Raw genomic sequence first — 112,278 nt, forward strand, 5'->3', positions numbered from 1 at the left:
ATGATTGCTTTTTGAGATATTGGTGGAACAGACACACAGACATCCATAAATACAGATACCTGCACAAATTTCATTGACTCCCACTTTGTAAACCATACCAAGTATTTGAGCTGATATTTTTTTTAAGAAAATGTCAAAAATAGCAATTTTTACTGAAAATGACAAACGATATTCGCCAAAAATGAGAATAGAAACTACCATAATAAAATCTGACAAAGGTCCAACCAAGGCACCTACATACCATGTATCAAAGGAATTCAGCTGGTATTGTTCAAAAAGTATCATTTTTTCAAAAAAAACTGACAAAGACTTTAGATGCCAGACACAGCAACATCGGTATAGCTCAGTGAACCTGTAGTCTGTTGAGCTAAAAACTTGACATTGAAAGTTTTAATGCTGTAATGGCATTATATTCACCTTTAGGATCCTCAAATTGTACAACTGCTGTGTTGGTATCTGAATCATAACTCGTATCTTGAATATCACCACCACCACTTCGTCGTTTATTCTCAAAATATAACTCCAAAGTGTCCGTACTCGTGGACTGACTGATACCAGCTACTAGAATTGAATTTGTCACTGATACTGGATGTAAATGTAGGAAACTACCATCGAGTGCTCGCTTTGATATCTTATCAAACATTTCGTCATAATCTGAAATAAATAAATAACAAACAAACAATACTGTCTTCATGAACACTTACAACACAAGTGTCTGTATGTCTACTATATGCATATTTCAATTAAAGAACTGAAGATATCATTAGAAAATAAACAATATGTATAGTATCAAAGCAATCAGACTTGCTGTTTTCAACAAGAATTCAAAAATATCACTATTCACCAAAAATGACAAAAATATTCATCAAAATTAGATAACTGAAGATATCACCACGAAATGAACAAATCTGAGAGAGTTCCACATGTAGTACCCATATATGTAATATCAAAGCAATTGCATTTGCGGTTTTCAACAAGAATTCAAAAATATCACTCTTCACAAAAAATTACAGAAATATTCACCAAAACTAGATAATTAAAGATATCATCATGAAATAAACAAATCTGAGAGAGGTCTACCAAGTACCAAAGCATTCAGGCTTGTAGTTTTCAAGAAGAGAAGAAGTCGAAAAACTAAAAAATTGACACGGATGCCGACGGATGCCGGACACTGACGGTCAAATATTTGCAGATAAAATCACATTAAATAAGTTTGCATAAACTTGAGAAATACAATGACTCATTTTGTTTGGGGTGAGGGTGGGGCCTCACTGGCCCCTAGCAGCAGTGCAGGGAGAGATGGGACCTCGCTGTGTCTAATCAATAACTCCATATCACATTACATCATACCATCCTCCTTCTTGATTTTTGAAAAGAATTATTTGAATTATGGAATATCTAGAATATTCTGTTCATTACCTGGTGGGCTTCCAAATGTTACCATAGCAACATCAGCTTCCAAGGCATTTTCTATTTTTTCTACGTTGCAACCACTATTATTCTCCATGTATAGCTCAAGCCCATCTCTTGTAGTTTTCTCAGATATATTCTTAAATTTAAAAACAAGACTTAACTAGTAACAACAGTGATTTTGACATCAAAGAAGCAGATGGATAGAATTTTGAAATGTCAATTCAAAATTATTCGATCAGAGCTCAGTTCAACATAATTGAAATCTAAACATTAAGGTAGAGATGCAGTTTACCTGACAGGTATTTTAATTAGTTAATTAGGAAACCAAGATGACCTCACTTGTCCACAAAACTATATATTTTCGGAAAGTTTATTGTATGAATTTTAAAATTTTTTTTATGGACACTGTAGTTTGAAATGTGCACAAAAATGTGCTTTTTTGGTCAAAAGTGATTTAAAAAAAAATTAGCTTTTAAACCATGCTTCTGTTTCCTGTAAAAATTGGTTTATGGGTACATCTGTTTACTATGAAAAAAGTGCCGTCTTTTGAAGATAAACACATTGTCAATCATTTGTGAAAATTTCAAAACAAAAGGTCAAAGCGTCTAGGAGCTATTTTTTTTTTAAAGTTCTGGGATGTGCACTAAAAAGAAGCTGAGATAATTGCTAATTTGCATAACAATTCACTCAGTAAGAAGTTTGCTAATGCTCATAATTAAAATGGATGTAACAGTTCCAAATTTAAATGTATTATCGTTTTGTTAAAAATTAAATATAGTGCATAATATGGGGATCCCGTCATTTCTTTTTTTTTCACCATGTTTCTTTTTTAGTATTTATGTACAGCCTTGCTAAATCTTGCTAAGCATTCAAAAGAGAGAATGTTTGAACCTGTTATCTATATTTTAAAATCGTCTTTTGAGTATGTTCCACTATTCACAATTCTACAAAATTTTAAGTCTATAGCCAAGACTGTTTGGATAATAAAAAGCAAAAAAAGAAATTTCACTCCCAAGTGCTCATGAACCTGCATCTCTACCTTAAAACAGCTTACCGGGTAAGTCCAGCATCTCTGAAATTTGAACATTTATCACGCCATGTTGTGTTCAGCATGTGTCTCGTCATGCATCGCATCGGTGTAACATACATCATGTGACATGATGACATGCTTTACGTAAGACTATGAATTATTAATGGTGTAATACATAGTACATCTAATATTCAAATATCAAAACAAATCTGCTATTGTTACCTTGACAACAACTTTCCTCTTGTCTCTGGGTGGTAACGGTGGTGCTATTCTCACTTTGAGATTACACTGACTCAGTAGATGAGTTTTCTGTAGTACAGTGTCAATTACTGAAAACAATCAACATCAAGTTTAACTCTAACTGTAAATTTATTACATGCTGAAATATCAAATTCATAGCATGCTGGTCAATATACCTACCTTTGGGATCTTCAAATGTAACATACGGTTTCTCTGATGCAATCTCCACTTTTAATACTTTTCCACCACCACTTTTTCTGCGGTTTTCAAAATACATTTCGAGAAGTTCAACTGTTGTGTTGGCAGAGAAATCTGTGACCTCAATTGTATTTTCAACATCATCCTCATCTAAATCTGAATCTTCTTTTGACTCTTTCATATTTTCTTGATCTGGTATAACAACAATGGAGCTCCCATCACTGCTCTTTTCTTCCCAATCATATTGTCTCTTCTTTCTGTCCATGTCCTCTCTGGTGTAATTATCATCAGATGAAGACGAAGACGATGATTGGATTGTAAATGATTCCGGTCTTTTTTCCATTTTTGCTTCTACAGGAGGTAATACTTCATATTCTATTTGAAATTAAAGATAATATAAACAGCATCATTAAAAATTGTTTTCTCATTTGTATTTATTTCATCATAAAGTATTATAAATAATAGTACATATAGTAGAATGAAATTTGATATAATAGTAATTTAAAGCGCGGTAGTCGTCGTATGTAAATAAACAATGTATTTTACACGCGTTGTATATGAGTCCCACTTTTATACCGTTTTTCACAAAGTACACATTCATTGGACTATCTTATCAATAAAAACTGGTTTGACACATGTTTTTTAAAACTGAACAATTACAAAAATGTTTTTCTTTTTTCTCAGTGCCTTTGATTGCTATTATTTTGTATTTTTATTTTCAAAATGTATCACGTACTGGCTGCGTTTGTTATGTCATGTCTCGCAACTGAAAGTCTGGTCTGATTTTGTTTTGGCTGTAAACATTTTGCTAACAAAGCATGATCACAAACAATATGACAAATTATAGTTTAATTGAAAACACTTACCTCTCTGCATCCTTACTGTCCTATCTACATCCTCTTTCTCTTCTTCTTCCACATCATCATCCGTTGAGGGCAAAAATGCTGCTATATCCAATATTTCATCACCTTCATCTTTATTTTCAACAGCAATAAATTCTCTCAATTTACTGGGGTCCTTTTCTGTTGATAGACTCTCGTTTGACAGTTGAGAGCGACGTAGCATCTCAGCTTGTTCTTGTTCATTTTCTTTAATTGCTAGGTCAAGTAAGCGCTGTTGCTCTTGTTGCACAAAATCGAGACCCACCATGTCGTTATCATCTGCACTTCGTGTCTGCACAGTGTTGAGAAAATGACTGCATAAACTGTCAGCTGGCTGCTCAACATCGCTGTCATCATCCGAATCATAATATGTTGACAATGGCTTAGGTTTGTCATATCCCATACCCACAGTATTAAGGGGTTGGCTGGATAAACCAACATTAGCAAGAGACACGATTTCATCATCACTGGAGCTGTCATTCACATCAGAGTCTTCAAAATCAGGTTCCATTTCAATCGAACAGTGCCTTACCACCAAAGATTCACCACTGAATTCATGACCCTGTCGCAAATCCTTGTGCATAGCTGCAAGAAACAATCGTGTTTACTCAATTTCTATACATAAAATAGTGAGCCATATCTTCACTAAACTTCAAATCCAAAACACACTTCATTGAATGCTAGTCAACTTTCACAAAATCTTGAACCACTTGTTTTTTTTTCAAACAATGAAAAATCAGGTGTATTTGATTCAAAATTAACGGAAAAAAAAAGTAATGAATGTGCAAAAATGTTGCACGAACAATTGTGGATGGGCGGCATTCCAAAGGTTAATAAGACTCTAGAGTGATTCTCACCATCTGCAATCGTCCTATGAACATCCTCCACATCCTCATTGATTATATTCGTACCAATCATGGGATGAAATTGATCATCAACTCTGACTATGTCACTGCTATATGCTTGTAATATGTCCTGTTCTTTTACTGGTGTGGCATCTTTCTCACCTCTCTGCATCCTTATTGTCCCATCTACGTCCTCTTTCTCTTCTTCTTCCACCACATCATCCGTTGAGGGCAAAAACGCTGCTATATCCAATATTTCATCACCTTCATCTTTATTTTCAACAGCAATAAATTCTCTCAATTTACTGGGGTCCTTTTCTGTTGATAGACTCTCGTTTGACAGTTGAGAGCGACGTAGCATCTCAGCTTGTTCTTGTTCATTTTCTTTAATTGCTAGGTCAAGTAAGCGCTGTTGCTCTTGTTGCACAAAATCGAGACCCACCACGTCGTTATCATCTGCACTTCGTGTCTGCACAGTGTTGAGAAAATGACTGCATAAACTGTCAGCTGGCTGCTCAACATCGCTGTCATCATCCGAATCATAATATGTTGACAATGGCTTAGGTTTGTCATATCTCATACCCACAGTATTAAGGGGTTGGCTGGATGAATCAACATTAGCAGGAGACACGATTTCATCATCACTGGAGCTGTCATTCACATCAGAGTCTTCAAATTCAGGTTCGATTTCAATCGGACAGTGCCTTACCACCAAAGATTCACCACCAAATTCATGATCCCGTTTTAAAACATTGCTCGCAGCTGTAAAAAAAGTAGCAATATGTTAGCCAATTTGATCTTCAACTCATTTATTATCCTGACTCAGCAACAGTCATTTGATCTAAAAAAAACACCTCAAGTCAGATGTATTTAATTTTAACTACCATGAATTATTGCAATTTCATGATTTATAATGGTGTTCACGGGGACAACATTTTTTGAAAGTTACTGTGTCGCCTTGTCACTCTGACAAAATTCATGATTTTTACCGACTTGCAAAAAGGTGTCTCTTACAAAAAAGTACAAGAGTCAAGAATTTAATAAATCTTTGGCTGAAAGCCGCCACAGACAGCCAAAATGAATGGGAAAATAACATGTCGGCAAGCAATGTTTAAGGTAGAAGCCTACTCATAATTTTTGACATCAAAAAAAGCTTAGAAAGAACTCCCGTGTGCTGAGAGTATTGGAGACACATTAAAAATTAATTCAAAATTATTTGTACTTGAAATATTGATGGAATAGCTGAAAACTAATTATGTAAATCAGGTAACTGATATGAACAGATTCATGAGTGTAAAACTAATAAGGCCTGTGTAATGTAATATCTATGTACCAAGTTTCATTGAAATGTGATTACAACAAAAAAAACTATGAATTATTATTAAAGAATTAATATGAACAAATTTCAACCAAAATTAATCGGGCCTGTCTATTGTTCTAGAGCATTTATGTACCAAATTTTATTCAAATGTGATGATCAGTAATTGAGATATTAGTGTTAATTAATTATTTTAATTAGGTGATTAATAAGTATAAATATTTACCAAAATCTAATTGGGTGTCTGCATAGTCCCAATCTGATTAAAATAAGATCCTAGTTTCGGCTTTTTTTTTTTTTTTTTTAATCAGATTGTGCGAGTCCTAGGTTCATTGAAATGTGATGATTAATACTCTATAAAAGTTTCAATAAAATCCAATTAGTGGTTTTTTATATATATCAGTGGAACATTCATGGAAAAAATTAACTAATTATGCGAATTAGGTAATTAATATCCACAATTATTTACCCTAAAACTAATCAGGTCTCTGCATAGTCCTAGAGGATCTATGTAGCAAGTCTCATTGAAATATGATGATCAGTACTTGACTTATCAGACGAAAAGCTAAAAATTTACTAATTATGCTAATAAAGTGATTAATATGCACAAATATTTACCCCAAAACTAATCAGGTCTCTGCACAGTCTTTAAGTAACTATGTACCAAGTTTCATTGAAATGTGATGATTACTACTTGATATATCAAAAGCTGAAATTTAATAATTAATAGTAATTAATATGTACTGATATTACCTTAAAAACTATCAAGTCTGTGCAGTGTCATATGACATCTATGTACCAAGTTTCATTGAAATGTGATGATTACTACTTGAAATATCATTGGAAAGACAAAGATTGATTAATCATTATGCAAATTAGGTAATTAATATATATCAAAAGCTGAAATTTAATAATTAATAGTAATTAATATGTACTGATATTACCCTAAAAACTATCAAGTCTGTGCAGTGTCATATGACATCTATGTACCAAGTTTCATTGAAAAGTGATGATTACTACTTGAAATATCATTGGAAAGACAAATATTGATTAATCATTATGCAAATTAGGTAATTAATATTGCACAGATTTTTACCCAAAACAAATCAAATCTGTGCATTAGTTCAGAGCATACATGTATATGTGTCAAGTTTCATCAAAATCCAATGAGTGGTTCTTTAAATATCAGTGGAACAGTCATGGAACAGCTAAAAAAACAGCTAATTATATCATGCAAATTAGGTAATTATTATGCATTGATTTTTACCAAAACCTAATCAAATCTGCGCATTGGCCCAGAGCATCTATGCACCAAGTTTCATCAAAAATCAATGTATGGTTCTTGAGATATCAGTGGAACAGACACACACACAGACACACACACACACACACATACTTGTATTGCTATATGTTCCGAGGACTTCATTGGATTAACTTTTAATATAGTTGAATTAACTTTTAATATAGTTGCGATATGAACTCGATTAAAACGCGTTCCTATATAGGGTTGCGTTTTAATTGGAGTTTAATTAAACTCAATTACAATGCAATACAATGGAGAATTGCATTTTAATTAAGTTTAATTAAACAAGAGTTGAATATCCCGTGACTGAACATAGTAATGTTTGCAAAGCTTAGGTTTAGTATGGGGTAAGGTATGGTACAATTATATTACATGTGTAATATTAATATAACGTGAACCATACCTTCCCCCGATACTAAACCTAAGCTACGCAAAACGTATTAATAATTGAATTAACTATTAATATAAATTATGTTTTCCGAGGACTATGAAAAAGGTCATCGGAAGGTGTGTATGTCCTCGGAAGTAGCTATATATCTGTATTTTTGTCCTCGCAACATATAGCAATTCAAGTACACCCAGACACACAGACAGACACACTAACTGCAAAGACTCCCTTTTTGTGCTTTGCACACGTTAGTCAAAAATTGGTCATCAATCGCATGACAATGTTCATTAGTTTATTCTCAGACTAGTAATAGACTGGCAACGCAGCATTTTCTTTTGAAGTAATGCGTGCCATGTTTGTTTAGTTTATCAGTTCTTATCGTACTGAGTAAACATTGCAGAGGAACAAGATTATCACAAAATAACGCGAGATCTATTCATATTCCAATCAACTATCGTGAGACATAGGTAATTCTTATTACCTTCATGATCACACCAAAATTTGAAAATGACATTTACGGAAGAATTAGCGAATCTGAAAACGATAGTTACAAAAAATGTGTATAATATCAAACTCAACAAAAATAACACCAGCTATCCCATATTTCGGCACCCCGGAACACACAAAAAAATACCTAAAGTGGTATGATCGCTTGAAACGCAGCAATATGCCCTTCCTGAAAAAATGACGCAAACTTTCCTCAAAATTTGCAACAGCGAGAAATATCATTTCAAAGTTGGTCATTATATATTCAAAAACTATTTGAGGTATATACTAAGACATTCAGTTACTTGTAACTTGCCTAAATGTTGGGCGATTCTTAAAACTCATACACGGCTACAAAATGTCTAGAACACAATTTCTGAGGAAGCGCGAAGTGTGCAGAATATCCGGTGTTCAGTAAACATGGATGGTGTCTATGTCAATACAACACAGCGTGGTACACATAGCATATACAATTAAGCAGATTAACACCTTAAACAATAGGCGTTGCGAGTCTGTTGTATTACTAGTCTGAGATTTATTATGTACAATCATGTCCCATGGTACAATGAAATAGCATTATTTTGTGTGTTACAGTTAAGCTTTTTGAGAAAAGTGTCTTAATATTTCTTGAAAATTGCTATTTTTAGAACAATTCCATAGAACACAATATTAAAGAAAAATTGAATTTTTTGACGCTTTTTAAAACCCAGATTTTTTAAATAATTCAGAACAACAAAAAGTACTTCATATATGATTTTTTCAGCATATGTCACCAGACTAGATATTGAGATATTGCATAATATCTCTGCCTTAGGAACCAGTGGTAAAAGTGTTAATAGTGTAAAAATGACGACTTTCCACTATTAAAATACAACCATCAATTTCTCGAAAAAAAGGCTGGTGACCTCCAACTTTTTTAGGTCAATATCCTTATATTGCCTTGGAGTACAGTTTATTGCAAAATGAACAAATTCTGAGTATTTAAATTAATGAGTAGGCTTCTACCTTAAAGGCTACAAAGTACAATATGGAACATCATGTATTAGCATGCTGTACCCAATAAAAAAGTTATATAGTACATACAAGCACGGTTACTACCGGTAAATTCTTTGTTAGTAACCGTGCTCAAAAGCTCAGGAACATTCTGACATCACTGGTGTGGATGAACATGATCTCAGCATTATAAATATGTAACCATTTTGATGCATAGAGGATGGTACAGAAGAACAACTCAACAGCCAATCACAACCTCTCGTTTGAATTTTAACCTACATTTATAAATATTTATAAAAATTGTCAGTTACCAACATCTATTGGTAAATAATTCAAAAGAAGTTAAATCATGTCAGTTTGTTACATATACCCTTATTTATCTAATTTACCTTTGACATATGACAGTAGTCATGACAACAATCTATTAATAAACTTGTACAGCATTGAGAATGGATGCAAAGTTTCGTTTTGAATATTATGCTGGTAAATAATTATTATTTTAAAAATGTTTGAAAACTTCCAAAACATGCTGAAACTGAATTAAACCCTTGAAATCGCTAGTCTACCACTGATCACCACAATTGGCCAGAATGCACGGCACAGTTGGAGGCGAAGAATCAATCACAAGACTGGTTATGAACCAGTTGAGCAAGGCTAACCGAGCCGTAACCTTGATGTGGTTCATAACATAAGATTGGTTGTTGACAAATGCTGAACAGACGACGCTTCCAACTGTGCTGTGCGTTTGGGCAAACCTTTAATTATTCATAAATGGAGCCAATTTGTTTTCTTGATTTATTCTGCAGATATCAGTAAAATGTAGGTAAGGCTTTGGCGAAATTTGAAAGAGCAACTAATATTCTTCAACCTGGTATTTTTTTAGATTTTATTTTTCATCTATTTTGACTGTTTTTTCCAGTTTAAAAAATATGAGCTCGCTGGAGCCTTCATCCCTTGTCTATTTCTTACACTAGATACCTGCCGATACCCCCCCCCCCCTGCTCATAGGGACTGCGTACAGTTTATCATGGTTCCAGGGCTCCCTGTGGTCTAATGGGGATTTGTACCAGACATTTTCAGATGAACTCACGTGAATTGTTGGAAAAATAACATATTTTTATTTATGTTTTGCAGAACATTAATCAATTACAGTATATTCTTGAAATATGAATATATCCTCGGCTTGAAGATCAACAGATTAACACCACTATATATAATAAGACAAGGGAGGAAACAAAATGTGCACACATTTTTCTAGCAGATGAAAATCACACCTCAAAATACAAAATACCTTGTCCAAACCAGTTACTAGTGCTTACAAGACACTGAACTATCGCAAAATGTTGTCCGATTACATATAAATCATATATTTTTCCAGATTTTACGCATTTATGACGAAATTCTCAACTATGCACAATCATTTATATACACAATTCTATATTGTCTTACCTGATTTTCTCAATTTAGTTAAAATATCAAACAGGATGCTTCAGATTTATCTCGAATGATTATGAATAGTTGAGAACTCTGACTAAAAAAAAAGGAAATGCAGTCCTGGCGTTTGAGGGCGTGCACGCATGTGCAGATTGACACAACCTGAAGGCTGGTATCACAGAGAATAGAAATTGCAGGGGGGGATTGGCACGAGAGGGCGCCATCCGATCTGAATGTAAGGTTTCAACGTCAGTCGTCCGTAGCCCACAGTCAAAGCAACAACGTCCCGTTTATAAACAGATGAAATAATTTCAGCAATTTCTTTACAGAATAATCCTCAACAAAACTTAGAAACATTTCATAGACAAATACAGGCTCCAAAATTATGTCTATTGCAAAACAATTCAACCGACAACCAGTTTGACGCCACAATTTCTTGCTGGAGCCCGAGTTCTACGCGTGATTTTATTGTTCAAAACTGTTCCATTTCAAACTGCGCATGCACACACACTGTGGTTTCTCGAAATGCATACTAATTAGGTAACTTGTCACTGATAAAAGTCACCGAAAACATTTTGAGCAATTTTGAGCAATAGTACTAGAGTGAAATATAAATGTGCCTCTGCATTCTCCATTAATTTCGTAACTTGCTATGATCATGGTAAAGAGAAAACATGTGCTTACTTTCAACAGTTAGCTGGAGTCCGATCGAAAATGTGTCTCAAAAAATACCTTTACATTATAGAATCAGTCAATTTAGAACTAACATGTATGCTATCGGAAAGCATTTTGGCACAATTTTACTGAAAAGACGAGTTTTTCATTGCTCATGAATATTAATTCATGCAAATAAGACGATTATTTCAACCAATCGTGTCATGCAACTCACGCCCTGAGAAATTGTCAAATTTCGTCATAAATGCGTAAAATCTGGAAAAATATATGATTTATATGTAATCGAACAACATTTTGCGATAGTTCAGTGTCTTGTAAGCACTCGTAATTGGTTTGGACAAGGTATTTTGTATTTTGAGGTGTGATTTTCGGCTGCTAGAAAAATGTGTGCACATTTTGTTTCCTCCCTTGTCTTATATATAGTGCAAGCTGATCGGTCGGAAACAAGTAATAGTGATTTTCGTGGTTTCGGAGCGTGATGATTAAATTTAATAACATATGCTTGCTTTACATTACTAAATTGTTTTAAGGTAGCGGGACTATTATTTGCATACTTGTTTTCATCTTCTAATTGTGACTAAATGACTACAAATAGACCCGGGAAAGTATATATTTTTAGAATCGCCAGACTTCAAGCTTTTCACAAGTGTATTTTGCATGCCCGTATCTGCATTTTACGACACGTTACTCATCCAAAAGTGAAAAATTACTTTTTCTGTAAAAAAAATAATTACGCATTTATGCTGGCGATAAGAAGTATTTTTTTCACTTTTCCTAGTTGTTCAATAGTCTGGTAAATTGAATGTGTCTGGTCAGTTTTATTCAAGCAACGCGTTTTAAAAAATAGTGTGCTGAATTTCAATTACTGTTTTAGTCGCATTGCCCCCAACTCAAACCACAACTCGTTGGTAAATAATTGATGAAATAGTTTGTCTGGACACATTCAAGTTCCTCTCATTGTCACCTTAAAGCTGTGAAAATTTGGTGTTAATCCGACTACAATAAGTATACGTTATTTTTTGTTAAAGACCTTGTATTTTGAAAAACATAAACTCCTAGAAACGTCCATGAAGTAACAGCAAAGATTTTCAAGCTTGTTTATCGGCACAATCAATTTGTTTTCCCATCAAGGTCTGTTTTAACATGTGTAGGGACATCCAAATGTGTAAGGCTATTGGAATCCAAAAAAATAAAGGAATGGGATAGCTATAATTGGATAAATTCGGCATATGAAAACACCAAAATCAATGATTTTTTTCAGTGGCTGTGTGACCTTGTGTCTGACACATTCATATGCAAATGACTAATCTGTGAAACAAACAGGGGCGGAGACAAACCACTCAATTGTTTGGGAACACTCAATAGTTGTGTTCATGCACAGCTCCTTAGCACGGGCTAAGAGGTCAAATTCCTTAGCCTGTGCTAAGAAAACGTGCGTGAACGCTTAGCACGGGCTAAGAAATGCTAAGTACGGGTTAAATCTGATCCGAATTTAAGACGTGGTCTAGACCCTTAGCACGGGCTAACGAAGTATGCGCGAACGCTTAGCCCAAGGCTAAGCGCCTTCTGCGGCGACCTTTGCGTGTGAAAATTGTCCCATGTTCGTATAACGACTCTATTCCACTAGTCATTACCCCGCGCTCGCTTCCACATTGATCGGGTCGCTGTATTAGAGCGTACAGCAGCTCCAATTGTAGACAACATAAATTTGGTTCGCTGTATACGACGTGCATTAATAAAACTCTGTATTCTGTTACGCCCGTTGTATACTGTTTCTGTGCATCCAAATAAGTTGGGTCCGTCTTCTCCTCGCGTTCCTGTGCACGTCGCTTCAAAATTATAGAACGAAACATGCCAGCAGCAGAAATAGAACCTTGTGCGTGTCATCCGTTTTTCGTTCGTAAATAGCGGCTTTAAAGGTCACCGACTAATGGCACCCCTTGACCCGTGCTAACGACTGACCCTCCCTGTGTGTGGACGCAATTGGGTCTAGCCGAAATGCAAATATGCTAGATAAGCCTAAATCAGCTTAAATCTTAGCCTGTACTTCGTGTAACATGAACACAACTATTGTGTGTCAGATAGCTACTGATAACATATCCTAACATTGCTTTGTCTTGAGTTTATCTTTGAAACTTATAGGCACACGGATTAAACCAGTGTTGTTGATTTTGGAAAACACTACTGAGGCTGCCTTGCTTCCCTTCAGAAAATCTACATTTTAACCAACTTACATGACATTCTATGTTATGTTGACTTTATCATATGAAAGTTTATAGTGCATTTCATCAATTAATAAATAAATGTGAAAATCGTAATTTTCAACACAAATAATAGTCTCGCTACCTTAATTCTATAATTTCTATTATTTTGAGCAAGGACAAGGGTCTGTACCGAGACATAGTCGCTCGGTCCCATAGACGTCCATGCATTGAGACGAATAGATCGTCAGGCCCCTGTGATTAACACACTGCAAAATGTGATACAATAAGCAACCTACTGGACGAGTTAGTAGTGAGCTAATCTTACATGTAAATATGACGATTCGACTTTGGGACGAATCGACTTTGGGAGGAATCGACTCGTGGGATAAATCGACTTGTGAGACGAATGTGATTTGGGACGAATCGACCGCCCCCCTACTGACTTACCGCTGGTTTCTGAAAATTTCACGACAGCAGTGCCGTTCGGTCTGATGAGAACACCGTTGACATCTCCGCCGCCACTTCTTCGATGACTCTGGAAATAGATCGTCAAATTATCTTCATTCGTAAATTCGGGAAACCCGGATACAAGAACAGCATTTGGTGAATATTTTGAGAACGCCATTTTGCCATACTCATACAAGTGTTCAGTAATTCGCGTCCACAAACTCAGTTAAATAAGTTATTTCAGGGACCACCTAATACTGTACGCGGAACTATAGTTTTTCTAGGAAATTTGACCACGTGAGCAAGGCGGCGTTATATCATTGGCTAAAACTACCACAACATATCGATATACCGGGGAATCCCCAATGTCGTCATGATCGTTGGGTTGGTTATTATTAATAAGATATAGCCACAGTCCCCCTATAGACTATATATGTATAGCCCTATCTTCCCGAGGCACACGTAAGTTTGACAAGTCACTGTTGATGATGTACTGGCATGTAAATGGTAAATGGCCTCGGTACGTTCGGTAGTGTGTGACTTCCTGCCCCGGCTCCCTGTATACTTACATTGGTAAATGGACGTGGTTTCGTCATACACAACAATCGGTCATAGATTGTGTGGTAACCAAGTGTTTGCCTATCCACCACCGCAAAGATCCACACAGGAAAAACGGCAATTAACACGTTAACTCAGTTTTATTCTGTGGAACTGCAGACTACAACTTGGCAAGCTTTGCCGCCATTACAAACTCAAACGTGGTCATGTGACCACTAACAAAAGAACATCTAGCCTACTAAATATAGATACGAAGTTATCACATCCCTTCCCCCTAAAATGGTTTACAATGAGGAAAGTCAAAACACTAATAAACTCAGAATTACAAGTTCAACTTATCTGGTTTGTGGATAATGCGTCCAGACCTAGTAGTAATAACACCTGGGCTAGAAATCTTTAGGAGTGGTATCTGGAGGAGTCTGAATAATTGAGTGATCTGGGCAAGGATTACAATCAGTAATGTTACTAGGACTTGTATCAAAAACAACACTGGGATTTAAGTCTACGTTAGAAACTGAACACTTAATGAAGGAGTACCGGTAACTTGTTTACTAACAATTGGAATCTCTGGTAACTCTTCATTCACCCTAGTCTCACTAACAGTACTATCAAATTTCCTAATTCTAATTTGGTCTACATGTCTTCTAACAATTCTATCATCACCCAATTGGATTTTGTATGATACAGGACCAGTAATTTCGACAATAACACCTGGCAACCATCTATTCCCTCTACCACTATAGTTTAGTACTAGCACATTATCATGAATATCAAAAACTCGTGATTTTACATGTTTGTCATGATGCAATTTCTGTGTTGCCTGTTTTGATATTACCTTTGATCTAAAATCAGGGTGAACAAGTGACAAATGGGTGCGCAGTTCCCTATTCATAGACACCTTAGCTGGTGTAGCACCAGTTACACAATGTGGAGAACTACGATATCTAAATAAAAATCTTAATACTCTAGTTTTAATGTCTCCCTGTTTCATTTTTTTCACTCCATTTTTGAAAGTCTGAACTGCTCGTTCGGCTAAACCGTTAGAACTTGGATGAAATGGTGCACAGGTCACATGCTTAATACCATTATACAGCATGAATTTTTGGAATTCATCACTTGTGAATTGGCTACCATTATCGCTAACTAATATATCTGGTAGGCCGTGAGTGCAAAATATCTCTTTCAATTCAGCAATAGTTGCTGTAGACGTAGAAATATTCATGACTTTCACTTCCAACCATTTTGAGTATGCATCAATTACAATCAAAAACATTTTGCCTAAAAATGGTCCTGCATAGTCGATGTGCACCCTTTCCCAAGGTTTTTCTGGATAAGGCCAGGAATGCAATGGAGCCTTACTAGGTTTACTTCTATGAATTTGACAAATTTCACAATTCTCAACTGCTTTCTCAATATCACGATCCATGTGAGGCCACCAAACGTATGATCTAGCTATAGCTTTCATTACAGAGATGCCTGGATGTGCCTCATGCAATTCAGTTAAAATTCCCTGCTGTCCAACAGGTGGAATAATCACTCTATTACCCCACAATATGCAACCTTCCTGTACACTGAGCTCATGTCTACGTACATAAAATGGTTTCAACTCTTGTGATTTAAATTCATTTGACCAACCCCTTTTAACAAATGACAGCACTCTGGAATGAAGTGGATCACTAGCTGTCCATTTTCTAATATGATCAGCGCTAATGGGTTGGCCTGACAAGTGCTCTAGCAATAAAATTGTATCTGTAGGTACTGGTACAGATTTTGGTTTATTAATGCATCAGCATTACCATTATCTAGGCCTCTACGGAATTCCAAATCATAATCGTACGCTGCAAGAGCAATTGCCCAACGCTGCACTCTAGCACTGGCCATACTAGGCAAGGCTTTGTGTTCATGAAACAATGAAACTAAAGGCTTATGGTCAGTGACCAATGTAAAATGTAATCCAAAAACATAATTATGAAAATGTTTAACTCCAAACATGATAGCTAAACTCTCTCTATCAATCTGAGCATAGTTTTTCTCAGCATCATTCAAGGTTCTAGAGGCAAAAGCAATAGGATGCTCAGAACCATCATCATTTCTATGTGCTAAAACTGCACCAATGCCATAAGGCGAAGCATCACATGACAATACAATAGAATAGAATAGAATAATGCTTTATTAATACCGTAAAGAAAGAGTTAACATTTCCTTTTATGGGTCATAGTGTACAAGAACACCACTTGAAATCAGTAATTTCTTAGCGTTTTTAAATGATTGCTCTTGTGGCTGCGACCAATGCCATGACACACCCTTACGTAGTAATTTATATAAGGGCGCCAACACTGAGGACAAATTCTTGAGGAATTTCCCATAAAAATTGATTCCACCAGAAAGACTTCAATGTGTGGACGTCAGTTGGTCTTGGTGCATCCATAAAAGCCCTAACCTTATCCTTAGAAGGATGGATACCCGTTGAGTCTATCTCATGACCCAAATATGTTACACTTGGTTTAAAAAGATAACATTTATCAAATTTAATCACAGGGAGCCACATCGAGGTCACGACTCGGTTAGCCTTGCTCAACTGGTTCGTAACCAGTCTTGTGATTGGTTGTTAACAAATGCTGAACAGGCCACGCCTCCAACTGTGCCATGCGTTCGGGCAAACCGTTAGGAATTCCTAAATGGAGTAAATTTGTGTAGTTTTCTTAATTTATTCTGCAGATATCGGTAAAATGTAGGGAAGGCTTTGGCGAAATTTGAAGGAGCTACTAGTATTTTTCAATCTGGTATTTTTTTAGATTTTATTTTTCATTCTTTTCGTCTGTTTTTTTCGAGTTTAAAAAATGTGAGCTGGCTGGAGCCTTCATCCCTTGTCTATTTCTTACACTAGATACCAGCCGATACCCCCCCCCCCCCTCATAGGGAGTGCGTACAGTTGATCATAGTTCCTGGGCTCCCTGTGATTTAATCTTAAGACCCATATCATGCAGTCTTTTCAAAACTTTCTCAAGGTTTTCTTTGTGCTCTTGATCAGAGACACCTGTATATATCATCTATATATACAGTAACGTGTGGTATATCTCAAATTATACATATGTCGTTGAAAAATTCCGGGAGCCATTTTCACTCCATAAGGAACTCTATTATACATGAACAAACCACGATGAGTGTTGATGACACAATATTTCTTGGAGTCATCTTCCAGCAGCATTTGCTGATAGGCATTACCCAAATCCAATTTTGTAAAGGTTTTACCACCAGACAAATTTGCAAGTAAGCTATCAATCTTGGGTAATGGGAATGTGTCAGATTCAGCTACAGGATTAATAGTAACTTTATAATCCCCACAAATGCGAACACCCCCAGATGGTTTTGACACTACCACAATAGGTGTTGCCCACTCAGAATTCTGTACTGGTGTGAGAGTACGATTCTCTACAAACCTGTCTAACTCTGAATCAGTGGCTTCTCTCAGCGCAAAAGCTAAGGGACGTGCCTTAAAAAATTTAGGTTTCACATCACTCTTTACATAAATCTTGGCACTATCTCCATTATAACTACCCAAACCTGGTGTAAAAACATCATTATACTTCTGTTTTACTCTATGCAAGTAACTATCATGATCACTAGACTCTACCTTGACTTGGTGTATCAATTTTTTCCAGTCTAACTGAATAATTTCAAGCCAATTTCTACCTAGCAAATTCTGCCCTGTACCTGATACAACAATCACCGGTAATGTGAAGTGTTGACCATTATAATCAACCTCCACCTTAACGACACCATCGACATCCAGTGTTTCAGCAGTGTAAGTCTTCAAAATTACATCAACTTTCTACAACCCCTGCCTGAATTCTGGGTTAAATCTACATAATTTTTTAAATTCCTGTGCATTTAACAAAGTAAAGCTTGCACCTGTATCAATTTCTAAATCAACTGATTGACCTTCAATATTCATTTTACACATAAAAAGATCAACTCCACCAAGATTAGCTCTATGGAGATTTCATTCACAATAATTGATCTCATTAAAACTATAATAGTCATCTTCATCAAAATCATTTCCCTCCAAAACCTCATTGTCAATGTTTTCAACTTGGTGAGTACTACCACCTTTAGTTGTTGACTATACTTGTTTTCTGCTGCCAGTATAGCTTCGTCCACGACCTCTCCCACGAAATGTTTTTGTAGTGTCTGCTTCTTGATTTGGACGCTTTTCATTCCTGCACTTACGCGAAATATGTCCTTTCTGTTGACAATTGTAGCAAGTCTTGTCCTTATAGGTACAGTTGTATGGTTGGTGATTACCATCACACCTCCAACATGGTTTTGCTATTGTTGTATAGGTTTTATGTACGGTAGGGGAGCCTTCATATCGGATACATCTTTCTTTGCGCATTCTGCAGCTATTGCCACTTCATAAACTCTTTTGAATGACAAAATTTCTCCTGTTTTTGGCTCAATGGACAGCAGTTTAGATTGTATGCGCTCATCATTAATACCAACTATTAATTGATCACGTAGCATCTGATCCTGGGGTTCTTCAGACAGAGAGTTAAAATTACAGTGTTCTGTTAACGATTTCAAGGAAGCCACATAATCAGCTATACTTTCACCATTTCGTCGGTTGCGTTTGTGAAATTTCAGTCGTGCAACAGTTTCTGACGGTTTCGGGTCGTGATGCTTGGTTAACAGCTCGCACAACTCAGTGAACGATAATTTGCCTGGTTCTTTTGGTTTGCACAAATTTCGCAAAAGTTTGTACGCCTTAGGACCTATTATGGCAATTAACACAGATCTCTTCATGTCTGGCTCTACTATTTTGTTAGCTACGAAATAATGTTCCAATCTTTCACTGTATTCCGTCCATGACTCAAGTTCTGGGTCGAATTCGCTAACGTTTCCGATTAGCGCCATTCTGAATACGTAATTAGGTATATCGTTTTAGCAACGGAAGTTCACGTGAATAATTCTTAGATACTCACTTACTATTTTAACTCACACAGAGTTGTAGTTATACAGTCACGAAGTCCGATACCTCCTGTTGTAGTATTTCACACAGAAAATGCAGTAACCATCAAATTTACGAAACACACAGCTTTTTTCACCTTAAGGTCATTCCTGTTATCCTCGTCGCCATTTATGTGGTAACCGAGTGTTTGCCTATCCACCACCGCAAAGATCCACACAGGAAAAACGGCAATTAACACGTTAACTCAGTTTTATTCTGTGGAACTGCAGACTACAACTTGGCAAGCTTTGCCGCCATTACAAACTCAAAGGTGGTCATGTGACCACTAACAAAAGAACATCTAGCCTACTAAATATAGATACGAAGTTATCACAGATTTTATGTTAACAAATAACAGCTTCAAGTATAATGTAACAGAGCTGTTTGTAGATGAGAATAGAATATTTGATATCGGTAGTGACCACAATATTATGTATGCCACTCTAAACATTCCAACTTTAAAACGAGACCACAAAATAAATAAAAAACAAAAATGGGATATAAACAAAAACACTGATTGGAGTGAATTTCAAAATGTTTTAACCACCAAGTTATCATCCTTTGATGATACCGTGCGTTTGGCAACTAATACAACAAATAAACAATCAGCATGTGATGAAGTTTGGAACCAGTGGTTAAATAATACAAGTGAAACATGTCGTGAGGTTATAGGCAAAAAAAAATACATCAAGTACCGGTAGTGCCAATCTGATTAAAATCTGATGTAGTGTACGGGCTTTAATTATTTTAGCTATGAAGTTATTTTAATTTTATTTTTCATTACTTTTGTTATTAATGCCCTTTTATTTTATTATTTTACTTTGATTTTTTTTTAAATTCCGCCCTACCTACATCTGATCCGACGCCTATGTAAGTCTCGTTCAAATCTCGCGTAAGTAACAGCCAATCACAGACCCCCTTTTATACAGGCTGTCGGTTGCTTATTTTTCAGTGTATACGGGCAATCTTTCTGTACATTATATTTTGCCCACTTGAATAAACCATTAATAAAAAATTGCTCGTATATTTTTATTTGCAAAAGAAATTCCACAGCATTTTACAATTTTTGTCATTACATTGAATATTTTTTTCACTTCCAACAAATGTGTACACTTCCAGATACATCTTCGCCAGCCAAGGTTCGTTCATTCAGTCATCGCTTCAATTTTACATCACTGAGCATAATTATCTAGAATGGAAGCAAAAAAATAAGTAAATCGTAATGATTAGAACACTGTAAACAGCTATAGAAAACAATGCAAACTGATTTTAAATTGTATAACGGCCCACGGCATCGACGCAGACAAGTGGAGCAAAATAATATTTCCTGATCAATTGCGATGTGTTCCAAATAAAAAAATATTTTATTCCAGTCCAAATCAGCTCAATTACTTTAATAAAGAGTTATTGTATAATGTACAAAACATTGATACAATTTGATGAATATTTACAGCTACGGCTTCAATACCGTAGACGATTTTGGCCCGATCGTCAACAAAACATCACCCGTCTCCAGGGCAGGCGACTGGAAAAAGACACCGGTGTTCGGTCGAACCGGTGGAAACAAAATCGTCACTCCCAGAATAACTATGCAAAATAACGATCTAAAGTCGAACCATTCGAGCCACAATATTAACATAAAAATGACTTTCGTTGCATTTTACAATGATAAACTTACCGAAAAGCCGTGTCATTCTCGGTCGCTAACGTCGGTATAATCCGCCATTTTATTTGAGTCTGTTTGCTACCTGACTCTGCTCGGTGACGTCATCATGTGCGCTATAGAAGGAGGTCTGTGATTCGTTGACTAAAATCGTCGATAGTGGGTCTCGTTGAAATCTCGTTACATAGGCATCGGCTCAGATGTAGGTAGGGCGGAATTAAAAAAAAATCACAAAATCAAAATCAAAGTAAAATAATAAAATAAAAGGGCATTAATAACAAATATAATAACAAAGAAAATTAAAATAAGTTTATAGCCAAAATAATTAAAGCCCGTACACTACATCAGATTTTAATCAGATTGCGGTAGTGCTAAACCATGGTTTGATCAAGAAATTAAAAGTGCAATAAATGAAAGGAAAAAAATCAAATAAAAAACACAGAGAGTGGGTTAAAGAAAACAGCAGTTACCATGACAATGAAAGTAAAATATTATGGAATAAATATCTAGAAGATAAAAATAATGTCCAAAATCTTATAAAACAGAAAAAATTTGAAAACAAAGTTAAACAGTGTATTGAGGTTGGTAAATGTGTAGGTAAATCAACTCGAAAGTACTGGTCAATTCTAAAGGGTCCTAAACATAGAACATATTCTTCAGTTGTTCTTGACCAGGAACATAAATTAATCATCGAAAAATATAAAGATAAAAATGTTTTGATAAATTATTGGGAACACTTGGGTGAAAGAAGTCATCAAAATTTGGATGAGAAGGATAGTTTTTTCCAAGAATCAAAAATGTTTGAAAAAAAAGTTTTAGATTCAATAGCCAAGTATGAAGAAGATTCATCACAAAATGTAAATAATATCTCTGTAAAGGATGAACAAATAAATAAAATAATATCAGATCTCAAGAATAATAAAGCTGCGGGCCAGATGAAATCACCCATGAAATCATCAAAGGTGGTGGCAAAGTAGTGACAGATTCATTAAAATTAATGTTTAATATGTGTCTCCATGCTTTGAGGTTGTCACTGTAGATTGGGGGAAAAGCATAATAATACCATTACACAAGAAAGGCAATATAAAAAATCTGAATAACTATCGAGGCATTTCACTCAGCTCAGTTATTGGAAAAATTTATAGTAAATTAATTGAAAAAGAATTAACCAATTTGGTGGAATCTAAAAATATTTTAGGGGAAATTCAAGGGGGTTTCAGGAAAAACAGACTGACAATTGACCAAGTGTTCATTCTAAAAGGGATAGCTTCAATTCGTAAACACCAGAAAAAGCATACATATTTTGCCTTAAAAAGGCTTATGACAGCATTTGGAGAGAAGGTTTATGGTATGCTTTATGGCAGAATGGTGTAAAGGGCAAATTATGGCGTATAATGAAAAATACATATAATTGTATTGAAAGTAAAGTATCATTTGGCGATATTGAAACAGATTATTTTACACAGAATGAGGGTTTAAAACAAGGATGTGTTTTAGCCCCAACGATATTCTCAATTTACATAAATGAATTCAAAAAACTGTTAGATGATTCACTACTTGGTGTTAAATTAGATGAAATTTGTATAAATGGATTGTTTTTTGCTGATGTTGTGGTGCTTATTGCATCAAATGAAGACCAACTCAAATCCATGTTAAATGTCACAAACCATTTCTGCAAACTATGGGAGATGACAATTAATGAGGAAAAGTCAAACGTGTTGATCATTAACAAGAAAGTTAACAAAATCAAAGATTGGCAGATTGGGAACTCAAAGATAAAAGAAGCTTCTAAGTATAAATATTTGGGTTATTGGATTACACGTAACTTGTCAGATCATACACAATATACAAAAATGTCTGAAAAGTTTAACAAGTTATTCCCCATTATGAAATCAATTCTTGGTAACCATGGCAATGTAAATAGAGTAGATTATGGTATATCCTTATGGAACCACATTATTAGACCTGCCTTAGAGTATGCCTGTGGGTTACAAATATTTAGTTTAACAGATATGGAAAAATTTAGAAAGAATGCAACGTACAGTGGGAAGGTTTATTCTAGGAGCATGTCGATACACTGCAAATGAAGCCGTTCTAGGGGACCTGGGGTGGATAACTATGAAAAGTAGAGTCAGTTTATTAAAACTGAATTATCACAAGATGTTGTGTTTAATGGAATCAACCAGATGGTCAAAAGTTATTTTTAATAAACTAACTGCAGTTAAAGAGAACAATCTGATTAAGACCTGACCATGGCTAAATAGCATTGAAGCTATAGAAAGAAATATAAAGATAAACAAAAGTCAATTCACTAATCTGTCTGAAAGAAATATTAAAAATATGATTGTAAACAGTGACGAGATTCAATGGAAACAAAAAATGGCAGAGAAATCAAGTTTCGTTCATTATAGAAAATTTAAAACAAATTAAAAATATTGTGAGAAATATTTAAATTCTTTATCCAACTTCAAGGGCACCCAATTAAAATTCAAGGCAAGATCCTGCACTCTTGGTTTGGCATACGAGAAAAGGAAATGGGCAAACTTGGATAAAAATGATTTTATCTGTCCGTGTTGCAAAAAGGAACCTGAAACACTTGAGCATTTCATATTACATTGTGAATGTTTCTCAGCACAGAGAAAAACCCTAATGGAAGGGATTGAAATGCTCCTATGTAACAAAAACGAAATAAATTTACATAAAGACTTCATAGCAAACAAAGAAGTTGTATGTTTAATCCTGGGTGACAGTACAAGGCAGTATAATTCAGTCCTGTGTGACGAAATTGATACTTTTACAAAAAAAGTATACAGAAAATATTTAATAGTTTTCCAGTGTACTTCTTATATTTTAGTTTTCATATTTTTTTTTGCTACTTTTAGATGTTTTTGTTGTTGTTATATTTTGTTACTAGTATCTTAGTTCATGAAACTTAGTTTCTTTTTGTCTATCAACATTTTTTTCATTAGTCTTTGAGTGAAATGTATTTTTTTTATTTGGTGCAGCTCCTAATTTACATAGTGAGCCCCTGTAACAAAAAGGAAGCAATAAATAAATAAATAAATAAATAAATAAATAAATAAATAAATAAATAAATAAATAAATAAATAAATAAATAAATAAATAAATAAATAAATAAATAGGCTCGCTAACTACTACCAGGTCATGAGCGGCTTTAGAAGGGGGCCGAGGGGGCCGTGCCCCCTATTTATAACAACCAACAGAGCTTCGCGCCATCGGCGCTCGCGAACTTGGCCTTCGGCCAACTTATCGGCCCCCTTATTCCAGAATCCTAGATCCGCCCCTGGAGGTACTATAATACTTACAGAAAATGTGGTTTTTCAGTCTAATAAATTGATTCTAGAGCACCTCTACCACATATTCTAATTATGCACATTTGGTAATTAATATGCACAGATTTTAAACATAAATTAACCAGGTCTGTGCATGGTCCTAGAGCATCTATGTATACCAAGTTTTATTGAAATGGAATAATTAATACTTGAGATACGCAGATTCGGCAATTAATATGCACATCACCAGATGTGTTCATTATCCTAGAACATCTATGTACCAAGTTTCATTGAAATGTGATGATTAGTACTTGAGATATTAGTCGAAAAGCCAAAAATCGACTAATCATTTTGCAAATTAGATGATTAATATGCACATAGGTTTACCCAAACTAATCAGATATGAACATAGTCATAGAGCGTCTATGTACCAAGTTTCATTAAAATGTACTCGAAGTATTGGCGGAAAAGCTTAAATTTACTATTTACGCAAATTACGTAGTTAATATGCACAGATATTAATTCAGAAACTACCAGGTCTGTGCATTGTCCTGACATCTACTTACCAAGTTTCACTGAAATGTGATGATAAGTCGAAAATTGACTAATAATTTTAGAAATTGGATAATCAATATGCATGATGTTTTACCCGAAACTAATCAAATCTATGCGTTATTCCAGAGCATCTATCAATTAAAATAAGATCCTTGTTGGCTTAATTTTGTATTTATGTTTTGCAGAACATTAATCAATTACAGTATATTCTTGAAATATTATTTATTTAAATTATTTTTTGACGTTACAATTATTTTGCTGCAAGAATGGTTTTGTTCGTGAAAGCCACCGGGATCTCCAAATCGGAACAACACCATGCAGGCGGGCGATGCACTAGCAGTATCTGAACTTCAGCTTGCAAATGTAATAAAGTGTCATTATCAGTGGTGTTCTTTTGTTTTGCCTTGGTGATTTGCACAATAGGAAATTTGTCAATGCAAACTGTCAAAGTCCGTCAAAGTGATTGAAAATAAAAGCAAGATAAAAACGGATCAGGAAATGTTGAGAAAACATTTAGTGCATCAAAGCACTCACCAGTACGTTAAACAGCCAGAGTAGAAATGAGATATTCCACTAAACCATATGTATGTATGTCGCGTCTACATGTCAATGACGCCATCAAGTCACTTTCAAATCAAATTGCTTTACGGTTTCGAACCACGCTTCCTACATAACCAGTCTCTTTTCCGTGATATTTCTCAATTTTCGTACTTATTCCGGGCACCAGATATTATTACCAAACGCTTCAGCGTGGTATTAAGAGTTTGTTTTCAGGGGTGGGTGATACCAAGGTGGGAAATGGATGCACATATGGGGTTAATTCTTTGAATTGCAATATAGAGGGTTCAGGCTGAAATACAATAAATAGTGTTTTCATGTTTCGTCTGAAATTTCTGTGGTATTCTGCTGCTGTAAGTAATGCACGATTTGTTCCGAAATTCAGTATGCTGTGTGCATTTCAGGGTTATTCGTTTTTTGCTGAAAACATCCCTATTTTTTAATGGCAGAGTCGAATAGTTTCACTCCCACTGGGAAATCTGCATTGTTGCTTGAATGAGAGCTAATTAAACACATTTTCCAGACCGGCGAAAGAGTATGCAACAGCCAATTTTAACAGCCTGTCACATGATTTTACTCTGAATGTCAATATGAAAAGAGGCTAGACCATTTTACGCAGGAGTAATTGGGAGTAGAATATGTGAGGGATAGTATCAACAGAAATGTGTATAGTGAAAAGTAATATCTATCCTTCTTGTGCATTTCTGTTTTTTAGTATATTGGTTTGATAATGTTGAACTTGCATGATTTGCAATGAGTTTTTTTTTTTTACTGAAACTCCCCTATTGATCGAATCCCGGGTTTGAACGAGAACGGCGCACCACGTGATTCGTTTGAATACAATGCTGAATGCAAAAACATGCCGTGCTTCTGCGACACTCCACTGACGGAATAACTTATTAGTACTGCATGCTACAACTTCGCTTGTGATGTTGCTTGTTAGCCATGGATTAAATTAATCTTGATTACCAGTTAAAATGTTGCTCATTTGGCGTTGGTAATCTTTATTTGGAACTGGGTAACGCCGCAACGTCGCCAGCAGAAACCTCCTGGTACTTCATACTATGATAAAACTCAGTCAACATACATCAAGTTCTCTCAATCGTAGTATTCCATGTGATGTACACCTAATATGCCAAAAATGTTGCTGAACGATTTAAACTGGATAAAAATACTTCCGTTGCCAATGTAAACAAGCCGGTAAAAAGAAGCAATACTGTAAAATGACTAATTTTCACTGGGTTTAAATTTCACTGATTTACCATTTCAGGCATATTCAGTGGGTTTTAAATTCACGGTTTCGTCATTTAGATAATGTGTTCTATGCTAAATTTTACATATTCACTGTGTTTTAATTTAGCGCATTTTTCCAGTCAGCGAAATAAGCTAAATTAAAACCCAGTGAATAATTACCCCCTTTACAGTATGTTTTCGGCTGTTACCATGGCAGGACATGAACGTGAAGCTAACGTCGGTTTATAACTAAAACCGGGCACCTTATACGAGGTTCGCAAAATAACATTAGAAGTCACTTTATTTTATTGTTAGGCCGTATTCAGCCGTTAAATATATTATTTCCAACCGTTTTGCGATAGTATTTTCTAGATTGGAGGCAGCATTTACATTTTATTCAAAGTTCAAAGTTGCGTTGGGATTACGTTAACAGTGTAACAATGTCGGCGCCGGTAATCTCTTACCAGTGTGCAACGTAGCCAGAATAAAAAGCATGATCATTTGGGCACTGCTATTACAAGACTGGTAAGAGGTAATAAATTTGGGGCGAAAGTATTCAAAAAACAGATTTTGGCTGTTGCCATGGTAGCGGTGGGTCAGGATTGTTTTTCCAATTAGTGATGGTACGACCTGCCTGTCAAGTATGAACAAAATCAACCAGGCCAAAAAAAATCACAGAAGACTTAAAAAGCCATTCCTGGTGAACAGTTACTCTAATTTTGGGGTCAACTTTCTCATTAATGAAAAAAGATATCAAAAATTCAAATAGTAACTTTGTGCCCACACTCAAGCCGAGTACAATGAGCTATGTCTGAGGTGTTGCATCACAGGGAGTTGGACAAACTTATGTAATTAATAAATTATTGAATAATTTAATGTTATATAACTTTTCTTTTACCCCCTCCCTTTCCTGGTATCTATTTCAAGTAATCACTATTTTTATTTTGTAAACACATTTCCGTCTGCTATTTTTGTCAGGTTCAAGTCGTTCACCAGCATTTTTGGCATGTTAGATGTACATCACATAGAATACTAGGATTGGGAGAACTTAATGTATGTTGACCACTTGGAAACTGAGTTTTATAAATCCTGAAGGGCTCTCGGACGATCCACCCGCAGCTTGGACCCGCAGTAAAATCAGCGATTACTATGGAGCCGCAACCATCAACATCGAGATACCACGAGGTTTCTGCTGGCGACGTTGCGGCGTTACTCAGTTCCAAATAAAGATTACCAACGCCAAATGAGCAACATTTGACCGGTAACCAAGACTCAGTCTATCCACGACCAGCAAGCAACATAACAAACGAAGTTGTAGTGGGCAGCTCACGAGTCAGCGACGACCAATGTCAACGAAAATTATTCCGTCAGTGGAGTACCGCACTTGCACGGCATGTTTGCCAATGCACAGATCTGTGGAGGAACTTTTAACTTCAACATAAACCGTGTATCGTAGTCGCCCAGTTTAAGTTCTGGTTCTGTCGTGGTCCCAACTAAAGGGCGACAGTCGTCGTACTGCGTCCTGTTCGATATGGGACTCATAGCGACGTATACAACGCGTGTAAAATACATTGTACATTGTTTATTTACATGAAGTTCGAACACGCGCTGCGCGACGACTACCGCGCTTAAACATCCACAAGTTATTTATTCGGACAATGACTCAAATTAGACGTCTGATTATATTATTTTCACACGTACACGCGTTGCTAGGTCGCAGCACTGTCTTGGAGCATATTAATGGGCAATTGGGTTCCCCGACCTAAATTTCTATCCCGGTTTGTTGCACGTTCTTTTTTTAATATGAAATAATCAAATATGGGACATATGTAATAATAAAAGAACCCCACACCCTCCCCGTGGCTTCGCTCGTGAAAGTACGGCAGCAGGATACACCGCATCACTCGTGAAAATAACTTCCATACGCAATGAAAGCCACAGGGAGGGTAAGGGGTTCTGTCATAATACTTCATTATCACTGAAAACATTTTTCCCCTGAAATAAATTCCAGTGAAAATGCCATTTCCCTCACACTCTATTGAGACACAGCACAGTGAAATTGGATTCACATGTAATGCTTGCAAACATGTCAGCAAAAATAAATTAAGTGAAATTCTACATGACTTCATAAGAGTTGGAAATGAACAAATTACACCCGACCCTACCACTCCACACACAATGTAAACTACACCCCAAAACATCCTTTCACCCACGGTTACTACCGTGTTTCACCAGTGTATTCTATTTTACTTCAGGAGAAATTGAAATAAACAAATTAATTATAATTTCAGCCTCTAGTTGAGGACTGATTAAATAAACTACCTCGTCTTTATGTCAACTTGAAGTTATTCATTGCCTACATCAGTGACTTCAAAATATATGTTTCAATCCCAGGAATTTCACTCGCTGTTAATTGCATGGGAGTGCCAGTCTTTCATGAATTTCTATTGTCATGTCAATTTCTTGCGATTACTCGGAACATGAAGCTGTAACCACAGACCGTCTAGGTGCTGTAACTAAATCCTGGTATAAGCACCGGTTAGGCAGTCTTGAACTATGCATGTGAAGCCACCTGAGAGGTATATTCAATCCTATCGATTTTTCATTGTTTGGTAACTATTTGCTGCAAATGCAACAAAAAACAATATAAAAATATTACCCACACATCATTCTACAGGTTACTTGTGTTATATAGACTTTATCCTTGTCTTCCATATTAACTGAGTATACTGCAACGCTGTTTAATAACATTTACATTATATATATATATACTTTTTAACGTTATTACCAACAATGCTGAATATGTGATTAAAAAAGTCGCTCACTGATCAGCACTATCTCGATCGCTCCCTCAGTTCTATTTCTGTGTAATTATATGTCACGATCTAGACTTATATTTTGAAACCCGTTTTTCACCCCGGGGAATTAAAATAGTTCCATTTTAATGTCAATGATTGTAATTGTGAAAACGTAATCAAAGTTATGTTAGAAGATTTGTACTGAATTAACTACTATTATTTATAAAACTAAAAATACACAGCAAAAGCAATATGGGAATGATTAATGATAATTAAAGGCTATTAAAATAAATTGCCTTGGATTCATATAATTTTTACGAAATGTACAAAAATAAATGTTAATTATAAATAACTCATATTATGTATTCAAACAGCACAATCATTAAGTTAAACAAAATAGCTGTTAAAATGTTATTTTGCAACGGAATGAATAAAAATAACATATCAAACCTTTGATCTGTAGACAAAAGTCGTATAGAGACATTTACAAGTCCCCGAACACAAAACACAAAACGATTGACAAAACGATCCACATGAGCAAAACATACCCAAGGATCGGGTATAGCAGATGAATTTGGAAATATATACCACATAGATCGAAGAGAGTGAAATATTGTTGTAAATAAAAATTCTAATTTCAGCAGTCAAATAAATACATTCGAGCAAAAAATTTCGATTGTTGAACGTGATAATAATGAAATGTATTTGTTTTAATTAATTCCAGGATTTATTGCCTTTCATAGAAATCTTGCATAATCAGAGATCGGCTTTGTTGCCAATACGTTCTAAAACCCGCGTGGCCAAAGCCATTCCGTGTTCGCTGTTCCCTGTTTCGTCGGGTGTAATCATGTTAAAAAATATGAATTCTTGAAAATAACTAACTGCGTTGAGCAATAACAATATATCAAAGTAATGTGTCAACATGTTCATATCTATATGTATAAATTATCAGGGCCAATTGCACAATAATGTAAAATAACCGGGAAAAAACAAAACCATTACTAGCAAAAGATGATCGGTGGAAACCCCAATGCTGTTTATCATGGAGCGTCTCTCGCCTATTTTTGGTCTGTGTCTTAAAACTAACACATGAGTAGTATGGGGCCGGTCGCTGACGCAATGTGAATATTTTACGTGTTTATTTCGTGTCGTGGAAGCACCCTACAATGTATTATGTGTATTTGTGTGTGTGTGTGTACATAAAAGAATATATTTTAGACGGGAATCATACAATTGTTACGTTCTCGGAACATATATCTGCGTTTCTGCGACCTTAAAAATTGTTGTCCATATGCTATTATAATTATAATTTTGCATTTCCAATCATGATTTTTGAATAGGTTTCGAATACCAATGGGAGATATTCTCCTTGGCTGATGTCCATATAATACAAAGGACTTTTAATCGTGGTTGGATTGAATCCTTCTTTGGCTAAATCGGACTTCTTGTACTTGTAACTTCCGGTAATTGCTAGCGATGGTTCGATTCTGAGGAACAATGGACACGCGTACTTCGGCAGATAAGTAGTAAGGTACTTATAAAACCCTTTGCAGTCCAGCTCGGAGTCGGGCTTAAGCACAATAGCTGCCATACCAGCTCTTCCGTCGTGTCCTGTTGAAAATGATTTAAAGAGTAAATGTAATAATAACAGTAGTCTTTATGCATCTATTTTGATAAATATGACAGGATAATTTATTAAGAAACATGAAATTACCTTTCTTTGCTGTTATGGCTTTATATATATAAATTCAATTTTGAAAGACAATACTCAACGAAATTAACAACGTATAAAACCCCAAATATATGCACAAGTGTTAATAGCATAATGTATACAAAGAATTGCGGTAAGACATTGACATATCAAATAGTAGATAATTAACAATCATATAAATTAATGCATTACAAGGCATGGCCAAATCTATTAAAGAATGGTAGATGTAATCCGAGGCATACAACCATGTGATAATCTCAATTGCTTTATAAAAGAGTTAGCACGCCTTGTTCCACGTGTAGCACACGTTACACAACACCAGGCCCGTAGTTTGGAGGGGGGTTCGGGGGGTTCGGGACGAACCCCTTAAATTTTGGAAGTGAATAGATTTATGATCTTAGATTAGAACATAATAAACCAAACAGTATTAATTAAAATAATTATCATTGTTTAAATCACTTGACTCCGTGAGGTAACTATCAGAGTAATGTAATGAGTAATGCATAGTAATGAGCATTTAGATGGCAACGAGCTTTAAATGTCAATCGTGAAGTTATGCCGTCTTAGCTCAACAGCAGCCAACCCAAACAGGTTGTTATAAATAGGCAAGCTTTTATTCGGTTTTTCCGCGATGGTGTAATGAAGATCGCGTTCAAGCACCTGGTGTTAAATATTAAACCAACATTGAAACAATAATGTAATGGTAGTCACTCTCTGAATGATGTGATGGTCCTGAATAGGGCAGTTTGTCTTGTGCTAATGTTCGCTCAGTTAGTAAAGTGTGGGGGTCGAACGGGATTGACACGACAACACGACACTGTACTTTCCTAGTTTGGTTCTGTCATTAGTTTTGTATTCTTCAAGTTAATGATGGCATATATACTGTTTTGTTATAAGTGTATCAGCCAAATGTAGTTAATTTATTGTATTAGTACGTGTAGCCTCTGTTATTGGACAATATTGTACAGCTACGGGTTGAACATATCATTAAATAAATGTCAAAGATTTATCATCACGAGTTGTATAGGTCGAAGAGCTTCTTGCAGCCAACAATTTACCCTACAGTTTTGCTTCAGCACTGAAACTATGCGATGAATCATAAATTGCAAACATATTTTGTACACGTTTTTTTTTGATGTCTCAGAAAATTGTTAATGGGTTCATAAAAGGAGTTGTAGTCATTGAAGTCTATTGACACCGCTGCTAAACTGCCACTGTATGCATATTATTTTACCATCCTCTAAAAACAGATTTACAGTGAACCAAATATATTTACATACTGTAAGAAAACTTTGTGGTATGCCATTGGTTAGTGCATTTAATTTGTTTAATGCAATCATTGTGCCAATTATTTCTTATGGTAGCGATATGGGGGTACGTAAATTCGGAAATCGAGAGGGTACAAATAACATTTTGCAGATATCTATCAGGTACTTAGCATTAATAGTTGTACAAACAATGTAGCGATGTTAGACGAATGTGAAAGGCTGCCATTGTGCTGTTGTTAATTCAAGCGTTGTATCTCATATTGGTTAAAATTACTGAAACCCCAAAACATGTTATATCATGCTTAAACGATTAGACAAGACCGGCAGACTTGCTTGGGAAACCCACATAAAAATCTCCTGTTTAAATATGGTTTCGGCATTGTCTGGTTTAAAAAATAAGTTGGAGATACTGCAAATTTCTTAGAGATATTTACTCAAAGAATAAAAAAAATAGTGGCATGCCTCAACTTCACAATCATCCAAACTGTGTACTTTTGGAAAAATCAAAGTAGTATTATAACCTGGCAAGCAATTATAGACTAAAATATATACTGACGAATTTTCGCTGTTTTGGCCATAAACATAATGTAGAATTAGGCAGACACACAAAAATACAGTTAGATCAATAATTTTTTTAGTTTTTGCAGTGATACGTTCGAATTTAGCATGGTAGAAAATGAAAATTTTATATGTCCATTTTATAATGATCTAAGGGCTGATCTTTTGTCAATAACCCTATGCAATTATGCAAATACTGACATTCTGGGCTTACTTCGTCGCTACACAAACTGCCACACCATATATCAAATAGCTCTATATCTTTTAAAAGTTTTCAAGCGACGAGATGAATATGAATTCAGCTTAACTTAGTACCATATGTTTACATGGATGTTGTATTGTGTTTAAAACGTGCTATGCACTTTTCTACCCATTACATTTTGTACGATAGGCTGAGGCCCTGTACAGAAATAAAATTACATAATACAAAATTGACTAATACTAAAATGAATAATTGTAGAAAGATTTCGACATGAAATCGTGTCACTTTTATGTGCGCTAACATCTGCGAAGAGCGAAAAAACTCGTAAGTAGCCTTCTACCTTAAAATACTTAGACAATAATGCTAAGATAAGTACAGTCTTGTCTTTTTTGTGTACAACATTTTGCCGTAGTGGATCAATGGTGTGGATGTGTTTGTCTGTATGTGGGGAATGGCTCAGGACCCCTTCTCTAAAATGGTAAAATAGTTCAAAGATGTTATGTGAAATATCTTACCAATGTAACACAAAGTAAACCAATTGAATTTAGAACCGATAATATAAAAATGTCTGTAACAGAGCTCAAAAACACTTTTTGAATATTATAAAATTCACACATTTTACATCAAATATATAATTGTTGTTTTCGAACCCCCTATTCAAAAGTGCTGGCTACGGGCCTGAACACTGTGAATCACTATCATATGATGTCTGTATGAAACCTAAGATCTACATCAGACAGTGACATTGATGTCATCTGGGATAAACTGTGTTATGATATTTAACCATAAGCCCTTCCACTTGTAAAAGAGTCTGTTGCTTGTTAAATGTTTGTCTGTTCTCCGAAACAGTTTTCACAAAAAGATGCATAATAAGTATTACAGGCTGTGACCAAAGCGAATTAGCTTTGAAATTTCACAATAATCGCTATATTACTCCTATCAAAATAAGTTACAAAATATTTTAAACGTACACAAATGTACTCAAGCTTATTCATAAAGGTATGCAATAAATAGAATCACAACTGAGAAAATAAAACGGATGAATGATTTCGACATATACCTTCAACTTTTACACCATATACCAACACTTCGCTTATTCCAGGAAATACAGCAATCCGTTCCATAACCTCTGTAGTGGCAACGTTTTCCCCTTTCCACCTGTAATAACGAGTGGCAAATATAATGTACCATCAGGCTAATATGTTGTACAATAATGCTAATTTACCGTACCATCAGGCTAATATTTTGTACGCTAATGCTAATTTATCGTACCATCAGGCTAATATTTTGTACACTAATGCTAATTTACCGTACCATCAGGCTGATATGTTGTACAATAATGCTAATTTACCGTACTATCAGGCTAATATTTTGTACAATAATGCTAATTTATTGTACCATCAGGCTAATATTTTGTACAATAATGCTAATTTACCGTACCATCAGGCTAATATTTTGTACAATAATGTTAATTTACCGTAGCATCAGGCTAATATGTTATACAATAATGCTAATTTACCGTACCATCAGGCTAATATGTTGTACAATAATGTTAATTTACCGTACCATCAGGCTAATATGTTGTACAATAAGGCTAATATCACGTACCACCAGGTTAATATATTGTACAATAATGCTAATTTACCGTACCACCAAGCTTATATATTGTACAATAATGCTACTATCATGTACCATCAGGCTAATATGTTGTACAATAATGCTAATTTACCGTACCATCAGGCTAATATGTTGTACAATAAGGCTAATATCACGTACCACCAGGTTAACATGTTGTACAATAACGCTAATATCACGTATCATCAAGCTAATATAGTGTACAATAAGGCTAATATCACGTACCACCAGGTTAACATTTTGTACAATAACGCTAATATCACGTATCATCAAGCTAATATATTGTACAATAAGGCTAATATCACGTACCACCGGGTTAACATTTTGTACAATAACGCTAATATCACGTACCATCAGGCTAATATATTGTACAATAATGCTAATTTACCGTACCACCAACTTATATATTGTACAATAATGCTAATTTACCGTACCACCAAGCTTATATATTGTACAATAATGCTAATTTCACGTACTATCAGGCTAATATATTGTACAAGAAGGCTAATATCCCGTACCACTAGGCTAACATTTTGTACAATAATGCTAATATCACGTACCAACAGGCAACCATGTTGTACCAGCAGGCATATTATGTATGAACAATAGGCAATAGCAGGTGTGATGTCATGAGGCTAATTAGATGTGTATCCGTAGGCGAATATTATCTGCCAGTAGGCTAATACGAAGTACCAACAGGCTAAACATGATGTACCAGCACGATTATATGATGCTCCATCAGGCTAATGTGATGTATCATCAGGCTAATATAATGTACCATAAGCTAATATCATGTACCATCTGGTTAATATGATCTACCGACATATGATGCAACAGCAGAATAATTTGATATGCAAAGAGGACAAAATGACGTACCAGCAGACTATTTATTCGTAATGTACTGTGCTCTAGCAAGATAAAATCAATGAAAGCTTAGAATGAACTCCCGTGTGCCAAAGGTATTGGAGGCATGAAAAACGAATAAGGAATACTGTATTCATTACTATATTAGAAGCACATCTTCATTACACATAAATCATTGTGTATATTGCTTGCAAACTCATTGAAATATGTATTATTTTGACCATATACTTGTCTTTTTTACAGTAAGTATATGTGCTTCCAATGGAGCAAATGGTTAGGGTGGTTCCAGGTAAATATAGATTAAAAATTATAAATATTTAATGAAATTATGACCATATATGATATTTTTGTGATATATCTTGTCAGATCACATAATTATAGCACCGGTTGCATGTCCCTATCTGCAACAGTAAACATAAGAAACACACATGAAACTAATAACAGGTAATTAATATGTATAGATTTCAACCCAGAAGTAATCAGGTCTGTGGATTATTTGAAAGCTATGTACCTAGTTTTATTTAAATTTTATCAGTGGTACTCAAGATCGATTTCTGTGGAGCACCTATAAATTGGTGGTTAGTAAATTAGTAATCACAAAATTTAACCCTAAACTGAACATATGGCTTTTCATTTGATCTGATGTAAATTAGGTCATTCATATAAACGGATTACAACCAATAACGAATCAGGGTTGCGCATTATCCATCTATGTACCATGTTTCATTAAAATCTTTTGAATAGTACTTGAGAAACAAGTGAAAAAAACTATGTAAACTAGGTCATTAAAATGTACAGGATTGCAACCAAATCTAATCAGTACTGCGCATTACCCCAGAACATCTATGTACCAAGTTTCTTTGAAATCTGTTTAATAGTATACATGTATGAGAAAAAATGAAAAACTTTAAAATTGTCTATTGATATGCTAATTAGGTAATTAATATGCATGGGATTCCAACCAAAACTAATCAATACTGTGTATTATCCCTGCACATCTATATGCCATGTTTCATTGCAATCTGTTTAATATTACACGAGAAACAAATGAAAATGCTTAAAATTGGCTAATTAATATGCAAATTCGACAAGTGATATGCACGGAATTCATCAGGTCTGTAGGAGTATCATCCCTGAACACCTATGTACCAAGTTTCATTAAAATCTGATAATTTGTTCTTGAGATATCAGTGGAACAGACACACACACACAGACGCACATACAGACAGACGCACTAACCGCAAAGACTCCAATTGTGTTCTTCGCACACGGGAGACAATGAAGATGTACAATCAAGCTAATTTGATATGCAAAGCAGGATGGTAAGAAGTAAAATTAGGCTAATATGATGTAGTATATCACTAGTATGGTGTACCATACAGCAATTATGGTGTAACCCCAAAGTCATATGATGATGAACCGGGCTAATGCGACTGTGTAGGTTGTGGACTGCCACGTATCAGACGCGTATATCGCACCTGAACGTGTCTCCTAAACGATCCACGAAATACATGTGATAGTTGCGATCCAGTCGTAGTAAGTCGCCAGTGTTGAAGTATCGATCCCCAGCATGGAACACGTCACGTAAAATTCGTTTTTGTGTACGGATCGGATCGTTCTGATATCCCGCGTATTCGCCAATGATGGGCATTACTAGTAAACCAGGCTGACCTGTGGACACCCAAAAGAAAAAGTTTCGTTATTTTTATGTTTTATTTAAATTTAAATTACAGGGCGGTAGTCGTCGCGCCACGCATGCGCGAGATATATGGGTCTCATATAAACAAAGATGGCGATACAGCAATGATATGATTTTAAGAGCGACAGTCGTCACATGTGCGACATTTGTGTTGATAAACATTGATTTTCCCATAATCCATTGCGCCCTTCTAATGGAAATCAGTATGAAGTATGATGTTTGACCTGGGCGCGACTAATTTCCGCCGGTGAATGAATGAATGAATGAATGAATAAATAAATAAATAAATAAATAAATAAATAAATAAATAAATAAATAAATAAATAAATAAATAAATAAATAAATAAATAAATAAATAAATAAATAAATAAATTGTACCATGTTTGACAGGCATACATCTTCCATTTGAACCGCGTATAGCATCACCAGTTTCTGTGTCACATTGAATAAATTCTAAACCAAACCGTTTCTGTGAAATCCAATAGAATGACATTTAAACATCAACAGATGACACATGTTCACATGTGACAAGTATCCGAATTCAGTGATTGAAATAATTTTGTTAATAATACGCAAGCGATTAAATAACATTGTAAGAAACCTTCAATAATGGCGAGAAACGCCCAACCGCACCAGCTGTGTTGTCGCTATTGACAAAAGAGAATACTCCTTCGGTTATTCCATAAAATTCAATGATATTCGGTATCCTGAATCTATTTTGGAATTTCGTTGCGATGTCTCTGGTAAGCCCGTTTCCATACGCGATTCTTAGTTTGTGTTTCCGCTCGGATGGATTCTGGGAATTAGAGTTATATGTATGTCGTTGAGAGACTTTTATTAAAGAATTGCAGAAGAAAGCAAGAGTAAGTTTGGAAATGTAAAGTATTGTTTGTTATATGGTTAATGCCATTGCGTCAAATTTAAAGGGCGGTGGTCGTCGCGCCGCGTCCTGTTTCATATGGACTCATAGGGACGTATAAAACGCTTGTAAAATACATCGTTTGTTTACATGAAATTCAAACACGCGCTGCGCGACGACCACCGCCCTTTAATTTGATTTAATCTCAAGCGTATAATACATACTTTAGGAGTGTTGAGTAAATATCTACATATTTCACCCACGTGGATGAACGCTGTAGCCCCATATTCTACTACATCTTGCCAAAAACGACTGACAGAGAATTTTGGAACAAGGACCATGGTTGCACCTAAAACACAGGAATACATAGTCCTTCAGTACTAATATATCACTGCAGGTTATCCTTGGGGGCGGACATCCGGGCATTTTCACCGCCTGGCAACCCTCACGGGAAAACAAAGGCCAAAAACTTACAGAAAACGGTACTTTGGGGTGGTTTTTTAGACTCCCCTGAACAGTGTAACAAGACTAGCCCTACGTGTGTAACATATATACATTTGGTTGTTCAGGTTTACTTCAAAGTTGAGTTTTTGTTGTTTTCTCGAATTTTCACCGGCTCGACCGGCGTCTGTGACGTAGCTTTGCCCCCGAGGATTAGAAAACGTACGCCTCGCGCGTACAAGACATGGCCGCGCGCTTTTTGAAAACGTTCGAATGTAGGACGCTTTCACCCCCACTTTTCATAATAATAGACGTCATACCCCGTCTATATTATAGTTTTGCTAAATATTTCTCCTTTATGGCGGAAACTAAGGAAACGAAAAATGTGCACGCGAGCCGCGGCGAGCGTTCCTTTTGGATATTTGCCAAAACGAAAAATGGCCGGTAGTGGCGCTGTTCAATACTTTTTTCGCCGCTAATAGACCATTTTCCGTTCACTGCGAGAATCACGCGTTATGCGTGAAATCGAACGTAAAAACAGGACAAACAAAGGTCATAGCGTCGTAGTCGCGTCAAACATCGCGTGGGATTCGACAAACGCGAAAGTATTTCGGGCACATTTCCATGCTTAATAATGTGCTGTCCACATTTGATGATAGGCAATTTCGATTAAGTAAGGGTATTCGGAAGCAATATTCCTCTGTCGAAGATCGGCCGGTCAATGTAAGCTGCGAAATAAAGAAATTCTAGTTCAAAATCAAATCGTTCGATTTTTGCGGCAGACGTTCGACGCGCGTCTTTCATGCATCTCGCGAGATCTCGCAATTGTACGGAAAATCACCAATTCATAACTTACAGCTCGAAGGATACAATGCGTTTCAAATCGAATGTGGAATTAAATTACATAATCGAATGAATTGTGTACATATATTACATATATAAGGTACATTTAGACATAGTTATTCAAAGTAAATGTATTTTATTGTCATTACTCAAATAAATCGTCAACATTTAAACATTTTCGTTAATCCCGGCTTATCTTACACTTTTGCCTACCTTTTTAACGCACGAATAAGATTGCGCGTAAATAAGCAATAACCAATATTTGTCCAAATTTGTAAGAATCGTTCAAACAATCCCACTGTGATTCATTCACGTGAAGCAATCCTGGACATTTCCCCCTGCAAAATAATTATCGAGCGTGCCATTTGTTTGTGAGCGTTATTGAGCCTTGAATCGCAAACCACACGATTGATTTATTTCTTCTCAGCCGTACCACTGCACTGCACGGGGTATAGTTGAATGGAGGACTTTACACTGGCTATTTTTACGTGGGTTCAAACAGGGATGTTCGCCTAAATAATAGGCCTGACTTTCCTTGTTATGAAGCAATAATAAATAGCGCATCGTCATTTATTCCCTGGGTGTGAACCGTGACCATGGAATATATTCTTAGCGATAAAAAATTGAAAATGGTAGAACATTGGGTATTCCACGTGACCAAAGGTTATGTTCGTTTGGTTGTAGGGTCACAAAGGACGAATACCATTTTACTATGGTTTGTCCAAAATATGAAGCACTTAGACAACAATTCTTACCAAAATATTATTTTTCACCACCAACCAAGATGAAATTCATTGCATTGCTACAGAGTACTAACTCGTATATTTTATTAAGTTTGGGTAAATATTTGTTTACGAGTTTTCATTCCAGCGAAACTGAAATGGAAGTATATGCATCTTGTAATTTTAAAGCGATCGTGTGCAATTTTAGTTTTGAAATGTAACAGTACTTTAGGCCGGTGGCCATATAGTGCGGAATAAATAATAATAATAATTTTTTAAATATATTTTCAAGATGCATGTTCAAATTAACAAAAGATGACGTACCGACAGATATGATGTTACAAAGGCCATGTATAAATCCAGTACCGTGATACAGAGGCAGGCAAATATACACTCTGTCTTTGTGCTGTATCTGTTGGTGATATATATTCGTAATATGTTTGGACATGAATCGATGATGTACCATCCTTGGTGCTTTCATCTTACCTGGTAGAGATATATACAAAAGAACCATTGTTATCGTCCACATCTACATTTCCTGTTAGTCAGTCGACGTATGTATATATTGTACAAAACAACATACCGTTATCAATAATATTTTAAATAATATTCACTGCACAACATTAACTATGTCTTATGCCTAAATGCTCTAATGCCACGTTCGGATGTGGGCAGACTTATTCTATTCAAATAACCATCTTGGGTAAGCCTGGTACTTCTATTAAGTGCCATACGAATATATCATGGGAATAACCCTATCAGGCAAAGTGGAACAAGGTTTAGGGCAATGATTGCATTTGAGTAGTAATAAACCACATTAAATCATATTATTGTCACACGCAACGTAATATTACCGTAATTGGTATAGTACAGGTGTGATGGTTCAAATACCAAAATGGCAACAGTAACAAAAAGACTTCCCTGGCGGCGATGATAAAATACGAACACGGAGCCAACAGATGTAGTTTCAACTGGTACTGGTATTATTATACTCTACAAACATCAAGTACAATAACGCGGTAAAACTCCACTACTCCAATAACTAGATACTTAAACTCCAATACAATTCAACGAGATCTCCGATCTGATCTCAGTGCTGAACAACTCCCCTATATATACCCATACTGTCTATAAATAGACCATTACATCAGCATACATAATGAGTCTGGAATTTACTACAAATTTCTAGAATGTTCCATTACCTTCTATTGCCTTCTACAGTGTCCTATTACCTATTCAACCAGCTTCTAAAAATTCCACCCAGACACAGTACGGTTCTAGAACATTCTCAGTTACACGGAAGTGGTAAACAAGTCGTATGCGACATGCCTCCCCTCTCAAGAATATTATAACATATAATACTACTATACTGTTCAAAAGTTCCTCAGTCCATCAATCTACTCAGGTAGTCCATTACCACATTGTCCCGTCCAGGAATAACCTCAACACGAGAATTATATCCTTGCAGAGTCATCGCCCATCTCATCACTCGGTCATTTGCAAACTTGGCTTTATCCAGGTAAGATAATGGTTTATGATCCGTCTGCAAAATGAACTCCACACCGGCTAAATATAGGCGAAATATATTCACGCCCCATACAATGGCTAAACATTCCCTTTCTACAGTTGAATATTTCTTTTCTGCATCGGATAACTTCTTACTTGCATACGCAACTGGATGAAGCTTCTCACCATGATTCTGCATAAGTACTGCTCCAATTCCTACCTGAGACGCGTCCGTCCGCAACACAAATGGTTTCTGTGGGTCTGGCAACTTCAAAATTGGTTTGCCCAATAAGTATTCCCGCAAAGTGTTATATGCTTTCTTCTGGGCCTCTCCCCATACAACTTTGTTGGGTTGTCCTTTCCTTAGTAGATCACTCAGGGGTGCTGCAATAGTTGCGAATAAGGGGATGTGGTCTCTGTAGTAATTGACCAGCCTAAAGAATGATCAGACACCTTTCTTGGTCGCTGGTCTTTGCGCTTCTCGAATTTTTTCCATGTTGTCGTGACTCGGACTCACCCAATTGTGTCCAATTTCATGACCAGGAATTCTACTGATGTTGCACCCAGAACACACTTGGATGGTCTAGCTGTTATGTCCGCTGCCCTCAGTCTTCGTAACAACTCAGATAATACTTGAACATGCTCATCCCAGCAGCTTGAATAAACTATCAGGTCATCTATATAGCTTCCAACCCCCTCGATACCTGACAATAATTTCCTGATTCCCCGCACCAGAGTAGCTCCCGAATTCTTCATTCCAAATGGCATCCTTAAAAATTCATAAGCTCCATCGGGAGTAACAAATGCTGTCTTTGGTATATCTTCTTCAGCTACTGGTACCTGCCAATAACCCTTACCTAATTCAATTTTTGACAGAAACTTACTATTATGTAGCCTCCGAAATATGTCCCCTCTTGTTACCATTGACTCAGGGTCGGTTACAGTGACCTTATTTAATTTCCTATAATCTATACATATGCAATTCGATCCATCCTTCTTCTATACAATCACCACCGGTGATGCATAGGGTGATGTGGACTTCCTGATTACTCCCATTTTTAACATATCTTCAATATCTTGCCTAAGGTTCTCTCTTGTTGCATATGGTAGTGAGTATGGCTTAGATCGTATTGGTGTATCATTTGTCAGGTCAATCTTATGACTGATTATCTTGGTCTTTCCTGGCAAGTCAGTAAACACCTTATCATAAGTATTGACTAAACCCACCAGTTCTTTTCTCTGGTGTTCTGTCAGGTCTGTACCAATTTGAACATCTTTACCTGACTCCTTGGGTTTACAAGTTCCTAACTCTAGAAGATCATCTTCGTCTACAGCATTCTCTTAATCTGACCCGCTGTAGCTGAGCGCACAGCATTCATCAGGTCTATGGCCGTATTTGGTGAGTAACTTGCCTCACTTCCATCTGGTTGAGGTGACGTCTCCCGCTCAACATACAACTTTAATATATTTACATGATACGTCTTCACTTTGTCACCTACCCTCACTCGATAATCGTTTTCACCTATTACCTGCTCCACCACATAAGGACCCCCCACTGCATCAACAGCTTGTTGTTGTCAGTTGGCAGCAAAATTAACACCTTATCTCCTTCCTTAAGCACTTGTTTCTTTGTTTTATGATCATAGTAACACTTGTATCGGTTCTGTGCCTTTTGTAATTCCTCTCGAGCAATCTCTAAAGTCTGTTCTAACCGATCTCTCAACTCAAACACATACTGGTAACTATTAACTATCTCAGGAGTATCGCTCTCTTCGGTCCATAACTCTTTAAGGATCTTCATTGGGCCTCTAACCGTTCGACCATATAACAGCTCAAATGGGGAAAAACCAGTTGACTCCTGTGGTACCTCTCTATACGCAAAGAGTAAAGCACTAATATACCGATGCCATTGCCTTGGTTGTTCATGGCACAACCGCTTTAACATCTTCTTCAAAGTACCATTAAACTTTTCCACCAGTCCATTACAGATGGGGTGATAGGGCGTAGACGTCAGTCTCTTAATGCTGAGCAATCTTGATACTTCTTGCATGCATTCTGACACAAACTGAATCCCCATGTCACTTAGTACTTCTTCTGGAATCCCCAATCGGCTATAAAAGTCAATCAACGCCTCGGCTACAGTCTCTGTATCAATATTTTTAAGTGGAACGGCCTCTGGATACTGTGTAGCATAGTTCACAATAGTTAAGATGTATCGATGACCCCCGTCACTGGCTGGTGTAATTGGTCCAACCAAATCTATAGCCACACGCTTGAATGGCATATCAATTAAAGGCATCTTACCTAATGGGGCCTTCACAACTGATCCCTTTGAAACAGTCTTCTGGTACACTTCACACGACCTACAAAAACTGGTAACATCTTGATGTAGCCCAGGCCAATAAAAGCTAGTCACAATCCGGTCTTCTGTCTTCTTTATCTCCATGTGTCCACCAAATATTGAATCATGGGCAATCTCCATAACACGAGTCCTCAACAGTTTCGGCACAACCACTTGACGTACCGTCTTGCCTCCTGAAACTGAACGATCCCGATACACACGATATAACAAGCCTCCATATACCTGGAACTCGGTTGTATGGTGCCCTCTCACTTCTGGTTCTCTCTTATTATAATATTTCTTCAATGATGTGTCTGCTTGCTGCACCTCGATTAATTTGTCTTTTGTTACATGTGCTCCAGTCTTTACATCACACACTTTGAGCGGCTCCACCTTACCAGATTTCTTCGCTTGCGCTCTGGTTGTTACTGCTCCACTCACATTTCACACTGGATCTGGGTCATCTGGTGGTCTTGCTCCGGGCACATTCCCAACAATTAAATCATAGATTGGGTCCTGCACACATAATGCTTCAACCGTGCCTCTCAAATATGGCGTATCAATTTCCACCATGGCGACTGGAACCCTTCTTACAGTACGATCAACCATCAACATATGACCCATCTTTTTTGTATACTGGTCATCTGGTACCAAGCTCTTCTTGACTATAATGCTATTACACCCAGTGTCTCTCAACATGGTCACAACAGTGTCACCAACCTTCCCTTGACCCACAGGCAAAGTCCTGTCCTCCACAACGCCACTCCGTTCCATACATGCACCATTCACAACCTTTAACTGCTCCCCCGATGCTTACAACAAATGGTCCTTCTCAACCATTTTAGGCACATCACCGTTAATTTGAACAGCACAGCTAGCACTGATATTAGACTCCTCTTTAACCACTGCAGCTGCACCAGTAGTAGTGCTGGGTTTGACACTCTTTCTTTTTTGACCCCTGTGTTGTCTACTACGACAGAACTTAGCCACATGTCCTATAGCACCACACTGAAGGCACTGTCCACCTTTGTCATGATTGACATCAGTAACGCGGCATGGACATTGTACTGCTCGATGACCAACACCCTGACATACATAACACTGGATACTACTACCCTGTCCCACATCAATATTTCTAATGGCCATCTTATTATCGTTACGCCTCACCTGGTCCTTTGTGGATAACTGTCGACCATGTGCCACTAGGTACTGCTTTGCTATTACTGACAACTCATCTAAATCTTTGGGTGCTCTTTCTTTAAGATAAACTGCAAGATCTTTTGTACCGGCACCAATAAACTGCTCCTTCACCATTAAGTCGGTAACACCATCATATGTCGCTGCAGTGCCTGACAACTCAACCCATTTAGCAAAATAATTCTTAAGCTGCACAATTAACTGGTCAGGACTCTCGGAACTTTCAGGTTTAATTTCACGGAATCGCTTCCTGTACCCATCCTCTGTGAAATCGTATCTTGTCAACAGCGCCACCTTCACACGATCATAGTCAACTGCATCAGTGTCAGACATCCTGGAATATACTTCCAGTGCTCTACCAGTCAACAGCGCACTCAATTTTGTGGCCCATCCATCTCTATGCCAACTCGCATTCGTTGCAAACCTTTCAAACCGCAATAAATAACTATCAAGTTCGTCCTTACCATCAACAAATGCAGGCAACTTTGGTGACTGTGCATCACTGACCACATTTCGTTGACCGCCAAAATCAGCCTGTTGAAACCCCGGCAATGCTGCTTGCAGCTCTAATTTCCTCAACTCAAATTCTCTTTTCTTTTCTTCCGCTTCCAATCGTAACTTTTCCCTTCTTTCCCCAATCTCCATTTTCCTTACCTCTGCTTCCCTTTCCTTTTCTCGCTGTTCTGCTTCCATTCGCAATTTTTCTCTTTTGCCTGCTTCCGCTTCCAGCCGTAACTTTTCCTTTCTTTCCTCAATCTCCCTTTCTTTTTCTCGCTGTTTTGCTTCCGCTTCCAGACGTAACTTTTCCTTTCTTTCCTCAATCTCCATTTTCCTCACCTCTACTTCTATTTCCATTTTTGCCTTTCTCTCTTCCCTCGCTGCTTGTCTGTCAGCCCGCTGAGAACTCAATTGCTCCAAAATAAATTTCCTTTTGTCTTCTCCAGTCATTCCCAGTTCACCCGCCCATTCCATCAACTCTTGTTTCGACATATCTTTCATCTCGCTGGCCATATTGTCTTCTATATGTCTTCACTGCTCCCGGACGAGCCCCCAGATGTCACACGCAACGTAATATTACCGTAATTGGTATAGTACAGATGTGATGGTTCAAATACCAAAATGGCAACAGTAACAAAAAGACTTCCCTGGCGGCGATGATAAAATACGAACACGGAGCCAACAGATGAGGTTTCAACTGGTACTGGTATTATTATACTCTGCAAACATCAAGTACAATAACGCGGTAAAACTCCACTACTCCAATAACTAGATACTTAAACTCCAATACAATTCAACGAGATCTCCGATCTGATCTCAGTGCTGAACAACTCCCCTATATATACCCATACTGTCTATAAATAGACCATTACATCAGCATACATAATGAGTCTGGAATTTACTACAAATTTCTAGAATGTTCCATTACCTTCTATTGCCTTCTACAGTGTCCTATTACCTATTCAACCAGCTTCTAAAAATTCCACCCAGACACAGTACGGTTCTAGAACATTCTCAGTCACACGGAAGTGGTAAACAAGTCGTTTGCGACAATTATGTACATATTAACCTGGTATTCATAATTGTTACTGTGGTATAAAAATATTTTTAGCATCCAATCTACGTCATAAATATCTGACTATGTATGTAAGTAACATTGTGGCATATGTTTTTTTACCCAGATTGCGAAAATTCATTCGGCCCAGGTATATTGTCGGATACGACAATTTTACTTTTTTTTGTTCGTATTTTGTCGGTGACACCGGAATATTCATATCATGTCGACATATATAACTGATTACTGTGGCTTGGGCACGGCTATATAATCTGACATATATTAAACTGGAAAAAAGAAACGAATACTTTTCTTGTAATGTCCATTGCAATATCATGTGCGTCATCTCACCTCCACTTGTGCCAGAGGTGTACATGTACATAAAAACATCGTCTGAACCACTTCGAGTTTCTCGTGATATAGCGACTTCTTCGGACAGTTTAATATCTCTTCCGACAGGGAGGGCAATGTTAAAAAGAGTGTTTGAATGTGCATCCTTGCAAATATTCCATACATCAATACCACTAGATCCCAAATGTTCACCAATTTCAGCAAGGGCTGTATGGAGTTGGTCACTGAAAACTTTATAAAAACCATATGTAAGGCGAGATTGAATCAGTACTGTACAATATATGTTACTAGTAGTTAGTAAAAAAATTATTTATAAACATTATATAAATGAAAGTTTTTTTTTCTGAAAAGAACCTTTGTAAGGGTTCCCCAAAATACTTCAATTGCAACATGTATTCGATGTCCAATGGTACAATAATATGAAGATGGGACTACATAACATAAAAACGGGACTGCATAACACAAAGATGGGATTAAATAACATAAAAACGGGACTGCATAACATAAAGATGGGACTACATAACATAAAAACGGGACTGCATAACACAAAGATGGGATTAAATAACATAAAACGGGTATTTATAACATAAATATGGGACTACATAACATAAAAACGGGACTGCATAACATAAAGATGGGACTACATAACTACATAACACAAAAACGGGACTGCATAACACAAAGATGGGATTAAATAACATAAAAACGGGTATTTATAACATAAATATGGGACTACATAACATAAAAACGGGACTGCATAACATAAAGATGGGACTACATAACATAAATACTGTATTGCATAACGATATGGACGAACTGCATAACATACAGACAAAACTTCGTAACATAATAACGGGGCCAATAACAACACATAACAGTTACGGGGTTCTATATACATCGCTTTGCGATCCGCCGGGCAGAGCTTACCTTCGCCAACAAGAACCAATCTGGCACCAACAAGAGTCAAGCAATGTAGCAGGCTATCCCTACGTACGTGATAGTTAACAAGAGCGCACTTTATTCCCAGTCTGGCCAGTCCAATTACAGCCCACACGTACGCCGGTTCATTGTACATAAATATGGCCACCGTATCACCGCTTTGCAAACCACGTTGTTGTGCAAAGTTCGCAAACCTGTTCGACAATCTATCAATGTCATCATACGTATAGCTCGTGTCAGCAAACTCAATGAACTGTTTTTCCGCATATTTGTTCAAATTGTTGTCCAAAATATCTACGTACGTCATACCGGAAGCTAGTTGCTTATTTAGGATCCTTTTTCGTGTTATATCAAATCGGATGGTTCTGATGTCGTGTAACCAATACGGATACGTCAGATGAGAGGCGGTGGCTACGCCAACTGCGAGGGCCGCCACGCCTCCTAATACCCCACCGCGATCCATCGGTGCCGCCTGATGAAGAGTTGGTGCCGTCAACTGTTATTTCAGTCACAACTGCAGCATCACCGAGAGATCACGTCAAGGTCAAAGTATGAAATTAAGTATGACTTGCCTAATGCACAGTAGTGCCTACTGCAATGAAACTATATTGTATCTACTAAACTGACTAAATGTTCTTATCAGTCTGGTCAAAGGTTAATCGCTGACGAGGTCATGACAACTTTTTAGGTCCCTAGAGTTAGGGCTTCAGATGGGAGTGCGCCCCCGTACAACAACTTGCCTATGAATTACGCCCTCTGGGGACACACTCAAGATATTTACGACCCTGATTTTCCCAGACTGATTCTCGCCTTCGCAGGTTCCCGGCATCTCATGCGAAAAGCAAGTAGGACACAGGTAACTAGTAATCGCCATATTGTTCCACTGGGCTGGGATTTTACATAATAATGTAATAAATAATGAATATTGTCCATATTATCAATCTTGGTATCTGTTATTAACTCTAACACGCCTGCCCGTCTTACTTGTTGTGTTTTTCATGAAATGTGAAGAAGATGTGAGAGGTACATCTTTGATTATCAGGTATATTCATTTCCATGTTAGTGACGTCATATTCAAATTGTTGCTCAAACTCGTGCTTATTGTCACCTGATATCGTAAGTTCGTCTTGTACAATAGATTGCACAAAAAATATCACCGGGGAGGGGGTTCTCTGAATAAAAGATGGTACGCAAGCCGAAGTTTAAAAAAACGCGTAAAAGGGGTGTTATTTGGCTATTTGACGCGTATACGCGTGCACTGTCAAATATTTTAAAATATATATAAGTAAGGGGTCCACTTTCAGTTGTCTTGGAGATACAACGCGTCTACAAAAAAGGGATATTTCGCGGGCTGCTACCACAAATTTCCCCCACAATTAACAAACAATACACTATTACACAAACAATAGTGGCTTACTGATGATTAACCAATCAGTGAAAGTAATGTGAACTTGATGGCACCACACTGTGCATGTTGATTATTGATCAAGCATTGTGTTCTATGAATCATAATTAACCAATCAGTGAAAGTAATGTAAACTTGATGGCACCACCGTGTGCGTGATCAGTGAAAGTAATGTACATCACAAGTCATGATACATGTGAATATCGCTTTGTTTTATGTTGTTGACAGTTTCTGAGGCATGCCTTGACCAATTTCATTCAAACTTAGTCTTTATACCTATTTCATGCACATTTGTAGTGAAAAGCAAATACTATCCCAATATTTAAACATAATCTGACTATGCTTTTCATGTTTTGACAAAGTAACTAAAAACATGACGGGGACTATGTCAATGACAATGACTTGTTCTCAGTGCAATTAATGTACATCGCCTACACGCATTTCAATGTGCAAAAATGTTCTCTTTTGTCGAATAACAAATTAAACAATCCTCAGAAATATAAGTCTTTATATGATTTATGCGTTTAAATGCAGAACAAGAACAAACAAATGATCTATCTCGCTATTAGTCACTCAAGTATTCCATTCATTTACACACGGTTACAATTTGATGGACTATTTAAACTACTATTTAAAAACGTCCATGTCTTAGCTCACTGTCTTGTTTGGTTTATGCTGAGCGTTTTTGCTTTCAAATGTGTTTTGCTGCATGTTACATTTCATTTATTTTATCTGCTTTTTTGTGGTCACCTTTGTCAAATCCAATATTCTAATATATTACCTTTTTACCTACTTTTCACATAAGGGTGAGATTATTATAGTACTATGCACTATGATCAGTCTATATTGTTCTGAAAAGGAGAGTGACAACATATGTACATTTTTGTTGATACTTTCTTGTTGTCAAGGAGGGCAATTAGCTGCCCTTTAAACACGTCCGTTAACATTGCTAGACATTGGCAATACACTTCAAACCCAGTAAAATTAGAGTTGTAGTCAATTTGTTTATTCAAAATTGATGACATTATCCTTTAAATATATGTCTATATGAATAAGACACTTACTCAGAAAGAATACAACTTATTAAGTTATATTGAATTCCATAACACTGCCATGGAGTTCAAATGAATAGCCGAGGAAGAAAATTGGTAATCGAAAGTTGCGTTTTAAATAATTTTTAATTTAAAACAAGCAGCCTTTCGGCTGAGATAGCTCCGCTGTTAGCGATGCACATTTCAATTAAAGAACAAAAGATATCATTAGAAAATAAACAATATGCATAGTATCAACGCAATGGGACTTGCTGTTTTCAACAAGAATTCAAAAATATCATTTTTCACCATAAATGATTGTGGTTTTTAACAAGAAGAAAATATAACTTTTTACCAAAAATGACAAAAATATTCACCAAAATTAGAGAATTAAAGATGTCATTACAAAATGAACAAATCTGAGAGAGGTCCACATGTAGTACCTATATATGTAATATCAAAGCAATTGGACTTGCGGTTTTTAACAAGAAGTCAAAAATATTACTTTTTACCAAAAATGACAAAAATATTCACCAAAATTAGAAAATTGACGATATCATTACAAAATGAACAAATTTGAGAGTGGTTCACATGTAGTACCTATATATGTAATATCAAAGCAATTGGACTTGCGGTTTTTAACAAAAAGTCAAAAATATCACTTTTTACCAAAAATGACAAAAACATTCACCAAAATTAGAGAATTAGAGATATCATTACAAAATGAACAAATCTGAAAGAGGTCCACATGTAGTACCTATATATGTAATATCAAAGCAATTGGACTTGCGGTTTTTAACAAGAAGTCGAAAATATCACTTTTTACCAAAAATGACAAAAATATTCACCAAAATTAGAGAATTGAAGATATGATCATGAAATGAATAAATCTGAGAGAGGTATACCCAAGGTACATATACACCAAGTATCAAAGCATTCAGGTTTGTAGTTTTCAAGAAGAAGTCGAAAAAGTAAAACATTGACACGGACGACGGACGACGGACGACGACGACGGACAATCACTCATATGATAAACTCCGCTCGACAAAGTCGACAGCGGAGCTAAAAACTGTACCAATATCAATGAAAATAACGAATGAGATACCGTAGGTATCATTTACATCATATTAGGTCATTTTTGTTACAAATATCGCCACCAAACGGCCAACACAATCCGCGAGCCTCCTTCATTTTATGATATACTATATAGGCTTAGTCCTGAGCACAAGATATAATACAAGAGAACTGGTGATGGTTGTGAACCATAACTGCCTCAGCACAAAGGCTGTTGTGTAATACCAGGAAACGAAATGTATTGTAGTGTTACCTCTGTGTAATTTACAATATATCTGCATTAACCTCCACTATTAAGGACAATATGGGAGTAGAAGCAAGGCTACGCAAATTTTGCGAAATAGTAGTTAATTAGAATTACCAGATATTGTGGGATATAAAGAAGTGGCCTATTAACCCATGACATACTTGCACATATCCGAACATGTCTTATTGTGTGGGACAAAGCTGTCATGTACACATTCATAATAACTGGAAATGGTTTCATAACAGAAAAAAGTGTTATTGCTGTAAATAAATATAACAATAAAAACTGAAATTTAGAAAAACTATGAACAAAAAATAATGAAAGTCTGTGATTTTCTGTACAGTTTCCAGGAAATTATTAACCGAACCATAATATTTATAAAAAGCACAGTGCTGAGATTCACTTCGAGTATATCAGAAATATAATCTTACAATTGCATATGAGTCGTCAAAACGTACAGTTTGGTGACATAATTCAAATGTTGTATAGTTCAATATGCATACAACCACCCATATACTAGAACATTTAGACAATAAATCCCTCTTTCACACTGTGCAAATACAAACAAGACATTAAACTTTCCTGACAGTAACATGTAAGCGTTGTATAAACCCGAATGAAAAGTCTTGAGTCACGGCGAATACTTCTATCGAGTAGCCCATTTAAAAAATCTCTTCAACTATCCAAGGCCAATCACTAATGTGCGGGATCATTAATTAAATAATATTAATTTTATTAACACTTGCACATTCCCCGGAGGAATTGGCAATGGCTACAAATGTTTAAGAAAGAATAAACGGTTAAAAAATTAAATAAATAAAATAAAATAAAAACATACAAAAAACTAAGCTAATACATTACTGTAACAGAGAAAGAAAATATTAAAACTAAATTATTATACAATAAAAAGATAGAAAAATGCAAAACTTAACTGAAAAAGAAAATTGTCACTGGGGTTGCTGTCTTATTTCAAAACACTTCTTTAGATACCTTGCTACAGGGAGTGTTAGATCACTGTTGTTTAGCAAGACTATGAATTGTGTCTTTGGTGACAAATTTTGGTTTTTGCCATTTCAAATAAGACATTTCTATCGGGGGTATAACTTTTGCATGACATCATTAGGTGATATTCATCTTCTACTTGAGTCTGATCACAAAGGTTGCATAATCTATTAGCAAGGGGTATTCCGTTGTGTCTGTCAGTCTCAGTTTTCAAGTTATGGTCACTAAGGCGGAATTATTTAAATTTTGGTGCATCTCAATATTTTGCAAGGTAGGTTTCAAAAGCAAAATGTTTTTTTTTTAATTCTCTGTATGTTCTTAATTTATTTATATTTCATTTTGTTTTGATTGATTGTCGCTTTGTAATTCACTTTTCCAAGTTGATATAAATTATGTTTGTATATTTTTATTAATTTGTCCTAATTGCCTTGCTGTTAGAATTTCATTGTTGTCAACCAGGTTAGACTGGTTGATGTTATTCAAAAGGGAGTCTACCATTTACTATTAATTTCTTAATATTAATAATTTACTATTAAACTCGAAAACATCGTAATGTTATTACTTCTACACCAGGTAACACCAATTAATACCAACATCGATTTAGAATTACTGTGGCCAATGACATTGAAATTTGCTCTTCCAAAAAGCAGCAGTTTCCCTCTTCTAATACTAGTAATCAAAACTACTTTTGATAGCCTAGAGAAGTATGTCCATTGTTTCACAACGACTGTCCCAAGAGATTTTCGTCTTCTCAATTTCTCAAGATAAACATCCCAGGGTTGTTTTGTTTACTAGAAGGAAATGTCCTTTGACAGCATTTCTTGAATTAATTTCCATTGCACAAAAAGCAGCAAATACTGTTACTGAAGCACAGAATTGGCATGATTTTTTCCCCCCGGCCATTCACGCAAACTGCAAATCAAGCCATTTGCCGCATCCATAGTTGTTGACAGCCGATGGTTGATGATGGATGTATTGTGACGTATTTTGACCTCCGGATTCTGACCTTGCATTCTTGCCACATTTACTGCCTTTCATACCCGTTCAATTTCCTTTCATTATTTCATTCAGATTCCATGATATTTTATATTTAAAACCAGCCTTTATTTCACAGTCACTCTAGTTTTCACTTTTCTAAAATTATCTTACTGATCAAAAGACTTTTCACTCCCATCATGCAATCTCTCATAGTACTTCCGCAGACACAGCGGCGATCGCCAACACATCTACAAATAACCACGCTCTCAGGAGCTGAGGAATGACACAGCTCAGATCCTTTCTAACATCTAGTTTGAGGGCGCACTTCCACCAGAAGCCTTAACAGTCGTGTCAACACCTTGGTCGTAAAACAGCAATGTTCCCGTATTTTTCAAATATTTCTTGGTGAGAAAGCCAGTGATTATTTGTAACCAGAGTCGATTCAATCTGTGAAACTTTGACCAGGAAATAAAAGTTTTCTGTGGTCGAATAAGATCAAAGACGTGTTGTTCCTGTACTACAGATAGAAAAACACAGACGCATAAAATTACAATATAGTATCTTGTTGAAAACTCGGCAAATTTAATGCCACTACGATTCACACCTGATCACTCCCCGTTTTACGTCAAATACAGGTACTATCTAAACATTATCACACAGACTCAGAATACAGAGTCAAATCAATCCATTGATAAGTTTTTGAAAAATTCTTTATTATCCAGTCACATATCTCATCAATTAAAATCAAATTATAGCTGACAGATAATATACATGTAACACTATAGTAACAACATTACCAGGTAAATGTGTATTCAGGCCATTAACTGTCATCGTCAAGGTCATCTTAAAAATAACTAATTATTATAATTAATTTCCACATTATTGTATATACATTGTATGTATGAAACAATAAAATAACAGAACAAACATGTAAAAAAAAAAGTTTCTTGAAATCAAGAATGCGTCACTATTATGAGTATTGTGTATGATGTATAGCTACTACAGGATAGATATAACACACTAAAGCGAGAGGGTCGTCACCTGCGCACGCGTGGGAATTGAGTCCCGACAATAAAAACACACACTAAAAACGCAAAGGTTCATGGGTAGACGCTTGTTTGTAAACAATGACACACTATGGCCATCTGACGCATGCGCAGGTGACGACTCTCCCACTTTAATATTAACATTATCACTTAAGAACACATATTACTCGTATGAATATGTTTCAAAACGCCACAATCGCCGTGCCTCGCCGTGCCGCGCCCTGTTTGGAGATGGGTCTCATCCGACGTACACAACGTACACGTGCGTAATGTCGACAGCGCCACCACACCACCACAGGTATTTCTAAATGAATATTATTAACGCAGTAAATTTGTTTGTGCCATTGGAATACTATAATACTACTACTACTAATGAATGTAGCTGTAGTTTTCGAATATTAGCGTTACCAAAGGTAGATATAGGCATTTAGGCAAAACATGCACTTATATCGTGCCACGCGCTGAATTTCTACTGAGAATTCGAAAAATACAGACGCACATTTTATAAATACTAACGCGGGTACACGAGTTTGTGAAATACATTATAAGAGGTTCTTGTCAGTTTTTTCCCCTCAATGTTCTTGTGTACTCGTCTGGGAACCACTTCGTTTATTTCAACATATAAACCTTGCCATGGTTATCTCCGTGTTTTAACCATGGTTGCGTCATGTGAAGCCATTGTACGAGTTCCATATCCACGCAAAGTGTGGTATGGAGTTGCATGTCGTTATTTGTTTATTTACAATTTGGTGACGTGTTTCCCCGCATCAATGTGATCAATGTGCCTCTTCGAAGTTTGTTCACTCAATGTTAATCACTTACACAAGTTTCAACATAGAATATAGAAGTCCATTGTCATCATAACCCGGATTACTTGTTGACAGAGTTTATTTCATTAGCACTAATATACAGAGCTAAGAGGAATCCTGCCAGCAAAGAAAACAATACAAGACAAAACATAACCAAATACGCATGGTCGATTATTTTGGCAATTTCCCTCCATTCTTGGAGACGTTTGCGTTGAATAGTAGCTTCATCGACATGGAACTCTTTACTGTACGGATGTTGCTCGCATGGCAGTGTATCACTACACAGTGACTCGACAGTCTTGTCTTTCACGGGCTGAAGTTCCACAAAACTGTTTTTCGCATCGTGCATGTTGTTTTCATTTCCGTTTCTAATAGTTATCTGTAGTTTCTTTTGACGTGGCGTGCACGAACTGCACTTGATATGCCAACATGCAATTTTGCTTAAATAGTTGTAGGCCAATTTTCTGAGCCAGGACGGTACCTCGTGGCAATTCGGGCCTTGGAAGTGCATGTGCAGGGTACATGCTGTCATGACGGCTGAAAATATCACTAGTCCTATTAAAATGAAGAAGTAGATTTCTGTAAAGTAAGAAAAAAATAATTATTAGATATAACAAAAGATTACGTCATGCAATTTGACTGGAACATCAAAAATAGTGTACACATTTCATGAGCTATAGCCTGACGACGAAGGTCGCGTGAGTTGCGCCTTCGCGGTGCTCCAATGTCACCAATTTGTTTTCGCGTATCTGTTAACCGACTTAATTAGTTGATTATTAGCTGAATTGCTGTGTTATGTCTGTCATCGTTTAGGCCTATTTGAAGTTTTGGACGGAACTTGGCTCAGTGATTTGGAACTAATTACCAGATAACCGTCGCGATTCTGACAGTTGGTATCCATAGTTATTAATGTAGTGAACGATTAATCAAAAGATATGACGTATTCAGTACTTAGTGTGATTGGCTTTATGATTGAAGGTTACGCCCTAGAGTCTTTTTACTGCTTTGTAATTGGTTAGAGTTTTGAAAATGAATAAAGAGAGTTTGAGTTGGTCTTGGCGAATACTCCACGACAGACGCAGTCGAGAGTCCAGTCCAGGGGCGAGCCTTGAGGCAGTCCAGTCTTGGGCGAGTCTTGGTTCAGCCTTGTGAGAGTCTTGGGGACTTTTCCCCAGGGCGCTGTGTCTTATAGAGTGCTCGATTGACCGACTAAGACGAGAGCTGAAACGTATTTCGTTGTGTGTGCCTTATTTGACTGTAAAGTTAAAGTGACTTTCCAGATCCCGTACCTCAAGGGGACGAGATAGAGAGACGAGACGAGTTTCCCCCCTGACACGTGTGGAGAACCCCGAGAGAAGAGATTTACCCCTGATACCAAACCCAACAGGTCTGATGCCGTTCGGTCAGCGAGGGCCAACTCGTGAGCTCATTGGCTCTGGATACTTACGTAGTTTTGGTATGAACTCCGAGTTAGGTGGCATAAATTCGGTCACAATCGTTAGGAACACAAATTGTGCAAGGATGCTGGTAACACAAAGGGTCACCCTCTCGCCGGAATCCGAAGGCAAGTAGAATCCAACAGCCACCAGTATACACGCAAGGAATGACGGGAATATTATGTTGAATACGTAATACATAGAACGACGTTTCACATGAATGGTGTACGTAATATCCGGGAACGGGTCCAGGCAACACACATAGTATTCAAGGTTTCTTTCAACCGGCATGTGAACTAAGTCCCATTCTCCATTCATCACAAACCGCTCCGTGTTGCTAGCATTGTTTATCACCATGTCCACAAACTTGCCATCGTAACTCCAGGAGGCGAACTTCAGCTTGCACTGTTGTTCATCGAACGGGAAGTACGATACGTCTATGCCACAGGTGGCACTCAAAACGAAGGGTTGGAGAGCCGTGACGTCACCGTTATAGGTGATGATGGCATCCGTTTCAAAATGACGCTCGAATTTTTCGTCAACACTTGAAAAGAAATTCAAAAATGATTCAGGGTGTTATGAAATCCTGTGATTTGACGTATGACAATCTTATGTGTAATCAACTTCAATAAACAGTCACCACGAAAATTCGATCGTTATATGTTGGCTGGGGTGTGGTGGTGATGGGGGGGGGGGTGCCTAAGCAAGAGCTCGTCGCATTACTTGAATCTCGTAGCCATAGTTACTGAAATAGTACATGATATGCCACCCGCCGATACATACCTTCCGAACAGCACGATGTCTGGCTGCCAGATCTCCGTAATAGGGATATGTATCTGTGTAACATTTCCGTACGTTGTGGGATCCCATTGTAAGTATTCGTCCTGCCATGACTAGAATAAATCCATACAGTCATATAGGTTGAACAACGCGGACACTACATATATATGTACGTTTTATTACTAAAACCTGTAATTATCCAAACCGGTAGTGGTTTCAGTTTTAGCGTATTACATAATTGGAAAAATGAAGCAAAATACGATGCAGATTTCCCATATACATCATTATGTAACTGTTACTAATTCATCTTGTAATATTTAGTAAACAAATCTCGATTATATTTTCTAATTAGTTTTAGTATTGATAGACAACCAACAGCGCCAAATTTGCCAAATTAACAAGGTGGCTCGGTATTCTGCGTGCACGCAAAAACAAAACAGAACGTGGCTTGAACTGAAGAACGTCGGTCTAATTAAATTCTACGATATTACATTAAATGTCGATCGGATAATATAATATTTGAGCTCATCAAAATTAAATTGGATAATATTGATTAATTGCCATGACAAACTATCGATACGTGGCTTAATTGAGGAATTCGATTGTATAAATGGCAGCCATGATAAGAATAGAGTGGGTGGAATATTCGGAGATAGCTGAACTATTCAGAAATGTACATACATTTACTAATAACAATGCATAATATTACCAGTAAAAAAACATACATGCAAAAACCACGAAAAGAGTTTAAGTCATATCACAAAATAAGACAGGTTAGACTAAAGACAGTAATAAATTACTGCCAATAAACAAGGACGAACTAATTAAGTTTTCACAGTTTTAATTGGCTTAATATGAAATTGCCACCATGCTTATAAATTATAATCCAAATACCCGTATAGCAGATAGTTATAAATTGTAACTAAGGCGCATGCTCACTACTTACCTGACCAAGCCAGCATTTGATAGTTATTATTTGGTTTTTCTCATCCTGTACAAAGAGAATAAAAATGATTGTTGTTGAAGAGCCGTGACGCAAGCTACAATGATACATCCTAATATTTGTTGCGAATATATCATACTGCAGAATTATGTTGGAGTCTTTGTAAACGCAGGGCGTGATTAGTGGAGATCTTCTTACGCTGAAATATAATTATTTCACGGTTTCATACATACTGGCCATTCTGATCATAACTGGGAGGAAAACTTAAACTGAATATGCGCCCTCTATATTTAAGACAGCACAAGAGCAATACATCAGTAATGGTGACATCAAACCTACATGACGAGAAATGCAAGACAGCCCCCGCTGATGCTATCTCGGGTACAAGTTAAAATCAAAGGTCATACCAAGTGCAACACACCCAATGAATGATAAATATTATAAAGCGGGAACAGCCCACGTGCTTAAAGGTTGTCGCGTAGCGCGTGTTCGATTTCCATGTAAATAAACAAAGTATTTTACACGCGTTGTATACGTACGTCGCTATGAGTCTCATATCGAACAAAACGCTCCGCGACGACCGCCGCCCTTTAATCATAGGAAAATTCGCCCTCACAGAAACGAATTACGCGCACTGAGCTGGGTGTGCGCTGAGTTCTCATTTATCTTTACCTAATCAGATAAACACCCCTTGAGAAAGGGAATGTTATAGATGCTTTTTGGATCGGTAAATTGTTCACTACTGTATAAACAACAAGAAAGATACAAACTCGGCTTCGATGCTTTAGTGTCAACCATTGATTAGAAACAGAAACGATTAGAACCACATTCCAACATTGTGGGTGATTTATGCAAATCATACGATAATTTGATAAACGGGACGCCTGTCGATTTCTATCCAGATGCGTCGAACTAATATTTCATTGATGTGTATCTATCTCTATATAGCTAACTTTGGATCAGCTGACGTGTTGCTTAGACGTTAGATAGATACACTCAATATAACATTTGACATTACACCAGCGTTCGCAGCGCCTGTACCATCTGGATTTGTTGAAGTACTTGTCAATGAAAAATTACACCTAAGTTATTAATAACCTCCCCAGTCAGTTCAGAATCGGTATTATAGGAATTTGAAACACGTCTGTAGATATTTTGACTCCAGCTCGGTTAATCACAATAATGTGACCAAATACATTATTTTAAAGTGTGGTACTAAGAAATACACACATTATTATTACCACCGAATGATAACACGCCGCCACAATTATCAATAGTCTGTGAATGTTTCTGTCAACAAGCCTTCATTATACGTATTTCTCGCATGGTGCCAGCAATATATATTGTTACTATTAAAGCGGGAGGGTCGTCACCTGGGAATTGTGTTCCAAGTGATGATAAAACACACGCTAAACGCAAAGACTCATAGGTAGACGCTTGTTTGAAAACAATGACACGCTATGATCATCTGCGCAGATGACGACACCCCCGCTTTAAGGCGTACCGGTTTCTAACCTTTTATTTGACCTCTAAAAGTTGTAAATTATATCACAGAAAAACAAATTCTACAGTTTGATTAGTTCCATATTTATATAGTGTCTAATATAGTCAAGACAAGTGAACGATGGTCGGGAAGAATTTTGCACTCGGACTTTCTTTTACATGCTGGATATGTGTGCATCTGTCACACTAGTGCTCATTGATTTATAAAACATTAGCAGTAAACAGCTCCAACCAAATGGTATTGTATATACACATTTATTGAAAGTGATTCAGCATACTGAGTCTGCACTAATTAATAATTGTAGTCACTGTCACAGACTAGAAAAACAGCTTATCATTAAGCCTTTCAGTGACTGAACCACGAGTCATTGTCCTCTCTCGGGGTGCGCGCATTTTAGCCTCCAGTAGTCTGGAACGGGGATTATATTCTCTCGTCCGTAAATCTATGATGGGAAACTGCCGACCTTTTGGCCTACAGTGTACTTGAACAACTTCACCAGAAAAGTTATAACTGGACTATTTCGATAGTCGTTAGACTAGTGTGCATCTATTTACGTTAAATAACGAGATCCTGTGTTTAACTGTAGTGCGATGTGTGATTCTGGTCATCCAAATGCATGTAGCCGATCGAACTTACATGGTGGTAGTCATCGCGATATGGACCGTAACACGACATATGCAACCCGTTTAATACGACGACGACCACCAAATATTGTAGTAAAATAGAAGTACTACAATTACGTATTAATTTGTCGATAGACGTGTGTACATACTTTATAACGGGCACTACATACTTTATAACGGGCACTGTGGCAAACATGAAAACTCTTCATAATTATTTCACGTTAAAAGATAAGATGATGTTGTTGAGAAACAATGTAATTCCATGAACAACATAATGTTGATGACGGTGTTTCGACATGTTCAATAGAATTTTGTTCGTTTTGCAAGTTTGAACTGTTTTTTTAAATACCTGAAACTAAATAACATTACGAGAATACCTCAAAGTTTTCACTCAGAAAGTACGCCGCTCATCGACATCCGCTGCGCGTCGGACGATACTCCAGCTGTACCGTCCTCGTGCATACTTTGAGGTATTCTCGTAATAACTTCATATTCTTATTATCACTCCTACTAGAGTTGTATCCGGACTGCCTCGGCTTACTGTTTCCACTCATATCGAAGCAGAAATTGCTCTATCTCGATTAGCAATTTAACCAAGTGAGAAGCCAATTAGCGACGACCTTAGAGTTAGATGACAATATTGTTTTCAAATATCCCGAGGAAGTGTTCTTTGTTCTTCATGTAATGAGGTGTTCATATGCAAGGGATTTTCCACACAAAACGACAAATTCAGCCGAATTTTATTAGCGTCTAGCTTAATGTTACCCAACGGGTCGTTTGGCTGGTAAAGTATATTTTCTCCGATTTGCAGGAAACTGAAAATCCCATTTTTTCAACTTTTCTTTTCTTTCTTTAATTTTGAGCCACATTGAAGCTGACCTCTCTATATAGTAAATATCGGTAGATTAATTGCATTTATTGCATTATCACCTGTACGCCAGCTGACTGTGATTATTTGTAGTGCGATCAGTACAAAGAAAACAGCACCAATATTAATTTTATATGGGCTACGCTTGATTGAGAACTGAAAATCGGTATTTGTCAAAGGATAAATTACTTTCCAGGTCAACTATCATGTTTTAGGGTCATCCTAATTCCCTGATTTGCCCCTATACCGAATTCAGTTTTGAAATCCCCTTACTGATAGTTTTCCACAATATATTCAAATATACAACACAGAAACACTTATACTGGTCTTATTTAAAACAACTAAAACTTACAATGTCCAACATCTGTATCGGAGTGAGTCGATGATTCACCACAATAGGCTTCGATTCGTTTTTCACTGGACGCACGTGGTACTTCGGATAGTGATCTAATAAATCACTAACAAGGATAGCACCATATTCAGAAGAAGTCACTTGTCCTGAAAATAAATGGAAAAAAAAATAGAACAAATCCGTGACTTTATAATAATTATTAATACACATATAGTTTTTTTGTGATTAGCGACCTGTGGTATAGCCTGGATATCATATTGAGACGTTAAATTTAATGTTAATGTGCAAAGCCAAAATTTAGTTCCGTTAATTTGTATTAAGATACAACTAATCGACTGAAACAGTGAAAGAAGTTATATAGGAATCTTTCTCTATAGAGGGCGTATATCCACATTCTCGTCACGTGTGAATATGTTGTAGTGTTAATACATATAATAGTATTTCTGATCGGTTATCTTTACCTCGGAATGTCATGTACTGCACGTACGGTTCCCTTAGGTGTGATGGGGTCCAACAATGTCATAATGGAAAAGCAGACAGTTACTATGACGGGGATATAAATGATGACGATCCTCCTGGGAGGTCTTGTCTACAACATTACTTCAGAACTAAGTAAATTGATATTTGTTGGTAATCGTAATTTGCCAATCTGGGGACAAGAATGATATCACTGCCTCTAACGTTTGATAATACGTCACTCTAGCTACACATGTATTTAAATATATTAGAAAACACGTCGAAACCAGAAAAGTTTTAGTCAACTTTGATCGCAAATGGCAAACTCGTACTGATATCTTAGTTGAATAAATTCGTCACGATGGATGCACCGCGGGAAACAGTTTTAATGGCTCATGTGATGAGAGGAATACTCAATCGAAATATTGGCATTGTTATACATACTATTATGAGCTTGATAATGTGTTCAATGTTACCATCGGGAGTGCGATGTTAATTTACACTACCATAGGGAGACATATGTACTACTAATATATATAATTCATTCTCAGACGTAAATATAAAATAAAAAAAAAATGAAATGTACACTAGATGTAACCGGAAACGCTGCGCTACCCATCGTTGTCACGTGACTAAAATATGAATACATCCTGTCTATGAAAAATGCACAGGCAGATCGTGCAAACCTGTATAATATGAACAACATTCGTATTTTCGATGCTAAGGGATTCGATTTTAAACATAAACCCATGATATCATATTTTTTTACATTATTTTGCCTTGTCTTCAAGGGCTGACTGGTATTCCACGCTACGCAAAAACACACATACGTAATAAAAGACAACCTAATAGAAAGACACCACCAGGAGCGTCATCGCACTCACATTAACTAGTCATTGCCAGTGATACAATTTCGTAACTTAATCTGCATGTGGCCAAATGCTAGAAAACATACAACAAAAAAGTATAACCGATTGAAGAACCATTCCATCTAATTTAGGTCTTGGTAGAATTAGAAACAAATTGATATTTGAAGTTTTAAAATATGGCGTCTAATCTTTATCATGAACCAAATTATTACTGAATGTCTCAAAGGGGCGCATGATACACCAGTCGGCTATTTTTGATTATGATCATTTGAACTTGGTATTGATATACAAGTATGTAACTTCTCTCAGATTCTGAATGACAATGCTTGAAAGATGTCGGAACATCGGTTGATGAGATTTCATATTAGATTTGGAGGCAAGCAATAGTCGCCAGCTGGTTAAATCTCAGACAACTGATACAAGTTGTCTGAGGTTAAATTAAGTATATGCTCAAGAACTGATTTCAGACGGATTGTCTGATATGGTGAGCAAAATTTAACTGACTTGCGAAATTTTGCTGACCAATCACCCCTGCCATTGCAAGTCACACTCTAGAAAGGACATGCTCATATTGAATTTGTAGAACGGACACGTATTCCATTTGGAAGCTCTGCTGTTTTGTTTCTTGTTAGAAAACCAATTCTTAGTAGTGATGACTTTCTAACTCATCAAATACTAGTAAAATATTACATATGTGCTGTGAGACATCCTTTTCCCGAGAAAAAACAAATGTAATCACGGCCCACAAAGTGAAAACTAAGCCCACACAATTGGCTATATTAGCCTTACGCGAACGTAATCACCGCGCCCACTTCAAAAATAGTAATGAACAATCACGCTACTAATGACGTCTACGTTAAATCTATAATTGGTTATTCAGTACTTGTGATCAATCTTCTAAACGCGTGTGTACTGATGACCATAAATATAGTCAGACATGACAGGCAGCGAGGGGCTTTTTTAACCAATTTTATCTAAGTATCTAATACAGATATGCTTTTATTCCCAAATAATGTCATGTTAATTTGACAAATGAGCACAGAAGATCGAGTAGACTCTGACAACATCAAATGCATTTAAAGATTTGTTTGATTTGTTTTGAACTCACTCGTGTGATAAACGCACACTGTTTGTTTCTTAGTTGACGATTTCATTCATCGTCTATGTCCCACAGTTCACACTGCTCATGGGACGCCATCTGATTTACAATAATGTGCGATGCAAATACTCCAATGGGTTGAAAACTCTTAATTTATCCATAACGACGGTAGTAACTTCCAATTTGTCAGTGACTAATATACTAGTATTATCTATTTATTAATCAAACTAACTAAAAACAAAGATGAATAAAATGACAGCATACTGCGATATTGCCAATTACGTGACACCTGGTGAAATTTAGTATTTATTTCTTGACTAATCAAGAATAAATTCCATTGAGCAAGAGACAGCTGGAGGCTGAAGGAGGTTTATTTAACACTAACACAAGAACTACAATCTTGCGCTGTATTTTTTGGTATGACAACGCTTTTTTAAAGGTTTAATTTATTTTTGGTTAGTACTAGTGTTCGAATATTAAATAATATTCTGCGTTCCTACATGTTAGCTGGTATTGATTTTTAAAATTATTACCAGAGTTCATGCCACTCAATTATGAGTCATACGATAATGAACTGTGGACTGTATCAGTAGTTTGATAACTGGTGGTCACGTGACATTACTGTAACCGTTTAACATTTTTTCCTTCTATATAAAACGACCACAGGTTATTATACCGATGAAATCAGCACCTGTCGGTGAAATCAGCACCTGTCGGTGAAATCAGCACCTGGCCACGTATACAATGAAAGACGGCGCAAGTACAAGACATTTTTTCAAACATCATATCTCACATTGAAGATGACATTTAATTATATAAATATTGTCTGTTATTACATCTAAATATGAATTTTATATAATTATTTTTATTTTCGTAGTATCGAAAAACACATCTTAGAATTACTAGTCAGTTAGTATGTTCCCAATTTGAATGGAAATGAACACGCTCATTTCAAACAATAGTTGTAACTTGTTTCTATTGTTATCAAAAGTTCAGGCAGGTGCGGAGTAAACACTAAGAGGTGAAGCTTATAATAAAAGGTGTGTATATATCTATATATGCGGCATTTTTTACTCAATTATAAATATAATCACAGCCAAGAAACCATTTCATAGTTTAGGTAATATCACAGTGGTTTGAAATCGAGCTATTACAAAACCTGGTCACGATAATTTAACTTTGCCACGATTATACTTGTGTTTATGCTGAAACTGAATTTAGTGCGGGAAAAAATCTGACACTCAACGGATTATTTGTGTAGGTGACACTAATTATGCCCGGTATATACGCACTTTTCTAATATCGAAAGCCCACTGTATCAAATCAATCATTGCTTTGCCTACGTTATCTATAGATATCGCACGAGGTAAATTACATCAGTATTTTAATGGCATTTTCAATAGGAATAATTACACATGAATTCATCACAACCTTTTGAAGTAAAAAAATATTTATATTAGACGGCAGTGTCATTTTTTTCTTATTAACAGTTAGTCACATAATTATGAATTTAGTTCATAATTTAATTTTAGAAATCTTGCGTGATGTGTCAGTCAATATGAATACACTTCATTAACCAACGTCTAGTAATTGCATTAGGCTTTCGACTCTTCGACAGATTCAAGTCGTTCGAGATTTCATGCTGACTTTGTTGAGCGAATTAACCATCAGTCATAATAATTTGCTTTTGTATTTCAATAAAATCAAATGAAGAAAAGTATTATCACGTTATATTCGTTACCTAGGAGATTTAAATAACAAACACAATATGGCTGATACTCATATCTGGTTTCCATATTGAGGTCGATGTTCGAACATGGCGGAGTCAACGCACACCCATAAGGCATAATTATATAACATATATTGTCGTCAAATATATCCATCATCACTGACTTGAAATATATCTTTCGAATTGTATCGGAATGCCAAGATGAATGGCCATTGCTCACGATACATAAATTATAAGACACATGTCGAATCTGAAGCAGATAGATCGCTATCGCTACAAATGCTGATTCATACATTGATCCGTATGTGTAAGTACGTTCACTAACGACCCAGTTATATATATATATATATATATATATATATATATATATGTTCATTCGTTTACGAGGAGACATACATCTGGTTATAATCATCATGGTACGAAGTATAATATTACTAATAGTTTTCAACATTATTGTTTTTAAATATGTGTATACTCACTGTACACATTAAGACATATGCGCAGAATTGTAAATAATCATGGACGATGATTCCATTTTAATATGTTATAATCAACGGTTTTAAAATATACATATTGGCCAATTTCGTTAAAACCTATAAGATAACTGTAATTATTTTATTCAGTTGACTAAAGATAATTAAAGTGGCTTCAAACGCTTTTATTCATTATGATTCACCGTAAACTTTATCATTGATTATTTACTATACGCGATGTCAATAGAAGACATTGTACAATATTTAAAGCTGACATAACTATAAAGCAAAACTATATTTATTTTAATAACGCAATCATGCAATATAACTACAATTAAAAACTACAATATTACAGACCAGTTAAAGTGTCATGAACATTTGCTGATTTATTTATTACCATGGCGAGAGAGGCCGTTATGAATTTCAAATAGCTATACGATACATGATATATACTAATTATTGTGTCAGGTGAAATATACACATGTGTCACCATGCAATCCTATAAAGCAATGTCACTGAATAATTCATTCACAGTGGCAGAAAGACAACTAACAATTTGAGTACAACAATCAACTACAGTAATGTAACAAGAAATAATAGTCGTTATTGTCAGTCATTTTGCATACTCATTCTTATATGAATTTGCTAAATTTGGTAGAACACATATATTTTAGATGAAAGCAACATTTCGTGACATATTATGAGGAATGATTATGTATTACTCAAATATATGCACTTAAAACTATTGCACAACAAGACCTCTATTTGTATATATCAATGGATGACGGCAAAACTAGTCTGATATCAAATCGGATATGGTGAGCTGTGCACACGTGGTGTCACGTGGTTTGTTAAGTTACAATGACGTGTTTATTTCTTATTGAATAATCGAATAAATAACGCGTAAAATAAATAATAATAATACTAAATACTGATTTTGAAATCCGATATTAATAACGAATGTGGGCGACCGTCCTTTTGACATTATGTATTTTACCATCAAGATGTTTACATATAAAACTATATATTTATGGACATATTAGAAGTAACATATATACTGGTGATTTGAGCAGAAATAAACTTGAATCACGTAATAGTGTAACTGAATATCAGATCAGATGTATTAAGTATGAAATTGAAGGATTGATTGATCACTGATAAGTGAATAAAAAGAGAATGTAACTGACTGTGTTTTTGATGCATTATTTCATTAAATATTGACATTTAACTGCAATTCGTCAATGTATACTACGTTTGTATAATCAATCCTCGCATATTAAATATACATCTTTGCGTACTTTAATATTAAAGATTCTGTAAATGGCACAATCGTACATAACCACATTTTTATACATATAAAGTTTGTTTGTTTGTTTGTTGTCGGAAATATGCGCACTGTCAGATTTTAGTTTCTGTGCACGGGGTTATGTAGGTTAAATTTGCATCACCACTTTGAAAATGTGTGAGGTACCATTCCAAAAGCAATATATACACCGTCAAATGTTTAGATTGTGGATGGATAATGAAAAATTAAGAATATGTAAGTGAAAAGGCGTCCTAACTCAAATCGTGTTAGTCCTATGCACATATGCACTCACCACTAAGTTAGGGCGCTTCGTTTTCCTTGAAGGTCAAATACAACGTAGGTATAAAGAATAGGACCTCCCAGTACTCTCAAAATAAATATCTACTTTAATATATCATATTTGTCCAGCTGAAACATAGTCATTTAAACAAATTTAATGTATTTAGCATATTATGTGAAAGATAAACCCCAGCGACCTTTCCACGCTTCGATACCGAAAAATAAACTTGCTATACGATTCCTGTTCCGTCTACTATAAATTTGCATATATTCACCAAATCATGTAAGGCAAGATGTCAGTACCAAGGGTCACTTGCTTGAATATTTAATAAATTACATGACCATATTTGTCAACTGGCGGGTGATTCAATTTCCGGAATCATATAGGCGTTTGATGTTGTCGTATTTCTGTTTGCTCTTCTTTTCGTATTTCTGAAGTCGCAGTAAATCAACGTACAGTTTTGTACAATTAATACAGTAGTATTAAGAACATACTGAAACCGTATTTTCGTTCACTGGCACATTTATCGGCGATAAGATGATGTTTTCTCGTAGGGAGATCGAGACGAATGGATGATGTGTGCAATTCTTTGTCGGAGATTGCATAATATTGCATTATAATTTTGAAGCGCAGCAGGAATGCGCACTCCGAAATGAGGACTCCCGACAAATATACCCCGTTGTCGAAACAAACTCAGATTGTCAGTATATCTACTGATGACTACTGCCGTATACGTTTATGCAACTTGCGTGTATCTGGTCATCGTATTGGCAGGAGTTACTGTAGACAGAAACAAGAACTAGTCGTCAAGGTGTTGCCAAGGTTGCAACAGATAACTTGAACGTTTTGAGAAAATGCCGCAAACTGTCTTGTTATGATGTGATATCTTGACACATTCATCTACTGATGTAGGGATACAGACTCAAAGAGTTAAACGAGGTGCACTGAACAGCTTAGAACTTCCACCAAACGGCGAAGAATTGATCTTTCGAAAAACTCGACAGACAATGGAAACGAAAATGAACTATCCACTCCGCCAATGTAAAACTTTCCGCTCATTGGGTGGTATAATCAAGCAACATATAGTAGTGAGAATTTAGGGAAAGATTCGATAGACTCGATTAACGATGACGCCGATTGAAATTGTGTTTACTTCCTCCTTATTGAAATAAGGACGTATTAAGAACGTGAATAAATACGTTACAGTTCGTCCAATTTAGACCACCGACGCGTGTATAACAACATTACACAAATGTGTGTTAGAGTGTCCGATATCATATTAAATCGTCGACTAGGTAGTCGCGTATCGTTTTCACCAGTGTACGCGTGCGCAATGACAAAAATTGATCGCTCGCAAGCGCAGATAGAACAATAGCCTTGGTACCCACTATTACTAGTTATGAATATATATGTCCCTGTTGATAACACAACGTTTGGGCAATCGTTAACACAGTGATGATCATTGAGCGACATTCGCATTCTGATTGACAAAAACAGATGCTACCACAGTGCGACGGTCGCCATAGTAACCATTATTTATGTTGCAAACAAACTTGAATGTTTTAGTTTCGTCATTGCAAACAAATACAATGCTTTACTAAACTTAGTACGTTGTTTCACAGGCGGATTATAAGCGCTCACCGTTATCGCCTTGCGGGGTCACAGCGCGATAGAGAGCCACCTAGTATTCAAATGACTTGTGGTAATATGTTGAAGCTGATCAAATAGATTTTTTGGTGCTAATAGTAAAATGTTATTCACATGATTTTTTGCTAAGGGTTAAATTGTGTGTTAGCTGCGGGTTTTGGTATTATGCAAATGAGCAAATGCGCGTTAATCGCCATACAGCACGCGTGTGAACTTCAAGTAAATTAACAATACTTTTTTTTCAAGCGTCGTATCGTGGGACCCGTATAGTATACGACGCGGCGCTACGACTATGGTGCATTAATATCTGAATGACCATAGTTCACACTGCATAAATAGTACAATACTTCCCTTAATCCCCAGAAATAAATGATATATGAATAATTAAAAAAATATATTAATTATCAATACAATCTTTACAATCAGATATGAAAAAATATATTAATAATAATATTAATAATCACGTCAGAAGATACCCACAGTAAAGTTACTGCGTAGAGCTTTTCGCCCGTGGTCACAGAGAATATAATTCCCACTTCACATACGCAATCGATCGTATGGTTGCCTAGAATTGTTGCTTTTAATGACATCTAGGAAACAACTAGTTAAGTCAATATTTACACACACTTTTGATTAGATACAATATATTCATAATATTGATCTCAGTTATATCATTATTAAGTATAATATTAAATTATTAAAATATTTATATAAACACTTTCGCCTTAACGTTTGCTTTAGATGGGCTTCAGTTCAATACATGTTTGTAGACACAGGTGGTACCCGCAAATATGAAATATACATAGTGCACGCACAATGAAATGATACGCATATTTCAACTGCTAAGGCGTTGTGTAACAGAGAGGCTAGGGTTAACACAGTCATGAACTATAGGCACATGATGGTACATCAATGCGATTAATACGCCGTGACGTAACAGTGCTGTGTCGAGTCACACATGGTTATATGTAACACATTCCCTCGAGGGACTGTGTGTGTAACAATTTGTAGACCCTTATCAATGAATCGTTTGACTTTGACGTTTTATAGAAACAGTGGATCTATCACAGGTATCGGATGTATGTGAACCTTGCTTAAGTGTTGTCGATATTTAGGCAATCTCAAGAGACTAAGTACTGAGAAAAGAATTACGAGCGAGATAAGTATCGATAATGTTGTTTATATCCTGGGCATTACGCTGAGAAGAACGTTGTATGCAAAAGTGTAGCGATGACTGTTTCCCGCCAACTGAACCATCGACTACGATATAAGTAAATGACTTACCAAACAAACAGAGAAGTGTTATGATGCGACATAGAGTTAACGCCATATTACTTGCGTTCGGGCAGACACTGTCGACGATCGCTGAAGTCTGTTGTCCCAACAAGTAGATCTACAAAAACAATAAATACACAGATGGGGGAATTATGTAAATGTTAATGCGTTAAAGGGCCCTTTAACTTCTTCAAAATGTATAATATGGTGGTGTTCGATTTATAGTCACGCGACAACTATTATTTCCCAACTTTGCTTAACACTTATTATGTTACATATTATATTAACTGAGGACGGTAGGAGACTTTCTGTCAGTTATTATCAATTCAGCCGTATATGTGTAAATAAATGTGTAATGGCAATATAATGGTCACCAAGGGAACGGTAGATCGTGGCTGACAGAAAAATCAAATTCATGATTAAGTTGTGTGCAGAAAAATCGATTGGGCGATTCAGCATTTTTTTATAATTGTAATTTAGCATATATTCAAGCACTTGTCTTGAGCGGCACGTAGGCCAGAAAGCCATTACGTACTTAGGTACCATCCGTTTCACACTGGCTACAGCAATTATCAGTTTTACAAAAGATCATTGTCTGCAACATAATGCGCTGTTAAACGTGTACGTAATGAAAACTATAATTAGTTTAGTATTCGACTCTCAGGATTATTAAAATAAGGACCATCTCAAGACTAGGGTATCCCATGATGGCCGAACAAAGATAACATATATATATATATATTTCTATTCTTAAATTACCGAATTATTGTGTCGGGCATAAAACGATCTCTAACTTATATATTAACACTCGAGAGAAACATATTATGTTGACATTGCTACTAATAACAACTAACCCACGCTTTACAAAACACCTATTCAAGTAGAGAGATATAATCCAAATGTATCTTTAACATTTCACTAGTTGTACCAACCATGTTAATCTTTAAAAAAATGTGTGCTCAGTGGTTAACCTTACAGACTGAAGAATCGGCGGTCTTTCTGTGTTGGAACATGGGGGAAAAACACTGCTCGGTCTTGTTAGCACGCGTATATATTGTAATCTTTTATCGGATCGATATAGGATTTGCTACCAACTCTGCGAGATCCCGTGGGTGTGCGCGCTCGTCTCGAAAGTCATTATCATAAATCCTCCAAGTGGTTTGCTTAAATTTACATTCCCATCTCGAAGACAATGTTGAAGTTACAAATTTGATTTGAGACTGCAATATTTACAGCAAATGATATAAAAAGTGATCGTCGTCAAATTACGTACGCTATGCTACAATAGTTAATCGCACCCACTGAGCATTGGGTTCACAGAGATTAATGAAAAGTGAAAAATATTCCAATATTCAAATCCAATTTAAAAATATAGTATAAAGCTGTGATGTCATTATCCATTTTAATTATGTCAAAATCCCCCGACAGATTGAAATGTTTCTATTATGAATTTCTATGACGTAATTGCGCAATGAATAATGAAAGAGTTTGGTAGATTAGGCGTTACGAAATGAGGGAGCATAGAATCACAATCTACCAAACTTCATTATCTGACGTGATTGGTTAAGAACGAAATATCTATCTTCATGCGTTTGTACTTCATTGGATCATTTTTTCTTCTTTTTTTGATCACCATGGCCGGGCAACATGGTGGGTACATTCAATACGGGGATCCTGAATTTAGAACGTACTATTTCGTCTATCTTCGCCTTACGTTGATTAATCTTGAATAATACCACTGAAAAACTGTGCTTTTTACCGCTGGAAAATCTAGTGGTCGACTTTTGACGACACTGCCGGGCGCCATTACCAGACTCGGAATTCATCCATCGCGTGGTGCGCTTTGAATCAGGACGTATATTTGAAGCCGAAATATTACGATACTTAATTGGGTTACTATGTTTAGAATTTTAATGAAAAATGGCAATAGCATTTGATGCATCACTGCCAGGTTTGTGTTGATGGGAATAAACTTTGTTGCTAATAATTTCCGTGTAACTTATACAAAATGCAGTTTTCATATCCGTATGACCTTTACGTTGCAGATGTTATTTTCGTCATATGCGATATATTTTGAAGTTAATGATAATATATAATAAATGATCTATTTGACGCGCGAGATTACCAAAAATGATTACCATGATGTGGTCGCACTTCTAAAACAATTACAATGTTGGTACTACAAACATAAATATAACATTTGGTTAAACAACCATTGAAAATAAAACATTATTACAAAGTTTGATTGAAAAAAGATGACAATCACATTGTATTATGGCTCTGATCTCAAGGACGTGGAATGAAAAACAAGTAATGTTTAATCGAACTCGACCTTGTTCTTGAACAATACCAGACATAAAACCTGATAGAATGGGCACAGTAGACACACGGGAGTAAACATCAATCTCAGAGAGTGTTATAGACACTGGTCTGGGTAATACAGTAGACGCACGGGACCGAACGCAGATTTAATCACGACACCTCAAATCCTTATAATCAAATTCGACGACAAAGCCAGTACATTAATTTTTATAATAATTATCCTAAAATAAATGTACTGGTAATATTTCTGTGTATGAATGTCTAGTTGTTTCACTTTGCTTCAAAAGACCCATTGCCAAGTTCACACTGATATTAAATGTCAATATCACGTCAATGAGTGTTCAACTCAACGTCACTAGTAACCTTGCCCTTCTTTTGCAGCTGATAGTGTTGAGCATTGATATCGTTCGAGAACGTGTGCAGAAAAGGCTTGGCAGTCACAGTTGATTCATGAGAATAAGCTGACGGAGTGCGAATGAGGACTAAAAATGGAACATTATGCTATTTAAATTAAATTCCAATAAAAGTACGGTTTCTGTGGTTATTGTGATACAACCATTATTCATTCCGTTTGTTCTACTTCAAGATTCACAAAGTCGGATATTTGTTAATTTGTAAGTTAACACTTTTATTCCAAAGATATATATTTATAATAATCGTATATAATTTAGTACCCAAATGCACAGTATATTTTTTAGAGAACCGAAGTCACTATTTTCCGTTCACTATGAGATCCCGCGCTATGCGTGAATTCGAACGTAATAACAGAACAAACAAAAGTCATAGGTTGTAGTGGCGTCAACACATTACGTTGAATTCGACAACGCGAAAGTAATTTGGGCGTATTTCCACGCTTAATAAAATTGAACGTCCTATATACATTTTATGGTGATCAAATTTGATGAAGCAACGCCACATGGACCATGTTTTAATGAGCTGCATAGAGTAAGACAACAATCTCGTCTAAGCTAAGGATGATTATAACAATGACGTAATTGCTGGATTCTTGGCAGAGAACATACCGCTGACACCTTCAGTGATTTATGTAAATGCTTGTGATAATGATTGTTGTAAACCAATTTAACAATATCCCAATTCACGAATGTAATCGCCGACAACAATTGGCAATATATCACGCATTTCCTGTGATAAAAATACTATTAATTTTATAATTGTTTTTTCTTGAAAAAAAAAAACCACCCACATTTTTATACGTTATTGGTTTTTCGTTGATTGTTAGCTAATTGTGTTAGGTAGAAATATGCTTCGTTTAAATTTGCTAGTACTAAGCGATCCAATAAAAGCAAAGAATTTGAATTGTTCATAATTTTAATTTGTTTTCAGATGTGGTTCGCACTGGTTATAAGAATTTTGTACTTACGCCGTATATAGAGTTATTCCAACTTTTGGAAATGTTTTTTGGGGGTCTGTGCAATTTATCATAGGTGTGTAAGTTTGTATAATATATCATACATATTATGGGGACTCGGTAACCACTGGGCTGGGACAATTTCTGTTCACATTCACTATCTTTTAACAATTGGTTGATCTAATATACATCTACACATAAGCATATGCCCATACAGATAATTTTCGGATTTAAATCTGATTCTCTTTTAATACTACTGTGAACAATTTGCTTTTTTATGATATGCTGATAAAAAGAAGATAAACTAGTATTTTATGTGAGTTTTGTAACTCACTGTAATTGGCTAATATTACATTTATGAGGCTGCCTAAGGCCTCATATCACCACTCAATTTAAATGGATCGAACGAACCAATAGCACTGTTTTCTCCGGTGGGTGACATTTGAGGGCGAGCACTACCAGGTCCAAAGGTGAGACTATCATGTGATTGGTTTTCTACTGCCTCGGCACCGTTTATATGTGAATGTTTTCTGTGCGCACATGTATATTATAATCTTAGAATTTTCTAGTGATTTATCTAGGAGTAGTTCCACTATAGTAGTTTGTGCATTCACCACTTAAGGACAAAGATGCCGACTTCTTCTGCCATATTGTAATCAAACATTGTGACAGTCGTCTATAAGAAACTCATCATTGATATAAGGTCTCTTATATAGATGATAGATGGTTGCTCTCTCACAATTCATGCATTTTGATGAACCTTGACAGACAAGTATCTGAATAGAAATATTTTCTTTGTATGTACTTACACAATGTGTTGAGACTTGGCTGTCGTGGATGCGTGGTCAGTAGCGGGGGCACGGGGGGGGGGGGCAGAGGGCGACCGCCCCTAGAAAAAATCAAGCTGAAACGTTTTGTATCAGCAAAATTTACCACACAAAATGCAGGAAATAGCGTTTCAGAGGGTCATTTCATTGTTTTAACTATTTTGATTTGAAGTAAGGTATTCGTTGTGCGTTTAAATAGCATACACGTAATGACAAAAAGTGTTTGTTGTGTTAGAGCTTGGTCATATGTATAACTTGACATTAAATATGTTTGTAGGGTTTTGGCTTCTAAATATCGAATTCAATGTATCGGCTCAGCATATTTTGTTTATAATCCATGTCCGGACCACTAATCTAATTACGTTGACACTTTACCTTCAAAATAAGACAAGTTTTTTTCTTGGAATGAATGGGATCCAGGTTACATTAAATTATTATGATTTGGGGGAGATGTGCGTAGATCAAGAAAGAGAATGTTTGATAGTCTGGTGTTTGTGATCCGGTACGCATTCGTAATTTATCGGCGGCCATCTTTAATTTCGACCAATGTTGCTGATGTGGTAAATTACTTGAGCAAGTGTGTGAAAGTTTACTGCGATTGACGTCACACAGATCTATAGATTGTTAATGGAGATACAGGTAATTGACAATTTATTCCGTCAATGATTATTTTCGAGTAATGATTTTCAACCGATTGTTAACACTGACGTATATGATAATCAATACACCTGAGATCTCGCTGTGAGCGAGAAAAATACCATACTTGCCCCCCCCATTTCTCTCAACATCACACCCACTGCTCTGCTGACCTATGTTACTATAATATTGTATTTAGAATAGTGTGCGTGGTGTCGGGACAATGGGACTATTCATAAGAGACAAACAAACACTGGTGACAGATATAATGAAATAATATTAGAGGGTCAAACACAAGTATCGTGTCCCCCTCTCTCAGCGAAATTTTGGCTGCTATTTGCGCCTAAAGCTTATTAGTGATCTCGTGCCGAATGAGAAGATTGTGTTTTTCGTAGTGTGGAATGTTTTTACTTGTTTTTTTCCCTAAAATATTATGGATTGAACTTTTGAAGCTACCGCAAACACGTGAAATAACATATTTATTGATTGGGGATTTCAGCCGTACGATCTCAAGTTGATGATTTGTTTGGTCCAGCGCGAATCTATCTATCTAGTGCGCGAATCTATGATAAAATCCTGTCTGCTAACATCTTCTATCATAATCATATGACAGCCTAATATCAACGCAGTTATGTGCACAACAGACTATAGCTTGAATAGATAATTTCCCATTTCTGTTGAGATCTTGCACGAAGCGAGAGCTTAGAAGGTTCTGAATCAAGTGTTAAAACAACTTCATGACAATAATACATGTACAGCTGGAGTAATTTCAATTTCAAGCTAAACATGATTTTTCGTTCAGAATCAAATTCGTTTGATTAATCATCTGAATAAACTTTAAACAATAACACATATTGATTTTAAACACCTTTTATAGTCATAGAATTTTTTTACGTTTGAAAAATCACTATTAAGATTAAACAGGAAATCCCTTCGACACACATTTATCTACTTGAGAATTTAGAATATTACACGCGACGCGCTTCTTTGCCGAATCACGAAAATCTCATAAAGCACCGAAATGATACGACAAAATGATGAAAAAAAATCCACAATCGCAAATACCATGCAATAAATAGAGTGCAATTTATGATATATTATAATTAAGAATTGTTGGTTACAATCTATCTCTGTCGGAAATGTGATTGCGAAACGATATTTGGGACCAAACGAGTCACGTTCGTCGCGTAACCAGTAGAATTGTGTAGATGACATGCTTTCTACTTAACTGATGTCATTATTTTAGTTCGAATTCAACCAGGATGAACTCTGAAAAGTATCGACCCCTACCTTGGATGAGTGTGCCACAGACTCATTGAGAAAGGCTAAATCCATTGGCCGAGTTTCATTCACGATTTTGGGGAAACCTTGGTGCTTGAGTTAGACCAGGCCTTCAGATGGCGCATTGAATTTTCATAATGCCATTATGATAGAAAGACAACCACACAGCCCTTTACCGTAGTCACAAACTGGAATATGGTTTCGGTGGCAAAATGTTCAAAATGTTACGACTCGGATTTGAAAATTACACTGGTGACACTAACGTGACATTAAAAAAAAACGATTCTACATCTCCATAGATATTATTGCAAGTATGATAATAATAAATATTATATAACCAATTCGGCAATTTTTGGAAACCAGATAACAATGTCAACAGCTATTTACAAGGAGATTACTGATCACAAAATTTCGCTTTAAAATGTGATAGTTGACTGTCCGTGTCGTGCTACTGAGAATATAATGACATCTAATTTTGTTTGATGAAGATTTCAATTCAATTCCTTAATGTACTTTGGGGATACTCCTCATGTACATATGCCATGTATGTTCATTTGAGACCATCTATGAAGTGTATTCTCAAATTAATATGTATTAATTGAAAAAAAAAAACGTGAGATGTTTCATCTTTTTTTAGATTTTCTCCGACTCCAGGGTATATTGGTAATATCTGTCCATAAACAGAATTATTAGTTTAATATAATAATTAACAGCTAAGGTACTCTCGTGTCTATCTGCATAGTAAAGTTGAGGTGATTGTCATTGTGTCTATATAGGCAAGTGTCATAGTAACTGAGATATCGGGACATTATTTATTTTTCGTAGCCGCAGGTTGCCAACTGGTTACATAGTGGCATTTAATGGTAACGTATTGTTGAAATGTTCGTTAATGTAACTATTTTAGGTGAACACTTAGACTTGCATACAATCTCTTGTTTGTCTTTTGTTTTTTTATTTTTTCAATATAATAAAATATAATGCGAGTGTATATATGGCGAAAGTCTGGTCACCGCAAAACAAACAAGAGACTTGCGTCACTTATCTATCCTCCCCACCACTCTACATTTGTCTTAATCTTAATTCACCTGCTTTATACAAATCACGGCACACCCGCATTTTTACTCGCGTAATATTATTCCTAACAACGATCAATTATTGATCCAAAAAGATTAACAACACTTCTGTAGACATACTTTTGGTTCATCAAATATCAGTATATATATAATTATAGTTATTAAACAAGGACATTGCAAATATTACCCAACAGTACATTCGGAGATAATGAGAAGGGTGTGGTGTATGCATCGCCGGTACACAAGTGTACCCAGTGTACATACAAAGATGTCGGTCTCAATGATATAATCTACTAGCACTTCCGCCTTTATCTTATTGAAATATGCTTTCAGTTTCTCTGTGCAAAAAAAAAAAAAAAAAAAAAAAAAAAAAAAACAGCCTTGAAAAGTTGATTCACTCAACGAATCAGATTCTAATATGCAATGATGAAGAATTCTTCAAAAAATCCTGTCGTCGTGGCAACCGGGTTCAGATCAATCCTGAAATCTAATTAATTGATCTTTGTTTGAAGGGTAACCCCTCCCAAAAGAATTATGACCATTTGACGTTACAATTTTCATTAAGAATCGCTCATAACTTATTAAAGTTATCTGGCAGTCAATAATATTTCCAGCATCCCTGTTACCATGACAACATATCTCGTATCGCTCCCAAGATCTAACACATTGTTACATGTCGGAATGGCAAACCTATCCGGAAATCCACACAGAACAGAAATTTAAAAAAATAATATAAATAATAAGGTTTTAACCGACCATCATGCACTTCGCGTCTTATCCAATTATTTTCATAAAACGAACTGTAATTGAGCGGTTTGCAAACCATTATTTTATTATTGAATCATTATACATAATAATAAAATAATTTAAATATAATATAATATAATTGATTGAAATTATAGAATTATTACATATGATATGGGTATACAAATAGATAAGAAATTGTATAAATAAATGCATAAACGGCACCCCACATATGCGCATGGGCAAATAAAAGTACGCGATTAGTTAAGAGTTCGCGGTAAGTTCGCGGAGGTCAATAATGTATGAATTATGGTTAGCTGTTATGGCTGTGAAAGGTATTAAGATTGTTTTTTTACAGTCCAATAAAATTGGAAGTGCATCGGAAATTGTAAGCATAAAGCTGCAGAGGGGGGGGGCATGATTCACATCTCCCACTCTCAACTTAAAAAAATTAAATTTTCTGTTTCATGAGATAAAATAAAGATGCACATTTAAATTTGCATGTCTATGTCATCAGCGACAGAATAGATTACGTCACGCGATTACTGCTTTATTCCATTTCTAGTAAATCTTTGTTTTAGTGAACAAATCGTGGTCGTATGAAAGACAGCATTCAATTTATGGCGAAACTATTTATGGGTCGTCATGCTTGATGTACACTTCCAAATAAGCGTTTAATACACGTTGATATCGAGTCGAATATAACTACGTGCTACTAATACTTATAGAACTACATTGTCCTTGTCCTTCGTGGCAATACCAATGCGAGAATATACATTATCGGCTATTGAGACGATGTGGTATGTGAAAGCTATTGAAATGGCGCCACATGGTTATGGAACGCAGTAAACTCTAACATAATATTCTTTTTCCAAATCTGACAATTGTATCAGAAACACCATTTATATTTATAAACCCACAGTTTTAACCAGAGTCGAGTGAATTGTTCCTTGGTTTTGCCAATAGAAAACAAAATATTTTTTTTTAAATGTAAGAAGTAACAACTTACGTCTCCAACTGCCTGGTTGACCAGTAAATGTGACAGCTTGCAACAACGAATCTATCCGAATTACTTGTTAATCGGACAGATCACAATCAAAGAAACGGACCGACTGAGTGGTATAACAGGAATAAACGCGCAAAATACAACAATGGGTCATATGACCATAAGTAGTATTAACAATTGTTATATTTGCGTCATGATAATTTTTATTTCATTTTTAAGTCGGGCAACAATTGTAAAAACATGCACAAGCGTCAGCTGTGGTTATATAATGGTACGACGATTTGACAACCGAATGGATGAATGCTACCTGAATGGCATGGCTGGGCATCATTTCATAACACTTGCACGGAGACAATGAACGGAGATTCATCACGCGTGTGTCTGTATACAGCGAATATCGACACCAATGTACGCTGGTGATCAAAGTCACGTAAAAAAACCCGACATATTGAAAGACTATTATGTCAGAATGATTGTTTTTATTCTGAAATTAGCCTCCCAACAAAGAATACCCGATGTTGGAGTATTTAGGAAAACTAGATATGCGAGCATGAAAACATAGCGGCCTTACCTTTATTCTTGTCATGGTTCGGGTAGACACAGAAACGGTGCGATGCAATAATTACAACAGGATAGACAACTGTCGACTCAAGGTATTATGCCAGAATTGAAGAGTTTAGGGTTTCAGAAAATTACACGTCTATCACTGTTTTTCTTTGAGAAGGTGAGAATATTTTGGGACACAAATTGGAATCCAGTGTTGGCATTATCAGTAAATTAAACAGCTTGTTGCAAAGTACTATAACAGCCACGCCTGAGTTTGGAGTGTGACGTAAATTTCCGAGACTAAATTTGAATATTTACTCCAGTGAAATGTGTTACTTTAACAGACTTATTCAAACAGTCCATATTCTATAATTTATTCATATGTAAATTCATATTATAGTAGATCGAGACGAGGCAAAGTTCAGTAAAAATAGACATCGTCAGTGATGGAGTAGGGAACAGTGTGTTACCGTATGGTACAATTTAATGCAAATATATATATATAAGTGTCTGCGCTTCTGTTGCCATAACAACGAAATACCCTATTTGGTATATCTGATGTTTCACGCGTTTTACGCTTTTTTCACATTACGACTCTACACGTAATATAAATGTAATAATAATAACGTGCGATAATATGACATTGAATTCAAAGAGTTATGTTTAGACGTATCTAGGTTTCATGGTGAGTCAACGCACTGCCTTTGACAAGCATTATAGTATGTGCAAAGTACCAGTTACAAATCTATTCAACGCATGGTAATTTATGTCCTGACTAACCATTCAAAGCCAAACAAAGTATGTGATTGCGTACTTTGTTCTTCCTTGAGTTGAGTTGGGAATTTAGCTAATAATTGTCTAGCGAGCACCCTTGAAAAAACACACAGATTTTTGCTTTACTGTACACTTTTTTATATTGGTGGTAAGTTTAATTATTTGCCATTATGACTTTCCGAATTGAATCTTTGGTACAAATCGTATACAATATGCATGACGAAATATTTCCATGACGAAAGTAAAAAAAATCAAAATTACTGATCGAGTCTATTTTTTTTATATAATATGGCAATTTATATTGGAACATCACATGTTTTATGAAAATGTATTGTTGCAACGTTTCTGACAGAAGTTTCGAAACCTCCTTAAACCCGCGAACTATAAACAAATGAAGAGGAAGATGAAAAAATGGTGTCACCAAATTGAAGTGAAATGAAAGGAAAGATGAATACTATTTCTATTGATTTGCCATAAATAGTATAAAAAATATAAAAATATAAATACGACTAAAGGGATATCGATTATATCGATCGAATCGATTTCAACGATCCAGTAATTAATTTTTAATGAAATACACAAAAGCTTCTAATGTGGGTTATATTAATTGTCATTTTTTTTTCAATATATCCCAGTAAATAAGACTAGTCAGAGTCGTCAAAGGCGTACTATGGATTTCAATTGTTCTTTCGCAGCTTCTAAGTGTATAGTCACCATCTTCTTTTCAGATACACGGAATGGCTCCGAGATGTCTGTTATTATCCCATTAAAAAATCAACAACAGAAATTAACACAAACATGCACAGTCACAAAATTTTACCACAAAACAAAACCAGAGGCCAGATCGACTTCAAAAAAACAAAAACACGGGAGGTTCCCTTATAGATTTACATGATTAATTAACCCCTTAGGCGCCGACCATATTCAGAGGTGTGTATCAATGCATGTCCGGTCTGACGCATACATAGACTGATGTGTCGATTTGAATAAACTGTCGATAAAAAACATTTCGGAAAACATACATAAATGGAAGTGCAATGAATCTATTTTAAAGAACACTGTTATATAGAAGACCATTAAACCTTAAGGTGTTCCACATATCACTCACTTTAACGTACTGCTTAACGAGGTGACCTGTTCCCGAATAACTGGTAGGTTTAAGTATGAGTCACGTTGCCTTTGTGAATATCGGCTAGCGGATAACGGGCAGTCAGTTCTACATTATATTTATATTCATCTGCTAATATAGTCACGTAAGCTTGTCCTTGCTTTGAACCCTGTCAAAATTACATTAACAATTGCCATGGTTACTAATGCATACTCGAATACTACGTGTCGACCGGTGTATAAATAAAGACATAAATAGTAGTGACAAGAATATGCTGCCGACTTTGGTGTACAAAGTTCCAATGTATAGATTCAACGAGGACAACAGCCCCGAGGCTTTTCTTTAAAATTGAAGAGGAAGTTGTACTCCAACTTCTGTCATAGAAAATGTACAAGTGAATTCCTCAAAGAGTTCTAGAACAAACTTCAGGTGGTTCTAGAACTATCTTGAGAAACTCCGGGTGGGGGGGGGGGGTACTAAAGCTACCTATAACAAACTGAGGCTGGTACTACACCTTTTCCTACGTGTCCTCGCTCACATTCCCCAGATAATGAACGCACAATACAATAGTGTGACGTCACAAGTTTGGTTTAATGCAGATTAATTGCGTCATTGAACATGAATAATTTCACGTCGCGAAAAGTGATATATTGTGTCACTCTGACATTGTAATAGGTTCAAGTTATTATACCAGACTGAGAAATTATATCTGATCTCGCACTTGAATTTGTCATAATTAAGATACTATAGTGAGTAATACTAATCTAAATAATTACAGTTGATATATATACCTGATACAATGTCCTCTTTATCAAACCCAGTTCTGTGCCCCAAACAGCGACACTGGTGACGTCAAACATCGACATTAAGCCTTTCTACGTTTTCAATATAAGATTATAAAGAAGACCCGCAGATTAGGTCAACTATACCATGTCAATTAATTTGTTTAACAAACTAAACTTATCTTTTTTTCTATTCACGGTGAAATAGAGTACGACTGACTGAATGAATGAATACATACGATAATAGTAGCATTTTTTTGTTGCTCAAACGTGATTACATGCATAATTGATTGAGAGGGGAAATTTGAATTGCAAATGATAGCGGAATGTTTTAAGCACACTAATTGGAAGGCTCAATGTCATAAATTATAAATTATTATCAGAGTAGCTGTGTGTTTAGAAGCCCAACCAGATAATGTCCGCGAACAAACAAAGTGTCAACCTGTCAAGTACTCGCACGTATACCCGAATCCATTCATCGGAAGTAAATTTTTGGGACTAAGCTGATTTTACTGTTATAATACAGTTTCGAAATTGCTAGTCAGTCTACGTTAGTTGGGATTACCTTCTACCATGCAACAAACATTTCGAATATAGATTCAAGTTCAATACATATTACATACGTACTACTTCTAAATTTAAGCTTTCCAGTTGCAACATTATTTCCTCAATCCTTCTACCTCATCTAGACAATAACAAATCTGACGTACCTGAACTATATAAGCGATAGTCGCTGGTTTAGCAAACCCGAGTATGTGTATTATTTTTTGAAAGATAAAAGAAGTCACCTGACTGCCAAAATGCAGTAAAATCATGTTAAGTATGTGTTTTACGGTTACATCCAACGTTGTTTGCATCTTGACATGTGCATGTTTTTGCACGCGTACGTCATTACGGTAATAATCCTCGGTCAACTCTTATTATCTTACACGTCAGTTGTTCTGATTACTATTTATAGAACGATGGAGAATTAAACAGTATGTTATTCGTAATGGTTATTTGCTATCTCATTGATTTTCTCTCTCTTCGATTACTCCATACTTCTAATTTGAAGTTTTATATGTAATAAGAACACTAAATAAGTAGGCTTAACAAATTAATATTTTATGAAATCAATGATATGTTAAAATAATGCAAATTAGAGATCAACTTTATGTTGTTCACATGATAACATTATAGTATACTTTGTGTTCTTTCTTGCAAAACCTCGATTACTCGGCCTGTACGGTGACATAGCATATATATATATGCGGGTGTAAGTGTGCGGCAAAAAGTCTGATTGTGGTGTTATTTTATAAGCTTGTATTATATATACAGTGCATCGCTGGCACACAGATGTTCAATTTATTTTTTGTGACTACAATAACTGATTATATTATCATTGTAAGATTAAAACAAGGATTCATTTGGAGTGCGCAGAAGATGTGGCCAGTAGTACGTTGTTTTGCTTCACCTAAATTATAGTCGATGGATTAAAAAACACTTAGGTGCTAATATGTAACTGGGTAAGTGTTATAGTGTTTGCTCCCACGACCACAACTAGACTCTAAATCATTGTGCAAAGTTACTCTTCAGCAACCCATTTGACGTCGGGAGCAGGTGTTATTTTTTCGTAGCAATTATGTTATTAAAACAAAGACGAATATGATTTAGGCGATTCGAAATGAAATACCCCAGATCAGACCCCATTTAAAATTGTAATAACCAGGATAATCTTATTTCAACAGCGATATTAATGAGAACCCTTGGGGAACCTTTGTGTGAATAGGATAATTAATTTTTGGACTTCATCAAATGCCAAAGCTCAGCATCGTGGCAGTCTCTGAAATTAGCCCCCCCCCCCCAGTTTGATCGTTACTCACGGTAAAACGAAATATTTCTGTTCCCATGCACAAATAAGTTATGGTATAATAATAAATCGTATTACATTATCTAATCTATTTCATAATATGAGCCGTAACTTGTTTCTCAGGTTTACATTACCTCAAAGCTCGCACGTGTTTTTACCATGTGTCACCGACTGCTGGTGATTGCATATGACAACATTCATAGCTTATAACTTAAACAAATAGTTACTGCCGCCAAGAATTATTTGTTATTGGCCAAAAGAGGAAGTTATTAACGGAATAATTACCTCTGTGGCTAAGGCAACGAAAAAGTCAATTATTTGCAAGGCTATGCAGAAGTGATTCTTTGTTTAATGCACGCGCGCTCCTGGGATTCTGTAAATTTTATGTGAACAAACAGGTATGCAAATGATGTTCATCTGCCATTACATGTTTGTGGCAAATTTAACTACTTATTTGTACTGTGTTTAATAATTAAATATTAATAATTTATAAATTAAAAATTGTATTTTGTATCTTGACATTCGTCCATCAAGCTACATTTCCCATCAGTATGTGGTAAACGTAATGTTGTATCTTTAACTGAAAGAAAATGATCCAGTATATTATACATTCAAAGTAAACAAAGCATAAAGTAGGAAATGAAACCTGTAAAAAAACTGTTACCAGCGATATAAATCAGTTGAAACTGACACTTATCATTATCATATATTTAGGTGGCATTCAATAAATTAATGAGTTAACCAACACTGAAAAATGATTATCTCTTTATTAACTTTATTTATTAACTTTGATATGTTTATTTTTGAATATTGAATTAGCTTGGCTTGCAAGCCGAATTTCCTTACTCTTTATTTTAAAGTGACGCCAAAGAGAGAATCGCCTATGCACAGTCTAATACAAATAAACACAAGCGCTATATAATATAGTAATTAAAATGGCGACTCGTAATACGCAGCAGACGACACTCAACTTTACTCAATATTATCACTACCCATGCGTCAGTAGCATCAATCGTACGTCTTTACGAGACTCATCACATCTGATAAATGTACAACACACACTTACATAATGTAAGGTTCATGCCAGTTGAAAATTGCACCGTAGCGAGACTGGCCTAGATTGATATTCCATATCCCGTCTTGCACTTAAATACCCCTTGTCACCTGACCCCACATACGATACCCGTCTGTTTGCCATCCCGAAGAGACAATAGTTAACCGCTATACTGCGAACCGCGGTTAACAATATTGAACTTTCATAAATTACACGTGACTGGTTTCTGGCAAATCAGCGTGACCGTCAACTGAAGACAAGATTTGTTTTCGCACACGTTCATCTTTTAATTCTTGTTGCTCCCACCGGAACATAAGGTTAACACAAGATCCCTCCACTCAGCACGGTTTTTAGCCTTGGTTTCTGCCTCTCCCCATGTTAAACCCATTTCCCCGAGTTCTTGCTCAACATTTCTCCGCCAGGTGTTCTTTGGTCTGCCCCTTGGTCGTTTATCTTGTGGTGTCCAGCGGAGAGCTATCTTGGTGTTGTATGAATTGGGCATTCTGAGAACATGCCCAAGCCATCTGAGTCTTCTAAGCCTTATTTGTGCAATGATGTAGGTGGCTCCAGTTTTTTGCAGATGCGCCTGAGGCAGTTATGGTGAAAACTTGATAGCTTTTTCATGTCAACCTTGGTGACCCTCCAGCTTTCGCTCCCAAACAGTAAAATGGATTTTACATTGCTGTTATAAATTTTGACTTTAGTGCTGATGTTATACTGGCTGGATTTCCATATGGGCCACAACCTTTGAAATGCAGATCTTGCTTTGGCTAGTCTGCTTTTAATGGACTTTTGTGTGGGGTCCTCATTGCTTACGACTGCACCTAAGTAGGTAAATTGGTCAACCTGCTCAATTTCTGCTCCATCAATAACCAGTCCACTGTTGCATGTGGTGTTGAGTATCATTTCTTTGGTTTTATTTGTGTCAATTTGGAGCCCAATTTGTTTGGCATAGTAGCTGAGTCGTCTGGTCTTCTCCTGCATTTGATCTTGCTTAGATGACAGGAGCGCGATGTCATCTTCGCACACAATCATAGTTGTATACAAATGTTGAACTATGCAAATGCGCAGGCTCAGTGTAATAATAGCACCTACTATTATTATTTGAAGTATGGCACTAAACAACAATCTGATTAAAATCTGATGCATTGTACGGTGTGCATTTTATTTTATATATTTATTTTACATTTACTATTTTTTAAATTATTTTGTATTTTGTTACTTACTTGTGATTCGGTATATTTTTAAATGTCGCCACATACATCTTACCCTAAGCGCTGGAGGTTGTAATGTTCCGCCCGCCCGGTAGGATAATGTTTGTGTAGCATTATTCTACCGGGCGGGCGGAGCATTACAACCTCCAGCGCCTAGGGTACATACATCTGAACCAATGCCTATATAACGAGATTTCAACAAGACCTGCACTGACTGGTTTAATCAACGAATCACAGTCCTCCTTTTATAGCGCACCTGATGACGTCACCGGTCAGAGTCAGGTCACAAACACACTCAAGCGATTCAAACGTACAGGAAAAACATTGCTTTTCGGTAAGTTTATCATCGTCAAATGCAACAAAAGTCATCTAAGATTTTTATGTTTATATTGTGGCTTAAATGATTCCTGTTTAGGTCGTTATTTTGCGTAGTTATTTCGGGAGTGACGATTTTTTCCAACGGTTTAACCGGTTTCTTGCCCTAGAGGCTAGAGACGGTAGGGGCCGAATGATCAGCGGAAGGAGGCCAATCTACAGAACTGTACAGGACAGGCTATAGAGGCGGGTGATGTTTTGTAAAAAAAATGTACAGGCAATTTTCTATTAATAATAATAATAATAATAACTTTATTACACAACTGCACCATCAGTGGGTGCTGTATGGTAAGGATACAGATCAGAAAAAACAAACACAAATAAACAAAAACAACAAAAGTTTCAAAATTACAAACAAAATCAAAGGGTATATATAAAATACGTATTACAATTAGGTTTTACAAATTGTATTTTTTAAGTATTTTGCAAGTGCAGTACTACTATTTATGATGCAAGTGAATGTACTGCACATTTCTAATTTACAATCTTCTAAGAGGGTATTTCTTTCTTAATGGTTTATGAATGTTAAATTGTTGAGCTGTATATGAATCGGTGGTCAAAATATAATGTACAGGCAGATTGCCCGTAGAGTATTGCTACACTGAAAAGTATGAATTGCAAAAACATTGATACTAGAACGAGGAACTTGACACTTTTTTGCAATCATGTACACTTGATATTATCCTCGCCACTGATATTTTTCGACGTGGTGCTGGTGTGGAATTTTGAAATAAAACAGTTCAATTGCAAAAATTAAATCCACTGATAATTTATGAAAATGATCAAAGGTCAACAATAAATTGCGGGAAAATGCATGGGAGAAACAAATTATCACGTGACCAATACCGATGAGAACATGAGGTCTTGTCAAACTGCGAAAAGTATGCGCTTCTCACACTTGTAACAATTTGAAATTTAAAATTTGCAGTTGTATTTTTGTGTCAATCGTAGCAGCCACCTCCATCATACCCCCAAAATAATTCCTGCTGGACAGAACTCCGACAGTCAACCGCACATTTAGATTGCCGGAGCAATGACGATCTCGATTGTACATGTACATGTCTGGCCGTGTTTTGTGCAACTTATATGGTCAAGAACATGTCAGTAAAAGGAAAAATTAAATAATTTGTCCATCGCAGTACACGACAGAACATGATTTTTTAGCCTTCAAATGGAATTGAAAAATTGTCCCGAGTATCTAATTACCTTTTCCGGGCATTCTCAAAATGAAACCCATGCGACGCAACACGGTCTTTTTTTCTTGTACATTGTAATTGTTTGTTAGTTATTATCTCCAATGAGTACGCCGTCGACCAATATAAATATAAAGAGATTTGAAAGGGATTTATATAGGCATCGGGTCAAATCCTTCTTTTGGCATTTGCAATTACCTAAACTATCAACAAATAAATAATAGATTCAAATATAATATAATATAATTAAAATAAAATAAAATTAGAAAAAAAATGATAAAAAGCCAAAAATAGCATCTTATTTTAATCAGATTGACAACACGACTTTCTAACTTTATGATAATCCAATGTGTATATCAGGATTCAAAATCTAACAAAAATATTCAAAAAAAAATCTGCCTAAACTATCTATTTATCAGAATGTCAAGCAAGATCTAATCTTTTTTTAGATAAAACTAACTGATAAGGGGTGAAAGGTTAGAAGAAAGTACAAGCTCATTATTCAACTTTTAAATAATGTGTCAACAGAAAGTCATACAACAATGCTGGGAATGCAATGTACGCTGTTGCAATAAATTTAAAAAAAAGAAATACAAATTAAACTGGTATTGGACACAATATATGCATGAGTGTCTCTTGTGTTATAAATGCAATACCGAATTGTTTACACGTTGTTAATATTTCTTATTTATACCATACTGAGTCAGAACTACCTCCGTGGAGAGACTTATATATCATGTAATATGACATATATTTATGATAATAACATGCAAATGGCTTAAAAATACATTCTGATTGGCCAACAATTCTGTTCCAACTGTCTGTTTGCATATACGAAGCATGGACATTCTAACCTGTTACCCCTTCTATAGTTAGTTTTTGAATACATCGTGTTGACATTTGGGTTACCGTCTCGTGTTCAAATTCGATAACTTTTTCTTCTGTCACAGTATACTATTAGTTGATGTGAAATATATGTAAATGTTATTGTTTATTGTTTTATAATGCGTATGACGGGCATATGGGTTTAGTTTATTGGCATTCATTGGATGGCTCGGGTAACAATCACATTTCAATCAAGTACAAGTAGATGATGTGTGAAATGGATATCATTTGTCAATGTTATCGTAATAAGTTTAGCACGCGTATTGTGTTATCATTATAGCAGGTCATAATACACAACATTAGGAACACATGTCTTTCTATGGTAGATTGCATCATGACAATTTACAATTTACGCCGCAAATTAAAACCACAGAATTATTATAGTGATGACAGGACATCGTCATAGGTGATCCAGTAGCTATGACAACCCGCTTCCAATCACCATACATTATTCACAACACTAATTAACTTACGAATGTTTGTTACCTGTATCCTATAATCACGCATTAGTTTTCAGTGTTCGATATGACGTCATATCACGTGGGTAATTATTATAGTTTATGTAACATTTCTGTTTAATGATGTCACAGGTCATTTATGATTGCTTCTATGGTATTTGATGATGAGTAACAAATTTGCGAACACTTATTTTTCATACAAACTCATTCCACAAATACAATGAATATATCATCTTTAATACAAACTGTAAACAATGTTCCTGGTTCTTGATTATAGAAGGACTTCCTTGGGCATAAATTGGCATTTGAGATGAACCAAGACATAACAGAACAACTATCAGAACTACTATTTAGATAAAACAAAATTCAAGTTTTATCTAGAATTTAGCTTTTTCATTTGTAGTGTATCTGTCTTTTGTTGTTAATGAATCTCTAAATTGAACTTACATATCTTTTGCATACTATCTTTTACTTTAAAAAGCGTATATTAAATATGTTCTGTATTACATCATTTACTCAAAGATGTCCGTTTTAATCAACAGTTCAGTTATACAATAAGCAATATAGAAAAGTCGATAGAAAACTACGTCAAAGTAATAGGCAGAATGTGACCTGCTTGATCCTCTCTAATAATATACTAGTAAAATAGAATATGTTGTCTAAAAAAGAATTAAAGAAAGTCTGAGTAAATAATTTTATAATCGTATCACAAATACATAATGTATTAATCACTTGCAGTTAATGCCCAGTATGTGTGTATGTAATCCAAGTTACTTTTATCAAATCATGCACTACACCCATTAACACACAAAAGAAAACACAAACATACATACCCCAACTTGTTGAGTACACATTTCGCATTAATAGCTCAGAAGTTGTAGCATTTTGCGCTAATGATACAATGTTAAAAAAATACCACAAAAGAATCTCTAACCAGGGCTTCGTCACGAAGACTAACATTAACGATCTGATAAATGTACAATGATTGCAGTATGTTATATGCGTTTTTAAAGCATGCCGAGGTTTTTAATAGGACAAATGTATTAATAATTAACTTCAACAATTAGGCACGATTAGCTTACAATCACTATAGCAGCCTTGTTTTCAAAAGTATAAATTACCGGATAAACTGAAAACGTCATGTATCTAATTGTACAAGTATAGTCACAGCCAATTCTCGACGGAAATGTGGCCGAAAAATGTGATCTCTCATATTTATTCGTTAAGGTGACCAAACCCTACATATATACTACTTAATGTATTACACGCCACGAATGTATCAGGTTACTGTGCATAAAATTGGTTCTTAAATGTCAATGGCGACATACATCTTTGAAACTGACAATCTTGCACAACGACGCTATTGGATTGCATGTCGTAATTATTGATAAGTAGGTATTGTCATCTGTAACGATACCGTGCAATTAAAGTGATCACTCATAACATAGCATGACAGAATATAATGTAAATGGGCAATAACTGTGTGTGCGGGCGCTGTTTTATGTAATATGTATGTGCGCTAATGCGACTATAGGTTGATATAAAGACGTATTCTATGATGAAGATGATATATAAAATATAATCACAGTTATCGTATCACAAACGTCCAAAGTGTACATACATTGGTGAATTGTGATATTGACGTCGCATACAATAATGCATGGAATGTTACGAATGATCGGTCCAGTCGGTGTTACCATGTCTCCTGCCATAAAACGACTGTTGGTGGTCCTTAGCAGATATGCGACACCAGCGGTGAAAATATTTGATTGTATGGCTGTAACCCTTCGTATGCATGTCGTTGTGGAATGTGTTTACACGCTGCTTGCTGCGAGGCGTGTTTTGGAACTTGTTTGAAACCTTCCAGGCCCGTATCTAATTCAGTTAATTTAGTTTGCTTGCTGTCAAACTATGCCATATTGGTGATCTATATGACTTCAGCATATCGTACCGTCGTTAGGCGATTCTAAAATAATAATACATACTTGCTGTTTAGTTCGCATGTACTTGTAATCGGGTTATTCCCCTTTATGCAGTTTTAATAAGTTTGAATGGTAATAGGGCGTACCATGCTATGACTTCAACCCACAGTTCACGTAGTTGTGTTGCGGGGGTCTGACTTTATTATCGTTTAGATAAATCTTATCATATGTTTTTATCCTGTTTGTAACGAATATATTTATTCTGTCGACAACATTGTGCGTATGTAGCCATAATTATCGCCAGGGATCAACATAAATAGTGTAATACAGTGTGTTTAAGTAAAGTCATATTGTGTTGGTGTTTCTAATTCGAATTAATTCCCATATATACCTAGATTTATTTCAATATGATATGCCCTACGTTACGTTTACGCCTGTGACTTGCCCTGGTACCGAGCACTCGTTACTTTATCCCCCGTTTTCAATTACCGAAACGCAATCTCACAAAATTGTACATAAATAACTGTTGACTCTCCTCTTCGCCTGTCACTGTCTGGTCCACTTCTAGATTATAGAACGTTACGTTTGTCTGGCAGGGTTTTCAATTCAATAAGACCGATTTAAAACTTTCTTACACGATCGCTATGAACTGGTCCATTACATAAAACAACATTGCTTTGTGTGCAACGGCGTACTATCAATTGAATATGTTATCGTTTCACAGGATATAATACACTATTTGCAATACGTTAAGTATAAAACACCCGATTCGAATCACACGCGAGAGTTTCTAATGGAACGGCATTAAACAAAAAACAATATATAAATGCTCGCTTTTGGAGAAACAGTATGAAATGGCTTCAGTATATTTTGTGCAGATTCCTAAGATGTAGACATTGACACACCAGTATCAAATACGGATACTGAGACACTTCCACTAAATAGCATAACTAAAGTAGAATTAATAATATTACTTGATAATTATTCTTGCCATGGTCTGGGAAAGAAACATACATACATATTTCATGAATTTAGTTTTGAAAACGCTAATTACTATGTACGAAGAACGATGCGACATGCATTGATTTACGATGCATCAAAATGTCTCTCAATTTCCGTGGATTTGAGAAGGTTAGCGATGTCAGTACAGTACAGTTTTTCTTGCCCATTGTGCTATCATCATGTATGACGTCACAATTGAATCAAAAACTCCTAATTTTCCTAATAGCGGTTATACACAGTATATATAGGTTTCACACTAGCATTATAACTTGTGTCCAAGAGTGAGGTCACATCAGCAACAACGAATGTAGTTTTCTGTAACTTCAAACCAACGTAATTGGTATAATTGTATTTTAAATTGTTTTTTCATGAAATAGGATACCAGAATAAAAAAGCATCTTATTTTTGAGTGATGAATCTATAGACGGTCGCATGTTTTGCGTTTTGACTGCTGACAAAAACCGACCATTCACACCCGATACTAAAATAACGGCGTTTGTCGATGTTGCTGTTAGTAAACATACGCGCATGAGTTCCTGTTAACACAACGACTTACAGTTGACGCGTATCACGCTGGACCATGAGCAATGGTATTTGGACATTCACATGCTGGTTGGTGGCGATACTCTTCCGTATTTGATTGTTAAAACCAGGGAAGACTGACCCATAACATTTTTATTGTATTCGACTAATTAGGTCTTACAAGCATGATGTCAAAGTGTGAACATTGTCGTTTAAAGATAGTTTAATGGTAGTGTGTAACTTGCATGAAGCTTTGCCCTTTCCACTAATTACATTCGTGAAGTAATGATCACTTAAAGCAACATTTAGATCAGCGCTTACTACCCAGTATGATAAATTTCATCTGCCCTGTGTCAAAATTGTCGTCACATTTAATCATGATCTTGCATCATCTTTACAAGGTCAATGTAGAAATGGATGTGACATTGATCATCCAATTAATTGAATGCCCTAGACGTAAATATATCCCATTTGAAATACCAAATGTTGTGTATCAATTATTCGTGTATAATCAATTGTATTATCACGGTCACATTTCCAATTATAAACTTTCTATCGCACTGTGACAGCTGTGCACTGTATTCGGTACAGGCAAAAATTGAATGCTACATCACAAGGTAACGTGAGAAAACAAAGTGACTTTCTCCAAAAAAAACCTAGGTGAGTTTGACACATTCATATTTCCCATTCTTGATAACATTCCTACAGGCATTTACTCTCATAGTTTGATTGTGTTGATCTTTTGTTCACTACGGGTAAACAAATTATATACACAATATCAAATGAAATTTGAATAAATAATCTAACAATTAGGCGACAATAAATATTAAATAACATAATACCAACACATCGATTGCTAGGTAGTTGAAACTATTGTTTTTGTTAAAATATAAAATGTGTTTAGGTTCTGTTGCCATGAACAAACACCACTGGATGTTTTTGTCAAATGATGTCTAGTAATGATCACTTAGTGACATCATATATTTTACGCAGAATGACCACCTCGTTGAATAGTCTTCATGATTACTTACAAGAGCTAGTAGAAAGTAAAATTTTTATTTACAATTAGAATAATTGTTCGGCTACGCCGGCACAATACTGCATTGTGAGTACAAAAGTTAATTAATTATAGTAACGCCGTTAACACTAATTTTATAACATCAATTAGACTAATAGCAAGGTCATCCATTGACAGTGACGTCATTGAATCATGCCATGCTCGAATAGCTTGTTCTGTTGCACGATTAGAGTGAAAGTGTGTAATGGAATTAACGTCACGTCATCATGACCTGACGTAAATGCAATAAATGTATTAGTTTTATTACATTTTGACGTAAATATGACGTGTTCTTTAAGTCGGCTTCATGGATATGATCACGGAAATATATTGTCAGTTGATAACAAGTACCTAACATAATAAACACTGTGATCAGTTTATAAGATGTATGTATACGTTGAAATTTGTCATGTATATGGGAGAAAGTAAACCACACCGAAGCGAGTTATTTTAACAAATATTGTAACCACGTGCACAAGGGGAAAATATCAGAAAACGTGTTAATATACCGTTGCTTAAATAAACAAAAGTTTCATTTAACAGCATATTCCCTGAGCATGTCATCAACATCGTGTTACTAATTCTAACAACAATATACCTGAACTATCCCACATTTGGAGTATAAAAATGATGCCACCAAAAACGTCTCCAATATTGGCACTTAAACCGTTGACAGCTTTTTTTAGAAAAACGATAACATCAAATTTGAATTAAAGCACGTCCACTGTACGCGATGCACATTATTCATTTCTTCAATATGCCCATCAACTATAACAGTATAACTTACTTACTTACAGGTCAGTGCGTTGAGAGCTTGTGGATATTCATGATATGTGAGAATAAAAACGCCAAAAATGTGAAGCATCAAGCTAAAATTAGCTATAATGCACTCATCTTTTAGTCATTTCTTGTCTTGAATATTAGTCCTACACATGTATCTACTATCACTGCACCGACAATAGGTATACACTCGACTTTACCATAATGCTTCTACATACATTTTCGGGCGATTAACCTCGTAAAGAAAACCTATTATACTGCGCATGATCAGAAAACCTGTTTCAAATGCAGTTTCATCGGGTTTGATTCATACACCACGTTCAACAAAAAATATGGTTGACCCCATTCTATTTAATGAATGAGATGAATTAAATACGTTGTGTCAATTGTAATCAAAATATGTGAGCATTCGATGTTCTTAAAAAAATAAATAGGGTCGGCGTTTTTCTAGCGTTATTCCTCTTGTTGAGCTCACCTCCAACTATGCCTTTTACGTCTGGCACGAATGTATGTATTCATTCCGTACTTTAAAGCGCGGTAGTCATCGCGCAGCGTGTGTTCGAATTTCATGTAAATAAACAATGTATTTTACACGCGTTGTATACGTCGCTATGAGTCCCATATCGAACAGGACGCGACACGACGACTGCCACCCTTTAATTACACTATGCAGTGCTTCTGCATAGTCGCGGACAAAATACATTTATTGATATGCTTAGTAAAATTCTATTGAACACGTTACAAATAACAATTAGCCTTTGGCGATCTGGATTGTATAGACATATATGCACACACTCGACAAATCACGTATATTATTCTTTGGATCAAGGGTAATGTCTCATTATTATCTGAAACATACTTATATATACCACCAACAGGGAATGTGAGCTGGGTTTAGACCGTCGTGAGTATTTGTAATAGATTTTATATTTGATTCAAACGAGAATAGATGAATAAATTATAATTTAATATCTGGTCATTACATCTTCCATGTTTAAAATGTTGGACAAATCTTATTTTATAGTATCTTGTCAATTGTATCCATAGAAACGAATCCTTACAAAGATAGATGATGAACATCCATGATTCTAACGGTTTAGTTGAAGACAGATGAGGCTTTAGAGATGCGATAAACAGAACAATCCTTCAACTCTGAACAGCAGAACAGGCCATGAACTTCTTCAAATAAATTATTCACGCAAACAAACATAAGTCAGGTGACACGATATGAAGTATTGATGCGTGGATTGATCTCCACACCGAAAAGAGGTTACTGTGAACTAGGTCCCAAAACTCATACAATATTTTTTTGTAATTTCACCATTTAACAAGGAAACCAAGAAGCACAATGTCAGATAAACATAGTACCTACCGTCAAGTACTTGAAATAGCCGTATGTGCTGGTCGATGTAGTGTACTCTGTTCCGTAGATATGTTATAGCGTTTACGTGTGCATCACGTCAGAATATGCAACTGTTAAATTACTTTTTTTTATTTTTAAAACAAGCAAAGTTAACCTCATTTGACAGAGAATGAAAAAATAAAATCGCTTCGTAGAAATGACCATTGAAATAAACCCACTTGTAAATTGTGACATATCAAAACTAATTTAAACCGGTCAGAACCAGTTTGGAATCATCAGGGCTAAACCTCAATCACAATAAACGCGTAATTCGGTCGATTTAATGAACATCAATGGTGATTGGACAGATATATTTTCTTTAATTATGCATAAGGGGATATCTCGCATAGGTCACTGATGTTTACAGACGTGAGCCAGCGATTTTTCGCTTACGCATGCGTACTGTATTCAAAGCAGTGTGTACAACGCATATGCAAACGCACTGGTTTTAGTAATCTCTCTCTGCTAACCATTTCACTTGACTTACTTTTCTCTATATCTTGCCCAGAAACACGGTTGTTGTTGGGGTTCATTTTATACATTTTCTTTCAAAACTACTGCCTCTCATTGTAGATATTTTAATCATAAGAACATATTATGCTAGGCGTTTTTTTACATATATATGCATATTAGAGCGCATATTTTAGTGACAATATTTCTTGTCGGAATCTGTCTAGAATTATTATCAGTGATAAATGTGTTTAATATTTGTATTCACTGACAATCTGTTTTGTTTAAATGTCAAAATATTATGTGCCACGGTTGTAGACCACAATGAAAAACTCATTTCTTCACCCACTCAATTTTTTTTAATTTTAAATATATCAACGTATATCTTGTTTTATCCTATCATGTCGTGCAACATTATGAGATGTTGAGATATACCATTGCCAAAATATCTGTTATAAAATGCCCTAGTACACACAAAATTAATGAATATGGCTGTAAAATGCAGTGTTCCAAGACAAGTCAATTCCCACTCGACCAAATTTGAAAATTACTGATAAAGTGAATAGCAACATCAGCTAAACAAGAAATTAGCGCCATTCGATTTGGTGAATATTCTCAGAGCAGTCATATATAAATATTTAACACGTCTATCTGGTCCTGACCGAGTGACGGCCCACCTGCGGTAACTATATTGCCATCCCAAGGGAACAATTTGATGCATTTTCGAACAAACATTCCAATAAACCACGACTTCTCGTTAATAGTCTTCTATAGTAGCAGCGTGGCGGCAAATTACGATTTAGACGACACACTTGGCAATATGAACGACTGTAAATACCATGTGGTTAATAATACCTAACTGGCGCCACCAGTGGTGACCACAAGAAATGAGCGACTTTTACGAATGGCTGCGTCATATCGATATCAAAACCCCCTAGGTGGAGCTCAACTTGAAGCAGTATTTAATTGTATGCAATAATTATCGTCTCCTCTATTGTTATTGTCTTTGACGCAATATCTCGGTGCCCGCCCCTCGAAAAAAGAATTGATCGTCATGGTTCTTATCTCGCACATCTAGAAAATTTCAAATCTGTTGTTTACGGGATTTACCATTGATCCCTATCGCAAAAAAGCCTTAAATAGCAATATCTGAAAATATATGTGTGTAGTTTTATTGTTGCGATAAGCCACAAAAAAATTGAAGACTCACATATAAACGGTTCACATTATACTTAATATCTTTACAAATACATCGAAACAACGTTTTTTTGGCATTGACTGTAATTTTTTATTATTATTAAATATGTTCAATATAAACTCTACTAACACTTGATTAGTCGTGTAATTCCCCATTATAATTAACAAGTATTGCATGTATGGTATTATAATTAATGTCTAATATCAGTCGCCAATTATGTAATATAGTAGTTGGTTAGATGAGTCACCGAGTTTGCAAAATGACAACAAATGCTCGCGCTAACTAAAAGAAATCTCGCGTAATAAGGTTGGGGAAATAATGCGGCAATACTAGTTTTTGAATTGAGCTGTCATTATGAGTCGTCTATAGACTGTATTTGGGAATATGTCAACAAATTTGGTCTTGACACGAATCTTACGCCCATACTCGATAAGTTATACTACATATTCTCTATTATGAAATGTCAATGTAGCACTTCGTTTTCGAGCCATTCCTATTCACAATGTATGCATACTTAACGAGTATGGTCTCACAGGATTGTCTTGCATCTGACCGAATTAACTGTGACGCCATACATGCGTTAGAATGTCCAATTTATCACGGCAATGGCAAATTTTGAAGTCTCATGGATTCATTACGATACAAACACTTTTTCAGCTATCTCCGTGGCAATAGTACGAACATTCCACACCTTTCATAAAGTATGTACTGCAACATAATTTCAATAATAGTTTTTTAAACAAATTTGTAGAGATTTACAAAGTTACACATCATCATTATTATTAGATATATTCATATATCTTACATAGTTGGCTGTATAATTTTTATTTAAATATTGTGATTTTGTTGGCATTTGATAAAATAGTAAATTGCTCTATAATACCGGTTTCCACAAGAACAACGATAATATATGTTTATAATATATGTTCAAGATTCTATGGCATAATCGAAAAAAATAATAGTCTGATGTATTTTAAAATTTGGTTTTCGGTCTTTGTGTAAAATCAATTATTGTGGAGAATAAAATATATTCATATTCAAAAAATAGTACTGGTTTTACATTTTTACTTGTACCAACAGTGTCAATAATTACCTAACTCAAGTTACGAGCAAAACAAACATAATTTTTAATAGTACATAATTGCTACCCAAACACGTGCACATTTATCTACGTAATGCTGTTTTATTAATTGGTATACATTACATATCTAATCTCAAATGCTGACTGCATAATACAACAAAATATTATTGAAACGCTTGTTTAATGTTGTCAAATAATTATGTGGTTGTCTTGTATTTACATGCTCGGACGCAATAAATGGAACATTATATTTCAAGGTCTTGAATATTTACGTGACTTGCTATATTTGGGCAATATATGAGCTTTATGGGATGCAGACACATAATTCACTGTTAAAATTATGGAACGTTCAAACCACAATTTGTGTTGATAATTAGAAATTGTATGACAGATATTTGCATGGGATGTAGTTTAATTGTTTCAAAATATCGCAAGTGTTTCAATGACCACTTGGAGATTTGAATGAGGCTCATCAAAACATGATATTCTCTTGCCCACCAAAGTTTTTCTCTCTTTTTCGCGCGTCCGAGAGTTTAAGGTAATTGCCTACGTAAAAATGTGAATAATATGCATTCTACTGAAACACGTTTTAGTTTGAGTTCATATCCACTGTCTGGACAAGATGTTAAGAAGCCTGGAAAAAGATATGAGTCTTTATTAATATATATTAAAACAATTAAACTATGATTAATATCACTATACATATATGCCATCAAGTATAGTTTGATATGTGTGTAAAAAGCAATGTCATATGGTGACAAAAAAACACGGCGCAACACAGACGCTATTGTTTATCCCTTTTGTGAACACACTGATTGAATAATTTACACGGAAGTATTTCTTTCGCAAAACTCATATCTGATTGGCATTGCTACAGAGAATGTAAAATGCTTTAGTGCTTTCATTGGTATGAAGCCCCATGTTATGTCAGTACCACCACTTACTTAATTCTTTGTTTTGTTACGTAGGTTCCGAAACCAGAAAGCCGACTCACTTTTTAATTTTGAAATTTTAAATTTGACGATAACATTTTCAAACACACCCTTTTATTTGATATGAGTGGTTTCATCCACGTGAAAGGAATATATACGTACATAACGGACCGTCGTCTATTGTTTGGCATATATTAGCTGCCAGTGATATGACGTGCGATTAAATTTAATTTGAAGTTTAGATAATGCAATTAAAGTGAATAATGTTATTTTTTGCAGGTCTTGTCTCACGCGATCTGGACTAATGCATGTACCACCATCTACGCATGCGCATATATATAATTAAATAGAGTAATGTGCACCGTAATAGACGAGAGAGTCAAACATTACAATTTCTCATTCGAAATTCCTCATACAATTATTATTAACGTTGTACACGTGAAGAACTTGAATACGTGTCTATATGTTTGTATAGCATCATGATACGTGTTAATGTGGTTATCACGTGCGACCACGCAGCCTGCCCAAATCTTCATCCATCGGTAGAACATAACATGTTCAGGTAAGAATACATTATTTTTGTGCGTAGCTTCTGTAGAGATATCGATGTTTGTTGGGTTAAAGAATGGGTAATGAATCAGATAATAATTTGACATTATGTGAGTATGGGTTAATTTACTATATACATCAAACCATGTTTTGCCGAATACAAACAAACAAGCATATCGCAAGAATTATTTTTGATTTGTTTCATAGCTACGAAAGCCGTCAATTATTCATTGACTTGATGATATACGAATTACGGAATATTAATAGATTATTCTGTATAGAAAGCTATTCTAACTCAGTGGGGACAACTAATCTTGATTATTAATATCAATGATTGAAATATGGATATTTCTGTATACTTTTTTTTAAATTTTATATCAGACACCAAGCGAGATAAAGATAGCAGTAATTATGAACAATAAGTTCTTAATATTTTCCTTCTTAATCAACTGAAAACAAATCGTTCTATTTTATTGAATGCCAAGTATTCCGGCAATGAAAAATGTTTTTAGGGACAGATCACACTGTGTTGTAAGGTTAGTATAGTGAAATATAACAAAGTACTACGAAATGGTTAGATAACGTCATTGCTTGTTGCAATGAGTACGTTTTTAAAAAAGGTAATGTATTCTACTACAATGACACACAAACAAATATTTGACGCTTTCATTTTCACTAGGTGCATTGTAACTTAGATATGGCTAGTACGACTTTTTTGATAGTAAACATATTAGATTGTTTCTGCCATGCATTGACTACTTTTTAATGTTGCTGCAATATTTACGGTAATTCTACAACTAACGTAAATTATTGATCATCCCTAAACCCAGTCTAATTAACTAATTAACTAGCTTTGTATTTATTTCCAATTTATATTGGTTCAGTTAATGTGTCGGGTATAGAACACACGCCAGAAAGAAGTGTGTTATGTTTTATGTATGATACGTACGTGCATTTGGAAACGAATTTTTCAAATAACCGAAAAGTTCTGCTTAAATTTGACTTGACATTTTTATGTAGTAAATAGTGATTTTAAAAATTAGTTTAGAAAAACAATGCTTTAGTATAGTCAGGTCATTAAAACAACGTGAATACTATGTACTATCATAATGTAACGGAATAGTATACCTTATGACCATGATGATAACCAATCATATTTAAGCATTGTGAACCGCGGCGTGAATCGACCGCGGCGTGAATCAACATTTGTATCTATATACCAAATAAATATTGTGTAAACATCTTCACTGCAAAACCTCCTCTGTCCTAGTGACAACATCCTGAATGTTATATATTCATAAGTAGTTTTTTCATCAAATGGCTCGTATGTATTTATATTCCTTTTACAAAATGTCATGTAACAGCTAGCTACAGACAAGCTTACATTAACAAACAACTCACTGTATTTAGTCTGTACCTACTATAACAGCACATCATTTCCGGTCGTTTAAATGAACATATTAGTGTTACACACATAAATATTGGACACAAATATAGTCATAAAATGGCGATGTTATTAGATTGCCATTCACATTTGTCTAAGTTGGTAGTGCTTTATCGGATCTTAAAAAATATGTATTGAATGTCTTAATGTGTAAGTGTTATATTTGTATTTATAACAGAACGAATATTCGGTCATTATATTATTATATATATATATATATATATATATATATATATATATAGTGCAGGGAATTGATATACAACCATGTCGCCGCCTGTTCCCATCTACTTACTTTTGTAAAGATTTTAAGTGTCACATTGTATTTTAATAAAGTTAATTTGATTAATTCGGGCCATTGGAATTCATGTTATTGAACTAATTTTCACGTTTAGTATCTGTCGCATACGACTTATGTACCACTTCCGTGTCACTGAGAATGTTCTAGAACCGTACTGTGTCTGGGTGGAATATTCTAGATTTTGTTTAGAAACTGGTTGAATAGGTAATAGAACACTGTAGGAGGGAATAGAAGGTAATGGAACATTCTAGAAATTGGTAGTAAGTTCCAGACTTATCATGTATGCTGATGTAATGGTCTATTTATAGACAGTAAGGGTATATATAGGGGAGTTGTTCAGCACTGAGATCAAATCGGAGATCTCGTTGAATTGTATTGGAGTTTAAGTATCTAGTTATTGGAGTAGTGGAGTTTTACCGCGTTATTATACTTGATGTTTGCAGAGTATAATAATACCAGTACCAGTTGAAACCTCATCTGTTGGCTCCGTGTTCGTATTTTATCATCGCCGCCAGGGAAGTCTTTATGTTACTGTTGCCATTTTGGTATTTGAACCATCACCCCTGTACTATACCAATAACGGTAATATTACGTTGCGTGTGACAGTATCCAGTCATGACGTATAGGTAATTACAGTATTGATTAATGTTCGATTGTTTCATTAGTCACAACCTATGTCTTGACATAATTTCATAACTTGATCCGTGAGCTATCAAATGTCCAGACAATGGCGTTTGGGGGAAATTCATTAATTATGTTAATTCTATTCTTCATAGTCGTTAATAATATGCAAAAATCCTCATTTGTACAAAATACAAGGACAATTAGACAAATAACTGGTAATACTGTTTCTATTAATATACTAGTAATACACATACAAAGCTTACGTGCGTATATACCTATTTATGTTCATTTTTATTATCAGACATTGTATATAAAATATTGTTCAATAAAAATGAAAAGATAGTGTTTTTTTTATGTTTCCAGTGAATGTATGTATCTTTTTGGACCCACGGAATGTATTAGTCGATGTTTAACATACGTCGTTGTCTAGTTTGGATTCGAAAGTGAAAGTCTGTACTCTATCTATTCAAGAAATATTTAATTCAGGACAGTGCGTAGGCAAAACAATTTAATTTACGTGTAGAATGAGATGTGAATAGTTGTCTATTGGTGATTCTATTTGTTTGGCTATTTTTATAAATCGATCCAAAACCATGATGTCTTTTTGCATTACATGACATGTTTAATAATGACGAATGCGATAAAACGTGTTTGCCAAGTTGCGTTATGATAATTTGATTGTCAACTGACACTAGTGTACGCGGCTTGAAGCCAAATAAAGAAACTATATACACGTAATTTGTGTTGTTTTTTGCTGTTTACACCTTCAGGCAACCAATTTCAGACGAAGTTATCCTGGGAAATTATATACAAATTCCCAAATGTTTTACCATTCAGAATACTGTTGTTAGTGGGTTTAAGTATCTCCAATTGTTGTGATTTATTAATCATGTCTACTGCATTGCACGGCAGTTAAATCACACCTTTACGTAATGGTATCGCAACCATGCCTGTCACAGCAACACATACGGACACGCGTGGGTATTCATGGCTAGTCACCTGCGAGGCCGCAATGCGCCTGCGCAAATACCGTATTGCAATATTCATAACGCTTGACTGATTATCGATTTCCGAGTCGCACTTTACATTTTCCGTTGCGAGCGTCGGCTGTCGCATACCACCGATGTAACAGACCAATTTATCCCCGTTCCCAATAGTCGCCAAAACCTATGTAATGCTCAATGTCGCCTTGTCCTTGTCGAATGATTGATAGTGCTGCCTTTACTCTTGGGTATTTCGTGGACACACCAGTGACGGATATTAAAATTTGATGCAGTAGAACACAGTAGGTACGAGATTTTGTGCTAGTCAGTTCCGTCTACACATGTTATTATATAATATATTATATAACCATGCATGCTCCTTGTTTTCTATGTTGTAGTACGGCCTCATAAGTAGCGAAAGATGATGTTGCTAGAACAAAAACACATACATCTAGCTCTTTGTATACATTGCATTAATTAAATATCACTAAATGAATTTCGTTTAGATGAATGAGATTTTGGAACAATATGCAAATGAGTTTTTTGTTTACACTTTAATATTTTAGACACATCAGCCTTAAACGCGCATAAATGTTGGGTCACTATCAGGCCTATGTCACATACCTTTTTTTTTATTATTAAACAATTTAACACAGAAATCGTGCGCGTATTCATAACATCGTAGAGCGTCCTCATTTGCATAAATGATCAGCCTTATATAGTTAATGTTTGATTTATCAGTATATTTAGGTTTTGAGAATGTATTTGGAAACATGATTGCTAATTTTGGAGTCAAAATTCAATAAGTGGCGTTCAACAATCCGTCGGTAATAATACATGGAGAAACTTTATATCACACACATTTTAGCCTACATTGGAAATATTCAAAATAATAACAATAATTCTTCTAACACTATTCTAATACATGGAACTGCCATAATATATGGGATAAGTAGAAGATATCTATCTGCGACTCGCGCGTGATGTCGGAGTTGTTAAACAAATGCAATAATTTCCCATTTCAGGTTCGTCTCTCCGCTTCGCTACCAAAAAGGCTCCAGAACATTTGCTTTACGATTACTGTTCCGCCCACTATAAATTTGCATATCTCGACCACCCAAGACATTACGTCAGTACTAAAAAGTCACCCGCTTAAATAATGAAATAATAAATTACATGCCTATTTTTGTTAACTGGCGGGATCATTATTAAGCGTTTGCTGTAAGTTGTTGTATTTCTGTTCGCTCTTGATTTAACATTTCCGAAGTCGAAGTAAATCAATGTATGTAATAGTTTTGTACAATTAATGTTGTTGTGTTGATATTGTTTTGTCGGTAGATGGGTAAAGTACTTTCAAACCGAAGTATTTTGACGTTTGGGTAAAATATTACTTACTGGCACTTTTATTGGCGATGGGGTGATTTTTTCATGTTTTCTCGCAGAAGCATAAAGACGAATGGATTTGGTCTGCTAAACTTTGTAAGAGACGAGCATAAAAGAAAACGATAAAATGTTGCATAATAATTTTTACGAAGCAGAAATGCACACTCCGAAATGCTGATTCTTGGCAAATGTATACTCCTTTTCGGAACTAACGCCTATGTCACGCGTAGTATTAGCGTTGACTAGGTAACTGAGTGTACTATTATGCAATATTTAAGTGATGTACGAAATGCTGCTTTATTACCGGTTTATTGACCGAGTGTGGATCACTTTTTGGGTTAGTATTTATGTGGAAACTGGTTGCCATGGTGTTTGCCCGAGGCCATGGTATGTGGCTTATTTTAATTGTTAAAATTCACCGTGTACAGGAGCGAGATACGCTATGGGGATGTCTTTCCTAAATTTGGAGTTTTTCATGCTAATTGAGAGTGACCGACCTTTGACCTGGAGAAGCGAGTTGTCGTATTGGTTGAAGGAACGCGCTAGAAATAGGACAGAGAAATGGCCAGAAAATCTGAACTTGGTTACAGTGAGCGGAGTGAAGATTCATCTAAATCAGGCGAATAACTGCATTGATTCCTGACTGAACACTTGTGACAGAGAAGGGGAATCATCCGAGCCGCCGCTGGAGTCAGCTGTGAGACTGAAGGAGTCGATCGATTGCCTGCTGTTGTGCGGTAAACTTGGGACATCGACGAGTAATCAAGACGGCGTGAGATTTGCTGGTAAGCAAGTAAATCGAAAGAAGACTTTGAGGTAAACCGTCTGATTCATGTGTGGAATGCCGACTTCGCCATAATACCGATAATAGACCAGTTGTTGAGGCTAAAACATATCTCAGCTGATCCAGATTTGAGCATGGCACTTTTTCTTCCATATACTGTGAGAATGTATGCCCTTGCGACAGTGACATCATCATTCAGACTATTTGATAGCCCAAATGTCTTCAATGATAACGGGTTTCCTTTTATATGATCCACCCGTTTTGTGTAAGCTGTGCGTTTTCCCACCTTGAAAAAACTACTTGTAACCAGTGATTGATCTAGGAATTCATTAAGTGGGGCCATTATGGCCCCTCTTGTATGAGAACAATGGCCATGAAAAATTACTGTGGACCCAGAAGTGTTCACTTGGCACAACTCAACCAGTTTACTGGTTGTCAGGATTGTCTGGAGCATAAGTGAAATACAGCAATCTAGTGACAGGTCTGAAGAATTTTCCAGCATTTAAAAGTCTGAATGCATAAAAAATGATATTTTTATTTTTATTGGACAACATTATATTGAACACTCACTTGTTGTCCTATAAACAAGTTTTATAGTACTGAACAGTGCCCTTTACTAATACCTTCTTCATGACCACTTACATCTACCTACTGGGATAATTAATGGAACATTGACAAACGGAAGCTGTAGAAGCTCCAGTGCTTGCTAGAAAAGACTACATGTAAGTAAGTATTTCAGTTATTTTATTTATTTATCATAAATTGCAAGAAAACACAACTGGGAAAAGACACTCAAAAACAAATGCTGCAACAAAATGCATGAGAAAATAATATATTCACCATTTCACTATGGAAAACTTATAATTTCACATTTTGGGTATAGAAATCAAATCAGCTGGGTTAAACGTTGTTAGATACCAATTCACTGCTTTTTACTTAGTGTTGACGGTTTGTCACTATTATACATAACATTGAAATGTCAATTCTTCACAGGTGGGGTAATGGATGGGTTCTGGTGTGACACTGACAGTGGGTGCTACATTATTTTAACACAGTCTGGGGATAACCACCTTTCCTGCAAGAAAAAGAAAGTTGGAAGAGTCAAGATAAATTCTAATATTGTAACCATTGTTATGTCTGTAAATCATTTTGCATAGATCAATAAAAATATTTTTTTTTTAAATTTACAGGTTTTTGGGTAGTTTTTAAGACCTATGCGTTTTTTATAAGAAACAACACAACATCACCCAGAGTTCTTGAATTATAATTAGAAAACACGCCATAAAATTAATTCTGATAGCCAACTAAAGCATTCTGAAACCCAGTGTGTGCATACAATAATACATAGAGAATGCTTTCAAAACTAGAGGAAAAACTGAAAACAATATAGTCAGCTATCTCAAGATAAGATCATGCAGTACATGCATTAGTAATCCAAACATTCACCAACACAAATATGAAAAACAACCCAATATATTTTTTTCCCTACTTTTATTTGCACTTTTTTCTTTCATATACTGTGAGAATGTATGCCCTTGCGACAGTGACGTTTCCTTTTATATGATCCACCCGTTTTGTGTAAGCTGTGCGTTTTCCCATCTTGAAAAAACTACTTGTACTATGATCACATCCAGTCAGGGCATGTGCTGCAGGTAGACTATGACATAGATCCTGTCCTATTTTTTTCACAATAGTGTTGATTGGTATGTACCTCTGACGATTCACAAGACCTGCATGCATATATACTGAAGAACCCAACATGTCATTACTCGTGTAGTACAAAAGAAGTACTAAAACATCAGTGTCATCACTACGAGCTATAATCCACTCAAAGTTAGAAGACATGTCAATTGCATGCAGTACCATTTTTGTATCGGCCTCCTCTTGTGAACTAAAAAGGTGTGGCAGGTCAGATATGCCAGTTCTTGTTACACATTTAACTAAACAACCATCAGTAAAGGCACCAGCAATAATTATTTGTTGACCACATGTGAGAATTGCTGAGGCTGTTGATACTATATAGTCAGATACAAAAGCTGCTAGAGCTGCTTTGTTTGTAGAGATCTTCATGAATTTTCGGTAGCTGGGTACAGCACGATTGCCTTTGATTATATATGCGACTCCCATTTCTTCACCACGTCTTTGTCTCTCAGATTGCTTGATGGAGTGGGGAATGTCATACCTGTCAAAAACCATTGCAATAGCCATAACACCAAGATTGCCACCAATTAATCTTTTTAAGTACTGCAGTACTTGGCTACCTATGTCATCAAACGTGTTAAAATGTGTTTCCTGGAGGCTTTGTAAAAAAGCCATACCATCAATAACATAACCTGTTGTTGGACCTGTAATCAGGCTGTGTAATTCTTCACAAGTGGCTTCAAGTCTCTTAGCAAGGTCCGATTTAGTACATTTTCTCATGGCGCCATCATCATGAAAGAGAGAAGGAGGCACAGCAGCCAGTTCATGCTCTAGTGCAGTTTTCAGGTTTTCTACTTAGAGACTACTAAAAGTCGACGGAAGAGTACCTCTGAATCAACTATAAACTTATCTGACTTTCTAGTCATTACAGAAATCCGCATGTCTGCAAAAGTTAGGGTTTTCATGCGAGGTTCAGGATCCCAAAAACTCTTTGATTTTGTACTTTCTACAAGCCGTGTTGTAAGAAAGTTTTTGTGCTTCTTTTTACCATTATCAAGGAATGTAGTTAGGCTCTTGCTTACCTCTGTTAAGGCCACTTGACCTGTAGCAATGTTGATTAGCTGTTGGGGGAACAGTATCCAGATCGAATGGATTTCTGGTATTGCGTAATAGTTTCCACAATCTTGCATACATCTTGTTCATCTCTTGCAATCCTGGAGTTTCGTAATTCTTCATGAGATGTTTCAGCATTGGTATTGGTATTGCAGAGTGACTTAAATGCTTCTAGATACTCAGCAGTCACATGTCCTGTCTCAACCAGCGTGAAAGGGCACCTTTGCGCAGTGTTAATCCAATCACACCTCCTTTATTTTTACCATTTCTATTCACAGTTTGTTCTAAGGCTTGGTCTGTTGCAACACCGTTAAATTTTCGATTAGCTGACCTTCGGACAACAAATCCACCTTCACACAGCTGTTTGTAGCTTTCAGGGTGTTCTTGCTCCAATGCTTTCATATCTGCTACATGCATTGGTAGATATTTGGCATATGTATGTCTGTCAGCTGCACAAAGCCAGGGTAGAGTATCACATACAGCATTGAGATGTAGGTTATAATTACCTTCACGTTCAGCTCTCAACATATGTAGTAGTATATCACCACCATCTAAGCAGGTGTCCCAGTAACTGAATGTTTTGGACTGTTCTCGACCAATTCTTCTGAATTCCTTGATTATTATTGATGATTATCAAGTTCATTTGCAAGTCTGGTTACTGATGCAACATCTTTCATGACAAATGCAGTATATAGTTCTTGTAGCCTCTGGTCACTATCATAGGAATCAAGACTTTTTCCCTGTTTACTGCTCCAGAACTCCATTGATGCAAAGAATATACGAAATGGCGCTTCCAGTGCCAGCTTCAAGCCTCGAACACCCCTTGCATATTGCTTTCCTTGCATCATTCTTCGAGCTGTGTCAGTTGCATATACATCAGAATCAACATACATTGAATGCAATGCAGAATGCAATGATTGGCATCAAGTTGATGCGGTTTCAACCGTTTTACTGGTGGTTCCAGATCCATGTGAAATGCACACCCTTGTTGCAAATCTTCAATAATATTGCAAAACTAAGTGAAAAAAAAAACGAAGTAAAAATACATGTTGTTTTCACAGTTACTATAAATTTACATTCCCCAAATAATGAATAGACAACAAATATATATGCTTTAACATGCACTCTACAACGTATCAGAAAACATTTTTATCATTGATTACTATAAAGATTACATTTAAGTTAATTTGCATATTATGTTTTATAAGTTGATATGGACCAGCGTGCAACCTACCTGAGTAGTTAAATAAAGGAATTCTCTATGTGGGATAAACTGTGAATATTATAAACAGAATAAGTAAGAAACATAAGTCAAAAGAATTATGTAGATAACAGCCGAACAAACGCAATTACAAGAAAAAAAATGTCTAAAGTTGCAGCTCATGTGACTTTAATGTAGGTTTTTCACATTATTAACTAGTTTAAATAGTTGGAATGTATTACTGTCATATTCTACTGGCATCTGGAACAGTAATTCATTCAATATTACTGTAAGTGTTAGTTTGAAGAGGCGCAAATATAAAAATATATCAATACAATTAATAAAAATATATTTACATGTATTTGGACAATAAATTCAAAACATCTCTAGCCCAAAAGACAACTAAGATATTGGAACATCAATGGTGGTAACCATTATGCCTATATATTCTTATGTTGCCATAGCAATATCCCATTTATCATTAGTTAAATCATGAATTTTTTCCCACATCCATATTTTCCATGAAGAAGATATATATCTGAACAAAAAAAAAGTTGGATGTGGTTTGTTATACCTCCTGTGGGGGTTTACCTCTGGATTCCAGCCCAAACCACTGGTCTATAACCGAGTATCACATTTGTCACGATAATAAACTGTAGTGATACTCAGGTCGACGACGAGTTGGATGTGATGTAATAACCGTTTATTAGCGAGCTCGAAATCACTCTCTCCCTGGGTTATTTCTCCACCGCTCCTGTTTCGGTTTCCCTGGGTTAATTATTGTTTTAATGTTGTTGTGCTGAGATATTGTCCGTGTCGGATCTTGAGTGCAAGCATTACATTTTTGATTTGTGGTATATTTGCCGCCAAATTTGTATTCGCCAGCGTGCGAATTCTGGACACTTTCTCAAGTTGAACGGAAAATATGTCAACAACATTGTTGCTGGTTTCAACTGATTTAGTTTGATGTATATA

General features: G+C 35.9%; 3 protein-coding genes and 1 long non-coding RNA gene across 4 annotated transcripts; all 4 read right to left on the reverse strand.

The window, feature by feature from the left end:
- Positions 1–18,742: 18,742 nt before the first annotated feature.
- LOC144342483 (uncharacterized) lies at positions 18,743–19,327 on the reverse strand. The gene has a single exon (XM_078005591.1). The coding sequence runs from the start codon at positions 19,325–19,327 to the stop codon at positions 18,743–18,745; it is 585 nt and encodes a 194-aa protein (XP_077861717.1).
- A 1,109-nt stretch (positions 19,328–20,436) lies between these two features.
- On the reverse strand, positions 20,437–21,419 carry LOC146735044 (uncharacterized). Its single transcript, XR_014931313.1, has 2 exons — positions 21,100–21,419; positions 20,437–20,610 (listed from the first exon to the last, which is right to left on the reverse strand). It is a non-coding gene; the product is annotated as an uncharacterized LOC146735044 (long non-coding RNA).
- A 9,405-nt stretch (positions 21,420–30,824) lies between these two features.
- Positions 30,825–48,672, reverse strand: LOC102804037 (long-chain fatty acid transport protein 2-like). Its single transcript, XM_085507334.1, has 9 exons — positions 48,198–48,672; positions 47,271–47,477; positions 40,648–40,809; positions 38,542–38,666; positions 38,060–38,254; positions 37,837–37,927; positions 37,238–37,430; positions 34,321–34,418; positions 30,825–31,132 (listed from the first exon to the last, which is right to left on the reverse strand). The coding sequence occupies exons 1-9, from the start codon at positions 48,670–48,672 to the stop codon at positions 30,825–30,827; spliced, it is 1,854 nt and encodes a 617-aa protein (XP_085363460.1).
- Positions 48,673–54,638: 5,966 nt separating this feature from the next.
- LOC144342567 (neuronal acetylcholine receptor subunit alpha-10-like) lies at positions 54,639–71,549 on the reverse strand. The gene is made up of 7 exons (XM_085506736.1): positions 71,451–71,549; positions 62,308–62,453; positions 58,964–59,008; positions 58,021–58,130; positions 57,249–57,781; positions 55,143–56,380; positions 54,639–54,987 (listed from the first exon to the last, which is right to left on the reverse strand). The coding sequence occupies exons 1-6, from the start codon at positions 71,494–71,496 to the stop codon at positions 55,863–55,865; spliced, it is 1,398 nt and encodes a 465-aa protein (XP_085362862.1). The 5' UTR covers positions 71,497–71,549; the 3' UTR covers positions 54,639–54,987; positions 55,143–55,862.
- Positions 71,550–112,278: the final 40,729 nt, after the last annotated feature.

This window comes from Saccoglossus kowalevskii, chromosome 13, assembly GCF_978046115.1.
Source record: "Saccoglossus kowalevskii chromosome 13, keSacKowa6.1, whole genome shotgun sequence".
NCBI classification, from domain to species: domain Eukaryota; kingdom Metazoa; phylum Hemichordata; class Enteropneusta; family Harrimaniidae; genus Saccoglossus; species Saccoglossus kowalevskii.

Excerpts from the sequence above, each read along its gene's own strand:
- LOC144342483 (XM_078005591.1), bottom strand. The coding sequence starts at position 19,327 with ATGGCGCTAATCGGAAACGTTAGCGAATTCGACCCAGAACTTGAGTCA.
- LOC144342567 (XM_085506736.1), bottom strand. The coding sequence starts at position 71,496 with ATGGCGTTAACTCTATGTCGCATCATAACACTTCTCTGTTTGTTTG. Across the intron at positions 62,454-71,450 it reads AACACTTCTCTGTTTGTTTG|GACAAGTGACTTCTTCTGAA; the intron begins GTAAGTCATTTA and ends ATTTATTTTCAG. Across the intron at positions 57,782-58,020 it reads GACATCGTGCTGTTCGGAAG|TGTTGACGAAAAATTCGAGC; the intron begins GTATGTATCGGC and ends TTTCTTTTCAAG.
- LOC102804037 (XM_085507334.1), bottom strand. The coding sequence starts at position 48,672 with ATGGATCGCGGTGGGGTATTAGGAGGCGTGGCGGCCCTCGCAGTTGGC. Across the intron at positions 40,810-47,270 it reads CACCTCTGGCACAAGTGGAG|GTAAGATGAAAGCACCAAGG; the intron begins GTGAGATGACGC and ends TATCTCTACCAG. Across the intron at positions 37,431-37,836 it reads ATGTATGCCTGTCAAACATG|GTCAGCCTGGTTTACTAGTA; the intron begins GTACAATTTATT and ends GGGTGTCCACAG.